This window comes from Helianthus annuus, chromosome 4 (genome assembly GCF_002127325.2).
Source record: "Helianthus annuus cultivar XRQ/B chromosome 4, HanXRQr2.0-SUNRISE, whole genome shotgun sequence".
NCBI classification, from domain to species: Eukaryota; Viridiplantae; Streptophyta; class Magnoliopsida; order Asterales; family Asteraceae; genus Helianthus; species Helianthus annuus.
In genome coordinates, this window is record NC_035436.2 from 171,906,866 (window position 1) to 172,051,044 (window position 144,179).

The following is a 144,179-nucleotide window of genomic DNA, read 5'->3' on the forward strand; positions in this document are numbered from 1 at the left end:
CATATATTAATGTCCTCGCGAAACATTAATGATCAACATGTTCATAGACGCTTTACATACCAACTTACAACACTATAACTTTCAAATGTTTTTAATATTCATTTGACGCAAACTCATAATACATGTATTTACAAACTTTGATAATGTTTTCAACTTATGTACAAGTAAGAGGACGAGTTGGTCCTGCTTACAAAGACTCTCGTGGGCTAGACTCACAACTTTCATATATCATGCCGAGAAAATGATTTTACTATGCTTTCTCCACAACTTTTAAACCGGTTATCAAAAAGATTTATGTTAAATCTTTTCAAAACAAACTATGAACTCGCTCAACTTTATGTTGACTTTTTCGCATGTTCTTTCTCAGGTTGCATTTTCAAAACTATGGAACGGTTGGAATAGGAGAACCCATGGGATTTCGAGCACTTAGCTGGCGTTCATTGTTTAGAAGTCTTAGCTTATTTGCTTCCGCTGTGCAATGAAGATACCGGTCCAGTCACGCCAGCTCTGATATTTCGGGGTGTGACAGATTGGTATCAGAGCTATAGGTTTCAGCGAATTAGGTTTCTGTAGAGATACCTAGGCGCTAACCTCACTTTCCTCTGGGGACTTAGATTATTAAGACTTGAACGCATACAGAACGCCTAAGACTCGAATATGGGTTCCAACCGTTGCCGAAACAATGAGTCAACATTTCGGTTTAAAAAAAAATACATAAGTGTTGAGTTGATACACGATACACGAGACGATTACACACAGTAAGCAAAACCTGGAGGGTTTTGATAACACGCATATAAGAGCTTTGGAAAACTCTTGATGAGTAACTTATGTCGAAATTCATTAAAGGTCCTCACTTAGAAACCATGACTAACAACTCGGGCAAACGCCATTATCTGTATTGTCTATGCTATTTTAGTTACCCGAGCAGGTAACCTACGCGAGATGAAACGCTATTGCGCAACTATACGTGAAACTTAAACTATACGTCAGCGGACGTCGAAGTACACCACAGACGACTTTCGAGGCAAGGCCTTGGAGAAAACACAAATCGAAATGACAACAATGATGTTAATCCCGTCAGCGGGAGAACACCAACCGAAATGCGGTACTTTGCCACGTGTTCCTGCAAATGACATGAGTCACGCTGAGGTACGTTAAAACAAGATTTCACAACATTCGATGCTTAGTTTGAAGAGACTCACACTTGTTGGCGCTGCAAAAGAAGTCACATGTCTCCGCATCCCCCCTACTTCATTAATGGCGATTACGCTATGTTCGACATTCCATGGTAATGTCATCTAACAACCGATCATCACACGAAGTTCCAGGTAAAGTCCTTAAACGTTTTCTATTGAAATCCTGACTTTTTGCATATTGTGAGTAGACTTTCGCTTTTCTACTCCCCCTAACGGTAATTGCATCATGAGGATCTCATGTCATAATAGCAAACACTCATTTACTTATTTCTTGACAAATTCGTACGCTACACATGCATTGTTTGTTACGCATGTGGTTTCACTCACTTCGAATTGTTGTTTTGTCAACATCTCATACATTATTCCGCTATTCTAAATCTTTGCATTGTATTCTAGATGAACCGCATTGTTGCGAAGTGTTGACTTTTTGATATCGAGTCAACGAACTAGTTGAAACTCTTTTCTTTTGAATACATTACATGGTTTGTTCATTGTAATCATGTCGAAATCTCTTGTTAACACATGCATTCATCGTTGGAATGTGACAAAACCAAGTTCAATTGTTGAACTTGCTCATAATATATATTCGATTCAAGATTCCATATGATGGATTGAGGCGATCATATTCGAAATAATCCTAACAAGCACTTCATTTGCTTTGAAGCATAACATGCTTGTTTGGTCTTCGGCTTCATTGAATCGTTTCTTTGATCACGATCACCTTGTGGTGGCGTTTATTTTTCACAAGTTTGAAGCTTGCGCTAATCTCGTTGCTCACATCATGTATTAATTATTTATTTATTTGTTTGTTGATATTAAATCCGCTTTGTTGGTTTATCATATTAATGCAATTTTAACACAATCGTGTGTTAAGATAATGGTACACAAAATTCATGTCATATTCCAGTGTACCTCTTATCGGTTCTTTCAGCATCGATCGAACATTTTGTGATATTCATTGCTTTTCATCTTTGCTCGAAAACATCATTTATTTGTTTCATTTCCAATCGAAAATCCTATGAGATTTTTTTTTGAAACCAACATTCAGACTTACTCCGTTGAACCTTCAGTTGATTTCAAAACACGGTGTTATTCAGTCACCACTATTATTGAATTATTTCGATCACTACGACACCTTGTGGTGTCGGTATAAACTTGTCCCTTGGGCTAATCATGATCGAGAGTTTCATGCAAAACACGGTGATACATGTTCAGTCACCACGATTATTGAATTATTTCGATCACTACGACACCTTGTGGTGTCGGTATAAACTTGTAGCTTGTGCTAATCACGATCATCCGCCTCATGTGAACTATATATGCTTTTCGCTTGACACATCATTTAAATAGTCTTAATGCAACTATGTATTAAGACAATGATACACCAGGTTCGGTTGTATTTCATTTCGGTGTATACTTGCAATTCAACAATGTTAACACGTTGATTTTGTCTTATTCATTTATTGATTCGATAGTTGACAAATCATTTCACGATTCTATCTATTTGAGCTTGTTGATTCAAGTTTCAATCATACAACAACCAACGCAAGTTTCTGTTGGTAGAAAATTCGATTGTTTCCAAAAATTGATTTGCATATTGTGAACGCTCATTTGGAATTCTATTGGTCAAAATTCCTCTTCTGTTGAACCTCGTAAACTTAGTCACATTGGTGACAATATCACAACACTTCGTTCACTTGACATCGACTTCCGAAACAAACTCAGTTGAACCGTTGGGTTCTTATTGATACAAAATGTCCTTACATTCACGTAATCTGAATAGCTCTTGGTTTCGCTTTCATGGTTATTCACTTTGGTATTTTTCGGACTGACCTGCGAAACGACACAACTTTGAGGATATAACATAGACTAAATTTCGAGGACGAAATTTCTGCAACAGGGGGAGAATGTGACAACCGGTAATTAAGGGCTTCTAATTACGGAATTAACAAGGGTTTAACTCGCTAATAAATAGTGTTTAAGACACGAAATAACTTAATTAGGCTTTTGGAATGCCTAGGAACGCTTATCTGACGTTACAGTGCGCGTATGGTGATCTTCGGGAAATCTACGGAGCGTTAAGCGATAACGAACTGACACCGTACAAAATTACTAACAACGCCGACAAATATTAAATTTTTACGATATATTTTAGCTTCGTGATTAAAATTTTATATCCATAGTCAAAACCGGATCGAAAAACGGTTTAAAACAGCAACGATGCGAATTTACACGGTTATTATAGTAAACGACAAGCGAACGCGCAAACAATGACTACCGACCGTATTTTTAGCATTTTAATACAGGAATTATATTTTACGATATCTCACGGGAGTTGGGTGTGTTAACGGGCTTCTGAAATTATACTGGGCCGAGCAACAACTAGATACACTTAATGGGCCTTGGGCCCAACCCACTAACTAAAACCCTAGGTATATAAGTTAGTAGTAAACCTACTCCTTCATTTTGAAAACACAGATAACCAAACACGCCCCCACCAGTTTTTCCCCTGCTCTTCTTCATCCCTTTCCTTTGAAAACCCTAATCCTCCTATGTCACACAACCACACCCTCAATCTCCTCAAAGATTCACCAGACCCAAACAATCACCCTCCCATCTCTCTCATCCGTCCTACCCCCACCTCCCCTCTCTGACGAAGATGAACGGCCGGTCCCCGACCAGTCACGGTGGGGCCGATAATGGCGGAGAGTCCCTGCTGTGGTTCACTCGGTGAAACGACCATCCACGCATCTAGATCGAGAGAGATAGAGCAGAGAGAGAAAGAGAGGAATCGGAGATGCAGGAGTAGCGCCGCCGCTCACGGCGGCGGCGAAGGAGGTGACGGTGGTGGATCCGGTAAAACCCTTGTTCCCGTTCGCTTCGTTTTCTTTTTTTTTTCTGAAGAGGATGTTGTGAGGTTGGTTACAATGTCGTTTGTTTCAGGTGGTGTATGTGATGATGACACTGATGATGGTGGTGGTTCGGGTGACGACGACTGAGGTGGAGCCTGTCGGAGCCACGTCGGAGAACGGATACGGCTGTGGTGGTTGTTATACAGTTTCAATGTCATCTCAGATCACGCTTTAGTTTAGATTTGTTTCAGGTTCACGTCGGTTCAGTTTAGGCACGGCTTGGTTCGAGATGCGGGTTCGAGTCAAACCAGTCAACGGTCAATCACGGTCAGAATTTCGGTTCGGGTGAGGTCAACAGCAGTCAAACCCGGTCAAACCGAGTCGACTCAGTTAACACCCGAGTCAACTCGGGTCAACTCAGTCGGTTCCGGGTCAAAGCAGTCAAAGTCAGTCAGGCTATGGGTCAACATCGGGTCAACTCAGTCAAGATGGTCAAACTTGGTCAACTTTAAGACCCGGTAAAGTTTTAACGACGCGTTAAAACTCTCGTAAATATATGTTAGAATAGATCTTAGATCTTTATACTACGCGAATCGAGCTCGACCGGTTAAAACGATTACACATTAGTTTGCCGTTGATACAATTGACGAAAATTATATACATAGCGTTTGTATTGTGAAAATTGATTGAATTTTTGCAAAATATATCGACATTTAGTTGTCGGGATCGTCCAAAAACAGAGGAAACTCTGTCCGATTTTCGTTAAAAACTCGGTTTACGAAACGTATGTTGTTATAAAGACGACACTTATCGAAATACAACTTTTCTTATAAAAATAAATATAGAAGTATATTTATTTTGACGACGTTATAAGCCTAATGAAACCCGATGCTCATTTAAAATAAATATATTGTATGTATTTATTTCGAATATCAATGCTCCCGAACACTTTTGTAAACAAATATAAGGTATATACTTATTGCGAACATCAATACTTTCGAACGCTTTTTACAAATGAATATAATGTTTGTATTTGTTTCGAATGTCAAGATTTCGAATACTTTTATAAAATAAATATAAGGTTTATTCTTCGAATGTCAAGATTTCCGAACACTTTTATACAATAAATATAATGTTTATATTTATTTCGAACGACTATTATTCGGCGATTATTTAATATAAATATAATTGTTTATATTTATTTCACACGTCAACTTTAAACACTTATGTGAACTAAATATAAGTGTTATATTTATTTTAAGTGTCGACGACTCGAATATTTTCGAGTGCTTTTATAACAACAGTATATCGGGTTATATTCGTTTCAAAAATCAAGATATCAAATATATGTATATGTATATATATTTATTTTACATTCTACGAAAACTACAACGGTAAACTACTGTGTCATATACCACATTTCGAAAGAGCCGTACTACTATTCACCTACGCTTTCTAATTCACGACAACCAACACGACATCGCAGGTATATATTTATATTTGAATATATATAAATATATATATTAATCACTCGAAAACTAAGTCGATCTCGAGACTTAGTTCTATCCCGATTATAAACGGGATCACATAACCACGGATTGGTTATTTTAATTTAAACTAACAACACCTTCGTAGAGTCGTTTTATTAACGACTTGGTAGAGCTCGGACACGTAGTTTAACTATGTTATTTTATTAGAAAACTCATAAGTATTCCTTCGTAGGAATGTCATAGTTGCACGCTACGCTAGCAAGTTCACATTCTTGGAGTAACATCACGGAATCACGTTAAGCTAGCTTTGCACAGGAATGTCAAGGTGAGTTCATAACCCCCACTTTTTACTGTTTTACATTTTTATAAATGTTTTCGGGGGTGGAAAGACATGCAAGTTTTTGCAAAAGCAAACAATATTTCGATGAACGAAAACACATATTTATAAACCATGTTGCAAATGATTTTCAACGAACTTGAATGGTTTACGAACGATTTATACTAAACATACCGGTTTTACAAAACGTGCATGATTTTCATGACTAGTGACGGGAATGTCCTAGTTACTACAACGGAACTGGGTTGGCCTGCATACGTAAAACGAGACAACTCAGTGAGATCGTGTTCCCCTTTTCTTTCAACGTTTCGGTTTACAACTTTCGGGGGGAAATACATGTCAAACTAGGGTATGATTAAGTTATGGAATGAACTCTTAGATCATGTGAGCATAGGCTGTAACTGAGGTGCCATTAATCCTTTTGAGGACCAAGGAACAAAGGTTAGATCTAATGGGTACGGGCGAGCCCCACTCACGGTCCATGGGTGACCACTTAGAGTGCTGTTGTGTCCAGCGTCGAGAGTTTGACACTTAAATTGCCTACGCGGGTTGAGTACCTCCTATGTCGTCGCATATATTAATGTCCTCGCGAAACATTAATGATCAACATGTTCATAGACGCTTTACATACCAACTTACAACACTATAACTTTCAAATGTTTTTAATATTCATTTGACGCAAACTCATAATACATGTATTTACAAACTTTGATAATGTTTTCAACTTATGTACAAGTAAGAGGACGAGTTGGTCCTGCTTACAAAGACTCTCGTGGGCTAGACTCACAACTTTCATATATCATGCCGAGAAAATGATTTTACTATGCTTTCTCCACAACTTTTAAACCGGTTATCAAAAAGATTTATGTTAAATCTTTTCAAAACAAACTATGAACTCGCTCAACTTTATGTTGACTTTTTCGCATGTTCTTTCTCAGGTTGCATTTTCAAAACTATGGAACGGTTGGAATAGGAGAACCCATGGGATTTCGAGCACTTAGCTGGCGTTCATTGTTTAGAAGTCTTAGCTTATTTGCTTCCGCTGTGCAATGAAGATACCGGTCCAGTCACGCCAGCTCTGATATTTCGGGGTGTGACAGATTGGTACCAGAGCTATAGGTTTCAGCGAATTAGGTTTCTGTAGAGATACCTAGGCGCTAACCTCACTTTCCTCTGGGGACTTAGATTATTAAGACTTGAACGCATACAGAACGCCTAAGATTCGAATATGGGTTCCAACCGTTGCCGAAACAATGAGTCAACATTTCGGTTTAAAAAAAATACATAAGTGTTGAGTTGATACACGATACACGAGACGATTACACACAGTAAGCAAAACCTGGAGGGTTTTGATAACACGCATATAAGACCTTTGGAAAACTCTTGATGAGTAACTTATGTCGAAATTCATTAAAGGTCCTCACTTAGAAACCATGACTAACAACTCGGGCAAACGCCATTATCTGTATTGTCTATGCTATTTTAGTTACCCGAGCAGGTAACCTACGCGGGACGAAACGCTATTGCGCAACTATACGTGAAACTTAAACTATACGTCAGCGGACGTCGAAGTACACCACAGACGACTTTCGAGGCAAGGCCTTGGAGAAAACACAAATCGGCATGACAACAATGATGTTAATCCCGTCAGCAGGAGAACACCAACCGAAATGCGGTACTTTGCCACGTGTTCCTGCAAATGACATGAGTCACGCTGAGGTACGTTAAAACAAGATTTCACAACAATCGATACTTAGTTTGAAGAGACTCACACTTGTTGGCGCTGCAAAAGAAGTCACATGTCTCCGCATCCCCCCTACTTCATTAATGGCGATTACGCTATGTTCGACATTCCATGGTAATGTCATCTAACAACCGATCATCACACGAAGTTCCAGGTAAAGTCCTTAAACGTTTTCTATTGAAATCCTGACTTTTTGCATATTGTGAGTAGACTTTCGCTTTTCTACTCCCCCTAACGGTAATTGCATCATGAGGATCTCATGTCATAATAGCAAACACTCATTTGCTTATTTCTTGACAAATTCGTACGCTACACATGCATTGTTTGTTACGCATGTGGTTTCACTTCGAATTGTTGTTTTGTCAACATCTCATACATTATTTGTCACACCCCGATTTTCGGTTTGCACGGAAGCGTATGGCGAGGTGTGACGAGAGCGGCAATCGTTACAATCAATCGAGTAAACAACACATTTGAAACATAAAAGATGTTCATCCATACATTTGATTCGAAATCATAATTTACATTACATATGTCTTGTTTGAAACTTGAAACAACAACAACTTTAACCACATTATTCAAAGTTCAAAACATAACAACCGAAATCAGATGACATCACAAAAGCTTGCGTTCTTGATAACCACTTGAACATATTTTTCCAAAGCCGTCCACTAATCTCCTGTAATACATGTTAATTTTGAAAAACGTCAACAAAAGTTGAGTGAATTCATGTTATTTTGTTTTTGCATCAAATGAGTCTCCAAAACATTTGAAGTAATAAAATTCGTTTTTGTATAGTATGATAAAAAAAAATTGTATGATCATTAGTGTGTTGCAAGGACACTAATATGTATGCCGAATAGGAGGCAACCAAACCTTGACAATTTATCGTGTGTGTCAACGACACTAGTTTGGACACAAAGGCACTCTTGACGATCGTGGTTATCGTTGTCGTTAAGAGTGGGGCTTGCCAAAACCCAAATAGATCTATCCGTTTGTTCCTCGGTACTTGTTTATTCATTAATGGCCCCTTTATTTTAACACCTATCCGCATGTGATCAAAATAGTTTCATCGTATTATCATACTATTTATAACATGTATACATCCCCGAAGTTTAAAACTATAAACATTCAAAGTAAAAGGGGAAGCATGAACTCACAGATTTGCGTTCCATGCAAATCTCTATTCGATTCCTTGTTCGCGGTTCGTTTCTCGACCTACAAGTGTTCTAATCTAGTTAGACACTTAGGTTTGTTTTTGTGTATCGTACAAATATTCTGTCTTGTATTTTGTTTTTGTGTTTTCGTATATATATAACTTCCTTGTATATATATATATATATTTATTTTATTTTATTTGTGTTTGAATGGGCTTAATTTATGTTTTAGAATTTAAGTCCATTTTGGGTATTTGGTGTTTATGGGCCTAGCCCAAATAACTTTGTTTAAAAATCCCAAATAACTTTGTTTAAAAATATGGGTCAATCCCAAATTAATTTGTAGGAGTAGGCCTTAGCCCAAAACAAGTAGGCCTAGCACAATTTAGTTTATAGTTGTGGACTTAGCCCAAATAACTTGTGTAAGAATGGGCCTAGCCCAAATTGTTTTCTAAAATATATCTAGTCCATAATATTTGTAAATATTGGGTTTTTAGCCCAAGTATTTTGTAAAGTGGGCTTTAGCCCAATTTTGACTAAAAATACATTTTAATCCATTGTTTTGTAAAAGTGGGCCTAGCCCAAATTTTGTTTACGAGAAATGGGCATTAGCCCAAATTTTAATTTATGGACCACTTTTTAAACTACATAATTTTTGGGCTAGTAAATAAAATAATAAAAAAAATAATAATAGTAATACCTGTATTTTTATAAAAATTTAATTTTTATAAAAATTGTTACTTATGCCATAGTTGAACATTTTAGTGCATAAACTTGTGTGACGGTTCGTATTTTATTCTAGTTGTTTACTACTTGTCGGTTTTATTTATTCGTATCATTTATCCCGTTTGTGTCGTCCGTCACATTTTACCATTTGCTTTGTTTGTGCCATTTTTGTTTGTCCAAAGGTCTATATAGTCCAATAGTGTCCGAATTTGTCCATTTGTGTTTTCGTGTCCAAGGATGGACATTTTATTTCGTTTTCAAGTTTATATATATATTTTGTAATTTTTATGGATGTGTAATAATTTTGCATTTGTTCCTACTAGAACTAGCATATGATGTACACATCAAAATATATAAACTTATAATACTTGATGAATATTTTTGTAAGTACACATTTTATCCAAAAATATACTTGTTATTTTTTATTTAGAAATCTTTTTATAAAACATGGATTTATGACTTTGTCCAAAAATTGTTTAACCATGTTTAAAGACCTCAAATAATAATTTCGGTCACAAACTTCTTTGTTTAACAACTTTTAACACATCACAAAATTTATAAAAATTTTGCCATAGTTTTTGTTTGAAATATGAATTTTCCCCAAGTTTATACAAAACTTGTTTTCAAATTATTTCAATACAAAACATCATCAAGTATCAATATCTATCAAAATTTGTCAACAAAAGTAGCATGAACATGATATTGTTCTTAACTTTCCCAAAAAGGAAACTTTATTCCTTATTTTTGCCAAAAAATTGTAGAAAGAGATTTTATGAAAAAAAACTCTTGTTTTAGATGTCTTACAAAGTCATTTGAAGCATAAACACGTATTCAAAATGTTTACTACTAACATAATTTCTTGCTTTTGATTATTTCCAGAAATGGAAACTTTATTCAATAAATTTTTCAAAAATTTATTTTCTTGTTTTTAAATGGTTTTTCACATTTTACTAGCATGCATGTTCATCAAAAATTCATGTTCATCACTTTGTTGATGAATCTTGGTTGATCCTACATGCATGTATGTAGATCATATTTTTGAGTAGAAATAACCAAGATTCAAGTTTATTAGCCTAGATTTCTCCAAGTTCATCTTATAATCATAGAAAAATCATGGTTAAAAATAATGATTTCTTTTTTTTTTTTAGTTGTTTCTTGTTATCTTTCAAGTGGGTTTATGATGAACTTGTAAAAGAATCAAAAATAAAAGTGAAACTAGTATGTTATTCTTACAATTTTTGCAAAGAAACAAAGATGATGATAAGATATCTTGTTGATCCAAAGCTTCAAGCTCCACCCAAAGGCTCCATCTAGCTTTTCTAAACACCCATGAAGATTGTTTCATCCATAGACTTCCATAAGTGCATGAATTCTTGTATTTGAAAATTGAAATGAAGTTGGTGTGAGGGGTGTTTGGGTTACACGATTTTGGAGAGAGAGAGAGAGTAGAAGAGTTGATGGTTTTTGGTGTTGGAAAATGGTAATGAATGGAGTGTAAGAGAAGGTTTGTTCATTTAGGTCTTACACTAATCATGCTCTTAGTTTTCCAACATATCAATTTAGTGATGAGTGAGCTTATGGTGGGGACCCACTAGGAAACGAAAATCAGCCATGTATAAGGTCTATTTGCTCAATTTTTATATTAAAATCTTATTTAAACAATAAACTCTAGTATTTTTAGAACTTTGACAATTTTTATAAAAATATCTACAAGGTTTTAAGCTCTAATATTTTAAAGTAGTGTGACACTAGGTAAAACTATTTCACCAAAATTTTTAGTTTGTAATTCGGGTGAAAAAGTCGGTTCGGGTCCTGTACCGGGTTAAATACTGACACCGTGTTTTGTTTAGATAAATACATGACAAAAATTATTTTTGCACATGTTTTACCATCCGAATAATTAATACAACTTTTTGGACTAAAAATTTTATTATTTTTGGCACGGTTCCGGTACCGGCTTTACTGACTGGCAGTTTACTGAACTAGCCGTACAGCTTAACGCAATAAGATTCGATTGCGGATTTTGTGTCGTTTTTAATACCCATTATATTATTTATGTAAAATAATATTTATTTTTGGGTTTTCAGACAGTTACTGTTTTGTTCTGCGGAATACTGTACACTTCCGCATGATTGCTGTATTTTTCTGCGGACTTGGACAATTTGGTTTTTAATTGGAATTTTGTAAATAATAAGGCACATATTATTTTTGGACAAAGCTTTTTAGAGAATATTTGTGTAGACATATCCGTATGTCTTGTTTTTATCGTGTCAGACTGTACCGCGACTAGTACTGACAAGTATTGTTTAATCGCGTTCCTATTGTTAGTCTAGGATATTGTTTCCAATCGCAACGTATCTGTTATCATAATTTACTATGATTTTTGTAATTCCTAGACTCTCAAGACTTTAATTAATTAAAATCAAGTCATATACGCGAAAATAAAATTTAAATAGTTGTTCACGTTGTACGGAATTACCGGAATTTTGCCGATTGTCACATTCTCCCCCTGTTAAAGAAAATTTCGTCCCGAAATTTTAGGATGCGTTATTCTTCGTTGGGACTTTCTTAAACAAATGAGGGTACTTCTTTTTGATTTTGTCTTCTCGTTCCCATGTGAACTCGAGTCCTCGTTTCGAGTTCCATCGGACTTTGAATAGTTTGATACGACTTCTCCTCGTTTTGTGAATCTTTGAAACCAAAACCTCAACAGGTTCTTCGATGAAATAGAGTTTGTCTTCTACATGGATTTCGTCCGGGGGAATAATAAGTGTTTCATCCGAAAGACACCTTTTCAAATTCGACACATGAAAAGTGTCGTGAATGGTATCGAGTGTTTCTGGCAGTTTTAACTTGTAGGCGACGTTTCCAATCTTTTCCAAGATTTCTTAAGGTCCTATGTATCTCGGGCTAAGCTTCCCTTGCTTACCGAATCTAGCTACGCCTTTCCACGGCGAGACTTTTAGCAACACCTTGTCTCTAACCTCAAAAGACAATTGTTTGCGGCGTCTGTCCGCGTATCTTTTCTGTCTGTCTCGAGCCGCCTTGATACGGTCTCGAATTTTGAATATTTTATCCGTAGTTTCTTGAACTAACTCAGGACCTAACATTTGTTTGTCGCCTAGTTCCGCCCAGCATAGCGGAGATCGACATTTACGGCCATATAACGCTTCGAATGGTGCGACTTTAATACTCGTGTGATAACTGTTATTGTATGAGAACTCCACTAAAGGCAAGTGAGTACCCCAATTTCCACCTAAATCCATCACACAAGCACGCAACATATCTTCTAGAGTTTGAAATGTGTGTTCACTTTGGCCGTCAGTTTGGGGATGAAAGGTCGTGCTCAAATTTAATTGGGATCCAAAGGCCTTTTGAAAAGACTGCCAAATCCTTGACCGTCTCGGTCATAGATTATTGACACAGGTACACCATGTCTTGCTACAATTTCTTTGAGATAGATTTCAGCTAACTTCTCAGTACTATCTTTCTCACGGATAGGCAAGAAGTGAGCTGACTTGGTTAATCGGTCGACGATTACCCAAATCATGTCATGACCACGAGAATTCCTGGGTAATTTAGTTACGAAATCCATAGAAATATGTTCCCATTTCCAAGTAGGGATTTCGGGTTGTTGTAGCAAACCAGAAGGTTTTTGGTACTCGGCCTTAACTTTAGCACATGTTAGACATTTTCCAACGTACGTCGCAATATCACCCTTGATATTAGGCCACCAATAAAATTCCTTGAGATCGTGATACATCTTATCTGTTCCAGGGTGTATCGAATACTTGGATTTATGAGCCTCATCAAGAATTAGGCCTCGAAGACCACCAAAATGAGAAATCAAAATTCTATTCATGAAATATAAGGTTCTGTTCTCTTTCGATTCTAATTGTTTTTCCATACCTCTAAGCATTTCTGCTTTGAAGTTTTCTTCTTTCGATGCTTCTTGCTGAGCATCACGAATTCGAGAGGTAAGATCATTATGAATTGTGAGCCTTAAAGATCGCACACGCATTTAACTCGTTCTTTTCGACTTAATGCATCCGCGACAATATTCGCTTTGCCCGGATGATTTTTGATCTCACAATTATAGTCATTCAACAATTCTACCCATCATCTTTGGCGCATATTTAACTCTTTCTGGTTAAATATATGTTGAAGACTCTTGTGATCCGTGAATATCATGCATTTGGTACCATAAAGGTAATGACGCCAAATTTTTAGTGCAAATACCACTGCACCTAACTCTAGGTCATGTATGGTATAGTTCCTTTCGTGAATCTTCTATTAGCGTGATGCGTATGCAATAACTTTTTCTCTTTGCATTAACACGCATCCTAACCCTTGTCGTGAGGCATCACAATAGACTACGAAATCATCCGTACCGTCTAGGAGTGACAGAATTGGTGCATTACAGAGTTTGTCTTTAAGCAGTTGAAAAGTTGCTTCTTGTTTCTCTCCCCATTCAAATTTCTTATCTTTTGAGTGAGAGAAGTAAGGGATTGTGCAATCTTCGAGAAGTTCTCAATGAATCTTCGATAATAACCGGCCAATCCTAGGAATTGACGTATTTCGGTCGGTGTCTTTGGTGCAATCCAATTCTTTATGGCCTTAATTTTCAATGGATCAACATGTATGCCTTTCTCGTTGACTACATGTCCGAGAAATTGAACTTCGCAAAGCCAATATTCGCATTTGGAAAATTTTGCATACAGTTTCTCCTTTTTCAACAACTCAATGATAGTTCTAAGATGGTGCTCGTGTTCGTCCTTGTTTCGTGAGTATATCAATATATCATCGATAAACACTATCTCAAATTTGTCAAGGTAAGGCGTGCACACGCGGTTCATTAAGTCCATGAACACCGCTGGTGCATTTGTTAAGCCAAAAGGCATAACAAGGAACTCGTAATGACCGTAGCGAGTTCGGAATGCCGTTTTTGGAATACTTTCTTCTTGAACTCTGAGTTGATGGTATCCTGATCTCAAATCGGTCTTCGAATAATAGCTCCATCCTTGAAGTTGATCGAATAGATCGTCAATCCTCGGTAATGGATACCGATTCTTGATTGTGAGTTTATTCAACTCCCGATAGTCTATGCACATCCTAAAACTTCCATCCTTCTTCTTCACGAACAGTACTGGAGCTCCCCAAGGTGAGTGGCTTGGTCTGATGAAACCCTTATCCAACAACACTTGAAGTTGTGTGGATAATTCTTGCATTTCCGAAGGAGCTAATCGGTATGGAGACTTTGCCACAGGTGCGGCACCTGGAATTAAGTCTATTCGGAATTCGACTTGTCGTTGTGGTGGTATTCCCGGCAAGTCTTCTGGAAAGACTTCAGGAAATTCCTTCACAACTGGGATTTCCTCAAGTTTTAGCTCCTTGGCCTTCTTGTCAACAATGTGCGCTAAGAATGCTATACATCCTTTTCGTAGGCACTTTCGGGTTTTCATGCAGGAAATAATTCGCAACGGTATTTTGTTTTTCTCACCGGGAACAAGAAGTGTTTCATTATTAGGAAGGGGAATTCAAATGATCTTGTCGTAACATACGACTTCGACTTGGTTGGTAGATAGCCAATCCATTCCAACTACAATATAAAAACTACCTAGTTGAACGTGTATTAGGTCAATTTTTGAATTTTCGTTTTCCTAGTTCTAAGGAACATCCTTTAACTATTTTATCGGATTCAATCACCTTTCCATTCGCTAATTCGATAGTGAATGGAATATCTAGTTTAGTGGACTTTAGTCCAAGTATATCTTTAAATTCTAAAGATATAAAACTAAAATTTGCACCGGTATCAAACAAAATAGAAGCGAAATAATCGTTGACAGGGAACGTACCGGTGAGTACGTTGGGATCCTGTCGCGCTTCTTTAGCTCCAACCACAAAGGCTCGTCCGCGGTCTTTGTTTTCTTTGGGACAGTCCTTCCGGAAATGTCCCATACCACCTCAATTGAAACAGCCTTGGTTTATTTTTCCATCGTTCGTTATCGTTTCCGCTGCCTCTTTCCTTCTTAACCACCTTGTTGTTACCCCAACATTTTTCTGTGCGGTGACCCATTTTCCCGCATTTATCACACTTGGTGGCTTGGCATCCGCCATAGTGGTGATAACCACACTGTTTACACTTAGGTGCATTTCCATTATATTTCTTACCACTCGTTTCCGTTGTGGCAACGAATGCCTTGGTTTTTCTTACTCGTAGGGGTTTTCTTATGTTTGTTGTTCTGCGTAGAACCTTTCTTGAAATATGAATACTTTCTCTTATTGTTACTCGAAGTAGACTGACTCCACATGCGTCTCCTTTTTCACCGCACCTTTATTCAGTTTTCTGATCCTTACTACATCCTCCTAAGACTTAAGGCAAGAGTTATAGCCTGAGCAATTCTCAATATGGTTCCTCCAGTTCTGCCGTTGTTTGCAGTATGGTTTGCTTCATGTTGTACGATTGCTTCTGCAACTCGCTGGTTCAGTAGAGCATCAAGCTGAGCTCGTGTTATAGGTAAGGGTTCCGTTTAGGCTTAAAAAGTGCTACTTGGTTCTGGTGCCATGATCTTCATATATATATAAAAATATATATCGAAGAGATTAGACATGAACGAAAATATAAACACATCGTCACGCACTATGATCATAAGGTCAAGATAGATCATATTGATACTTATGCAAATCTTTCGCACCATATTCATCACATCCTTGCAGGGATGTAAAAAAATTTACAACAATGTGTCAATAAGAAAATACCAACTTATATATGCCATGTCACCTTTTTACGATTATTTTTGTGAAGAAAACAAAAATAATCTCGGAGTTACATCACTTCCGTCGATACAAGACATATAGTAATATATAAAATAAGGTGAAGTATTTTCTTCACATTGTTCCTTGATTGATACTAAGTCTGCAAGTCTTCAACAGTCTTTAGTCTTTCACAAAATCGGGTATACTTCCCAAAAGTTAGTAATTGAACATAACTACCGTGGTGTGGGATGTGAAAGTGAAGACATAGAAATTAGACCATGAAGGCACGTAACCTCCTCCTCGAGACAAAAAATGTGCCTAATGGTGGCAGTCGAGTGGTTCTCAAGGGTATGAACGTGTTCCTCAAATGATAGAGGCGCTTTGTGGAATGTAGATTGTGGAGGTACTGGTAGGGGAAAAATGATAGTAATGGGCCATTCCAGGGGAGGTCGAGTAGCAGAAATCTGAGTCTTAAGATCATGGACTCATCGAAAGGGAAAACTAAGATGAATCTTGGAAGATAAAACTCATAGTTTATAGTAATACGCGAAAAATAGCATGGACGTTAAGGATTAGATGGGCTCATGTCTGGTGGTGGAGATTGAGAATGTGCATCAGAATAGTAAGGTGGAGAGTCGTGGTTGATAGGATGTATGTGTTGTCCATATGCCTTAGCAGGACAACCATCTGTTCAGGAGGGAAAAACCAAGCATTTACCTCTATCCTTGCAGTATGTATTCCATACTCTATGGACCTTGGTCGTCCAAAGTAAGGAAAGTCCTTCATCGCATTAACTCATGTGACGAATACATTGGTATTGTTTGAGCTCAACGAGTTCCAACAAAGTTGTTATGATTTCTATAGATGTCGAATGGAATATGGTAAGAGACTTGCGCCATGGCTCGTGCCATATTACCCTTTGAGACAAAACGAATGTCAAATAACGGATTTTATCGCAATAACTCCAATAAATATGATAAGGTGTTATAGGCACCGTGAGATTAACCCAAATGTTGGAGTTTTAGAATGTTTGAGGAAAATCCTTCCTGGATGGTTTTCCTAATTTGTTTGCTTAGATGACTTGTCTCAACTGACTTGTGATATAGATCGGATGCTAGGCAGGAAATCAATACGTGTAGTTTTTAATGTATTATGGGGAATCATAGTAATCACCTTAGTTAGCATTCTAAGAAATGGAAAAATTGAATTCTTAAGTAATAACTCATGAATTTTGAACAGGTAGTGATCATTAGTCTGACCCGCAGGGCCCACCAGGATTCCCATCCACTGCAACTTATTATTACGTGGGCCCCCGTAATAATAAATTGCCTTGTATGGTCACCCTAGCGTTCCCTCGTTCAAAACAGACGATCAGTCGGAGAGGGGGACATGATTGTCTAATTACCTTTAACATAGAATGGACCTTCATGATGGTCCACGCGTTAATACTTGTAGCCATCGCTCGCGGAACGGCACGAAGTTAAGAAATAGAAGTAAGAGGATTCATAACAATAATGGCTGAATGGGTACCTTCAAGATGAGTGTTTCATCTTCCTTGTCTTGACAAGAATGTCACCAATCATGATAAATATGAACCATAGGGACCTCATTCCTACTAATAGAGTATTCATCCAAGGCTACCACCTCCACCTAATTGTCATCATCGAGGTCAGGCATTTTCCGTATCTGAGGGAAAACAACCATATTTTATGGAATGTCGAGCTTAGGGTTTCACTTAGGGACTACGCCCTACCATGAGCTCATCAACAGATGCGAGATCAATACGCTTGTTATGAGAGTCCAGAATAATAATAGAATTTGAATACTAAGATATCATGGTCGTGGCAAAATAATCCGTACAACGTACACATGTGAACAACTTATAGATAATCGATTTTTGGACAATTGTACTTAATAGAAGTAAGAGGATTCATAACAATAATGGCTGAATGGGTACCTTCAAGATGAGTGTTTCATCTTCCTTGTCTTGACAAGAATGTCACCAATCATGATAAATATGAACCATAGGGACCTCGTTCCTACTAATAGAGTATTCATCCAAGGCTACCACCTCCACCTAATTGTCATCATCGAGGTCAGGCATTTTCCGTATCTGAGGGAAAACAACCATCTTTTATGGAATGTCGAGCTTAGGGTTTCACTTAGGGACTACGCCCTACCATGAGCTCATCAACAGATGCGAGATCAATACGCTTGTTATGAGAGTCCAGAATAATAATAGAATTTGAATACTAAGATATCATGGTCGTGGCAAAATAATCCGTACAACGTACACATGTGAACAACTTATAGATAATCGATTTTTGGACAATTGTACTTTTGTTTTCATCGTTGTTTATATCGTATATCGTTTCCAGTTCGACTTATTGTTATCGTGTCCAAACCCCATAGACTTGTACCAAATAAACTAGTCTTTGGTATCATCGTTTCGAACTATCGTTCAATACTATCACATAGTATCCTTGCATTATCGTTTTGTATTAGTGGACGCTTTATAAAAATATAATGTAGAATGCTTGTTGTAAAGAACATCGTTTTGAAATTGTAGACTAGACTCAAAAAGAATCTTAGTTCACTACAATTGATGCTCTGATACCAGGTCTGTCACACCCCGATTTTCGGTTTGCTCGGAAGCGTATGGCGAGGTGTGACGAGAGCGGCAATCGTTACAATCAATCGAGTAAACAACACATTTGAAACATAAAAGATGTTCATCCATACATTTGATTCGAAATCATAATTTACATTACATATGTCTTGTTTGAAACTTGAAACAACAACAACTTTAACCACATTATTCAAAGTTCAAAACATAACAACCGAAAACAGATGACATCACAAAAGCTTGCGTTCTTGATAACCACTTGAACATATTTTTCCAAAGCCGTCCACTAATCTCCTGTAATACATGTTAATTTTGAAAAACGTCAACAAAAGTTGAGTGAATTCATGTTATTTTGTTTTTGCATCAAATGAGTCTCCAAAACATTTGAAGTAATAAAATTCGTTTTTGTATAGTATGATAAAAAAAAATTGTATGATCATTAGTGTGTTGCAAGGACACTAATATGTATGCCGAATAGGAGGCAACCAAACCTTGACAATTTATCGTGTGTGTCAACGACACTAGTTTGGACACAAAGGCACTCTTGACGATCGTGGTTATCGTTGTCGTTAAGAGTGGGGCTTGCCAGAACCCAAATAGATCTATCCGTTTGTTCCTCGGTACTTGTTTATTCATTAATGGCCCCTTTATTTTAACACCTATCCGCATGTGATCAAAATAGTTTCATCGTATTATCATACTATTTGTAACATGTATACATCCCCGAAGTTTAAAACTATAAACATTCAAAGTAAAAGGGGAAGCATGAACTCACAGATTTGCGTTCCATGCAAATCTCTATTCGATTCCTTGTTCGCGGTTCGTTTCTCGACCTACAAGTGTTCTAATCTAGTTAGACACTTAGGTTTGTTTTTGTGTATCGTACAAATATTCTATCTTGTATTTTGTTTTTGTGTTTTCGTATATATATAACTTCCTTGTATATATATATATATATATTTATTTTATTTTATTTTATTTGTGTTTGAATGGGCTTAATTTATGTTTTAGAATTTAAGTCCATTTTGGGTATTTGGTGTTTATGGGCCTAGCCCAAATAACTTTGTTTAAAAATCCCAAATAACTTTGTTTAAAAATATGGGTCAATCCCAAATTAATTTGTAGGAGTGGGCCTTAGCCCAAAACAAGTAGGCCTAGCACAATTTAGTTTATAGTTGTGGACTTAGCCCAAATAACTTGTGTAAGAATGGGCCTAGCCCAAATTGTTTTCTAAAATATATCTAGTCCATAATATTTGTAAATATTGGGTTTTTAGCCCAAGTATTTTGTAAAGTGGGCTTTAGCCCAATTTTGACTAAAAATACATTTTAATCCATTGTTTTGTAAAAGTGGGCCTAGCCCAAATTTTGTTTACGAGAAATGGGCATTAGCCCAAATTTTAATTTATGGACCACTTTTTAAACTACATAATTTTTGGGCTAGTAAATAAAATAATAAAAAAATAATAATAGTAATACCTGTATTTTTATAAAAATTTAATTTTTATAAAAATTGTTACTTATGCCATAGTTGAACATTTTAGTGCATAAACTTGTGTGACGGTTCGTATTTTATTCTAGTTATTTACTACTTGTCGGTTTTATTTATTCGTATCATTTATCCCGTTTGTGTCGTCCGTCACATTTTACCATTTGCTTTGTTTGTGCCATTTTTGTTTGTCCAAAGGTCTATATAGTCCAATAGTGTCCGAATTTGTCCATTTGTGTTTTCGTGTCCAAGGATGGACATTTTATTTCGTTTTCAAGTTTATATATATATATTTTGTAATTTTTATGGATGTGTAATAATTTTGCATTTGTTCCTACTAGAACTAGCATATGATGTACACATCAAAATATATAAACTTATAATACTTGATGAATATTTTTGTAAGTACACATTTTATCCAAAAATATACTTGTTATTTTTTATTTAGAAATCTTTTTATAAAACATGGATTTATGACTTTGTCCAAAAATTGTTTAACTATATTTAAAGACCTCAAATAATAATTTCAGTCACAAACTTCTTTGTTTAACAACTTTTAACACATCACAAAATTTATAAAAATTTTGCCATAGTTTTTGTTTGAAATATGAATTTTCCCCAAGTTTATACAAAACTTGTTTTCAAATTATTTCAATACAAAACATCATCAAGTATCAATATCTATCAAAATTTGTCAACAAAAGTAGCATGAACATGATATTGTTCTTAACTTTCCCAAAAAGGAAACTTTATTCCTTATTTTTGCCAAAAAATTGTAGAAAGAGATTTTATGAAAAAAAAAAAACTCTTGTTTTATATGTCTTACAAAGTCATTTGAAGCATAAACACGTATTCAAAATGTTTACTACTAACATAATTTCTTGCTTTTGATTATTTCTAGAAATGGAAACTTTATTCAATAAATTTTTCAAAAATTTATTTTCTTGTTTTTAAATGGTTTTTCACATTTTACTAGCATGCATGTTCATCAAAAATTCATGTTCATCACTTTGTTGATGAATCTTGGTTGATCCTACATGCATGTATGTAGATCATATTTTTGAGTAGAAATAACCAAGATTCAAGTTTATTAGCCTAGATTTCTCCAAGTTCATCTTATAATCATAGAAAAATCATGGTTAAAAATAATGATTTCTTTTTTTTTTTTTTTAGTTGTTTCTTGTTATCTTTCAAGTGGGTTTATGATGAACTTGTAAAAGAATCAAAAATAAAAGTGAAACTAGTATGTTATTCTTACAATTTTTGCAAAGAAACAAAGATGATGATAAGAAATCTTGTTGATCCAAAGCTTCAAGCTCCACCCAAAGGCTCCATCCAGCTTTTCTAAACACCCATGAAGATTGTTTCATCCATAGACTTCCATAAGTGCATGAATTCTTGTATTTGAAAATTGAAATGAAGTTGGTGTGAGGGGTGTTTGGGTTACACGATTTTGGAGAGAGAGAGTAGAAGAGTTGATGGTTTTTGGTGTTGGAAAATGGTAATGAATGGAGTGTAAGAGAAGGTTTGTTCATTTAGGTCTTACACTAATCATGCTCTTAGTTTTCCAACACATCAATTTAGTGATGAGTGAGCTTATGGTGGGGACCCACTAGGAAACGAAAATCAGCCATGTATAAGGTCTATTTGCTCAATTTTTATATTAAAATCTTATTTAAACAATAAACTCTAGTATTTTTAGAACTTTGACAATTTTTATAAAAATATCTACAAGGTTTTAAGCTCTAATATTTTAAAGTAGTGTGACACTAGGTAAAACTATTTCACCAAAATTTTTAGTTTGTAATTCGGGTGAAAAAGTCGGTTCGGGTCCTGTACCGGGTTAAATACTGACACCGTGTTTTGTTTAGATAAATACATGACAAAAATTATTTTTGCACATGTTTTACCATCCGAATAATTAATACAACTTTTTGGACTAAAAATTTTATTATTTTTGGCACGGTTCCGGTACCGGCTTTACTGACTGGCAGTTTACTGAACTAGCCGTACAGCTTAACGCAATAAGATTCGATTGCGGATTTTGTGTCGTTTTTAATACCCATTATATTATTTATGTAAAATAATATTTATTTTTGGGTTTTCAGACAGTTACTGTTTTGTTCTGCGGAATACTGTACACTTCCGCATGATTGCTGTATTTTTCTGCGGACTTGGACAATTTGGTTTTTAATTGGAATTTTGTAAATAATAAGGCACATATTATTTTTGGACAAAGCTTTTTAGAGAATATTTGTGTAGACATATCCGTATGTCTTGTTTTTATCGTGTCAGACTGTACCGCGACTAGTACTGACAAGTATTGTTTAATCGCGTTCCTATTGTTAGTCTAGGATATTGTTTCCAATCGCAACGTATCTGTTATCATAATTTACTATGATTTTTGTAATTCTCAAGACTTTAATTAATTAAAATCAAGTCATATACGCGAAAATAAAATTTAAATAGTTGTTCACGTTGTACGGAATTACCGGAATTTTGCCGATTGTCACATTATTCCGCTATTCTAAATCTTTGCATTGTATTCTAGATGAACCGCATTGTTGCGAAGTGTTGACTTTTTGATATCGAGTCAACGAACTAGTTGAAACTCTTTTCTTTTGAATACATTACATGGTTTGTTCATTGTAACCATGTCGAAATCTCTTGTTAACACATGCATTCATCGTTGGAATGTGACAAAACCAAGTTCAATTGTTGAACTTGCTCATAATATATATTCGATTCAAGATTCCATATGATGGATTGAGGCCATCATATTCGAAATAATCCTAACAAGCACTTCATTTGCTTTGAACCATAACATGCTTGTTTGGTCTTCGGCTTCATTGAATCGTTTCTTTGATCACGATCACCTTGTGGTGGCGTTTATTTTTCACAAGTTTGAAGCTTGCGCTAATCTCGTTGCTCACATCATGTATTAATTATTTATTTATTTGTTTGTTGATATTAAATCCGCTTTGTTGGTTTATCATATTAATGCAATTTTAACACAATCGTGTGTTAAGATAATGGTACACAAAATTCATGTCATATTCCAGTGTACCTCTTATCGGTTCTTTCAGCATCGATCGAACATTTTGTGATATTCATTGCTTTTCATCTTTGCTCGAAAACATCATTTATTTGTTTCATTTCCAATCGAAAATCCTATGAGATTTTTTTTTTGAAACCAACATTCAGACTTACTCCGTTGAACCTTCAGTTGATTTCAAAACACGGTGTTATTCAGTCACCACTATTATTGAATTATTTCGATCACTACGACACCTTGTGGTGTCGGTATAAACTTGTCCCTTGGGCTAATCATGATCGAGCGTTTCATGCAAAACACGGTGATACATGTTCAGTCACCACGATTATTGAATTATTTCGATCACTACGACACCTTGTGGTGTCGGTATAAACTTGTAGCTTGTGCTAATCACGATCATCCGCCTCATGCGAACTATATATGCTTTTCGCTTGACACATCATTTAAATAGTCTTAATGCAACTATGTATTAAGACAATGATACACCAGGTTCGGTTGTATTTCATTTCGGTGTATACTTGCAATTCAACAATGTTAACACGTTGATTTTGTCTTATTCATTTATTGATTCGATAGTTGACAAATCATTTCACGATTCTATCTATTTAAGCTTGTTGATTCAAGTTTCAATCATACAACAACCAACGCAAGTTTCTGTTGGTAGAAAATTCGATTGTTTCCAAAAATTGATTTGCATATTGTGAACGCTCATTTGGAATTCTATTGGTCAAAATTCCTCTTCTGTTGAACCTCGTAAACTTAGTCACATTGGTGACAATATCACAACACTTCATTCACTTGACATCGACTTCCGAAACAAACTCAGTTGAACCGTTGGGTTCTTATTGATACAAAATGTCCTTACATTCACGTAATCTGAATAGCTCTTGGTTTCGCTTTCATGGTTATTCACTTTGGTATTTTTCGGACTGGCCTGCGAAACGACACAACTTTGAGGATATAACATAGACTAAATTTCGAGGACGAAATTTCTGCAACAGGGGGAGAATGTGACAACCGGTAATTAAGGGCTTCTAATTACGGAATTAACAAGGGTTTAACTCGCTAATAAATAGTGTTTAAGACACGAAATAACTTAATTAGGCTTTTGGAATGCCTAGGAACGCTTATCTGACGTTACAGTGCGCGTATGGTGATCTTCGGGAAATCTACGGAGCGTTAAGCGATAACGAACTGACACCGTACAAAATTACTAACAACGCCGACAAATATTAAATTTTTACGATATATTTTAGCTTCGTGATTAAAATTTTATATCCATAGTCAAAACCGGATCGAAAAACGGTTTAAAACAGCAACGATGCGAATTTACACGGTTATTATAGTAAACGACAAGCGAACGCGCAAACAATGACTACCGACCGTATTTTTAGCATTTTAATACAGGAATTATATTTTACGACATCTCACGGGAGTTGGGTGTGTTAACGGGCTTCTGAAATTATACTGGGCCGAGCAACAACTAGATACACTTAATGGGCCTTGGGCCCAACCCACTAACTAAAACCCTAGGTATATAAGTTAGTAGTAAACCTACTCCTTCATTTTGAAAACACAGATAACCAAACACGCCCCCACCAGTTTTTCCCCTGCTCTTCTTCATCCCTTTCCTTTGAAAACCCTAATCCTCCTATGTCACACAACCACACCCTCAATCTCCTCAAAGATGCACCAGACCCAAACAATCACCCTCCCATCTCTCTCATCCGTCCTACCCCCACCTCCCCTCTCTGACGAAGATGAACGGCCGGTCCCCGACCAGTCACGGTGGGGCCGATAATGGCGGAGAGTCCCTGCTGTGGTTCACTCGGTGAAACGACCATCCACGCATCTAGATCGAGAGAGATAGAGCAGAGAGAGAAAGAGAGGAATCGGAGATGCAGGAGTAGCGCCGCCGCTCACGGCGGCGGCGAAGGAGGTGACGGTGGTGGATCCGGTAAAACCCTTGTTCCCGTTCGCTTCGTTTTCTTTTTTTTTTTTCTGAAGAGGATGTTGTGAGGTTGGTTACAATGTCGTTTGTTTCAGGTGGTGTATGTGATGATGACACTGATGATGGTGGTGGTTCGGGTGACGACGACTGAGGTGGAGCCTGTCGGAGCCACGTCGGAGAACGGATACGGCTGTGGTGGTTGTTATACATTTTCAATGTCATCTCAGATCACGCTTTAGTTTAGATTTGTTTCAGGTTCACGTCGGTTCAGTTTAGGCACGGCTTGGTTCGAGATGCGGGTTCGAGTCAAACCAGTCAACGGTCAATCACGGTCAGAATTTCGGTTCGGGTGAGGTCAACAGCAGTCAAACCCGGTCAAACCGAGTCGACTCAGTTAACACCCGAGTCAACTCGGGTCAACTCAGTCGGTTCCGGGTCAAAGCAGTCAAAGTCAGTCAGGCTATGGGGAACTCTGATCATAGGAAGAGTTTCGGGTTTAAAAAGGGTAACCAGCAGACGGGCAAAAAGACCAGGTGCAAAACATGTAGGAAATACCACCTGGGGAAATGCAGATTTGAATCTTAGCCTCTACCTTGTGGAATCTGCAAGTCCAAGGAGCATAAGACCTTGGATTGCAAAAAGTTGAAAGATGCGACCTGTTATGGTTGCAACGAGAAGGGGCACATCAAGACTAACTGCCCTAGGAATCAGAAGAAGTCTGAAGAGGCCAAGAAAGCAAACGCGTGAGTCTTCCAGATGAACACCAGGAGGCAATACGGGAAGATGACATCATAAAAGGTACCTTTCCTTATCAATGATGCTTATATGGGGATTATTTGATTCTGGCGCAGAAAAGTTTATTGAGGATAATAAATATTGTAAGCTGTTATATCCGCCTATTAGGATCTTAGGCTTATAGCGCGAGGTAGAATTGGCCGATAACATTTAGAGACTGCTTCAACAACCTCAGATGGATGCTTTATATCCATTAGGAAACACTCTTATCCAATATCCTAATGTCAAACTTTCAAGATATCCAAAAATCATCAATATGATCAAGACAAATGTACAATTAATCCCCTATCAAAAAGGTGATGGACTAGGTCCAAACCTTAATTGCCATTAATGGTCTTTTATGGCCTAGGCTAAGTATAATTGATATATATATATATATATATATATATATATATATATATATATCTAAATGTCGTTCATTGAGAATAGTTGTACTATATTAGCCTGAATGGTTTAACGATACCATAGTTAGTATATATTAGGTCATCAGGATGATGAATAGAGGTTGTTGGATTGCAACTAATTGTTTTATTTGGTGTTAGGAACCAAATATCGAATATGGCAAACTCGAATAAGACAGCCGTTGATCGTATTATGGATGATACGACACATGTTAATGATGCTACAATTGTGAACCTTAGAATTTCCAAAGATGTTCTTCAGACTATGATAGATGCAGCTGTTGGAAAAGCTGTGAAGAAGGCTGTGAAAAAGTTCAAGGAGCCCAATGCTACTTGCTCCAAATCTCAACCAAGACCACCCTTCATTACTCACGAGAAGGATCTCGTTCAAGCCTCTAATGTAAGGGGGGACTAAAAAGGAAAAGGGAGGAAGATAACTCCCAGAGCTCTAAAAAGAAGAACAAACAAAAGTCCAACCAGAAACCTGTATGCAAGACCTGCAAGAAGCGCCATTATGGGAAATGCAGGTTCGAATCAAAATCCCAATCATAGCCTAGGGCTTGTGGGATCTGCAAATCTAGTGAGCATAAAACATTGGAATGCCAGAAGATGGGAGATGCGACTTGTTACAACTGTAACGAGAAAGGGCATATCAAATCAAATTGCCCAAAGTATACTAAGAAGCTTGAAGGAGATAAGAAGACCAACGCTAAGGTCTCTCAGATGGATGCAAAAGAGGCCACACAGGATGACAATGTTATAACCGGTACGTCCTTATCCATGATGTATGTGCAAAGGTATTGTTTGATTCAGTTGCAGATAAGTCGTTCGTGGAATAGATTTTGTAAGTTATTAAATATGCCTGTTAGAACCCTAAGCATAAAATATGAAGTAGAATAAATGCTAAGAGTTCTGCTTTGATTCAGATAACAATCAATCCTTTATAGATGGTAAGTACAGCATACTCTTAAAGTCTTCCAGGAGAACCCTAAATATTAAGTGTAAGGTAAAACTTACAGGCGAAAATCATTAGAGCCATTTCTTTTGTTCCTGTCCAAAAAAAAATCTTCAGTCATGAAATTCTAGTGTACCCTCTCTCCAGATGAAGTGCATCATCATAAGTAATTGATATCTCTTGATCTCTATCGATTGCGAATACCAGATGGTACGACAAAAGCGCCATATGAGGATTGGTGTATCTTAATATGTTCCATAGATTGCTTCCATGCCTGATCAGTATGGAGGTTTAATGCATGGAACCACAAAGATATTTCAATGGTCATATGGTATTAAAGTCAGCTAATGGTATTCAAAGAAGATATCTAAAATGGGATTATCCAAGTAAATGTCCCTGATTAAGGAATCCGTGGACTTGTAACGTGAATGTGTCACTATCTGACGCAGACCATGATAAATGAACTGGAGCCTGAGAATTGGAAAATCTCTGTAACCTCCTTGCGTCTTGACTATCTTCTTCAAGTTTACCCTGTTTACCTCCTGAGAGGCGAGTAGAGTTAGGATTAAACATCCCGCTTAGGGCTGCAGTATTATGAAATCTCCATGTTGATTAGTACCACCAATTATGGAATAATCGAAACCCTGATTAAGTAAGTTTTAAGATATAGGTGCATCGAGCCTAACTCAATATTATGAGAATTCGGTATTTATTAATAAAGAAAGACGGTTCATTTTGCTTATGCATTGATTACCGCAACCCTATTTAGGCAACAATTAAGAATCGCCATTAACTGCCCAGGATCGTCGATTTGTTCGACTAGCTGTGAGTATTAGCTATTCCTTAAGATTAATTTTAAGCAATGGTTGGAACAACCATCTCACCATAAGATAAGTTTTCTATAACAATTATCATGTAAGTATCAAGGCTACTCCTTTGGGGACCTTGTATAGATGGAATGTTAAACATCTATTGTTAGAACAATAGATTGGTAAGTCCAATTATCAGGATCTGAAAGTTGCATTGGAAACAACAAATAAGATCATTCGAATTCATAATCATCTTAAAGTTGCCAGTAATCAGCAGAAAATTGAGGATCGATAAAAGTCGCAACCTTCTTAAGTCCTTAATAAGGAATAAGGTTCAATTGAAGTTATCGCCCTAAGAAGGGTGTGCTAAATTTTAAATTTCCCAGGGTAAGTTAAGTACTGGATATATAGGAGCATTCGGAAATCGAATGCAACAAAGGTCAATAGCCTATAAGTTAAAACCTATGTAAGGAGCCTAGTGGAGCTCGCAATGCAACCCACACTGATGATTAAGGATAGGTTTCGCCAATAAGTCGAAGCACATTATCACGTAATGATAGGCAGATTAATGAAACATTATGATATGTTAAGAAACCCGTATCGATTAAGGATCGGCAGGTTAAGAAGCTCCAAAGGGATACATGTACCTATTATAGAGGTCAACTTGGGTGCTTGGAAAGGCCCCAAATATACTATGAAAATTTAAGTCCAATATTGTAACGCCCCAAAAATGAAAAACACGATAAAATAAACCAGGATAAATAATAAACTTAATATAATTAAGGATTTATGGTAATATGGTAGTTAAATGTGGGTTTTAAGATTAGAGTTATAATTAACAAACTTCAAGGGGGTAATATGAAAAATTTTAAATTAGTAAGGTTTAATTATGTCTAAACTACAAACACACACACTGTGCGTGTGTGGGATCGAACAGGAGCAGGGAAAAACAAGGGTTTACCCTTGTTCTTGCAAAACTCACCAATTGACAAGGAAAAATCAATGTTAATCAGTTGCATGTTATAGAATTTCGATCATCTAAGCATACCTAGTGAAGTGGTAAGTCGAATTTCTGGATTTGGTGAATTGTAGAAAAAGGGTTTCAACCCAATCATGAATTCGTGGTATGATATGTGTTATTTAGATGTTAAGGTTACTCCCTAGAGTAGAAATCATGCTTGATTTTAGTTAATTGAAAGAAAACCCTATAAACCCACCTTGTGAAATTGTGTTATGAATAGGAAGATCATATGGATTATGATTATATGTAATTTTGATATGTAATTCAGCTTGTAATACTTGAATGCTAGATAAATTGATGTAGACTAAAGGAATTGTAAGAACTAGATTGATTAGTGATGACATATAGGATGAAATAGCAAAGTCATGCTTTAAATGCTTGTACATTATGCTTTATTAATGTAACGCACACTAGGTGTTCGATGAAATGCTTGAAAGAATAATTATGTGTAAATTTGGAACATGATGGAATGAAAGTTGGGGTACTAAATGAATGAACGAATGTGTTGATATAGGTTTGAAGGAAGAAGGTTCGAACTCTAAGAAATCGGAAGGATCACAAGACCGAGGTATGTTCTTTTGCATACAAAACCTTATTTAAATCTTGTTTATATTATGCAAATCAATCCTTGTTACAATGATCATGATGATTATTAAGTAGATAACAAATCCCTTGCGGATTTGGTTATGCCAACGAAAGTTACATTAAGCTAAGCAAGTCGACCGGTTCTAGTTGAACCATGTCGAGTAAGAATATATACCATCCGTATAGAACGGGTGGTCATGAATGCAAATACAAATGCATGAAGTTCAATCCGTTGTACGGATAGAACGAAAGATTTATGTTGAAGGCAATTAACCCGATGTTACCGGGTCGTAATGGTATGCTTGAACCTCTTTATGAGGGTATATGCTTTACCCACTTAATTGGGTAATTGAATGCGTAAGAGTACGGAAAGTATATAAACGAATGCAACTATAAAGTGGTATTGTAAGCAAAATAGATATTATGACTAACTTTCTAAAGTTTGTTGTTATGTGTAGGTAAATCCTCAATCTAGACGATTCGGCGAATTGGAGCGAGCACGTGTCCTTCATATGTGATGCCAAACGCTTCCGCTAGTTGATACTTATGTTTTGGGTCAAAATACCTTTTTGTTTAATTTGTTGGTGGATACACTTTTTAGCGTTTGATGTTTTGGTTTTAGTAGTGTCTTGTAAAACGGTGTTTGTCTTGATTTTGGTTCTAACAGGGGAATACTCGTTTTACGGACGGGTCATGCCCAAATTGTGTAAAATTATGTATTAATGTTGTTATTTTAAAGTCTTTTAATTACCCTTGTGAGTTAAATTATAAAGACGAAAAAGCGGGTCTTATAAGTTGGTATCAGAGCCGAGGTTTGAGGGATTCAAGCATATGATGAGATGCTTGAACTCAAACTGACGGCTCGTTAAAAGTGTGCTCACTCCAAGATCGCCAATGAGGTAACGTTTAAGTTATAAACAAATTGCAAGGGTGTTTATTATGTGTATGACGAAAATAATAAGTTAGATATGTGGGGAGGTTAAATGAGAAGTTCAGGAGCTGTAGAGCCGAAACAGAATAGAAAGAAACGAACAAAAATGCCCAAAACCAATCTGCAGCGTTTCTGCATAACGAAGGGTGATGTGTGTAAAATGCAACATATAAATCACATCAATTAAGGCATAAAACTAACCCTTTTTAAGTACTAATGTTGGAAAAAGAGTGTTTTTGTCTTCCTTTTGTATTTTCAGGATGAAATGAGCTCAAAATCACAAAAGAAGCAAAAAGACAACTAATTCTACCATAAAATACAAGAAAAGGAACAAAAGTGGACTGCCCGGACCCTCAACGGCACCTCCCAAGGCAAAGGAGAAGAAACAGAGTCTGAACACGCCCCGTGTCCAGCGAACACGGGGGCGTGCCCAGGAAGCAGCAGAAAACACAAACCAGTAGAAGCTTCCATTGCCCACCACGGGGCCGTGTCCAGCGAGCACGGGGGCGTGGTGAAAGTACAGCAGGCGCATTAATTGTAATTCGCAATTACAATTAATGAAGTGAGAGAATGTCAGACGGGCACGGGGCCGTGTCCAGCCTTCTGTCCAGCCTATAAATAGAGGAGCTTGGCTTCATTCTCTCTCATCCTTTGGCACACCACCTCTCTCACACTTCATCCACCACCCACCACCACCATAACACCATCATCCACCACCATCATCCATTGTCCATCGTAGAGTGTGTGAGTCGTCTCGGGATCCAAGATTGATCGTAAGAGTTCTTGACAATCAAGGCCATGTTTGCCTAAGTCTCTTACATCACTTGGTGAAGACAAGTGTTTAGTATAATACTTTTTATTTTTAATCTTTTGCACTTTTTATTTGGTTTTGTATTAATGACTTTAATAATTAGTTACTTATGTTGAAGGTGATCTTTCCTTATCGTTTGTTCGTGGTGTCTTGGCGTTATTTTACTGTCTATATAAAATAAAAGATTTTCACCATTCATATCTCCACGGTCTATATGGAGGTATGTTGGCTACCTGGTCGGGGGTTAAGGGAACGGTTTGGTAAGGGTCTTGCCCTTGTTCAGCGTTTAGAGGTCCTGCTTGGGACCTGGGTCAAATTTAGTAGGATCTCCTTCAATGCCCATAGGTATTGGATGGCGGGGATCCAAACTCTTTGACCCCCTCATAAGTTAACTACTATTAATACTATAACCCGGCTATTTAGGACTGTATCCCTGCTGACTCAGACTACTTAGCCGAGGGTAACGTCACCGCCAAAAGCGGGGCCTACCACAATTTGCATTAATAACTTAATTCATTATCTTTCAATAATCCGACCCTTTAGGATTGTATCCTTGCTGACTCAAACTACTGGGTTGAGGGTAACGTCGCCTTCAAAAGAGGGGCCTACTACAATAACTAAGATAATCTCTTAAACAAGTGCAAAAGTGCGAAAATAATCAAAGGTTATACTAATACACGCGTCGGATCCAAGTGATTCATCTTGTCTATCTGTTTTTATTTTATTTTTATTTTCAGCATTTAGTTAGTTTTTATTTTCTTAGTTTAAAACATTTTTCTAACCTTTTTGATTTGATTAGACGTTGAGGATAAACCGGTATTAAAAGCTCTTGTGTCCTTGGACGACCTCGGTATCTTACCAACACTATACTACGTCCACGATGGGTGCACTTGCCCATATGTGTGTTTAGTGTTAGTGAATATCGTGTTTTATAAATTTAAAACTTGGTTAAAAGTGTAAAAAGGGCTTAAATACTCATCAAAATAATATTACACTACACACGCATCAAGTTTTTGGCGCCGTTGCCGGGGACACAAGGATTTTAAGAAAGTTAGGAATCAACGGCCTAATCATATTTTTACTTTTCTTTGATTTTTTTAGGATTTTTTTTAGATTTTCAGCTTCTGCAGAGCTCAGCACGGGGCCGTGCCTGGTCGGACACGGGCCGTGCTCAGCAACGTTACTGGCAGTTTTTGTTTTTCAAGTTACAGAAGGCTGACCATGGGGCCGTGCCGGTGCAACACGGGGCCGTGTCCAACTTCCAGTAACTGGGATCTGAAAAACAATCACTGTAATTCCGACCACGGGGCCGTGTTCACTCAACACGGGGCCGTGGTGAACCTTCTGACCAACATTCTTTTCTGTTTTTATTGCAGGACTTGGAACCCGACGCCATCCTCACGTAGTGTATGAGCTCCAGTTCCAATAAAGACATAAAGGAACCGCTAGAAGAACCCGAACGCTTTCTCAGAAAAAGGTTAAAAGCCAAAAACCAAGAGAAGGTTTCGGGTGATCCACCCCCAATGGCGGACCAACGTACCCTTATGGATTATCTACGGCCCACCGTAGGTAATCTAGGCGCCGCTATCAATGCCCCGAATGTCGAAGCCAATAACTTCGAACTTCGACCGCATTTGATACAAATGCTCCAAAACTCCGCAACCTTCCACGGGCTTGCGGACGAGGATCCTCATCTACATATAACTAATTTCTTAGAAATATGTGATACCTTTCGGATCAATGGAGCATCAAACGACGCCATCCGCCTCCGTATGTTTCCATTCTCACTAAAAGACCGAGCGAAAGCTTGGCTCAACACCCTCCCAGCTGGATCGGTAAACACCTGGGATGAACTAGCCCAAAAGTTTCTATATAAGTATTTTCCTCCTTCTAAAACTGCTAAATTAATGGCTGAAATTAATACATACTCACAAGAGGACGGGGAATCCTTATATGAAACTTGGGAAAGGTTCAAGGAGCTATTACGCAAGTGTCCCCATCACGGCCTCGCAATATGGCAACAAGTATCCACTTTCTACAATGGATTGTTGCCACACACTAGGCAGACACTTGATTCTAGCTCCGGGGGACTTTTAGGTAATCGACGCCCACACGAAATATATAATCAAATTGAGGAAATTGCTCAAACCAATTTTCAATGGCACACTCCCCGGGGAAATAAGTCTATTGCCCCGGGCGCCCATAAGGTCGACGAAAGCACCTCTTTACAAGCCCAAATCGAGGCCCTTTCTTCAAAAATAAAAAAATTAGAAATGACAAAAACAGTCTCGGTTATGGCTTGTGAAGGGTGTGGTGGGTCACATGAAAATTGGAGTTGCATGAAAGAAACGGACGATCAACAAGAAATGGTAAACTACATTGATAATAGACCTAGGCCGTCGGGTCCTCCAACGGGAACTTACAACCAAGGATGGCGAAATCACCCAAACCTTGGTTGGAGGGAAACCGGCAATAGTAGTAACCAACAAACCCAACGAACAAACTTTCAGCAATCAAGAAATGAGTCACAAAATTTCACTCAACAACAAGGTGGACGAGAAAGGCTCGAAGATACTATATCTCGCCTCGTCTCTGACGCTGATAAGAAAAACTCGGAAAGATTTCTACAATTAGAATCTAATTTTAGGAATCAACAAGCTAGCATTCAAAACATAGAAAAACAAATAAATCAACTAGCACAAAATTTTTCCGAGAGACCGCAAGGCGCATTACCTAGCAATACCGAAACAAACCCAAAGGCGCAAGTTCACCTCATCACACTACGAAACCGCACCGTAGGACCTGCAGAAGTACCTCCACCAACGGAAGAAACAATGCCAACACATCTGCAGGAAAAGAACTCTCCCCCATCACCAGAGCCTACCAAGGCTCCTCGAGTTCCGTACCCCGGTAGGTTATTTCGTCAAAAGACCAATGAGCAGTTCGCAAAATTCGAAAGTCTGTTAAAACAATTGCATGTCAATATTCCTTTTATCGAAGTCCTAACCCAAATGCCCAAATATTCTAAATTTATGAGGGACTTCCTTACACATAAAAAGAAAATTGAAAATTTGCAATTAGTTAATTTAGGCGAAGAATGCTCTGCCCTCGTACTCAATAAACTACCCCAAAAGAAAATCGATCCCGGAAGTTTCACGATTCCATGCTCTATAGGGGAATCACCCGTTCGCAATGCCTTGGCCGACTTAGGGGCTAGCATTAACCTCATGCCCTCATCGATGTTCAAAAGGCTTGGCCTGGGAACCACGAGCCCTACAAAAATAAGCATACAACTCGCTGATCGATCAGTCAAGTTCCCACAAGGTGTCATCGAGAATGTCTTGGTAAGGGTAAGCAGATTCGTTTATCCAGTTGACTTTGTCATACTCGACATGGAGGAAGACACCGAGGTCCCCCTTATCCTAGGGAGACCCTTCCTTGCCACAGCACAAGCAGTGGTAGACATGAATGACGGGACACTGACTTTGAGGTATGGGGACGATGAGGTGAAGTTCGGAGTTGGGAAGAAAATAGAGGACGACGACCCAGTCAATTACATGAAGGTTATTGATTCAAGCTTGGATGCCGCTCTCCGACGGTGTAACTTGGGAAGTAAGGTACTCTACTCAGAAGATATATAACCAGGAATCGGGTCTAGCCAAGGACCCTTATAAACGTGGCGCACCACGGAGGCATTCCGCGGATCTATCCTTAGTTTAGTTTAGTTTAATCTTTTAGTTTTTGCAGAATAAAACACACTCATGGTGGTAATGGATGAAAAAGGGAAGGAGAAAAATGGAACCATGCACGAAGAACAGAGCAACCCGACAAAATTCTCCATCACAGAAGGCTCAACACGGGTCGTGCCCAACCAACACGGCCCCGTGCTGAGCCCCCTGCAGAAAATCACCCAGTTCAGGTAACTGGACACGGGCCGTGTTCAGCGGACACGCCCCCGTGTCCAGGCTTCTGTTTCAATTCTGTAATTTTTGTTACTGGCACTTGACCACGGGGCCGTGCCCGGTCAACACGGGGCCGTGTCCAGGATGCCAGTAACATAAATCTTTGCTTTTTAACCCACTTTTATACATTCTAATCAACCAAAAACATTATTTTTGGACACATTGAGGACAATGTGTAATTTAAGTGTGGGGGGGGGGGATGCTAAAACCCTTGAAATTTTGCAAAATCCTAAACACAAGCCTTACACAAAACTCTATTGGAACCGCTAAACACCCCAAATTTTTTCAAAAACTTTTTCATTTTTTTTATTTACTTGTCTTAGTTTAAGTTGGGAATAACAAGTTCTAAAAAGGTTATATTTTTACAAGTTTACAACCGATAGCGTCGTGATAAAAAAAAAGAACCAACATAAGAAAATTATGAAACGGCATAACAAGTCTAGTTAAAAATTCGATTATATATGCTTGGTCACATTAAAAACCCATTCCCACAAAAGTGAGTTTTGAGCCTTTATTGAGCACAAAAATACACATATTTAGATTAAATGCTCATTTTTCGTTTCTTGTGTGAATAGCCGCTCGGTCCTTACAAATCTAGAACTTGCCACGACGATACATTCCCGGTCCTTACCAACTTAAACCCAAGTAAGTAAATGATGGAGGCATTAGGACTAACCATTTTTTCTTTCAAAACCATTATTTTTCATTTTTTTTACCTACCCAAAATCCCCCTAGATAGCCCCTTTGAGCCTAAACCTTTCATTTCATTACCCCAAAACCCTTTTTACCCACCAAAAACCTTTTTATTTTTTTTTTATTTATTTTAGTAACAAGTTCACTTTTTCGTAAACATCACCTTTTTATGTGACGATAAAAAAAAAAATGATGATGATGAAGTCAAAAACAAACAAAAGCTATAAAAGCTTGTTTGGAGAAATACTTCAAAATAAAAAGTCACTAAAAACAAGGTACTTCACGAAAACCGACGCTTGTTACGATTTTTGCCCTTTTTACTAACCACCAACCAACCACCCACCTTTAAACCCAAGCCTTCACCCAAAAAGTCCTCTTGATATTTACAAAGGTAAAAAGTTAAAAAGGAGGAGGATTGATTGCTTGGCAAGCCTATGGAAGACGTAAGTTCCGTGCCGCTCTCGAGTGATTCACTAAAATATACACCTTCGGCCGAGTGTTGAGTGATCTCCCGTGAGGTATGTGAACTTGTATATAAATGGAATTTTAATAAGGCATGCTATGCCCAAATAAGTAATTCATCTTATGAAAAGTTCAAAATAAATCATAACGGATAGGATTGTAAATAAATAAAAATAAAACCTATAAAAACCTTGGATTCCCGACACTCTAGGACAAGCTAAAAAACTTCTCTTCTACCTATTCCATTTGGGAGTGTAAGCCACATTTAAAGAGTTTTGATTGAGGACAAGCAAAAGTTCAAGTGTGGGGGTATTTGATGTGTGTAAAATGCAACATACAAATCACATCAATTAAGGCATAAAACTAACCCTTTTTAAGTACTAATGTTGGAAAAAGAGTGTTTTTGTCTTCCTTTTGTATTTTCAGGATGAAATGAGCTCAAAATCACAAAAGAAGCAAAAAGACAACTAATTCTACCATAAAATACAAGAAAAGGAACAAAAGTGGACTGCCCGGACCCTCAACGGCACCTCCCAAGGCAAAGGAGAAGAAACAGAGTCTGAACACGCCCCGTGTCCAGCGAACACGGGGGCGTGCCCAGGAAGCAGCAGAAAAGACAAACCAGTAGAAGCTTCCATTGCCCACCACGGGGCCGTGTCCAGCGAGCACGGGGGCGTGGTGAAAGTACAGCAGGCGCATTAATTGTAATTCGCAATTACAATTAATGAAGTGAGAGAATGTCAGACGGGCACGGGGCCGTGTCCAGCGGACACGGGGCCATGTCCAGCCTTCTGTCCAGCCTATAAATAGAGGAGCTTGGCTTCATTCTCTCTCATCCCTTGGCACACCACCTCTCTCACACTTCATCCACCACCCACCACCACCATAACACCATCATCCACCACCATCATCCATTGTCCATCGTAGAGTGTGTGAGTCGTCTCGGGATCCAAGATTGATCGTAAGAGTTCTTGACAATCAAGGCCATGTTTGCCTAAGTCTCTTACATCACTTGGTGAAGACAAGTGTTTAGTATAATACTTTTTATTTTTAATCTTTTGCACTTTTTATTTGGTTTTGTATTAATGACTTTAATAATTAGTTACTTATGTTGAAGGTGATCTTTCCTTATCGTTTGTCCGTGGTGTCTTGGCGTTATTTTACTGTCTATATAAAATAAAAGATTTTCACCATTCATATCTCCACGGTCTATATGGAGGTATGTTGGCTACCTGGTCGGGGGTTAAGGGAACGGTTTGGTAAGGGTCTTGCCCTTGTTCAGCGTTTAGAGGTCCTGCTTGGGACCTGGGTCAAATTTAGTAGGATCTCCTTCAATGCCCATAGGTATTGGATGGCGGGGATCCAAACTCTTTGACCCCCTCATAAGTTAACTACTATTAATACTATAACCCGGCTATTTAGGACTGTATCCCTGCTGACTCAGACTACTTAGCCGAGGGTAACGTCACCGCCAAAAGCGGGGCCTACCACAATTTGCATTAATAACTTAATTCATTATCTTTCAATAATCCGACCCTTTAGGATTGTATCCTTGCTGACTCAAACTACTGGGTTGAGGGTAACGTCGCCTTCAAAAGAGGGGCCTACTACAATAACTAAGATAATCTCTTAAACAAGTGCAAAAGTGCGAAAATAATCAAAGGTTATACTAATACACGCGTCGGATCCAAGTGATTCATCTTGTCTATCTGTTTTTATTTTATTTTTATTTTCAGCATTTAGTTAGTTTTTATTTTCTTAGTTTAAAACATTTTTCTAACCTTTTTGATTTGATTAGACGTTGAGGATAAACCGGTATTAAAAGCTCTTGTGTCCTTGGACGACCTCGGTATCTTACCAACACTATACTACGTCCACGATGGGTGCACTTGCCCATATGTGTGTTTAGTGTTAGTGAATATCGTGTTTTATAAATTTAAAACTTGGTTAAAAGTGTAAAAAGGGCTTAAATACTCATCAAAATAATATTACACTACACACGCATCAAAGGGTCGTCGCCGACGGGTTACCCTCCCGTCGCCTACGCCACCCCACTATCCGACGCCTTAACCTTCTGTCGACGGGGTAACATGGCCGACGCCAATTTACAAAGCCCGTCGTCGACGGCTTGTGTAATCCAGCTCACGAAAATTTTAAGATTTTCCAAATTTTAATTAACAGTACTTCCCGGGAGCCTGATTCACGGTTTTGTCGAGTCATTATGGGGCAAATTAAGTATGTAAGGAATAAATAAATAATGGCAATGGTATAAAACCATTAAACGTTGAATGGAATGTATACAAGGGTATGAAACAAACGACGAACGTATGAAGTGAAGCTCGAAATGTAAGAATGAGAATAAGTAATACGGACTAATGAATTATGATATGTTGAAAGCTTATGATCCGTATTAAATGTAAACATGACATTGTGTAGATGGCTGATGCAAGCAACGTTAATGATGATGATGATATGACTAGACAAGAAGCATTCAATAGCAAAGTCGTAGAGGTGGCAGAAGGAGTTATGCAAGCTAATCTTCCCCGATTAGCTCAAGAAGTAGAAAGCCGGGTTTTGGGAGTCGTGGATGCTATGATGACCAGTAAGATCGAGGAATTGAAAGAATTGATTGAGGGGTCAAAAAGTAAAGGCAAGGAACGACGATGCACGTATAAAGATTTCATGCCGTGCAATCCTGCAACGTACGATGGAGCAATCGACCCGATTGCATGCCAGAGATGGATTTCAAACATAGAAGCGGTATTCATACGAAGTTGGTGTGATAAGGAAGATCAGGTGATGTTCGCTACTGGCCAACTCACTTTTCAGGCGAAAGATTGGTGGGATGCACATAGCAAGGAAATAAGGGAGGAAAGACTCCAAATGATGACCTGGCAAGAATTTAAGGAGCCCTTTATGAGATACCATTGCCCTCAGTCGGCTATTGACAAGATTCAGGAGGATTTCTTGCGCCTCCGACAGAAAAATGAGTCAATAAATGAAATATCAAATATTTTCATGGATAAGATGAAGTTCTGTGGGGATTTTGTGAAGACTGAAAGGATGAAGATCAATCGCTTTTACGGGGTATTAAAGGCGGAATTTAGGGAGTTCATCACTCCTTCGAAATGTGAGACTCTTGATGAGCTTATCAATCTGGCACGGGATAGAGAAATCGAAATCAAGAGACAAGAAGAACGTGGTGAAAAGAGATCCAGTGAAAAGAGTGCAAGTTCGAGTCCATCTAAAAAGGGGAAGTATCATGAGCAAGGAAGGAAGGATAAATCAAAGGGGGTATTACTCCTTGCAAGACTTGTGGAAAACTTCATACTGGAGAGTGTCTATTAGGCAAGAAGGGATGCTACAAATGTGGTAAGGAAGGACAATCATCTTACCAATGCCCGAACAACCCGAAGACTTGTTTCAATTGTTTTGAAAGGGGGCACATTAAATCGGAATGCCCTAAACTTCAGCAAGAATCAAAAAAGGAAGATAAGAAGCAAGAGGGCTCTAAAGCTAAAGGGAGGATGTTCCAAATCACGTCCGAGGAGGCTAAAGTTCATCTGAATGTAGTTTCAGGTATCTTTTTATTAAACTCTATGCCGATTTACGTATTATTTGATACCGGAGCAACCATGTCGTTTATTTCGGATGAGATAGCTAATCATCCCTCGTTTAAGATTGAATCAATGCCAGTTCCTCTAGAAGTAGAAATAGCCGATAGCAAAAACTACTTGTTACGCAAGATTTGTAGAAATTGCAAATTCACTATAGAGGACGAAGAGCTCGATATCGACCTTATACCCATGGCTTTGGGAGAATTTAAAATGATAGTGGGTATGGATTGGATGGCCCGACACCATGCGGAGATTACTTATGAAACTAAAACAATACTTATCCAATCTCCAAGTGGAAGGCGATTAAATGTACAAGGCGAAAGAAAGGTGGAAGCGAAGCTATGTACCCTCGTTCAAGTCATTAAGTATGTGCTTAATGGGAGTAGGACATATTTAGCTTACGTGGTAGATACTCAACAAGGTTCCCCAAAACTTGAAGATGTCGAAATCGTGAACGAATTCCCAGACGTGTTCCCGAAAGAATTAACGGGGCTCCCTCCCGAATGAGAAGTAGAATTTCGTATCGAATTGAATCCGGGTGCGAAACCGGTTGCGAAGGCTCCCTATAGGTTGGCTCCCAGTGAGATGCGGGAATTAATGACACAACTACAAGATCTTTTAGATAAGGGCTTCATACGCCCGAGTGTGTCGCCTTGGGGAGCACCTGTCTTATTCGTTAAGAAGAAAGACGGGTCGATGCGCATGTGCATCGACTACAGAGAATTAAATAAGCTGACCGTAAAGAACCGTTACCCTTTACCTAGAATTGACGACCTCTTTGATCAATTACAAGGGGCGAGTTGGTTCTCCAAGATAGATCTGCGTTCAGGGTACCATCAAGTTAGAGTACGGGAAGAAGATATTCCAAAGACCGCGTTTAGAACCCGATATGGGCATTATGAATTTTTAGTCATGTCTTTCGGATTGACGAATGCGCCGGCTGCATTTATGGATCTTATGAACCGGGTATGCCTACCCATGTTAGATAAGTCTGTGATCGTGTTCATAGATGACATTCTAGTTTACTCACGAAGCAAGGCTGAGCATGCAAGGCACTTGCGTGAAGTACTTGAAGTTCTCCGTAAGGAGAAACTTTAAGCAAAATTCTCAAAATGCGTCTTTTGGCTCAGAGAAGTGCAGTTTCTGGGGCATGTGATCAATTCGGAAGGTGTCTTAGCAGATCCGTCAAAGATTGATGCTGTAATGAAGTGGGTTTCCTCAAAAAATCCAACTAAAATAAGAAGTTTTCTAGGCCTCGCGGGGTACTACAGAAGGTTCATACAGGATTTCTCGAAGATAGCCTTACCCTTAACCAAACTAACGAGAAAGAAAGAAAAATTTGTATGGGGTAAAGAACAGGACGAAGCCTTTCGAATCTTAAAGGAGAAACTGTCAAGTCCTCCGGTCTTAACATTACCGGACGGGACTGAAGACCTAGTTGTCTATTCAGACGCTTCACATCAGGGTTTAGGTTGGGTTTTGATGCAAAGGGGAAGGGTTATTGCATATGCTTCACGACAATTGAAACCACACGAGGTGAACTACCCAACGCACAATTTGGAATTGGCCGCGGTGGTGTTCGCCTTAAAGATTTGGAGGCATTACCTATATGGTACTAGATGTACAATCTACTCGGACCACAAAAGCCTCAAATATTTCTTTGAACAGAAAGACTTGAATATGAGGCAACGAAGATGGTTGGAACTGATCAAAGATTACGATTGTGATATTCTTTACCATCCGGGAAAGGCGAACGTGGTGGCGGACGCGTTAAGCCGAAAAGAGTTCCCACCTCCGATTCGAGTAAAATCCAGGAGGATGATAGTTACACCACGTTTGTTTGATATGATAAGAGATTCCCAAATAAAGTCTCTTGGAGCGGAAGATTTAAAGAAAGAGAGATTAAAAGGTGTGGTCGATAAGCTAGAAGAAAATTTGACCGGACTCAAGACTCAAGGCCTTGTTACTTGAGGAAGCCCACAAATCGCGATACTCGGTCCACCCCGGGGCTACCAAGATGTATCAAGACTTGAAAATCAATTATTGGTGGTCGGGTATGAAATGTGATATTGTTAAGTATGTCGAGAAATGCCTAACATGTTCCCAAGTGAAAGCCGAGCATCAAAAACCATACTGGGAATTGCAACCTTTGGAAATTCCTGTATGGAAATGGGAGGAACTAACGATGTGTCACACCCCAACCAATGGCGGAAACATCGGGATGAGACGAAGTGTGAAGATTGCTCGAGACATCATAACACTATTTGTGACGATAATTAAATAATTCCCATTTCATTTCATAACTTTCAATTGTCAACATTACATAAACTCAAGTAACAACAACTTCAAAAGAAATACATGATAACATAAGCAAAATTGATACGGCATGTTAAACCTAAACGTCTATATGTGTATCTAGGCATCAACGCTACTTCTTTTCATAGCATCGTCTTCATCAACCTGTAACATGTTTAAAATACAATTCAATGCAAAAGCAAAGGCGAGTATAAAAGTTTGGTACGTACATAACAAAAGATAAGTTTTAAACAATTCCTCATAGCAAGCATGTGATTCAAGATAAACATTTAAATATGGCATGTGTCTAACATATCAAACCAAAAGAGACGCAACATGCTCATGACATAACCTCAAGTCTACGGGCGGGTCGTCAATCCTATAGCGCTACATATGTCACGGTTAGGCTCGTACGAAGTTAATGATAAGTTCAACACATAAGATTCACCCAAGTTTAAAGTACCAAGCCATCACGTATACAAGCATGTTATAGGAATGTTCATGTGTTTAAGCAAAATGTTCATGTGTAAGTTTTTGATAAGTAAACATGTTACACCCCAAAAGTGGTAAAAGTAAAAAAGGGGGAAATACGAGTATACTCACAAAGTTTGCATATGCTTTCCAATTATCCAATTATTGACGAGTTGATGAGGTTAGAAGATTGAATGTGTAGGGTTAAAGTTCAAGTATGCTTAGAGTCGAGATTCGGTATTTAAAACAACATAAAAGTAAGATATGAGAATAGCATGTGAAAATAATCATCTTCAACACTTAACACTTGTATGACACTTGGTAACCACAAGGGTTATGATAATGTTTTCATGAGTTGAACACCCATAAGAATCACAACAAGGTTTAGGTCTTAGGTGATGTTCTACTACTTTAACATATAAACACGAGTTCAACATCAAAGGTTCGAATGAGTGTATATATATATCTAGTTTAAGTACTACATATTATTTAGTCCAATAATTCAAGTAGGAGGTAGAAGATTAGGATCTTCATTTAGGCACCTCGTGTTATCATAGATGTCATGTATGGGGTAGGAAGAACATGCTTCCATTTAGGAACCCCTTGAATGTTCACCACTTCACTTGATGTAAAAACAACCAAGGAGGGTCACGAACTAGGATTAGCACAATAATATGAACAACCTAACTATAGAGAAATCATCAAATCATGTGAGGATTGTATGTAGGACAACCCAAGTTGTTCCATAATCACTCATTCATCAAGATCTAAGCTTGACATGATTTGTGGGTTAAATACCCTAACAAAACAGAAAGTATTTGAGGTTTTAACCTCTGATTTATAGTGTCTCAACCTTGTTTTTAAGCCTAACTAACCATAGGAGTGGTTATAAGCATAAGGACATAGGTTTGAGTGAGTTAAACTCATGTCTAAACAAAGATTAATGAAAACAAACTTAAACAGTGGGCTTTGAAGCCTTTTTGCCGGAGTTCCAGGGACTTGTTTGCTGTGAAACACCCCTAGAATCAAGGCCAAGGTCAAGCCAAGCGTTCTGGAAAAAGAATGGACCAAAACGGATAAGAAATGAAGAAGTTACGCCCATTTTCGTAAAGCTTGATGAATCTGCTCGAACCTGAACTTTCAGCAACGATTTTGAGTGATTGAGAGAGATTTGAGAGTGTTTCTAAAGTGCAAAAGACTTGGGAGGCCTTGGATATTTATAGGGGAAGGAGTTAAGGTTGTTAGGTGGCCTAATTAATGCAAGAAACACACCTTAGTTGCAACAAAACCACAAAATGGACCAATGGATGTGTAATGAGGGCTGATTTGCGGATTGCCCATTTTGGCGCAAGGTGTTGGCTGAAGTTAGCCATTCCCTTTCTTTCTTTTTTTTGTCATATGATCACTATATTTGATATAATAGAAATATTGTAATATAATTAAGGCATACTATAATATTAAATGTAATACAAAAAAAAGAACAAATTGATTTAGCCATGTATGGCTGTTAATCATGATTGGCCGCATGGTCATTCTAAATCTTTCAAGTTTGGCATATTTTGTTCGATTATTATATATTATACTATATATTATGGAATATTAATATACATTTAAGTAATTTATTAAATATATATATAAAAAAATTAAAGTTTAAACTTACATAAAATTAAGTAATAAGTCTGCATAAAATAAAGTATAGGTTTTGTACTGTGAACGTATGATCAAGTGTTTGTATGTAGAGGATATCCAGAATCACGTATTGATTGTAAGTTACGCATCTGTTTAAAAGGGTACGGGTATGTATCAAATGTATACAAAGGTTAAACGTTTAAGCAAGTAAAAATAAACGAAGTATAATTCGTATGAAATAAATAAATTTTATTACGATTGAAGTCTCGGATTACAATGATACGAAACGAAATACGATAACACGAGATTACAAGTTTCCGAAACAAAATAGAAATATACAACAACCTTTCTAAATTCGGAAAGTTACAAAAGGCAGGGCGTTACAGTCTCCCCTCCTTTAGGAAATTTCGTCCCGAAATTTATTCAAGAGGAAGACTTGAAGAGTTTTGGCAAAAAGGTGATTATTAAGATTTGAGACTTGAAATTTTTGAAACGTAAAAGGTATGAAATTTTTGAAGTACGACAAGATGAGTTTGTAAAAGAAGTTGTTTCGCTCAAATGATTTGAGGTACCTACATAATTGAAAACGTGTAGGTGCGTATGTAGGTAAAGTGATAAGTTAGGATTCGATCGTTTAAACAGGCTTGAGGTTCGTATAGAAGAAAAGAATAATGGAGAATAATTAGAGTATGGAAGTGAACGAGTGATTCTTAATGAATGCAAGTATAAGAGTGGCATAAGTATTGGTTAGACGAAGTAGTGTGTTAAGAATGAAGTCTCGTCGTGGATAATCGGATATAATGCGTTTGTGAGTTGTTTAAATTTTGCATTAGGTCCAAAGGTCTGCAAAACACTGAATTTCTCATGGCACGTTTTACGATATTTTGGTAACATGGTGAAAACACTTATATATAGGAAGTACCAGCGGCGTATCCACCATGTTTTGACCACATTACGTCCGTTTCGTATTTGGTGTCATGTGACGTTCCGTGTCTTACCATACACAGTAGTACACTCTAGGGTTCTCATGCGCTTATCACTATAATCCCGTGTGCACCCGTGATTATATTGATCGTCGCCTGATCCGCATAGCTTGTACTAGTTGTGTATGAATTAGGGTATACATAATTTGAAAAGTGAGAACGTGTATGTATAAGAATGTAGTATGTAAGCAAGTCCATGCTTATGTATGTATGGGACCCACGCAAGCAAATCTCTCGGATTACGCTCGCGTATAGGTACGAATGTATAAATCATGTTTATGAATGAAAGTATGAGCATAAGTTTAAGTATGAATACGCATGTATGTATGAGCATAATCATAAACGTGTAAGTAGTATGTGTACAAGCATAAGCATAAAAACATATAAGTAGTATGTGTATAAGCATAAAACGTATGACTATAAGTGTAGGTAAGAATAATTAAATTTACGTGTATAGTGTATGTTAGGACATCACGGATTTAAGTGCATAAAAGCGTTAAAAGGTTTAGTATGTAAATACGAACGATATAAATGATGTTATCGCGAGATATCGACTAAAATGTGTATGATGATATGCATGCATAGTTGTTTAAACAAAACGTTGAGTTTATGGAATCAAAATTAATGGAGCTTGGTTTGAAAGGTAGAATACAGTTTGTATATGTAAAGGAACATAAAGTACTCATTGGTTAAGCATAATGTATTTTGTAATGAATGGAAATGCTACTTTTGTTTTAAAAAGTTTACGTAATCTGAAGATGCTCGGTCCCCATGTCTTCTTGCCCACGTGTTCTGTAAATTGGTGTAGGAGAAAAAAAGAGTTTTCGATAAAAATAAGTCCGTTTCATCAAACATGAAATTATGAATTTAGGAGGTTCTTGTGAAAAGAAATTTAACAAAAGGGCTTAGTGATTGTTAAAAGTTTTAACAAATGATTTCTTGATGTCGAAAAGAGTATTTGGTAAAACGATCATATAACATCTATGGGATCTTATAAGTAATTGAGAAAGGTTAGGTTGATTTCGATTAAGAATGGAAGTCTCTAGTATGATGATATAATGTGAACGTATTTTAGTTAATAAATCGGATATGAAGTTCATGGGCAAGAGATTCATTAGACCGATTAAATTGATAGGTATCATTTCGTAAGGTTTGGAAATTCGTGTAGTAAAACGTTTAAGACATGATTAAGAATTCCATGTATACGATTTTTGTGAAATATATAATGGAATAAAGAATATGTTTAATAAAATAATAAATTTTGAAAATCGCATAAGTAAGGATTTGATTAATGATAAACAATTTAGGTATAAAATATGATCGAGTTTGCATAATAAGACATTTTAAAAGAACGTTTTGGTAACGACCACCTAGGTAAGGGAATCACCCCTAACTCGTCGGTGAGGTCGTTTTAAGAAAAGAAGGAGTGGAGCTAATCGTCAAGGTAAGGAAATCACTCCTATCTTGATTGTATGCCTCCATTTTGGCGTTACAAAGAATGTAAACAAAATTGAGTGACGTTTTGAAATCATGCATATGTATAAATGTATGAAAAAGATTTAATATGTTGTGTGTGTGTGAGGAGTGAATATCGAAATTAAATTCGAATTGGAAAGATTGCATCGTATAAAATAACTAGTAGAACACATGTTTGATTAAAATTTGGGATGGTTCCAAAACGGAACTTTGACTAACCAAAGTGGTCGAAAAGTCTTTCGAGTTTGAGGAGCATGCTTTGGCCTAATAGGTGAAATACTCTCGCCGACAAGTCGGTTAACGATATTTACCCTTCCGGTTACTACATGTCCCCAAATCAATTGAAATTTCGAGACTTGGCGGGATTAATGAAAATCAAGGAGTGGAACTAGTCGACAAGGTGCGGGTTTCACCCCTAACTTGGCGATTTAGTATCCTAAGTGTGGTTGGTACTCGTCGGGTCAAAATTTAATTTCAACACTTTGATGAGGGTCCACTAGAATTTGAAATTTGAATTCCTCCATCGAGGTGAGGATTTCACTCCTAACTTGATGGTGAATTTCGTGTAAGAAAAGAAAAGTAGAAGGATTGAGAGTCATTCACCAAATTGTGGGTTTCACGCCTATTTTGGTGAAGTCGTCTCGTTTGTGTATTACGAGTGGTTTGCTTTTAGTATACACGAGTAAAAGACGCATCTTCAAAATAATAATAACAAGTATAAGCATAATAAGTATCTCAAGAAATAATACGTAAAAGATATTTCAAGGGTAGCACATGAAGGATGGAATGATACCACAAGTATTAACAAACAAAGCAAGTATTAACACAAAAGTGACATATATGTTAAAAAGGCCAAAAGCAAATAAATAAGGAGTAAATAATGTATCATGCAAGTGGTTCAAGCAAAACATAAGAATAAGGCTCTAGAACTATAGACTAGGTAAAAATCATGGCAATTCTACCTAATTCCCTATAGTTATGGCTCTGATACCAATCTGTCACACCCCAACCAATGGCGGAAACATCGGGATGAGACGAAGTGTGAAGATTGCTCGAGACATCATAACACTATTTGTGACGATAATTAAATAATTCCCATTTCATTTCATAACTTTCAATTGTTAACATTACATAAACTCAAGTAACAACAACTTCAAAAGAAATACATGATAACATAAGCAAAATTGATACGACATGTTAAACCTAAACGTCTATATGTGTATCTAGGCATCAACGCTACTTCTTTTCATAGCATCGTCATCATCAACCTGTAACATGTTTAAAATACAATTCAATGCAAAAGCAAAGGCGAGTATACAAGTTTGGTACGTACATAACAAAAGATAAGTTTTAAACAATTCCTCATAGCAAGCATGTGATTCAAGATAAACATTTAAATATGGCATGTGTCTAACATATCAAACCAAAAGAGACGCAACATGCTCATGACATAACCTCAAGTCTACGGGCAGGTCGTCAATCCTATAGCGCTACATATGTCACGGTTAGGCTCGTACGAAGTTAATGATAAGTTCAACACATAAGATTCACCCAAGTTTAAAGTATCAAGCCATCACGTATACAAGCATGTTATAGGAATGTTCATGTGTTTAAGCAAAATGTTCATGTGTAAGTTTTTGATAAGTAAACATGTTACACCCCAAAAGTGGTAAAAGTAAAAAAGGGGGAAATACGAGTATACTCACAAAGTTTGCATATGCTTTCCAATTATCCAATTATTGACGAGTTGATGAGGTTAGAAGATTGAATGTGTAGGGTTAAAGTTCAAGTATGCTTAGAGTCGAGATTCGGTATTTAAAACAACATAAAAGTAAGATATGAGAATAGCATGTGAAAATAATCATCTTCAACACTTAACACTTGTATGACACTTGGTAACCACAAGGGTTATGATAATGTTTTCATGAGTTGAACACCCATAAGAATCACAACAAGGTTTAGGTCTTAGGTGATGTTCTACTACTTTAACATATAAACACGAGTTCAACATCAAAGGTTCGAATGAGTGTATATATATATCTAGTTTAAGTACTACATATTATTTAGTCCAATAATTCAAGTAGGAGGTAGAAGATTAGGATCTTCATTTAGGCACCTCGTGTTATCATAGATGTCATGTATGGGGTAGGAAGAACATGCTTCCATTTAGGAACCCCTTGAATGTTCACCACTTCACTTGATGTAAAAACAACCAAGGAGGGTCACGAACTAGGATTAGCACAATAATATGAACAACCTAACTATAGAGAAATCATCAAATCATGTGAGGATTGTATGTAGGACAACCCAAGTTGTTCCATAATCACTCATTCATCAAGATCTAAGCTTGACATGATTTGTGGGTTAAATACCCAAACAAAACAGAAAGTATTTGAGGTTTTAACCTCTGATTTATAGTGTCTCAACCTTGTTTTTAAGCCTAACTAACCATAGGAGTGGTTATAAGCATAAGGACATAGGTTTGAGTGAGTTAAACTCATGTCTAAACAAAGATTAATGAAAACAAACTTAAACAGTGGGCTTTGAAGCCTTTTTGCCGGAGTTCCAGGGACTTGTTTGCTGTGAAACACCCCTAGAATCAAGGCCAAGGTCAAGCCAAGCGTTCTGGAAAAAGAATGGACCAAAACGGATAAGAAATGAAGAAGTTACGCCCATTTTCGTAAAGCTTGATGAATCTGCTCGAACCTGAACTTTCAGCAACGATTTTGAGTGATTGAGAGAGATTTGAGAGTGTTTCTAAAGTGCAAAAGACTTGGGAGGCCTTGGGTATTTATAGGGAAGGAGTTAGGGTTGTTAGGTGGCCTAATTAATGCAAGAAACACACCTTAGTTGCAACAAAACCACAAAATGGACCAATGGATGTGTAATGAGGGCTGATTTGCGGATTGCCCATTTTGGCGCAAGGTGTTGGCTGAAGTTAGCCATTCCCTTTCTTTTTTTTTTTTTTTTTTTGCCATATGATCACTATATTTGATATAATAGAAATATTGTAATATAATTAAGGCATACTATAATATTAAATGTAATACAAAAAAAGAACAAATTGATTTAGCCATGTATGGCTGTTAATCATGATTGGCCGCATGGTCATTCTAAATCTTTCAAGTTTGGCATATTTTGTTCGATTATTATATATTATACTATATATTATGGAATATTAATATACATTTAAGTAATTTATTAAATATATATATATATATATATATAAATTAAAGTTTAAACTTACATAAAATTAAGTAATAAGTCTGCATAAAATAAAGTATAGGTTGTGTACTGTGAACGTATGATCAAGTGTTTGTATGTAGAGGATATCCAGAATCACGTATTGATTGTAAGTTACGCATCTTTTTAAAAGGGTACGGGTATGTATCAAATGTATACAAAGGTTAAACGTTTAAGCAAGTAAAAATAAACGAAGTATAATTCGTATGAAATAAATAAATTTTATTACGATTGAAGTTTCGGATTACAATGATACGAAACGAAATACGATAACACGAGATTACAAGTTTCCGAAACAAAATAGAAATATACAACAACCTTTCTAAATTCGGAAAGTTACAAAAGGCAGGGCGTTACACGATGGACTTGGTAACCAAGCTTCCTAGAACAAAAAAGGGGCATGATACAATATGGGTAATCGTAGATCAACTTACGAAGAGCGCTCACTTTCTACCCATCAAAGAAGCTTACTCTTCCGAGAAGATGACAGCAATTTATATGAATGAGATCATATCCCGACACGGGGTGCCCGTGTCAATCGTCTCGGACCGGGATACTAGATTCACTTCTCGCTATTGGCAAAAGTTTCATGAGAGTGTGGGCACGAAGTTACACATAAGCACTGCTTACCACCCCCAGACCGACGGTCAGTCATAAAGAACCATTCAAACCCTTGTTGATATGTTGAGAGCGTGTACCTTAGACTTTGGGGGAAGTTGGGATAACCATCTACCACTAGTGGAGTTCTCTTATAATAACAGTTACCATAGTGGCATTCAAATGGCACCTTACGAACTGCTTTACGGGAGGAAATGTAGAACTCCAATATGTTGGGGTGAAGTGGGGCAAAGGGAGCTTGCACCAAGTGATTTAATATCAGTAACAAATGAAAAGATTGAATTGATTAGAGCTCGACTGAAAGCAGCCCAGGATCGACAAAAAGCTTATGCAGACAAAAGAAGGCGTCCTATTGAATTTCAGGTCGGAGATTATGTTCTATTGGAAGTGTCGCCATGGAAGGGCATAATCTGTTTCCGTAAACGGGGTAAGTTAGGCCCACGATATATTGGACCGTTTAAGATCTTAGCTCGAGTTGGAAGGGTTGCATATCGATTAGAGTTACCGTCCTCACTAGACGGAATTCACAATACCTTCCACGTGTCAAAGTTGAGAAAGTGTCTTGCAGATGATACAACATTAGTACCTCTCGATGACATCGAGTTGGACGAGGGGTTGAATTATGTCGAAAGACCAATAGCCATTAAAGACTACAAGGTAAAGAATCTCCGCAACAAAGCTGTTAGACAAGTGTTGGTTCAATGGCAGCACAGAAAGGGTTCAGATTTTACATGGGAAGCGGAAGATGAAATGAGGAAGCACTATCCGTTTCTTTTTGGTATGTACACGTTTAAATGGGTTATGTGTTCGGGTTTCTGGGACGAAACCTCTTTTAAGGGGGGTAGACTTGTAACGCCCCAAAAATGAAAAACACGATAAAATAAACGAGGATAAATAATAAACTTAATATAATTAAGGATTTATGGTAATATGGTAGTTAAATGTGGGTTTTAAGATTAGAGTTATAATTAACAAACTTCAAGGGGGTAATATGAAAAATTTCAAATTAGTAAGGTTTAATTATGTCTAAACTACAAACACACACTGTGCGTGTGTGGGATCGAACAGGAGCAGGGAAAAACAAGGGTTTACCCTTGTTCTTGCAAAACTCACCAATTGACAAGGAAAAATCAATGTTAATCAGTTGCATGTTATAGAATTTCGATCATCTAAGCATACCCAGTGAAGTGGTAAGTCGAATTTCTGGATTTGGTGAATTGTAGAAAAAGGGTTTCAACCCAATCATGAATTCGTGGTATGATATGTGTTATTTAGATGTTAAGGTTACTCCCTAGAGTAGAAATCATGCTTGATTTTAGTTAATTGAAAGAAAACCCTATAAACCCACCTTGTGAAATTGTGTTATGAATAGGAAGATCATATGGATTATGATTATATGTAATTTTGATATGTAATTCAGCTTGTAATACCTGAATGCTAGATAAATTGATGTAGACTAAAGGAATTGTAAGAACTAGATTGATTAGTGATGACATATAGGATGAAATAGCAAAGTCATGCTTTAAATGCTTGTACATTATGCTTTATTAATGTAACGCACACTAGGTGTTCGATGAAATGCTTGAAAGAATAATTATGTGTAAATTTGGAACATGATGGAATGAAAGTTGGGGTACTAAACGAATGTGTTGATATAGGCTTGAAGGAAGAAGGTTCGAACTCTAAGAAATCGGAAGGATCACAAGACCGAGGTATGTTCTGTTGCATACAAAACCTTATTTAAATCTTGTTTATATTATGCAAATCAATCCTTGTTACAATTATCATGATGATTATTAAGTAGATAACAAATCCCTTACGGATTTGGTTATGCCAACGAAAGTTACATTAAGCTAAGCAAGTCGACCGGTTCTAGTTGAACCATGTCGAGTAAGAATATATACCATCCGTATAGAACGGGTGGTCATGAATGCAAATACAAATGCATGAAGTTCAATCCGTTGTACGGATAGAACGAAAGATTTATGTTGAAGGCAATTAACCCGATGTTACCGGGTCGTAATGGTATGCTTGAACCTCTTTATGAGGGTATATGCTTTACCCACTTAATTGGGTAATTGAATGCGTAAGAGTAAGGAAAGTATATAAACGAATGCAACTATAAAGTGGTATTGTAAGCAAAATAGATATTATGACTAACTTTCTAAAGTTTGTTGTTATGTGTAGGTAAATCCTCAATATAGACGATTCGGCGAATTGGAGCGAGCACGTGTCCTTCATATGTGATGCCAAACGCTTCCGCTAGTTGATACTTATGTTTTGGGTCAAAATACCTTTTTGTTTAATTTGTTAGTGGATACCCTTTTTAGCGTTTGATGTTTTGGTTTTAGTAGTGTCTTGTAATAAAGGCTTTAGGGGTTAATGACCATGTCCCGGATATCCTTGGCATCATTATAAAATAAAAATGGCCACGTCTTATGCACGGGGTGTAGGCGTACACCTGAACAGTTGCATAAGGGAAACGGTATCTCACTCTCTTGTGGGCCTATACTTGTGGCGTGTCTGTTAATCTTGACTCAGTTTCTACATCGGGCCCTAAATGTATAACGAACAATGTAAATCTGTATACAAGATTATTTTTATATAATTGTCCCAAGTTATAAAAGTTTTGTGCCATGTGCATTCAAATAAATTTTCTAAAACATTTTCAAAATGAGTCAGTTAAGTTGTATTTACCAGTGTAAACTGACGTATTTTCCCAAAAAGATTAAGTGACAGGTATTATACGTAATTGGCCGGGAGCTCAGGGCGTCAATAAGGAATCTCGCAAGTTCTGGATGCCTAAAGTCTGTTGAACAATGTTATCTTTCTGTTTTAAGATCCGCCTGTGGATCCTTTACCTTCTGTTGTAATACTTTGATATTACTTTATATCGGATTGTAATATATTTATCTTTTGCTTCCGCTGTGCATTTTAAATTGTGTTGTTTGACTATGATGATATCAACTACGTCACGATACTCCCCACCGGTAATACGTGGAAATATCAGGGTGTGACAGTTACCTCCGCCCACGAATTGTGGAATCCGGTTACGGTTGGCATTGTTGTTGTTATTGTAATTTCCATCATCCCGGTTCCGTTGGTTGTTTTGTGGTTGATGGTTATTGCCATAACCATCATTGCGGGCATAATCGTACTTGTAATACTCATTGTTCCCCACATAATTGGCATTTTGGTAGCCAATATCTTTATACTCAAATCCCCGAGCATTGTATAAATTCCCCGCATTATCGTCACCCCATACTTCGTCTTCCAACCTCTCGTTATAATTCCCTCCATTGTTCGAGTATCCTGAATGAACACTCACATGTTCCGGTGATTGATAACCAGGAACGCTATACGATTCTTCATCAGGAATATTGTTTCTCAAATCGTCGAGATTGAGAAATTGAGCTTCGTTCTTGGGAATGCCACGATTTTGGTTAACCCCACGGTTGGGATTAACATTTTGGTTATTGAGACTGTGTGGTAATGGGCTTTGGCAATCTTGGTTTTGAGATGGAGGCGTGGGTGTACGTTGATTGTTGTTTTGGTTTTGGGTACGAGTTTGGAATTGTGGTGTTGGTGGTCTTGAATTGTTACCACTTGCCGGACGATCATTTTGAACATTTTGGTTCGGGCGAGGGTAATCTTGGTATTGAAATTGGTGTTCGGTTTTGTTGTTGGGCTGGTTAGAGTTTTGAGGATCCATTTGAATGAGCCCAAAAGATGGTGTAGGTGGTGAGTTGGTATTGAGTGGATTAGAGACAAGGGTTGCCTCTAACCGGTTGGCTAGGGTTCTTCGTACGACCCACTCGATTTCCGGTTCGAACACTAACGGTGAGGTCCTCCCAGAATTTCTCATATGCATGCACTACCTGTAACCTGCACAAATAACACCCGCGTAACAATAAATAGAGAAAGTAGCAAAAAGAAACAAACACCTTAAACAGATAATCACAAAATCAATTAGTGTCAAACACAAAGCGCATGAACTCCCCGGCAACGGCGCCAAAATTTGGTCGGACTGTCGCGCTCCGGTCAAAGGTAATATTTATAATACCCAAATTACCCTTAACAATGTGGTAGTGGTAGTAAGGGGTCAAACCACGAAGAGTTGGTGGTTTATGTATGGACATGATTGATTGTTAATATTGTCACAATTTGTGAAGCTTGCTACGAGAATAGTTAATTTGTTTGTTTGTTTGGAAGAGATGTCAGATTGAACTGATAAGTCTGTTACTAATTTTACTTAACTACTAAAAATTGAACACTTTCGAAAACACGAAAACTTGATTGTTTGATAGATATACTAATGAGAAAACAATGTTCACACCTGGTTCAACAATTGTAAAGCTTAGGGTTGCTACACATTTTTAGATTGATGTATTTGAATTTGTCATTAACGATTTTGATATCACGAGGCTTAGGTACCAATTTCTATTAACGCATACAACGGACCGTAACGCCCTTCGTTACCTCAGACAAATAAATCCTTTTGAAAAATAAGGCATAAATACACAAACTTATTTTGCAAAGTCAAATATTATAATCACTCGACAATTCACAAATCTAGTTTAAATGTAGGACAATTATCGTTCAATTCAAATACAACTCAACTTGTCACAAATCAACTAATAAACGTAAAACAAACCCTAAACTGTAACACCCCGAAAACGAGTTTGATAGCCAAGCCACGTTAATATTAATGAACGGGTGAAATACCGTTAGTGGTAAAATTTAACCCAGTGAATGTTAGGATTTAAATAAATAATCCTAAATAATAATTAAAAAGAAGAATAAACGCTTAGAGAAAACAAAGTTTGTAAGAAGCCATGGTTAACGGGACTTAAAATAAAACAGGTTATAATTTCCCCGAACCCACTAAGTTAACTAGGAATTTTTAACCTAGTTAGTAAAAGAGATAATGTTGGAATTAAGTAGGTTGTGACCTACTTCATAATTAACTAACAAAAAAATAGAGGGACTAAAAGTGGCAAATTCGAAAGTGAGTTATTTAAAATAACTTAGACACAAAAAAAAACACACACACAAAAGTGTGTTTCTGGTCGACATTTTCACCAGACAAGGAAAGGTTCTTCTCTTGAACCCTAAATTACAAAGAAATGCTCAAATCAAAGGGGAAATCAAGCTAAAAATTGGGGCTTTTTTTAAATTCGTGATCACCAAGTCATGGGGATCACAAGGTATGTCTAATTTTGATATTTGGTGATGATTATGATTTGTCATGAACACTCATAGATCGAAATTCTGTGATGAATGTCATATGTATGAGTGATACAGGGTTGAATCCATGCCTAGGAACAAACCCTAGTTGAAAGTTTGATGATTTAGTATAAAAAACTAGGAATTTGATGATTACCCATATATGAGCTAAGTGGGTTTTTAACTAAATAGTAAAAATGATGATATGCATGTGCTTAGAATCATCATATTTGATAGTTGGAACAAAATACTTGAACAATTTATAAGATTGAGTGAATACATGATTAGATTTGAAGTTTGATGTTAGTACTTGTTAATTATGCTAGAATTTAAGGATTTAGAACACTTAAATGGGCTGGAGAAATTTGATGTTTCGTGTTGCACATTAGGTGCTTGATGAAATGCTTGAACAAGAAAATATAACAAAGCTGATTGGGATTAAAAATTATTGGGCTGCAGTTTTTAAAAAATCATATAAAATCACTGGAACGACCTATGAAGTTGAGCCTTATATGCTTAGAAAGCTATTGAAACATACTACGTTTTATGTTTGAATATGTTTGTTAAATTCTGATGTTAAACGGGTCAAAACAATGTCCGAAGTCGGCTGAACTGTTTTGACAGCAAGCTGATTGGAAGCATTTTAACTTCTGAGCTGATTTTGCAAAAATCATAATTAATTCTAGAAAGCTCGGATTGAGCTGATTCTTTTTGGGATGGAAAGATAATTTAGTACTCTTCATTTCATCTTTGATCACGGCGGGCTAAATAAGACCGTAAGGTGGTCAAAAGAGTCGATTCAACAGCTACATTATAAAATTGTTGCACATTTTATTGATAAACTTAATCCAAGGAAAGTTGTATTTTGTTCATACTTTGCCTTGTTTATAAAACAATGGTTTATAAACATGTTATTTTGCTTATTGCAAGTACTTAAAATACCTACAATTAAGCTTGTCAACGAAGTTGTGAAAATGAGAAAAAAGAACGATTAAGCGACGAAGATCAAAACTAACTTTTAGGTTGGTTTTGATCACAGGTGAATATCGAAAGTACCCGGACGAAGATCAAGCGACGAGAAAGAACCGAACACATGAAGAAGAAGCTTCCGCACGTTGTTTCGTCGAATTTTTAAACGACAAACTAACTACATTATGTTGTTCTAAACTTTAAATTATAAAATTTTTAATAAACCCGTACTTTGTAATGTATATGTGCTCTTAATCACATGTTTATTATCTTAAATTATACGAAAATCGTTAAATAATATTAAGGGTGTTACAAGTTGGTAATCAGAGCTCATGGTTAAAGAGTAAAGTGTGTTCGGTTCGAAGCTTGATCGCAAATCCGGTAAGTACATGTATGTTAATGGTTTAGTATGATTAAAGTGTTGCGAATAACACATAGGGTTATCGTGTAATATACGTTACCCCCAATGAAAATGATGGTATAGTTAATGAAATCACGTGCATTGACACGTATAGTAAAAAGCCTTGTATAACAATACGGGCGTTTATTAATGTCGGAATTACTAACTCTTGTAAATATTTAGTTGAAGGATACTCGTATCTGAAGATGGCGAGAGTGTAACAAGTGACAGACATGACAGAGGAACGGTCCGAAGTACGACAAGTAGAGTATGCTCATGAAGGACCTAAATCGCGTGATGACCGCGAACAAGGTTAATGACATGGAAAGCCCATTACGGCAAGCATTACCAGGTGCACGCTTTTAAATTAAATCGCACAAATAGTAATATGCAACAAACATGTAGAGAATGACGGTTGCATACGTAGGATAAAACTTGGGAAACCTGAATAGGATATCTATTCAGGATGATGTTTCTAAGTGAAAACAAATAGAAACATGTGTTATTCACGATTTTGAATAACAAGACAATAATAGAAATAGTTTATGTGAAAACTTGGACGGGAATAAATATCAAAGTGAATAATTCTCAATATAATACTATTGAAGAAAAAAAGTAGCGATCACATTAACGAATTTGATGATATAATAGCTAGGTAAAAAGGAAAACATTTTATATGTTCAAAGAATAAAACGGGTAAAACTAATAATTGATAAATAACAATTAAATAAAGTTTTACCAACTGAAACCAAAGATATGGAAATAAACAGAGACGTTACTTACAAAGGGTGTAATGTGAAAATTATAAAAAAGTCATGTGTGTCATGTGTTTATCGCTTACTCTGGCCAAGTAAGTAGTGAACACATGATGTCATGAACTTCTTATGATGGACACATTTACGTCCGATGTAGTAAGGATGGGGTGAATAGGACGAAAAAAAAAGGTACCCAAATGAATCAAACAAATAAGATGTTTGATAATAAACGTAAACGCAAGTCGGAGGACGGAAGCGTATTACGTTAGGACAATGAGCCCGAGAGAAGTGACAAAGATCAAGGTAAATGAAAATACAAACCGATTGATAGGAATGCTAAGGTATAGGGATAAAAGTTTGACTGTCACAAGTGATGAAATTCACACGGACAAGTCAAACGAATTAAATAAAGAATAAAGGACGTGATTGAATAAAAGCGATGGATTTCGCTAAGACGACTAAATAAGTTAAAACGAAGTCTAAAATCATATTAGAATGATTACTTTGAAAATGACTTCGGTAAATATACCCGATAGATGAGTATGATTTTAAGAATATGCGTAAACTAAGAGACGAGAACGCGGATTAGAAAGTCAAAAGACTCGGATTATGGGTCATGACTAAAAGACGATAAGATTTTGCAAATAGAAATTTTTGATAATTATGTTCAACTATTTTAAAGTGAACGGGTCGAACAAAGAACGAAGTTTGACGTTCATAAGTGACGAAGTTTCACTCAAACAAGTCAAACGAGATTAATAAAGAATAACGCTTGAAAATGAAAGTAAGCGCAAGCTGAATAATGAAAGCGCGAAATATTAATGAACCTATGTGATAGGCCGTAAAAGAGTATAGAAAGGAAAACGCAAACCAGTGAAACTAGAGTGTTAAAAACATTAAGATAAAGAACACGGGTAACGGTTCGAAAGGAAATAGAGGCGTAAACTGAATAACGATAAGAGTAGGACAAACCGACGTGCAAATGACGGAAGAAGTCATAGAGTCGGAAGAATAATTCGAAAGAAAATAAATGTAGCCTTAGACTACGGTCAAGGTCAAATGAAATACAAAAGCGAAAATAAATTATTCTAAACGTAAAAAGGGTACCTTTACACCCTAAATGTATATATACAGTTGAATAAAGATACAAATAAAAGAGGATCTACGGGATCATCATAACCTACGGGATTATAAGTAGTGTTAAAGTTTAACGGGACCAAAAAGACCTTCGGGTCACAAATAGAAAGAAACGAATTGTAGGGGTCTCACCTTAAAACGGTAAAAAGGTGAAAATCTAAATAAATAGCCTACGAGGCTAAGTGAAAGAACCTACGGGTCATATGGGTTAAGCGTGGGAATTGGTTATAATTCCCCGCATTAAATAATAACGGAAAGGAATAGATCATCGGAAGTAGCATTCCTAGGAATAAGAGAAAGATGTAAGACAAAAAGGAAATATAAACTAAAAAAAATTAGTTTTTAGTTAAAAGCAACGTTTTAACAAATGTAAGTAGTATGAGGGGAATTAGAAAATCTTAAACACACATAAAGCCGGAAATGGCAAAATAGTATACCCGGATGACGGGGTATGAAGTGACGGCGACTAATTAGTCTAGCCGATAAAGCTATTCAAAGTTAGGAAAATGTCATGACAAATACAAAGCGTTTGTTAACATAAGACAAGCGCGAGATAAACATGTTAACAGACTAATGAGACTAAGTGGTCAAGTGACAACTCGGTCAAAAAGGATAATGGATATAAGCTAAAAAAATAACTGCCCGCGAGACCTTACACAAGAAAGACGTACGCGTCAATATAAATGAAAACGTTAGATTGAAAAGAACGAATGAATGTCTTAAAAACGAAACTAAGTTCGTTTAGTCTAAATTTAAAGAAATACGTAAATAAGGTTTCGGGGACGAAACCTCTTTAAGGGGGGTAGACTTGTAACACCCCGAAAACGAGTTTGATAGCCAAGCCACGTTAATATTAATGAACGGGTGAAATACCGTTAGTGGTAAAATTTAACCCAGTGAATGTTAGGATTTAAATAAATAATCCTAAATAATAATTAAAAAGAAGAATAAACGCTTAAAGAAAACAAAGTTTGTAAGAAGCCATGGTTAACGGGACTTAAAATAAAACGGGTTATAATTTCCCCGAACCCACTAAGTTAACTAGGAATTTTTAACCTAGTTAGTAAAAGAGATAATGTTGGAATTAAGTAGGTTGTGACCTACTTCATAATTAACTTACAAAAAAATAGAGGGACTAAAAGTGGCAAATTCGAAAGTGAGTTATTTAAAATAACTTAGACACAAAAAACACACACACACATAAGTGTGTTTCTGGTCGACATTTTCACCAGACAAGGAAAGGTTCTTCTCTTGAACCCTAAATTACAAAGAAATGCTCAAATCAAAGGGGAAATCAAGCTAAAAATTGGGGCTTTTATTAAATTCGTGATCACCAAGTCATGGGGATCACAAGGTATGTCTAATTTTGATATTTGGTGATGATTATGATTTGTCATGAACACTCATAAATCGAAATTCTGTGATGAATGTCATATGTATGAGTGATATAGGGTTGAATCCATGCCTAGGAACACACCCTAGTTGAAAGTTTGATGATTTGATATAGAAAACTAGGAATTTGATGATTACCCATATATGAGCTAAGTGGGTTTTTAACTAAATAGTAAAAATGATGATATGCATGTGCTTAGAATCATCATATTTGATAGTTGGAACAAAATACTTGAACAATTTATAAGATTGAGTGAATACATGATTAGATTTGAAGTTTGATGTTAGTACTTGTTAATTATGCTAGAATTTAAGGATTTAGAACAATTAATGGGCTGGAGAAATTTGATGTTTCGTGTTGCACATTAGGTGCTTGATGAAATGCTTGAACAAGAAAATATAACAAAGCTGATTGGGATTAAAAATTATTGGGCTGCAGTTTTTAAAAAATCATATAAAATCACTGGAACGACCTGTGAAGTTGAGCCTTATATGCTTATAAAGCTATTGAAACATACTACGTTTTATGTTTGAATATGTTTGTTAAATTCTGATGTTAAACGGGTCAAAACAGTGTCCGAAGTCGGCTGAACTGTTTTGACAGCAAGCTGATTGGAAGCATTTTAACTTCTGAGCTGATTTTGCAAAAATCATAATTAATTCTAGAAAGCTCGGATTGAGCTGATTCTTTTTGGGATGGAAAGATATTTTAGTACTCTTCATTTCATCTTTGATCACGGAGGGCTAAATAAGACCGTAAAGTGGTCAAAAGAGTCGATTCAACAGCTACATTGTAAAATTGTTGCACATTTTATTGATAAACTTAATCCAAGGAAAGTTGTATTTTGTTCATACTTTGCCTTGTTTATAAAACAATGGTTTCATGAATATTAAGCATGTTATTTTGCTTATTGCAAGTACTTAAAATACCTACAATTAAGCTTGTCAACGAAGTTGTGAAAATGAGAAAAAAGAACGATTAAAGCATATAATACATATGGGTAGTTTGACTATTAAGAAAGTAAAACTGACCTATGATTTAGTTAAGTAAATTATATGCAAGAAACCCCATAGGAAATGGTAGCCATAATATGAAATGACTAAACTAACCATTTTATGGGTAATATGATAGTTTGACTCTTGACGAGCTAGGTGAAGCTTGGAGGAGATGATCAAACGGGATAAAGACACGAGTAAGACTTGCTTGGATGAAAGGTAAGTAAAGCTTACACCTATTTTTTTTATTAGCATACGTATTTATTCTATAGGTGATAAATACAACAATAGATTATGTTCGAATTATGGGTTCCGACACGAAACAAAATGGGTCGGAACGAATAAAAACGTTTAAAATCATGATTAATGGTGAAAGAGGTAAAATGGTAATTTAGTCATAAATCGACTAAGAATTTATGAGTTTTCTTAAAGTTACCTCATAGCTTAACTAATAATGGAAAAAGGGGTAAAATGGTAATTTGGTCACGTGATGACTAATTTAATCGAGATTAAAAGGATACCCACGGCGTAAGCCGAACTGGGTCAAATATGTAAGAAAAAAAGGGAAATTTTTATGGTAAAATCCGTAATGGGTCGGATGCGTGATTGAGTAATTAGAAACCATGATTTGTAATAAATATAATTGTTTGGTCGTATAGACCAAATGGGTCAAATGATGGTGATAACATCATATGACCATATCGACTAATGTTGGTTGTTAAGTCATATGTTTACAGGAACGAATAGCAATTTGGATAATTGCGTCGTCATAGAATATTGAATTAATAATAGCAAGGTATAAACGGGTCTATACGTTGACTCGAGCCAGGTACGCTTATATATAGATTTATAGTTAAAAGTGTTTAACTTCCCTTAACGGGTCAAAATGAGTAGATAGGTAAAACGGGTTAAGAATTCATAAGAAACCCGTAATTTGAACCTTGCATATTAGTAAATTGATATAACGTGATATGCATGATATTTTGAAAAGGTAATAAACAAGTTTGTTTGATAAATCACGAACGGGTCAAAAAGTGTCATAATTGAATTTCAAGCCGAGAGCTTGAAAGTTAAAATTTTGTGAATTTAGATGTCGGGTTTTCACTCCGTAAGATGGAGAATTAAATTACGAACGCGTAGGAAAAAGAATCGCGAAAAACGGACTTGTAGAATGAAAGTTATGCCAATTTAAAGTTTGAAATTTGTTAAAATTGGAGCTGGGCAGAAAATGCAGGTTCAGATATAAACCTGCTGGAAACTGGTCTCCCCCGCGACACGCGAAGGGGAAACAAGGTCCGGGCGCGACACGCGACAGGCGTCGCGGCACGCGACACATCTAGTTGAGTCTCTCGCAACACGCGAGAGACATAAAGGCTGGAAAAAAAATTATTTTCGTTAATTGTTTGATGTGTAGAACTTGTTTAAACTTATATTTAAGTTATCAAAACTAACTTTTAGGTTGGTTTTGATCACAGGTGAATATCGAAAGTACCCGGACGAAGATCAAGCGACGAGAAAGAACCGAACACATGAAGAAGAAGCTTCCGCACGTTGTTTCGTCGAATTTTTAAACGACAAACTAACTACATTATGTTGTTCTAAACTTTAAATTATAAAATTTTTAATAAACCCGTACTTTGTAATGTATATGTGCTCTTAATCACATGTTTATTATCTTAAATTATACGAAAATCGTTAAATAATATTAAGGGTGTTACATAAACCTTACAAAAGTCTACACCGGGGTGAAACCCGAAAGGATGAGCCGCTCATGGATGATAGAACCCGATCACCAGATGAATTAAGCTTGATCACGAACATCTTGAAGCTTTGAAGGTGAAAATGGTGGATGATTAGGGTTTGTGGTTGGTGGTGGTGATGATGGATGGATTGGTGAAATGATAGAGATGATTGGGGATTAAGGTTAGGATGAATTGATGGATGATGATTGTGGAAGATGGTGATGATTGGGATTGATTATGATTGAGGTTGAGGATGGTTCTTGGCTCCAAGATGTGTTCCAAACTCAATAATTGTGTAACTCCTCTATAATGATCCAAAAATTGGGTTTTAATTCGTTCAAAAATTCAAAACCAAGGAAAAACCCGTCGACCACCAGGAGGGGGCATTGCTGACTGTCCAGAAAACTCTTAAAATGCCGACGCTCTATTTCACTGCCTACGTGAATTCCCATCGACGCAGGAGCGTCGCTGACGGCCCAGGGGGCGTCGGTGACGCGATGTGTAACTTAACTTTTCCCGTTTTGTTTATTTCGCGTCCCCGGTTGATCCCGTTCGCTCTGATGCCTCGAATAGCTCCTTAAACTTCGTTAGACATGCAAAACACAATTCTAATCAAAAGTAGGTCATTCGAAGCTAAAAGTTATGTAAAAACATAATCTTCAACACAATAAGACACCGGTTTCAACCACGTATCAAGTATCTAGTTGTTTTCTTTCCATTTGTGGATGTAATCATGGTAGGAGACAAATGTTCCATAAATGGAGAGAAAGCAACCATGCTTTGAAAAGCAAATGTCTAAGTTAATAGATGTCAAATGGTTGCTTTGAAAAGTAAAAAATCAGAGGCATGAATGCGTAAAAGGTGTTGATGGCAGGTTATAGTCTTATACAATGTTCAATATTTAAGATGAACTAAAAGACAAAAACTGAGAGATCTACGGTTGATGGATCAACTATGGGATCGACCTGATTGGGCATAGTTTGTTTTCTTGGTTTATGTGTCTTGCTTACAAATAAAAGTCTTTCCCAACGTTTTTCACTTACCCCTTTTGATCATAACACTTCCAAATACACATCTAATCAGTATCGCTTTATTTACCTTACACATCTAATCGAGGAGAGATTGAACACCAAAAAACAAAAAGAAGTGCTTTAACTCAAATATTCAAATATTGTAATTATGAGTTTATCACTAGCGAGTTAAGTGATATATTTTGCAAGGGATCTTACCATTGGTTTGTTATTGTTATACAAACACTATTGGGAGATAGTGTTAGGAGACTGGTCATTATTGTGATAAAGTGGTGATCAAGAAAAAGCAAAGCTATTTACCTGGTGTAGCCAGTGAAGAAGGTGATCACTACTCTGGACTAGTGAGGAATCATAGAGACATATTATAGAGATATTGGGTTGAAGAAGGTGATCACTAAAACATCGATTTCCTTTTTTTTTTCCCCAAAATCGCAAGATTGGTAAAAAAACCCATGTCAATTTGACACAAAAAAATATAATAAAAAAACTCAACCCCAATTGTTGAGTTACTTGTCACATTCAACATAAGTGAATTCCAACTAGTATTATATATCAAACATGTGTCTACATTTATATATGTCATATTAAATCCTAACAATTGGTTCAAGTTTTACTAAAACCCTAAAATTTTAGGCAATTTTAGTTTTTTCATATTCATGTAAAGGGTGTGTGTAAATATATTTTTCAAATAAAAAGTGTTTTTATCAACTTTTAAAATAGTTAACAGGAAAAATAGACAATGTTAGATCAACTTTTAAAATAGTTAACAGGAAAAATAGACAATGTTAGAATTGAATTGATAAAATAATAATATTGCATAGTCTTATAGTCTTATAAACAAGAAATTAAACTTGAAGGGAGAATTTTACCAAACGAGTAATACTTGGGTTGTAGCTCGGTAGCAAGACGCAAAACTTCTTTAGAGATTACCAAACAAGTAATACTTGGGTTGTAGCCGAGTAGCAAGACGCAAAACTTCTTTAGAGAAAATGCAAGTTCAAATCTATGTAAGACTAAAGGGTATGGGGGCCGTCCCCATCTCGCCGCCCCGTCTTCCCCACCCCGTTGCTCCGGCGCCGGGCCAGGCCCGTCATCTCCGTCCTCCACAAGCCGGGTTCGACGCCCCTCACTCCCACACACATCTATACATACATACATACATATATATATAAAGGGGTTCATCTCCACCCAATAGGTCCATCCCCTTTAGGCCACCGCTTACATGACAGTGACGTGATCTCCCATTCTTTAAGGATGAGGCTCACCATACCGGTTAGTCTTCAATTCAGGTGCCGTTAGAAAAAGAAAAACAAGTAATGTAACTTACTCAAGATTTTTTATTTATTTTTTATTTTTTATAACAAAATCAGAAAATAAAAATGCATATCGGAGATAATTTCCCAATTTTCAACGAATAAAATCTCCCTCTGCCTCTAGGTCCAACCCCCACCGCCGATTATCACCACCGTCGTCACCTTACACTCTCACACCAAACCAAACCTCAACCTATAAACCCTTCATAAAACCACCAAAGCTAGGGTTTATTCCCACCCTTCTCATCTCAATACAACAAACAAACAACCTAGGGTTTCGTTTCCTTTCCTTTCAATGTCAAAGAGAAAGTTCGGATTCGAAGGCTTCGGCATCAATAAGCAATCCACATACAGCTTCGAGCGACCTGACGCACCTCAACGACTCTACGTTCCTCCGTCATCCCGCGGCGGCGGCCATGACCACTACGAAGACACCGATCTCGACAACATAGAGTACGAAGAATCCGGCAACAACGCGGTTAATAACGACGGAGGAGCAGACGACGGTGAAATTGATCCGCTGGATGCATTTATGGAAGGGATTCATGAGGAGATGAGGGCGCCGGTGGTTCCGAAGGCGAAAGAGAAGGCGGATAAGTATAGAGATGACGAGGAGGATGATCCGATGGAGAGTTATTTGAGAGCGAAGAAGGATATCGGTTTGACGTTGGCGTCTGATGCGCTTCATGCTGGTTATAATTCGGATGAGGAGGTTTATGCTGCTGCTAAGGCTGTGGATGCTGGAATGCTGGAGTATGATTCTGATGATAATCCTATTGTTGTTGATAAGAAGAAGATTGAGCCTATTGCTGCTTTGGATCATAGTTTGATTGATTATGAACCGTTTAATAAAGATTTTTATGAAGAAAAACCATCCGTATCAGGTATATGTCTAAACAGTAACACCCATTTCACAATCTGTGAATATGTTGCTTTTGTGTTTAGTGTTTTGTATGTATTGGTTAAGCACATAGACAAACTAAGACTAGTGTTTCTTAGGCAATACCGCAATACTGCTTAGATGATTGTGCATAACAGATTTGTTGCTTAGAGAGAACTCTCAACAAACTCGATATACATATGCTGTCGTCAGTGAGTAGTCAGTAAGCAGTGATGATTACAATCTGTAGATATTAGAAGATGAAAATCCTAATGTATGTAGAAGTATAGAACAAGAAACTGTATATAAAACCAAAACACTTCATACTAAAGTATCTTGAATTGATTGGTGTATGATCAGATCATCAGAATGAATCCAGTAGCATTAATAAAAGATGAAACCCAAGAGAATTGGGTAAACTATCTCAAACGACCAATAATTGATTAGAAATCATTAACTGCAACTCAAGTAGCAAATAAATAAACGCTATTTTTTACCTTAAAGTTGTGATCCATTACAATTTACACATTTGTTATGAAACCCGTATAAAAGATCAGGACATGCCTACGTGACATTTGGAAGACATTACGACACTGCCATCTAGCTATAACGTTTAATCCCTATTATTATTTTGGTTTTAAAATGCGCGATGTGCTCCGATGCGTTTTGATCCCAAATGCCGATGCGCAATGGGTGATGCGAGCGCATCACGTATGCGAGGCATTTGTTATTTAAAAAATTATTTAGAGATAGTATTTTAACTTGTTAAAACACTAAAATTTAGAGATTAAAATAAATAAATACAAAAAAAAAATAGCTCCGGTACCATCAAAGAAGTTCAACATAACCAAAATAAGCCTTGAACTCTTATGTGTCCAGGTGGTCAAAGGTACAAGTAATCTATGTAGGAATTCACTTAACAACTTCATCAGCTCATTGTACAAGCTTATTAAGCACATTGTACAAGCTCATTGTACAATTTTACTCTATAGTGGTTGATTTCAGGAAAAATGTGTGAATCAGGGCGCATCATGTGAGCGCATCAGAAGCGCATTGTGCGATTTAGAGCGTCATCTTCATCTCATGTAATCGTAGTGCATTGCATCACCTGACGCGATCTCATCAGCGCATCGTGCACATCGCGCATTATGGGCTTCTGATGCGGGCATTTTCAAACCAAGATTAGTATAAGTCTAGATACATGCTATAATAGCCGACAACTCATGAAACTGTAAAAGTTTTCCTCGAAGTAATTCGTGTATTCAATTCCAAACCTTTTTTGGTTATTTCACTGAAAGTATATACGTATTGATACGAGTGTGTATATATATTATAAGAGTGTATATATATTAACATAACCCATCATCATTAATTAAAGCTTTACTTATTTTTAAACCAGGTATGAGTGAGCAAGATGTTGCAGAGTATCGAAAGAGTCTAGCAATCCGTGTTGCAGGCTTTGACGTTCCAAGGCCAATAAAAACATTTGCAGAAGCTGGATTCTCTGCAGAGTTGATGAAAGCAATTGCAAAACAAGCTTACGAAAAGCCTACTCCAATACAGTGCCAATCTTTGCCAGTTGTGCTATCTGGTAGAGATATTATTGGCATTGCAAAAACTGGTTCAGGGAAGACCGCAGCATTTGTTCTTCCTATGATTGTACACATTATGGATCAACCTGAATTGGCTAAAGAGGAGGGGCCCATTGGAGTAGTTTGTGCACCTACAAGAGAACTTGCACACCAAATATATTTAGAGTCAAAGAAATTTGCAAAAGCGTATGGTATTCGTGTGTCTGCGGTTTACGGTGGGATGTCGAAGCTCGAGCAGTTTAAAGAACTGAAGTCAGGATGTGAAATTGTTATTGCTACACCTGGGAGGTTAATAGACATGCTAAAGATGAAGGCGCTAACAATGTCGAGAGCTACTTATTTGGTTCTTGATGAGGCTGATAGAATGTTTGACCTTGGGTTTGAACCACAAATTCGGTCAATCGTCGGTCAAATCCGGCCGGATCGTCAAACGTTGCTTTTTTCAGCGACAATGCCTAGAAAAATTGAGAAGCTTGCTAGAGAAACACTTACTGATCCCGTGAGAGTTACTGTTGGTGAGATCGGGATGGCTAACGAAGATATCACCCAAGAAGTTCAAGTACTTCTTTCTGATTCAGAAAAGTTGAATTGGCTGCTTGAAAAGCTACCGGAACTGATTGATAATGGTGATGTTTTGGTTTTTGCTTCAAAAAAGGCAACGGTTGATGAGATAGAAAGCCAGTTATCGCAAAAAGGGTTTAAAGTTGCTGCCCTTCATGGTGATAAAGATCAGGCATCTCGTATGGAGACATTGCAAAAATTTAAAGCGGGAACATACCATGTTCTTGTTGCGACTGATGTTGCTGCTCGTGGTCTTGACATTAAATCGATTAAATCGGTGGTTAATTTTGATATTGCTAGAGATATGGACATGCATGTGCATAGAATTGGGAGAACGGGCCGCGCTGGTGACAAAGATGGAACTGCTTACACTCTTATCACACATAAAGAGGCCCGTTTTGCTGGAGAGTTGGTCAACAGCTTGATTGCAGCTGGTCAAAATGTGTCAGTGGAGCTAATGGACCTTGCTATGAAGGTAACTTGTTTTTGTCTTTATACTACATAAATATTGTTTTGTTTTTCATTGTAGGTCATGTCATATGTGCTTAGGAGTAGTACCGCTAAACAAGTAGTGTTTTTAACAAAAATGGCAACTTTCTAAACTTAGCTATCTGCTCCTGAAATTTAACAAAGTGTTTATGAGATAACTTGATAGAACCCGAAAATAAGATGCAAACAAAAGGAAATTTCACTAGTCGGCCCGATTTGAGAAGGGAAATTCTCCGGTACAAACAGTACTTAGGTAATTTAGATAAAGCAAGAACATAAATAAACAACCTAAAACAGGAAATAAATAGGAAAAACAGGGGCAGTTAAGCTGCTATTTCTCCCCAAACACCCACTAACCCACTCACCCACTTGGCTGATTAGCTGGGTTCATATCATTACATCCCACCTGGAAAAGCGACTTGCCCTCAAGTCGGCCACCGACTCTTGCTGTTGATTTTTTCTCGAATGGCTCGAAGTCAAGTGATGGAATGTTGCTGAATTATGAGTCTCGGGTATCATTCCCTGCAGTTTATAATCTCGGCCCCCTAAAGTAAATTTTAAAAACATTTTGCTCCAATTAGCTTGCACTGTGTTCAAGGTAGCCCACCATTGTATACCCAGGACCACATCTGCCCCTCCCAACGAGAATGGATAAAAGTTTTGAGTTATTTGGAGGTCGGCTATATGTAGCACAACATCCTTACAAACTTGGCTGCAGCGAATGATATCCCCATTGCCAATCTTCCCTCCAAAGGGAACAACTTCACAAGTTGATAAACCAATTTTAGGAACCAAGGAGGCTGTGATGGAATTGTGGGTTGAACCACAGTCAATCAGAATTGATACCTTAAAACTATTGATGGAACCATAGACTATCAATGCCGGGTGGTGTGGTGTGCCTATGAGGGCGTGTAGGCTAATCTGGGCTATGTCTTCAGCTTCTTCTTCAGTCTCCACGAGTTCTTTAACATTCTGATCACCCGCTTCTAACAATTGTAGCGAGCTAGTTTTGCATCTATGCCCCGGCCCATAATTTCCCCCATACCGAAAACACTCACCCTTGATGTACCTGGCCTGTTTTTCTGCCTCCGAAATGCGAACCGGAGAAGTGGTAATTGCTGGAGCGGTGGTCACAGGGGCTCTTTTGACAGCAGTCTGCTTCGAGTTTGATCTTGATCGATTGGAATCAGCCTTTGATTCAAACTCATGAGCAATGCTCATGGCCTTGTACACCGTTCTGGGCTTTTGGATCCGCACATCTGCTCTTAATTCCTCCTTGAGGCTGTTTAGAAACACTCCCAATAGACAGTGCTCGGGCCAGTTCGTGACCTGAAAAGAACGCTTTGCGAATTCTTGGCGAGTTTCGTCTGGATTCTGAAACTCAGCAGGACCGAAATTTTTTTTTAAACGCACTAACAAGGTCTTCCAATATTTGATTTCCTGATCAGCGGACAACCAGGAGTAAAGGTCTAATGCGTCTCCTTCCAAATGCATCGAGGCCACATCCACCTTCTCCTCTTCCGGTATGTGCTAGTACCGGAAATACTTCTCAGCCTTAAGGGTCCACCCCCGTGGATCCCTTTCACTGAATTTGGGAAATTCAATTTTGTTGTGGGACGGTAACGGCGGTTGTTGCCCCACGAGGACTCCTCATCATCAAATTGGTTGAAACCGCTGTGCGATCTCTTTCTTTTGGTTCTGCGTTTTGAGGGCAGCAACTTCATTCTGCAAGGACTCCATAGAAGATGCTATGGCTGCTAGTTGGGCAGCCACAAGGTCGGAACTTGATGGGTTGGGATCTGGGGTACTTCGGGTTTGAGGCGCCATGGTTTCCCGGCAATGGAACCAGTTGATAGAACCTGAAAATAAGATGCAAACAAAAGGAAATTTCACTAGTCGGCCCGATTCGAGAAGGGCAATTCTCTGGTACAAACAGTACTTAGGTAATTTAGATAAAACAAGAACAGAAATAAACAGCCTAAAACAGGAAATACATAGGAAAAACAGGGGCAGTTAAGCTGCAGTTTCTCCCTAAACACCCACTAACTCACTCACCCACTAAACCCACTTGGCTGATTAGCTGGGTTCGTATCATATCTTCTTGCAAACAAAATGTTAACAAGTTTCTTAGTGTTGTCAGATCGCTTAATCAAGGAGAAAATCTTGGTTTTTTTCACACTAATTGTAATCAGACACACTTATTGTTTGTTCACCTGCACATGTTTTAATGGGCATTATCTTATACAAAGAACTATTTATGTGTTTTTCTCTTATTCTTGAATACAACTGTGAAGTGCAATATATATCATAAACGGTAACAGTGCCTGTTCTTCATGAAAAATCATACAAAATCGTTTGTGAGTAATGTTTTTTATCTTAACTTTTCAGGATGGGAGGTATAGATCCAAACGGGACGCGAGAAAAGGAGGTATTTTTTTCTTTTTCTTTTTTGTTAATATTATTTTTTATATTGTGCATGCTTTATTACCATATGGCCGAACTGTATGCATACATTTTCACTTTTTACTGGGTGAAGTCATTATCATCATTTTAATTTGTTTCATATTTGTGCAGGTGGGAAAAGGGCAAAAGGAAGGGGAGGTGGCAATCGAGGTGTGCGTGGTGTGGATTTTGGTTTGGGGATAGGATACAATTCAGAACCCAAAGCTGCTTCATCAACTGGTCGTAGTTCAGCTGTTAATTCACTTAAAACAGGAGTTATGGCTCAGTTCAAAAGCAGCTTTGTTGCTGCTTCATCGAATTCTCAAAATCAGGGATTAATCAACAGTAACAAGAAAATGGTTTTGCCTGGTTTTGTTTCTGGTGGTTCCATAGGTGGAGAAGCACGACCTCCCACTACCACCATTTCTCCAAGTTTGACTCCCATGCCACCTGGCAATACCGCTAATCAGAACACCGGTCATGGAAGCCAAGGGAGTTCTGAGAGGTGATTTTCCTAATTTGAACTTCCTTCTCATTTAGTTAATATTGTTGGGTTATATTAGATGTTACCATAGTTATTGATAGCGAATAGCGGTAAATAGCGACAAGCTACCTATACGCTACGTAGCGATAGCGAGCGCTATTTGATGTTTAGTGATAACGTATTAGAGATTTTTTTTTTAATTAGGGTTTTGTTGATGCAATTAGTGAAGATACAGCTGTTTGGTCAATTAAAATGCCAAAAAATTTGGTTATTAATTACTTTATAAAAAAAGACCTTAATTGTTGCTATTTTACACTATTGAGCGCTAAACATTAGATAGCGATGATCTAGCGCTACGCTATACGCTATAGCGCTTGCTATCATCGCTATTAACAACTATGGATGTCACAAGTGGGTGGGTTGGGTAATGGGTTAAACGTGCCGGGTCATGCAGACTTCTTTAGTCATATTTCATTTTTTTTAATAATTAGTCGCATCAAAAATAGACATTTTGTGACTTTTAACCCATATGAGAAAATAGCAGAAGCATACTATTTGTAAGTGAACTGAGTTGAAAATGCTACATTGAGGCTTGGTTGTCTCATTAACCACTTATGCTTTGTGCAGGTCAAAAGACCGGCCTAGAGAAAGGAGGCGGCCTTCTGGTTGGGACCGCTGAACCGCAAGTGGACTGATAAGCTTGTATGTTATGTGACTTAACACATCTTATTGTTTTACATTTTGGTTTCACATATGTAGTTGCCACTTACAATTTATATTTATCCGACAGTTTGGTTACTGGTGATAGTTTGTTAGGTAGTTGTCAAAATACTTCAGTTTGGTATGGTTTTGTTTTATTCCAGCATCACCACATTTCAGTACTTTAATATGTATGGCTTCATCTTATTCTAGTATCACCGCATTACAGGTTACAGAAATGATTATCGAGAAAATAAACAAAATCTATACATTGTTTATACAGTTTCAGTTGTATTTTTCTCTGATTTTATCAGTTGTTTAGGTATCTAGAATTCTGCCCATTTTCTAATGGTCTGCGCATAAGGACAACCTATGCAAAGTCGAATCTACATGGCATCCTCGTATCGGAAGAAATGTAGCAAAGTTGTCCGTCACAGATATTACTTTTTTATGCCTTTGGACATTTCATTTCATGTGTGTTGGTCGCTGCTGTTCTGCGACGGGTGGCATTGGGACACACCTCCAGGCAAGGTTCCTTCAAAGTGCTATCATCTTCCGGTGGAGAAATTCCAAACTTGAACTGCACGTCGACTCATTGTTAGTTGAAGGCCAAAGACGAGACAATGAGCTAACAAGATGTAGAGTTCTTTACCTGACAGCTATAATCGCTGAAGTTTGGCTCCATTAGAAGAGGAACTCCCATGTGATCCATAAAGAACTCCTGCAAACCGAATCTAGTTACAGTCAGCCAGTCAGCCAACAAATATACAAAATATCAATTCTACAGTGCAATCTGATCCATTCTCAGAGATCAATCCCAAAACTGGTAGATTGTTCCAATGAAACAGTTGTATCATCCTCATGCTCGGTAAATCCTATCAATAGCAAAGCTAAGGTAGGGTCTGAGAAGGGTAAGATGTAGACAGCCTTACCCCTATCCCGTAGGAATAGAGAGGCTTCTTTCAATGAGACCCCCGGTTCGATAATAGTTTTGCATCAAAGCCTAGGACATAAGGCACATAACACTCGGCAACAATCGGGCGTAGGAAGTTTACATGCTGTATCTGAAAACCAAATGCTGCTGACCTGAGTAGGAAGTTTACATGTATTCACGCATATCCCCACACATTTACTCTCCTCTAGATACTTGCATCTTTCGACAAACACCTACATAAAAAACAACAACAACCCAAGTTGACATGTGCAAATAACGACGACTAAACTAATGAAACGTTAAAAAGAACAAACTATTACCCCACTTGGTAACGATGATCCATCAGGAAGATCAACATTGTTAACTATGCAGGTACCCATTAGCCATTGACAAGATAGTGCAGTCACCCTTGCTTCCAGAGAACACAGACTCACAAGCTTAGTACTTACTAAGAATCATTTCAAATTACCAACAAAACATACATTTCTCATAACATCAAGTTATCAATTAACATGTAGGTTTAACCATCTTCACACCACCTCATAACGGTCCCATTTTACGAGTCGAATATGTTTTGTAAATAACTACTCACCTACCATGACAGCAGCAAGTTTTCCTTGAGCAACAGGAGCAAATATGATTTTGTAGAGCTCTAACAACAACGGGGGAAACAGCGATCTTAATATGCGAACCTGACAGTTATGTAATTCATGTAAATAGTGTTTAAGAAATTAAGATAGAATTTTACTAGTTAGAAGTAACATACAGCTGCATCTTTGGTTTCAGAGTTGGTTCTGGCAACCATAAGACGATTGGCTACGTCTATTAATCCATCATAACCCGGTTTCTCCGAATCCCATCCTACTTCCTGTATGTAATCCAATTTCACAAACACGACGAAATCACAATTGGTTATTATTCATTTTGTTATGTTACCTGAGCCATCTTATTGCGGAATAAGTTGAGGAAAACATGATCAAGCACGCCAGGAGTGTATTGGACACTCGAAACTGGATCTATCTGTAGGAGGAAGGGTTTGTCAGGATTCATAAACGATTAACAAATTCAGAACCCTAACTGTAGAGAGTAGTATATCATACTGTTTCTCGTGATTGAGCAGATAATCGAAACAGACGGTGATTATTTGTGGTCTGGAGGTGTGGCTTTTGGTGGAGAAGAGAATGCAAGGGGAGAGGAACAAGAGTAGCCATGTCTTGTGTTTCAGAGGGAATATAGATATTTTGGATACCGACACCATTAGTTGTAAGTTTATTGAATGGAAAATTCTCCCGAGATATTTTGAGAACTTACAGAAGTCGGTTTTTTTTTTTTTTTTTTTTTTTTTTTTTTTTTTTTTGCGAGTTTTACTCTTATTTTTTTTCACACCTCTATATTAAAATTTAGAAAAGACTGTCATAAAAGAAATTAGAAAGAAAATTTCGAAAGTGTTTTTCGGCCCCTTACAGCAGCTATAAAAAGCTGATGATATAAGCATGACCTCACTTTTTACAGCATTTACGGCTGCCGTAATTTTTACTTTTGGAAAAGTTGATTTTTTTAGGATTTTTGGTAAAAAAAAATTGAAAAAACATTTTGTAAAGCCGAGTTCTCTAAGCTCTCGCAACTCGTATAAGTTTTCATTTTACTCTAACACTATTGAATGATATCCCTTACAAAATTATTCTTTATAATACGGCATATCCTTTTCTTTTATTAGTGGGATTCATAACTTGAGATTTCTAGTGTTTCGCGATGAGAATTCATAACTTAATATAAAACACGTCGTGACGGTATATTTAAAAATCACGAAAAGTTTACATTGTCATTTAAAAAAAACTGTTATTTAAAATTGTGTAATTAAAATCTTTTAAAATATATTAATTTTAGGTTTCTTTTTGTTATTTTTTTATTTTTAAATTATTTAACTAAATTGTTAAACTTAATATTTTAATTTATTAAACATGTTCAAAGTTATTTAGTTAAATAAGTGTTAAAAATTAGTTAAGTAAAAAAGTATAAAAAAAATAAATTAAAAGGATTAGCTAAAAGTTTGCAATTGTGAGTTTGCCTCTATGCTATAGATAATTCTTATTTAATCATAAAACTAGTTATTTTCCGCCCGCGCGTTGCGACGGGACCCAATGACTACAAAAGGCGTGTCAGCAACGGCAAACAGAAACCGAATATCAAAACATAAATAAAATGACGTGGTAAGGATAGTCACTCCGTCATAAAAAAACGATTTTAAATAACCTAATATATAATAATAGGACCCACACGTCCTACACGTTGGAAATTCGGTTGTTTTCAGTTCAGTTATTACGGTGCTAACACATTAAAATATGGATGAGCTCGGTATCGGTAACGGCAGCGAAGGTACCGATCCGGAAAATCATCGAAATTAGGTACCGGCACCGAAAATGCTCGGTATAATACAATATGGTATTTGAAGGTAAAAATCAATAAATACAGGTATGGTGCTAGACCGGTGTCGAACCGAATGTAACGATTCTGAAAACGCCAAAAGGTGGGTACCAAATTGGTACCGAAAATGATTTGGTATAGTAAATTTGGTACCGATACGATACCGGTTCGTTTACAGGATTTGATACGATTTGTTCATCAATATTCTAAGTATCAAAGTTAATTTTACATGCTACAATTCATTCATTACAGAAAAAACAAAAAAGAAAGCAAAATAAGTTGTGTATATAAAAACTCATTCAAACGAAATACAGTTTACTTACTGTGTGTATGAAAAGTAATCTAAACGGTGTAATTACTTGCATTGCTGCGTTGCTACAGGATTTGATGAGCTCGGTACCAACCGGTACCGAAAATACCGTTACCCAATATACCTAGTATGGTACGGTTCGGTACCGGTCGGTACTGGTACGACACCGGTATTTGAGGGTAAAAACTGGTGAATACCTGTGCAGAACCGGTACCGAAAATACACCGGTTTGGTAAATTTGAGACCGGTACTTATACCCGATACCATTTGCTCATCTTTTAATGATGTTACTGTTCATTCCATTCTAATTTTAAATAATTCTAATCTAATTTTAATTTTAATTTAATAATAAATGACTGTTCATTCACTTTCCTTTTTATCATATATAGATTGTCACCTTTTATCTTAGCCATTGATTTGGTTTGATTAATGGTCCAAATTTCCTTTACTATCCCTAGGCTTGGTGTTCGTTTACAAGGTGTTATGTTTTCTTAGACCTTTGTGCTTTAGTTTTTATATTGTTTTCCTTCATATTATATGAGTTAAAAAATGGTTTGCATGCTTTTGAATGTCTCCTAACCGCTACATTGATCATAAAGAAAGGAATGAGACAATGATGGTTGTGAAAAAAGTTGTCATGTTTGCAAATTGTCATCGTAAGGGCAAGTTAACAATACTAGCGCTGTATATTTTTAACGATTTATACCTTTTAAACAATTTGTATGTTAAACATTTTCTTAGGATTCATACCTACTTGCATCTTGTAAGCTGATAACTTTTAGAGGTTGTTTTCACCTTATCAAATCTAGCAACGAGTGCTAACAATATAATGCAATAATGATAGTCTATTGTGTCCGTTTGTAATTCATTTTGTTCCAATATAAAGATATTGTAACGCCCTGCGTTTTCAAACATCCTACATTTAGAAAGCTTACGTGAAATTCTATCTTTGGAAATCTTGTGTTCTTATAACCATTCTTTCATCGTAATCGTTGTAAAATACGGAACTTGCTTCGTAAATAAAACTTGTACATTACACTTTTTACCTAGTTAAATCATGTTTTATTTCATATTTCACCTTGTTACAAGTTAGGGGAAACATTGTTGGGTTATATTAGATGTTACCATAGTTATTGATAGCGAATAGCGGTAAATAGCGACAAGCTACCTATACGCTACGTAGCGATAGCGAGCGCTATTTGATGTTTAGTGATAACGTATTAGAGATTTTTTTTTTAATTAGGGTTTTGTTGATGCAATTAGTGAAGATACAGCTGTTTGGTCAATTAAAATGCCAAAAAATTTGGTTATTAATTACTTTATAAAAAAAGACCTTAATTGTTGCTATTTTACACTATTGAGCGCTAAACATTAGATAGCGATGATCTAGCGCTACGCTATACGCTATAGCGCTTGCTATCATCGCTATTAACAACTATGGATGTCACAAGTGGGTGGGTTGGGTAATGGGTTAAACGTGCCGGGTCATGCAGACTTCTTTAGTCATATTTCATTTTTTTAATAATTAGTCGCATCAAAAATAGACATTTTGTGACTTTTAACCCATATGAGAAAATAGCAGAAGCATACTATTTGTAAGTGAACTGAGTTGAAAATGCTACATTGAGGCTTGGTTGTCTCATTAACCACTTATGCTTTGTGCAGGTCAAAAGACCGGCCTAGAGAAAGGAGGCGGCCTTCTGGTTGGGACCGCTGAACCGCAAGTGGACTGATAAGCTTGTATGTTATGTGACTTAACACATCTTATTGTTTTACATTTTGGTTTCACATATGTAGTTGCCACTTACAATTTATATTTATCCGACAGTTTGGTTACTGGTGATAGTTTGTTAGGTAGTTGTCAAAATACTTCAGTTTGGTATGGTTTTGTTTTATTCCAGCATCACCACATTTCAGTACTTTAATATGTATGGCTTCATCTTATTCTAGTATCACCGCATTACAGGTTACAGAAATGATTATCGAGAAAATAAACAAAATCTATACATTGTTTATACAGTTTCAGTTGTATTTTTCTCTGATTTTATCAGTTGTTTAGGTATCTAGAATTCTGCCCATTTTCTAATGGTCTGCGCATAAGGACAACCTATGCAAAGTCGAATCTACATGGCATCCTCGTATCGGAAGAAATGTAGCAAAGTTGTCCGTCACAGATATTACTTTTTTATGCCTTTGGACATTTCATTTCATGTGTGTTGGTCGCTGCTGTTCTGCGACGGGTGGCATTGGGACACACCTCCAGGCAAGGTTCCTTCAAAGTGCTATCATCTTCCGGTGGAGAAATTCCAAACTTGAACTGCACGTCGACTCATTGTTAGTTGAAGGCCAAAGACGAGACAATGAGCTAACAAGATGTAGAGTTCTTTACCTGACAGCTATAATCGCTGAAGTTTGGCTCCATTAGAAGAGGAACTCCCATGTGATCCATAAAGAACTCCTGCAAACCGAATCTAGTTACAGTCAGCCAGTCAGCCAACAAATATACAAAATATCAATTCTACAGTGCAATCTGATCCATTCTCAGAGATCAATCCCAAAACTGGTAGATTGTTCCAATGAAACAGTTGTATCATCCTCATGCTCGGTAAATCCTATCAATAGCAAAGCTAAGGTAGGGTCTGAGAAGGGTAAGATGTAGACAGCCTTACCCCTATCCCGTAGGAATAGAGAGGCTTCTTTCAATGAGACCCCCGGTTCGATAATAGTTTTGCATCAAAGCCTAGGACATAAGGCACATAACACTCGGCAACAATCGGGCGTAGGAAGTTTACATGCTGTATCTGAAAACCAAATGCTGCTGACCTGAGTAGGAAGTTTACATGTATTCACGCATATCCCCACACATTTACTCTCCTCTAGATACTTGCATCTTTCGACAAACACCTACATAAAAAACAACAACAACCCAAGTTGACATGTGCAAATAACGACGACTAAACTAATGAAACGTTAAAAAGAACAAACTATTACCCCACTTGGTAACGATGATCCATCAGGAAGATCAACATTGTTAACTATGCAGGTACCCATTAGCCATTGACAAGATAGTGCAGTCACCCTTGCTTCCAGAGAACACAGACTCACAAGCTTAGTACTTACTAAGAATCATTTCAAATTACCAACAAAACATACATTTCTCATAACATCAAGTTATCAATTAACATGTAGGTTTAACCATCTTCACACCACCTCATAACGGTCCCATTTTACGAGTCGAATATGTTTTGTAAATAACTACTCACCTACCATGACAGCAGCAAGTTTTCCTTGAGCAACAGGAGCAAATATGATTTTGTAGAGCTCTAACAACAACGGGGGAAACAGCGATCTTAATATGCGAACCTGACAGTTATGTAATTCATGTAAATAGTGTTTAAGAAATTAAGATAGAATTTTACTAGTTAGAAGTAACATACAGCTGCATCTTTGGTTTCAGAGTTGGTTCTGGCAACCATAAGACGATTGGCTACGTCTATTAATCCATCATAACCCGGTTTCTCCGAATCCCATCCTACTTCCTGTATGTAATCCAATTTCACAAACACGACGAAATCACAATTGGTTATTATTCATTTTGTTATGTTACCTGAGCCATCTTATTGCGGAATAAGTTGAGGAAAACATGATCAAGCACGCCAGGAGTGTATTGGACACTCGAAACTGGATCTATCTGTAGGAGGAAGGGTTTGTCAGGATTCATAAACGATTAACAAATTCAGAACCCTAACTGTAGAGAGTAGTATATCATACTGTTTCTCGTGATTGAGCAGATAATCGAAACAGACGGTGATTATTTGTGGTCTGGAGGTGTGGCTTTTGGTGGAGAAGAGAATGCAAGGGGAGAGGAACAAGAGTAGCCATGTCTTGTGTTTCAGAGGGAATATAGATATTTTGGATACCGACACCATTAGTTGTAAGTTTATTGAATGGAAAATTCTCCCGAGATATTTTGAGAACTTACAGAAGTCGGTTTTTTTTTTTTTTTTTTTTTTTTTTTTTTTTTTTTGCGAGTTTTACTCTTATTTTTTTTCACACCTCTATATTAAAATTTAGAAAAGACTGTCATAAAAGAAATTAGAAAGAAAATTTCGAAAGTGTTTTTCGGCCCCTTACAGCAGCTATAAAAAGCTGATGATATAAGCATGACCTCACTTTTTACAGCATTTACGGCTGCCGTAATTTTTACTTTTGGAAAAGTTGATTTTTTTAGGATTTTTGGTAAAAAAAAATTGAAAAAACATTTTGTAAAGCCGAGTTCTCTAAGCTCTCGCAACTCGTATAAGTTTTCATTTTACTCTAACACTATTGAATGATATCCCTTACAAAATTATTCTTTATAATACGGCATATCCTTTTCTTTTATTAGTGGGATTCATAACTTGAGATTTCTAGTGTTTCGCGATGAGAATTCATAACTTAATATAAAACACGTCGTGACGGTATATTTAAAAATCACGAAAAGTTTACATTGTCATTTAAAAAAAACTGTTATTTAAAATTGTGTAATTAAAATCTTTTAAAATATATTAATTTTAGGTTTCTTTTTGTTATTTTTTTATTTTTAAATTATTTAACTAAATTGTTAAACTTAATATTTTAATTTATTAAACATGTTCAAAGTTATTTAGTTAAATAAGTGTTAAAAATTAGTTAAGTAAAAAAGTATAAAAAAATAAATTAAAAGGATTAGCTAAAAGTTTGCAATTGTGAGTTTGCCTCTATGCTATAGATAATTCTTATTTAATCATAAAACTAGTTATTTTCCGCCCGCGCGTTGCGACGGGACCCAATGACTACAAAAGGCGTGTCAGCAACGGCAAACAGAAACCGAATATCAAAACATAAATAAAATGACGTGGTAAGGATAGTCACTCCGTCATAAAAAAACGATTTTAAATAACCTAATATATAATAATAGGACCCACACGTCCTACACGTTGGAAATTCGGTTGTTTTCAGTTCAGTTATTACGGTGCTAACACATTAAAATATGGATGAGCTCGGTATCGGTAACGGCAGCGAAGGTACCGATCCGGAAAATCATCGAAATTAGGTACCGGCACCGAAAATGCTCGGTATAATACAATATGGTATTTGAAGGTAAAAATCAATAAATACAGGTATGGTGCTAGACCGGTGTCGAACCGAATGTAACGATTCTGAAAACGCCAAAAGGTGGGTACCAAATTGGTACCGAAAATGATTTGGTATAGTAAATTTGGTACCGATACGATACCGGTTCGTTTACAGGATTTGATACGATTTGTTCATCAATATTCTAAGTATCAAAGTTAATTTTACATGCTACAATTCATTCATTACAGAAAAAACAAAAAAGAAAGCAAAATAAGTTGTGTATATAAAAACTCATTCAAACGAAATACAGTTTACTTACTGTGTGTATGAAAAGTAATCTAAACGGTGTAATTACTTGCATTGCTGCGTTGCTACAGGATTTGATGAGCTCGGTACCAACCGGTACCGAAAATACCGTTACCCAATATACCTAGTATGGTACGGTTCGGTACCGGTCGGTACTGGTACGACACCGGTATTTGAGGGTAAAAACTGGTGAATACCTGTGCAGAACCGGTACCGAAAATACACCGGTTTGGTAAATTTGAGACCGGTACTTATACCCGATACCATTTGCTCATCTTTTAATGATGTTACTGTTCATTCCATTCTAATTTTAAATAATTCTAATCTAATTTTAATTTTAATTTAATAATAAATGACTGTTCATTCACTTTCCTTTTTATCATATATAGATTGTCACCTTTTATCTTAGCCATTGATTTGGTTTGATTAATGGTCCAAATTTCCTTTACTATCCCTAGGCTTGGTGTTCGTTTACAAGGTGTTATGTTTTCTTAGACCTTTGTGCTTTAGTTTTTATATTGTTTTCCTTCATATTATATGAGTTAAAAAATGGTTTGCATGCTTTTGAATGTCTCCTAACCGCTACATTGATCATAAAGAAAGGAATGAGACAATGATGGTTGTGAAAAAAGTTGTCATGTTTGCAAATTGTCATCGTAAGGGCAAGTTAACAATACTAGCGTTGTATATTTTTAACGATTTATACCTTTTAAACAATTTGTATGTTAAACATTTTCTTAGGATTCATACCTACTTGCATCTTGTAAGCTGATAACTTTTAGAGGTTGTTTTCACCTTATCAAATCTAGCAACGAGTGCTAACAATATAATGCAATAATGATAGTCTATTGTGTCCGTTTGTAATTCATTTTGTTCCAATATAAAGATATTGTAACGCCCTGCGTTTTCAAACATCCTACATTTAGAAAGCTTACGTGAAATTCTATCTTTGGAAATCTTGTGTTCTTATAACCATTCTTTCATCGTAATCGTTGTAAAATACGGAACTTGCTTCGTAAATAAAACTTGTACATTACACTTTTTACCTAGTTAAATCATGTTTTATTTCATATTTCACCTTGTTACAAGTTAGGGGAAACATTGTTGCATATTATTACACAACTTAATTAACAAAATTACTCATTATAATGTTTTAAAAAAATAAAAAAATAAAGAAATATGGCAGCCCAATTCAGCAAAATTCAGCCCCATATAGTTGGGTTTTGTGGGCTAGTTTCAAGGTGTAACCCCTTCTAAACACTTCCAAAGCCCAACCCATTGAAACCCTAATCCTTCCCCCTATAAATACCACTTATAACCAGCCTCCCTACCACTTTTGCAACCCTAAAAACTCACAAAACATCCACCAAACCGTAGCTGAAAGCAAGGGTTCGAGTAGATTGACACCCCTTCACGAAAATGGGCATAACTCACTCAATTCTTATCCGATTCACTCGATTCTTTTTCCTACTTGCTTGTATAATCATGGGGTTCGATTCCTAGACTTCTCCTTGGAGAAATCAGACCTGGAAATGCCCCGAAATAGTCCATAAACTTTCTGTTTGTTTTTATGTTCATCAAAAACTTGTTTAAACCTATGCAACTTGTGTCCAACACATCTCATACCTATGTCCTAATGCTTACAACTTATCCCATGGTTGGTTAAGCTTAAAAACAAGGTTGAGACATTTAAAATCAGAGGATTAAACCTCATAAACTTGGTGTTTTGTTTAGGGTTTTTAACCCACAAGTCATGTCAAACTTTGTCTTTGATACATGAGTGATTATGGAACAACTTGGGTTGTCCAAACATACAATCCTCACATGATTTGATGATTTCTCTTAGTTAGTGTGTATATTTCTTATTCTTTATTGTATGTTCATGACCCTCCTTGGTTGTTTTTTTTTTTTACATCAAGTGTAGTGGTGAACACATAGAGGTGCCTAAATGGAAGACTTGATCTTCCTACCTCCTACATGACTTCTATGACATTTAGAGGTACCAAAATGAAGATTTTAATCTTCTACCTCATGCTTGAACTATTGGACATATATTATATAACCTAAATATATTATTCGAATAATCGAATCTTTGATGATGAACTAGTGTTCATATGTCGGGGTACTAGATTACATCATCCTAGACTATGATAACTTGTCACGATTCTAATGGAACCTTGTTCCATGAAAACATCTAAACTCCTTCGAGTTTCCTAGTGTCAAGAACAAGCATCATATGTACTAAATGATTATTTTCCATGTTATTCTCATATCTTATTTTTATGTTGTTTTAAACACCGAATCTCGACTCTAAACATACTTGAACTTTAACCCTTATACATTCGGACTCTAAATCTCTACTCGTCAACAATTGGATAATCGGAAAACATATGCAAACTTTGTGAGTATACTCGTATTTCCCCCTTTTTACTTTTACCACTTTTGGGGTGTAACATGTTTACCTATTGAAAACTTACACATAAACACTTTGTTAAACACATGAACGTTCCTATAACATGCTTGTATACGTGATGGCTTGATACTTTAAACTTGGGTTATTCTTATGTGTTGAACTTATCATTAACTTCGTACGAGCCAAACCTTGACATATGTAGCGCTATAGGATTAACGACCCGCCCGTAAACTTGAGGTTACGTCTTGAGCATATTGCGTTTTCTTGGTTTGATATGTTAGACACATGCCATGTTTAAATGTTTATCTTGAATCACATGCTTGCTATGAGGAATTGTTCAAACTTATCTTTTGCTATGTACGTATCAAACTTGTATACTCGCCTTTGCTTTTGCATTGAATTATTTTAAACATGTTACAGGTTGATGAGGACGATGCTAAGAAAAGAAGTAGCGTTGATGCCTAGATACACAAGTAGACGTTAGGGTTTAATATGTTGTATCAAATTTTGTTATGTTATCATGTTGTTATGTTAAACTTGTTGTATTTGAATTTCTTGTAATGTTGACTATTTGAAGTTATGAAATGAAATGAAATTTGGATTTTCTAAATATTGTCACAAATAGCGTTATGATGTCTCTAGCAATCTTCACACTTCGTCTCATCCCGATGTTTCCGCCATTGGTTGGGGTGTGACAGATTGGTATCAGAGCCATAACTATAGGGAATTAGGAAAAGTAGGAATGCTTTAGCCTAGTCTATAGTTTTAGAACCTTATTCGTATGTTTTGCTTGGACTACTACATGATACTTTATTTGTTACTTATTTATGCTCTTTTAAACATGTATGTTACTCATGTGTAATATTCGACATGTTATTCTTACGCATTAATGCTTGTTTTATTATGTGTTAACACTTGTTTCGTTGTTCGATTCTTTATGTGTTATTCTTGACATATTTCTCTATGTGTTAATACTTGTTTTATTTCATTATTTAAGTATCATCCTTGATATGCTTTCTTATGTGTTTATACTTGTTTGTGTATCTCCTTCGACATACACTTCCCTCATGCATTTTACTCGATTATTCTAAATTCGACAACACTCATATTGTACAAATGAGACGAATTCACCAAAATAGGCGTGAAACCCACAATTTGGTGAACGACTCTCAATCTATCTATTCTTTTTTTTTACACGAGATATCGCGATTAAGCTAGGAGTGAAATCCACATCTAAATGGCAAATCTCAAATTTCAAATTCTAGTGGACCCTCGTCAACATGTCGAAATTTAAATTTTGACCCGACGAGTACCAACCACACTTAGGATACGAAATCGTCAAGATAGGGGTGAAACCCGCACCTTGTCGACTAGTTCCACTCCTTGATTTTTTTCATAAATCCCGCCAAGTCTCGAAATTTCGATTGATTTGGGACATGTAGTAACCGGAAGGGTAAATACCGTTAACCGACTTGTCGGCGAGAGTATTTTACCTATTAGGCCAAAGCATGCTCCTCAAATTCAAAAGACTTTTCGACCACCTTGGTTAGTCAAAGTTCCGTTTGGAACACTCCAAACTTTGGTCAAACATGTGTTTCTATTGCTCATTTTATACGATGCAATCTTTCAACCTCGAGTTTACCTTTGATTTCTCTTTTCACACGCACAACATATCGAACCTTTTCGATACATTTATATATGCATGATTTTCATATAATTTAAATTCATATTCCTTGTAACAACTAGTGGAGAGGTATCATCGAGATTGGAGTGACTTCCTTACCTTGACGATTGACCCCACCCCTCTTCCCTTAAAACGACCTCACCAACGAGTTAGGGGTGATTCCCTTACTTAGGTGACCGTTACCCAAAACTTCTCTTTCAAAATATTTTATTATGCAAACCCGATCATGTTTTATACCTAAATCATTTATCATTATTCAAAATAGCTACTTATACCGATTTCAAAATACATTGTTTATCAAACGTACTTCTTATTCTACCATCCATTTTCACTCAAATCATATACACGAGATTCTTAATCATGTCTTTACCGTTTTACTACACGAATTTCCAAACCTTACGAAATGCTACCTATTAATTTAATCGGTCTAATGAATCTCTTGCCCATGAACTTCACATCTGATTTATTAACTGAAACACGTTCACATTATATCATCATACTAGAGACTTCCACTCTTAATCGAAATCAAACTAACCTTTCTCAATTACTTATAAGACCTCATAGATGTTATATGACCGTTTACCAAATACTCTTTCCAACATCAATAAATCCTTTGTTAAAATTATTTTTAAACAATCACTAAGTTCTTTTACTAAATTTCTTTTCTAAGGGTCGGCGTTTTCACAAGAACTTTCAAAGTCCAAAATTTTCATGTTTTGATGCAAATGAAACAAACCCGTCATTTAAAAAAAAAAAAAAAAAAAAAAAAAAAAAAAACCTTCTCTACAACGCTTAACTCGTCATCCAAATTTCAAAACACGTGGGCTAGAAGACTTTATGGGGACCGACAATTTTCAACATACGTGAACTCTTTTTTTTTAAACAAAGGTAGCATTTCAATCATTACAAAATACGTTAAGCATGACCAATGAGTACTTTATGTTCCTTTACATATACAAACTATATTCTACCTTTCAAACCAAGCTCAATCTAATTTTGATTCGACAAACTCAACGTTTTGTTTAAACAACTATACATGCACATCATCATACACATTTTAGTCGATATCTCGCGATAACATCATTTATATCGTTCGTATCTACATACTTAACCTTTTTTTTTTCTCCGCAATGTCTCAACGTACACCATATACGCAATATTTATTTTTCATACCTACACCTATGTTCATACGTTTTATGCTTGTACTCATACACATACTACTTATACGTTTTACGCTTCTGCTTGTACACATACTACTTACACGTTTTATGTTTATGCTCATACATACATGCGTATTCATACTTAAACTTATGCTCATACTTTCATCCTTACTCATGATTCGTACATTCGTACCTATACGCGAGCGTAATCCGAGGGATTCGCTTACGTGGGTCCCATACATGCTTAAACATAAACATGCTTACATACGACATTCTTCTATGTACACATTCTTATTTTCAAATTCATGTATACCTTGATTCATACATAACTAGTACAAGCTATGTGGATCATGCGACAATCAGTATAATCGCGGGTGCACACGGGATTATAGTGATAGGCGTATGAGAACCATAGAATGTACTACTGTGTATGGTAAGACACGGAACGTAACATGACCCCGAGTAACGAAACGGACGTAATGTGGTTAAAACATGGTGGATACGCCGCTGGTACTTCCTATATATAAGTGTTTTCACCATGTTACCAAACTTTCGTAAAACGTGCCATGAGAAATTCAGTGTGTTGCAGACCTTTTGGACCTAATACAACTTCACGCAACTCACAAACGCATTATATCCGATTATTCATGACGAGACTTCATCCTTAACACACTACGTTCATCTATCCAACACTTATGCTATTCACATACTTGTACTCTTTAAGAGTCATTCGTTCATTCTATACTCGTATTATTTTATACAAAACTCGTTCGCAATCCAGCTTGTTTAAACATTTGAGTCCTAACTTACCTCGTTACCTATAAAATAGCCTCCCTATTCTTGATTCTTGTGTAACTATACTTAGTATCTCTCTATTGCTTTATTTAAAGTAACAAACCTTTTCGTCCCTCTCAATAAACAGGTTTTACGAAAGTATGATTTTTTTATACTATCCTTAAAAACTTCCCCTTGCAAATCTACCTTGATGTTCTCCAAAATTTGGTACTTTTCAAAACTTTCAAACTTCCCGAGTTTCAATTCTTAATGATCACCTTTATGCCAAAAACTCTTTCAAGCCTTCCTCTTGAATAAATTTCGGGACGAAATTTCCTAAAGGAGGGGAGACTGTAACGCCCTGCGTTTTCAAACATCCTACATTTAGAAAGCTTACGTGAAATTCTATCTTTGGAAATCTTGTGTTCTTATAACCATTCTTTCATCGTAATCGTTGTAAAATACGGAACTTGCTTCGTAAATAAAACTTGTACATTACACTTTTTACCTAGTTAAATCATGTTTTATTTCATATTTCACCTTGTTACAAGTTAGGGGAAACATTGTTGCATATTATTACACAACTTAATTAACAAAATTACTCATTATAATGTTTTAAAAAAATAAAAAAATAAAGAAATATGGCAGCCCAATTCAGCAAAATTCAGCCCCATATAGTTGGGTTTTGTGGGCTAGTTTCAAGGTGTAACCCCTTCTAAACACTTCCAAAGCCCAACCCATTGAAACCCTAATCCTTCCCCCTATAAATACCACTTATAACCAGCCTCCCTACCACTTTTGCAACCCTAAAAACTCACAAAACATCCACCAAACCGTAGCTGAAAGCAAGGGTTCGAGTAGATTGACACCCCTTCACGAAAATGGGCATAACTCACTCAATTCTTATCCGATTCACTCGATTCTTTTTCCTACTTGCTTGTATAATCATGGGGTTCGATTCCTAGACTTCTCCTTGGAGAAATCAGACCTGGAAATGCCCCGAAATAGTCCATAAACTTTCTGTTTGTTTTTATGTTCATCAAAAACTTGTTTAAACCTATGCAACTTGTGTCCAACACATCTCATACCTATGTCCTAATGCTTACAACTTATCCCATGGTTGGTTAAGCTTAAAAACAAGGTTGAGACATTTAAAATCAGAGGATTAAACCTCATAAACTTGGTGTTTTGTTTAGGGTTTTTAACCCACAAGTCATGTCAAACTTTGTCTTTGATACATGAGTGATTATGGAACAACTTGGGTTGTCCAAACATACAATCCTCACATGATTTGATGATTTCTCTTAGTTAGTGTGTATATTTCTTATTCTTTATTGTATGTTCATGACCCTCCTTGGTTGTTTTTTTTTTTACATCAAGTGTAGTGGTGAACACATAGAGGTGCCTAAATGGAAGACTTGATCTTCCTACCTCCTACATGACTTCTATGACATTTAGAGGTACCAAAATGAAGATTTTAATCTTCTACCTCATGCTTGAACTATTGGACATATATTATATAACCTAAATATATTATTCGAATAATCGAATCTTTGATGATGAACTAGTGTTCATATGTCGGGGTACTAGATTACATCATCCTAGACTATGATAACTTGTCACGATTCTAATGGAACCTTGTTCCATGAAAACATCTAAACTCCTTCGAGTTTCCTAGTGTCAAGAACAAGCATCATATGTACTAAATGATTATTTTCCATGTTATTCTCATATCTTATTTTTATGTTGTTTTAAACACCGAATCTCGACTCTAAACATACTTGAACTTTAACCCTTATACATTCGGACTCTAAATCTCTACTCGTCAACAATTGGATAATCGGAAAACATATGCAAACTTTGTGAGTATACTCGTATTTCCCCCTTTTTACTTTTACCACTTTTGGGGTGTAACATGTTTACCTATTGAAAACTTACACATAAACACTTTGTTAAACACATGAACGTTCCTATAACATGCTTGTATACGTGATGGCTTGATACTTTAAACTTGGGTTATTCTTATGTGTTGAACTTATCATTAACTTCGTACGAGCCAAACCTTGACATATGTAGCGCTATAGGATTAACGACCCGCCCGTAAACTTGAGGTTACGTCTTGAGCATATTGCGTTTTCTTGGTTTGATATGTTAGACACATGCCATGTTTAAATGTTTATCTTGAATCACATGCTTGCTATGAGGAATTGTTCAAACTTATCTTTTGCTATGTACGTATCAAACTTGTATACTCGCCTTTGCTTTTGCATTGAATTATTTTAAACATGTTACAGGTTGATGAGGACGATGCTAAGAAAAGAAGTAGCGTTGATGCCTAGATACACAAGTAGACGTTAGGGTTTAATATGTTGTATCAAATTTTGTTATGTTATCATGTTGTTATGTTAAACTTGTTGTATTTGAATTTCTTGTAATGTTGACTATTTGAAGTTATGAAATGAAATGAAATTTGGATTTTCTAAATATTGTCACAAATAGCGTTATGATGTCTCTAGCAATCTTCACACTTCGTCTCATCCCGATGTTTCCGCCATTGGTTGGGGTGTGACAGATATATTGAGTGAAAACCTGCTTAGGGGATTATACTTTGTCAAAATAGGTGATAATAACACGCGATAAAATACTACTTCTTTTAGTAAAGCATTTATGACGTCCATGTCCTTTTTGTGCTACCAAGGTTGTATTATTTTATTAGAAACTTTATAAATACTATCAACTTACCAATGTTCAGTGTAATTTGTTTTTATGCTTAATACAAAACTCAAACGTCTGAGTTTAGCCTCAACGGTTCCATGTCAATTCCAGGTCGAGCAACGAACACGTTTAGCTAATCTAGCCTTACTCACGTTGACTTAACGGGCTGACATGTTTAACATGTTTGTGCTTCATAAATTTTGCTAAAAAAATATTTATATCATCAAAAAACTATAAACTGGATTATGTATTATATGTCAAATGCAAAAGATTATATATGAGCATGATTTTCATAGTTTAAAAGTAACCATAAGGGTTCTTTTGTTTGGACGGATTGGTGTAAATTTGTTAATATGTAGTTTGTTTTGTTCTTGTGCCCGTCCCGGTTTTCGGGTTCGGTAGTTCTAATGAAGTTCACGTTTCAAAAAAAAAAAAAAATACATTTGTTTTTTTGGTTGTAAATTGCCATTTTAGAGTATTATCATGGGAAAACAAATTCACACTAAATGAGCCATGTTCTTGTAAAACTACAAATTTATGTCGTGTTCAAACTCATATACTTGACACAATTTTCATGTTCAATTTTGTTCAATCGACCCACTCACTAACATAACTTATTTAACACTTCTAAATTGCTCAGTTTTTTTTTTCGCATTCTCAAACAACAGAAGATCTCCTTGAATGCCGGTCCCGATAGCCATCCCAATGAATCCTAGAGTATTATCATGCCGGTCCCGCCTTTTACTAAGTGAGTGAGCTTTCCATCTCTCAGAGCCTTTTCGATTTCTTGCTTTAAACTGAAACAATCGTCAGTTAGGTGGCCCGTATCCTTGTGAAATTCGCAGAAAAGATTGGGATCTTGACCCCTCTTGTTGCGCATCTGTAGGGGTGGTTTGAACTGGTGATTTTCGGTGGACAAGACTTCAGAGGGTGTTTTTGTCAGTGGTGTCCACTGTTTTTCCCTATTTTCTCGTTTCACTTCCTTTCGGTGAGCTATTTGGTTGATTGTGTGGCGCGCATCTTCCCTTGTTGGGCTTCTTTCTCTGTGGCCGGAGGCCTTCCATGGCTGACTTCTGCCCCTTCTGTTGTGTCGGTCGTTGGGGTGGTGCGCACGTTGACGGTGATCGTCACCGGTCAACTGTTTGTCGGTTTGCGCAATGGTTTTTGCTGCCTCTATGAAGGTTTCCCAATCTTTGGGTCCTCCGTCTCGTCCTTTGATTCTTTTGACTAAATCGTCACACTTGACCGCCCTCATGAAATGTGCACGCATCATCTTCTCGCCCACGTCTCCGATTTCTAAACATTCTTTGTTATATCTTGTAATGAAGTCTTCCACACTTTCATGATCTTTTCGCCATATGTTTAAACAGTCGCTGGGGTCTCTGGCTTATCTTCGCTGTTGAGAGAAGTGTGCTAGGAACTTCTCTCGGAAGTCAACCCAGGATTTGATCTTTCCTGCTGGTAGGCTGTAAAACCATATGCGCGCTGCGCCTACGAACGTTTGTGCGAACAGATGACACCAAGTTGGTAGGTTCCATCCGCCTGTTGCTCCTGCGCCTTTGAAAACCTGGAGGTGATTATCTGGGTCTGTCAGGCCATTGTATTTGCCAACGTTGTGCGGCAGCTTGGTTTTGTCTATAGCAGCTGTGGCTATTTCCCTGATGAATTTTGAATCTTCGGCCATGTCGTCTGGACGGTAGCTTAGAGTGTAATCATGCTCTGCCTTTGGGTTATACCCTGCGCGCTTAGCAGGCTTGTACGATGTGTGTTCCGGGTGTAATCTGCTGAACACTGTGCTTTCCTTGTACGTTGGGTCTTCCTCTTCGTCTTCCCACTCATTGTTCATATTGCGCGCGCCCAGGCGGCTTTGAATCGGCCTCTTTTGCAAGTTGGAGTGTTGTACAAAATTGCTTTCTGTTTCGCCGTAAGTGTCGCGCGTGTCTTGCGCGCTTGGTCTTCTGACATTTTGCACTGGTCCTTTATCCGGACGTAAGTTCCATGCGTTAGTCTGCTGAGTTGTGTGTGTACTCAGAGACCTTGGTTGTGGGGTTATAAATGCTGACTGATTAGCTTGTGCTTGGAGCAAAGCTTGCTGTGCGCTGAGCTGCGTATAAACGAGGTTTATGGACGCCATTTGTTCGGCATACCAGGAAGCCAGGGTTTTTCCTTCGGGTAGCCCTAAAAGTGCAGAAAAATTGAGTTGTGCTTGTTCCGATGGAGCTGAGGGGCCAGCTCCATGGCTTAGTGTCTGCATTGGTGGAGGTGTTTAGTGCGACACCCCCGTGGGAGTTTGGAATGCGGCCCCGTTTGTGGTTTGAGTGATGATCCTGGCTGGGGTTTGGAAAGTGGGTCCAGTTGTGGTTTGGCTAACAACCCTAGATGCACTTCCAAAGATAGGCGGGAAATCGTTGTTCAGCTGTCCCTCTTGGATGGTTTCGTTCCTTTGACCCCTTTGGACGTGTGCTGTGTCCGAAACGAGTTCGAAGGAAGAAACTTCTCCATCGACTGGGTGTGAGGGATTTTGTTCACCCATTTCTGACGAGTGTTTTTCAAGAAAGAAAAGAGATGAGATTGGTTTTGCAAAAACCGGATGGCGCCAATGATTAGGGCTGTAAACGAACCGAACGTTCAGCGAACAGTTCGTGAACCGTTCGGCGGGGAGTTCGTTTATGTTCGTTCGTTTAATAAACGAACGAACATGAACAAGAAATTTCGTTCGATTAGTTACGTGAACGAACATGAACAGAGGTCTCGTTCGTTCGATCGTGTTCGTGAACGTTCGGAAAGGTGTTCGTGAACGTGTTCGTAAACGTGTTCGTAAACGTGTTCGTGAACATTTGTTGATTTGCGTTCGTTTATGTTCGTATATTTGTGTTTTAATTGAAGATCTTTGTACTTTCTTATATTTTATTTGTACTTTTTATATTATTAAACTTTTATTTATTATATTACCCTAACAATGAAACTAGGAAACTCATTTTCACCTTGTTTATGCATCATTTCCCTTTCAATTCTCATTATTTACATCGGCAAATACGATCGACCTCCGTTCCACAATAAGGGATTCAAGTTCGAGTGCTACTCTCTGGGCCATCTATCTTTATCCTTCGTCGTGTTCGCCAAATTTATTTGTGTTCGTGAACAGTTCACGAACACGCTCATTTCCTTAATGAACGAACACGAACATAAAATCTCGTTCGATAAGTGTTCATGAACCGTTCGTGAACACATTTATTTCCTTAACGAATGAACACGAACAAGGCCTTGTTCGTGTTCGTTCGGTTCGTTTACAGCCCTACCAATGATGAAACACCGATTAACACCAAGGCTAACCGATGGGGTTATTTCGTCTATGGGTTCAACCTCTTTCCTTACTCGTGACAATGGCTCGAAACCTGCAAAACAGTAACCACCGTCAGTCTCGTTAAGAGGGGGAGAAAGGGGATTTCCCTCTTAACCAGGCTCCGGCGTGAGAATAAGTACTGTTCTGAGAGGAATAAAACAGTGTGTATATAGAGTGAGTATAGAATGTAAAGATCCTGAACCTGAATGATGAAGGGTCCTATTTATAGCCGGAGGGTAAAGGAGGGAGGAGCAGCTGTGCCAGCTGTGGGTGCGCGCCAGCTGTCCGACCAAGGGGAATATCCTCTTGGTCTGCTCTGTTGTAGCTGGAGTAGTGGTACACGTGGCACGCTTACATTTGCCCATGCTGGAAACCTTGTACTGGTTCGTCAGTTCTGCCCCCTTGATTTGTCGCAGGTACGTTGCGTCCTGCGAGTGGTGACACGTGTTGTCCTTTATGTCTGGTAGAGCATCTTTGGTGCCACCTGCGGATCTTCCAGAAGCTTCTAGAAGCTTCTGGGTTGTTTTGTTGATGTGGTCGCCAAGTATGCTCAAAAAGTGGTGTCGTCTCTGCCATGTAGGCAGGGAATTAGGACCATACCTCTTCAGTTTAACATTTATTTTTAGTAGCATTATATATTATACAATTATATAAAAAATAACATCCAATCCATTGTTGTACAAATCAATAAGAAAAGGTGAATCCCCAAGCTCCTTCCTAATGGACCAAATTACACTAGTCCAGATTTTCCGCGGGTATCCCTCAGCCTAAACCCTCCTTGTACGTCGGTTCTTCTTCTTCTTCTCTCTCTTGATCACTCCCCACAACTTCACTCTTCACTTCCACTGCGATCGATGATGCTCTCCAACTCCAATTCAATCGATTCCTCTAAATCCGCTGTACGTTCTCATCCTTTATTTCCTGAAAATTACGGATCATTCGTAATTCAAACGCACAATTCAATCAATTCACTCAACTTTACATTCCGATCATTTATTCGGTTAATTTACGCCTATGAACTTTGTTTGTTGATGATAATTCAGCTGTGGATTATTACTACTACTGCATATGTTTGTGTACTTAAGTTGATCATTTTTCTCACGCGTTTTTACTACGTACCATCTGTTGTTGTAAAATTAGGTTTCTAATCTGGTATTGTTCGTTGTATTTGACGCCTCTAGTTGAATGCATAGGTGAATATTAGGATATTTACTTTGTTTGCAGCTTTATTTGCTTCTGTTTTCTCAAAGTGACGACGTGTGTTAGGATCAAGCACACACGAATACGAAAACAAAATGTGAAAGCACACAGGGATTTACGTGAATAGGTCTAAACTGACTTACGTTCATGGGTGGCAACTAGGTTAGTCTTTGTTGAGGTGGCTTGATATTGCATCCGTGCTCCCCTGATCGTTTTCTGTATTATGTTGTTCCTAAGAAGATAAAAATCAAATTTATTTAAATGCATAGACAAAATTTCAACTCACTGTATCTAATATCTTTTAATTTCCCATGGTTTTATGTTTTGAGTTATTGGAAACAGTAGATGATAGTAAGCTTTTGATCCGGCGGTGATACTTATTGTTGTTGTGGTTCTTTTCTTATGAAATGACAGAATTCACGGAGGGAGCAGGCCTCCGGTGATTTGGAATTCTTAACTGTTAAGATAAATCAGCTGAAGAAGCAGATTCAAGCAGAAAGGGTTCTCTTGATTAAAGTGAGTTCATTTCTGTTACGCTGTACTTTATATTGTGTGTTTATTGTTTGTTTACAATTAAGTGCCTCCACATTTTATTTAGTAAGAACTTCATAGATGCTAGTTATTTTTCTTTATTCAATGCATAACTTAATAACTATGACCATGGTAATCACAGAAATTAGATGAACTCTTTTGTCATAGTTTACCACATATAGAAGCTTTGAGTCGGCTGAAAGCTAAACCCTGCTGTATTAACTTAGTTTTGTTTTCGCCGATATCAACTAACTATATTTCAACAGCATGCGTTCTACTCTCATATGTGTTACATATAACTATTATTCACTTAACCTACTACAAAAATACACATCTAAACCATGATTTAATCACTTAAATATCCAACAAGCCACGACTTCTAGCTGGATTTAGTCTAGTTACTTGTAGTTTGATTATTTTGATTTACGACAATATGAATTAATCGTTAACGACATGAGAATTATGTTAGTACTTTTGGCACTCAAAACTAGTTACCTTTGTACAGGATAAAGTTGCAAAGAACTGTGAGAAGCTAGAAAAAGATGTCTCTCATCTTCTGTCATTATCAGCGCATAGAGCTAACGATTCATCTACTGAAAACAGTGGCACGGGTGAAATGCTGTCTTCCAGGATTAAAAACCCCCTCTGCATCCTTACTGGGCCAGGCCAAATATCAGGCGATGATAGCAGCAGTCAAGAAGCAGCTATTTCAATAAGTGCGAAACTTCCGGTTGCTGATAGAATACCACCTTATACTACCTGGATCTTTTTGGCCAGGTTTTTTTTTTTTCCATCTGTACTTCCGTTTTATATATATATTATGTAACTAGTTTTAAGTACCAAAAGTATAAATATGTGATTTCTTTGTATGGATGACAGAAACCAGAGAATGGCTGATGATCAATCAATTGTTGGGAGGCGACGTATATATTATGATCAAAATGGAAGTGAAGCTCTGATTTGTAGTGACAGTGAGGAAGAGCTTACTGAACCAGAGGAAGAGAAACATGAATTTTCCGAGACAGAAAAACGCATCATACGGTTAGTTAAGATTATACATTACTCTTGGATGTTGTTCATGTAGGGCTGCAAACGAATTGAATACATGTGTTCATGAACACTTACCGATTGAGATTTTCTGTTCGTGTTCGTTCATTAAGGAAATGAACATGTTCGTGTTTGTTAATTTTAGGCACCGAACACAAACGAACGAAAAAAACCGTTCATGAACATGCACGGCCACAAACACAAACGAACGTCCATGAACACAAACGGGCGTTCATGAACACTGGAATAGGGTTTATTTGTCTCAATTATCTCAAATAAAGTTAATTGTTTATTTGTTTGGGTAATAAAATAAATAAAATAAAAAGAATATCGAAAAATAAATATAAAAGTTAAAACCTTAAGGAACTATCGAACACAAACGAACACGTTATCGAACGTTCTCGAACATAAATGAACAAACGTGAACTCTGTTAATGTTCATTGATTTATTAAATGAACGGACACGAACGAACTTCCCGCCGAACGGTTCATGAGCTGATCGCTGAAAATTCGGTTTGTTTGCAGCCCTATGCAGTTCATCCGTTAAAAATGCAAATTAATTTGAATATCTGTTGTTATTCACGCTACATTGAGCAGAAATAAAAATTTGTGCTGAAAAGATTTCATCATCTATTGAATCTTGCAGGATGGTTTCTCGGGATTATGAGCCAAGTGACGAAGTAATTAAAATCTTGACACAATATGTTGGGGGGAATACTTCAGAAATCTATGTACCTCAGTTGCTCTTATTTTATCATTAAGAATTGTGTTTTTCATATCAAGTCTTGCTTTTTACTAGTTTTTTTCTATATACTTGAAGTTTTTGTTGTTGTTTATGTGACGCAGGAGGCATATATCATGTTGAAAACAGAAGATGAAGAAAACATAAACCAAAATGTGTCTGCTTCTGCAGACCATCATCATGATTGGAGCATACCTCTGGACAAAAGTCTTAGTGCTTCATTAGATTCCCTTGATAATCTTTTTTGTCGGCGGTGTTTGGTACATCTGTTTACTTGTTTCACATTTTGTTACTGTTCATTAGAATTGTCATGTTTAAGGTTATTTTTTATATTGTTTTAACAGGTATTTGATTGCCGTCTTCATGGTTACTCTCAAACCGTTATTACTCCTGTAAGGTTTTGTACTCTTAGAACCATTGCAATTTCATCCTGAAGTTTACTTCATCTACTTAAATGTGATTCCAATTGCCTTGTAAACAGACCGAAAGACAACACTACCCTCTTGATTCTCAAGAGACGGTGAAACCTTGCAGTGATCATTGTTACCTTCAGGTATCACTTAATAATCCTTGCGATAAAACTACAACCATTTATTAAAATAGTTGGATTAGTTAACTGTTGACATAGAGAATGCAGAGATTCAATTTTTGTTTAAAATGCTCAGTAGGAGTGTACATGGGTCGGTTTGGGTCGGTTTTGCATCAAAACCATAACTATAACTGCGATGTCAGTTAATGGATAACCATAACCAATTGGTTATGGCGGTTTTGAAGGTTATAGCGGGTCGGTTATGGTCGGTTAACTGTGAATTTAGGCCTAGCTAAAAATAGCTCAAAATTCTTTTGACCATGAAATAAATTGTTGTAACACATTTCTGTATATTAGTTTACTACATAGTATTTGAAATACATTTAATCTATAATACTAATATTGATTATTATCAAATATTCAAACAAAACGATTATATAATCCATAAATCTAAATAAATATCAACCAAAACGATACGATTTAACCCATAGATTAACAAGCGTTCAACCAAATACATCAAATATTGAAAAAATGGTGAAAATCCGACAAAGATTTACTACATGTCGGGTCGGTTCGGTTATGGCGGGTATGGAAACATTGATAACCATAACCTACCCACTACTTTCAATTTCAGAAAAACAATTAACCCACCCACTGGTTTTTTATGTGGTTCGGTTTTTTCGTTTAATTCGGTTATGGGTCAATTAATTCGGTTTTTTGCACACCCCTACTGCTCAGGTGGTATTTATTGGTTATACAAATAGTGGTGGACGTAGTGGATTCATCCTATTCATAAATTATAAATCGATGGTTATTTATGCAACTTTATTTTGTTTGTCTGCTTTTAGTAAAAGGTTATATATTTTTTTTTCAGCTTCAAACTGTGAAGAAGCATTCAGATCATCTAGATGTCTTAAGTGAGACACACACTACACCTTCAGATGAAAACCTGCACGATATCCGGATTGGTGATGATCCAGGTGATTATTACACAAAGCATTACTCTAGAAGATTGATGCACATAGTTTTTCCTTGTTTTATATATTTGTTGTTTGCCAATTCGGTCTATTAGTTCTGTATATACAAACTTGCATGTGTTGATGTGATGGTGAAATCTGTCACGGCAATACAGGAAAGCGGAAGCTATCCAAACAAACAACCACGGTATTAGAAGAACCAAAACATGTTATTGATGACCAACAAGGGTCTTCCTTGAAAAAACAGAAAACAGGGTCAGTACCCGATACAATATCTATGACGATTGAAGATACTCAAGTTGCAGATGACAACTTAAATGACAAAAAATTGGATCTCCAAATGACCACCAATGATGAAGCGACCAGTTCTTCTCAGTGTGTTTCAAAAGAAGTGATTAAGGATACGGGTACAGGAGTAAATATGTTAAAGCAGGAATCAACTCCAGTAGGGACAAAATGGGAACTACTCGAGAAAGAACTATATGTTAAGGGATTAGAGATTTTTGGGAAGAACAGGTAGAGGATCTTTCTACTCAACGTTATCCGTGTTTAATTTTAATTTATTGTTATATTAGTGAAACTATCGACATGAATGACTAAACCATTCTTTGTTATTTGCAGCTGTCTCATAGCAAGAAACTTACTTTCTGGCTTGAAAACTTGCACGGAAGTAGCCAATTATATGTGTGATAATGGAGCAGCAACATCACAGAGATCGTTTACTGCATGCTCTATGCCAGATGGAAACGACAGAGCTGATGCAGATCCTAAGGTTTGGCTATATGATTTTCTAAAGTGTGCTATAAGAGGAAACTGGTTCCAAAACCGAGATATTTACCAGTATAGGTTTTTTTTTTAATGTGTTTGTTATATGATTTTTAGTGGTTTTACAAATGATAGTGGACACATCAGCATTTGAGTTGGTCCTAGATATATACTACACATATGGGCCTGGCCCAAAGTTCTAGGCCCAGAAAGAGCCCAAAAATACTGATCCCTTTAGGTCCAGTTAGGCCTGAAATTTGAAGTCAGTCAGTCATATTAATAAAGGTGGCAATTTCGACCCATTTTCTTATAAATGGTTCATTTGGGTCGTTCTCTATCGCAAGTGGGTAAATGGGTCGAACATGTTGAAAGTCTTTTAAGTCTATTCTGCGACACATACAACCTTCTTAGCCTTTTTTTTTTCAAAGATTCAGATTAAGATTGATATACAATGCTTTTGTAATAAAAACTAGTGCATCAACTATTTATCAAAAATGATCCAATGGTCAACCTGACCCATCATGTTTTGACCCGTTACCCGAGCCACCTATCTTGCCTCCTATAAGTCAACATTTGGTCAAGTATCCAGTTATGTCCATGGCCTAAATATCGGGTTCCATAAGTGTGTGTGTGTATATATTATTTACACACACATAATTTTGAGATTTTCGTGTACCATCTAATAATTTTTATGAGATTATTTTCCCTCTTTTAGGAGCAAGACACTGCATCAAGGTCACGAATGCTTCGAAGAAAGGGTAGAGCAAAAAAACTTAAATATTCATGGAAGTCTGCGGGTCATCCCTCAATGTGGAGACGAATTGCTGATGAGAAAAACCAATCTTGCAAACAGTATATTCCATGTAGATGCGAATCTATGTGTGGAAAAGAATGCCCCTGTTTGGATAATGCTACTTGCTGTGAGAAATACTGTGGGTATGTTAATTTAAACTACAAAAGAAACATTTAGCTAATATATTGAAATAGATCAGTGTATACATAACCACATTTATAGATCAACTTCAATGTTAATTATTTGCATTTTGTAAATAAGTAAAAATGATGTTTTAGGTGCTCAAAAAGCTGCAAGAACAGGTTTAGGGGATGTCACTGCGCAAAGAGCCAATGCAGAAGCCGACAATGCCCGTGTTTTGCTGCTGGACGTGAATGTGATCCCGATGTTTGCAGGAATTGCTGGGTGAGGTAATATAACTACCATTTTTATTTGTTATCAGTTATGTAATAATATTTTCTGCCGTAAATGTAGGAAAATTTGTTTCTTGACTGTCGATACTGTAGATGCGTTATTTTTTCTTTAGGGGCAATGTTGTCTTTACGCTTCTAAAAGTTCAAAATTTCGTATTTGCAGTTGTGGTGATGGTTCATCAGGAGAGCCCCCAAGAAGAGGTGAAGGCCAATGCGGTAACATGAGGCTCCTTCTGAGGCAGCAGCAAAGGGTGAGCAGTATCAACTATCAACAACTGTGTGTGTTTTAATATTTTCAAATTAGTTTTATGTATTTCTATGAAAGACATCTGTTATATTTCTCAACTTATGGTCTTCAGATTCTTCTGGCTAAATCTAATGTTGCTGGTTGGGGAGCCTTTCTCAAGGTAGGTATCAATCAAATTGACCTTTTCTATGCTTGTTTTTTATTAGGGTTGCTAAACGGGTTATGTTCACGGGTTAGTGGGTCCAATCCGACCTGAACCCGAAAATTTTAGAGAACCCGAACCCGAAAATCGTGTCATGCATATGAATCCGAACACGATCCGAATATTCACTGGTTGACCCGGACACGAGCCGTTCAACCCAATTTTTTTATATTTTTTTTTTTTTGCAAATAAATATATTAACTTTAAAATTTTACTACAAAAAACACAAATCTATATAATACAATTACATTTTAATTATAGAATCTTATATCTCTTTTTGAGCTATAATTATGACATAAAATACCCACCCAGTTTAACTTACGACATAAAACATGTTCCAAAAAATAAAATAAAATATAATACAAATGGGTTAAATGGGTCAACCCGCCAACCCGCCCGGGTTGACACAAACCCGAACCGTTTAGCTAAACAGGTTCGCAGGTTCAACCTGAAACTGACCCAAACCCGTTAAGACTAAACCCAAACCCACAAATTTTTTGTTAGGTTTGTGTCAGAAATTCACACCCCTATTTTTGATTGGTCCCTTCCAGCATGACTGAAAATATTATTATCACTTTTTTATTTTCAATTTTTATATTATCATTATTACATTTTTATTTTCAATTTTTTGTTATTAGAACTCTGTCAACAAAAATGATTATCTTGGAGAGTACACCGGTGAACTGATCTCGCATCGAGAGGCAGATAAGCGAGGGAAAATATACGATCGTGCCAACTCATCTTTTCTTTTTGATTTGAATGATCAGGTAAGCAGTTACATAGCTGATGATATCTATGTACTATTTATTTTGTCTACGCTTCTTTTTTATTTCATTATCAAGTTTGGAACTTATTGCACTTGCAATAAGAGTTGTTACTAATCAAATTTCTGATGGTATTCTATACGGTAAGCAATAGAATCTAAGAGCAGCTTCCTTGTTTGCAGTATGTGCTTGATGCTTACCGCAAAGGAGATAAACTGAAATTCGCCAACCACTCATCACATCCCAACTGTTACGCTAAGGTAATTCCCTGTTTTATATGCCACATGGCGTCAGATGTGGCATATTATTGTATTACATATTTTCAATTATGAATTGCTCTAAAAATCTTTTTCAAATTTGTGAGTAAATTTGGTTTTTTGTTTCACATAAGCATTTTTCTGTATATGTGGCATCTGACTATTGGCATGGCCTCATACAGTGCCACATCATCAAGTTACATGTAAATGGTTACAAATGAGGTTGGTTAGGGCTGTAAACGAACCGAACGAACACGAACAAGGCCACGTTCGTGTTCGTTCGTTAAGAAAATTAACGTGTTTGCGAACTGTTCACGAACGCATACCGAACATAAGTTTATGTTCGTGTTCGTTCGTTAAGGAAATTCAATTGTTCACGAACAGTTCGTGAACACTGGTCTCGAACACAAACGAACGCAAGCAAATAAAAATGAACGCAAACGAACATTTAACTTGAAAATATAAAAATGACAACATTGTTATCCTTAAACATTGGATATAAGTAGTTAAATATAACCATCAAATGATAAATCAAAACACAAAACGTCTACCACACCATCAGGGGCGAAGGATCATGGGTGCCCGGGGGTGCACCCGCCCACCCCAATGTTTCGGTTAGAATTGTATATGGTCCGATTTTTCATCCGAAAATTTTAAAATTATATAGGATCGCCCCCCGATTATTTTTCCTAAATGATGGGTAGTTTGGTAAATATATTTTAACTCTTATTTTTATTTGTTTAACCCTAGATTACCCACCACATAATAAACTTAATACCCACTATCAAATATAATTCTCTTCCCAGCCGACAGCCGTAGCTTTTGTTTCTGCAATCAAGACTTTTGGGCCAATTTGGGGAGTGCTGCAATCCTTATCCATTTCTTGTTTTCCAATTCAGTGATTCACGATTTCCCAATTCACATTTCCACTTTCCACAAACGGTAACAATTATGTATTCTTGTATTGTTATTACTTAATAGGATTTAGGAATCATTAATGTTATCTTTCTTCATGAATAAGAATAATTACTGATAGATCTAAAATACTTAATAGCCGACCCGAAACATTATATTTAGTTTTTGTTTTTTATACAATATTTAGTTTTTCTATGTGTAAGAACGGATCCTTTGAATGAATGATTTTTTTTAGTTTTAATTGGAACTATTATTATTTGACCCGACTTGAATCGAATAGGCGACCTGACCCGACCCGAAACATAACGATAGGAAATTTTTTTTTGAGTCCCATCACTTTACGCCCCCTCGAAACTTTTGGTCAAGCTCCGCCACTGCACACCATCAAATGATGAGTAAAGTTTAACTAACTTGGACATAATTATCCTCAAAAATGTCTTAGAATGTCTAAATTTTAGCCAACTTAGAAAAAATAGGATTTCAAGTTTTCAATATGTTTAGATAAAAGGTTTATTATTTATTATTTTTTTTAATATAGTCAAACGAACATATTACCGAACTTTCACGAACGCAGTCGAACGAACGAGACATGTGTTCGTGTTCGTTCGCTAAGCTAACCGAACGAAATTTTTTGTTCGTGTTCGTTCGTTAAGCTAATCGAACGAACATAAACGAACTTCCCGCCAAACGGTTCACGAACTGTTCGCTGAACGTTCGGTTCGTTTACAGCCCTAAGGTTGGTTGCTAGAATCAATAATGAGTTCTAAGCTCATTCCTATTTCCGTCTAATTTAAAGTTAGTTGCAAAAACAGGGAAAAATGTTATGTTCGGTGCAGCCCTTTAGGTAACCAACTTCTATCAGGCCAGAAAAAAATCATCAAAGTTTCAAATTTTATGTGAAATGTTGATGGTTTTTTCTACACCTAAATTAAGTTGGTTAACCAAAATAAAAATAAGACCAATAAATTAAGTTGGTTACGATTTTAGGCAATTAGCCCGTTTCTTATGTGCGTATGGCCCAGTTTAAAAGCGATTTCCATGTCTAAAAAGTTGGTATGCACAGGTAATGATGGTGGCTGGCGATCACCGGGTTGGCATTTTTGCCAAAGAGCGAATCGAGGCCGGTGAAGAACTCTTCTATGATTACCGTTATGGTCCTGATCAGGCACCTGTATGGGCCCGGAAGCCTGATGGGTCTAACCGAGATGACCTTTTAGTTCCTCAAGGTCGAGCCAAGAAGCACTAAGCCACAAACCATGCTCATGAGGTAAGAACCGAATCGGCTATGTTATTTCAGGTTTGGCATAAGAGTGCATGTGCTATATATGCGTGTGCAGATAAGGAAGGACGATAAGTTATATACAGAATATATAATATAGTTATAATAACGTGGTGCATTCCTGGCCTCTCTTTAGTATATAGTTACCAGAAATAAGAGATTTGGCAATGGTATTATGGTGGAATGTATTTATGATGTTTAAACTTTATAAGGTGATTGTAAGTTGATGTACTTGTATAGAACTTACCTTTGTTACCACTGGTAAGAAATTTAAAACACGTTAAATAAACCGTAAGGTGTGTAATTTTATCAATGTTAAAGAGAGTTGTAATTCTAGGTAAAAAATGAAGACATTTTGAAACGGTTTTAGTAAAAAAGGTAAACAGCTCAACCTTCAATTTTCCTGTTGCATAATCATAGATTATTATACAACATAAATCAATATACAACTACAACCCGAAGTAAAATTAAGATCTAAGAAAAGGCAGCCTCAACAAAAACATGTTTCTTCTTTGGGTAGCCCATACCAAGTGCATGATTAATATACACCTTTCCGTCCTTCACTGTAGCTGCGGTTGCAATCCTATGTGTAAGCACACGCGACCTTCCAACAAGTGAAGCGGTTGACCAATCATCGTTACTCTCAACCAACTTCACACCATTGGCTCCAGCCACCACAAGTTTGGTAGGTGACAAAAGTTCCAAACCATCAGCAATAAACAGCGTACTGTCAAGATTGACCGGTGTGACTTTGTCGCCATTGTTGATTTCAACTTTGAAGAGGTTTCCAGTGATCGTGTGAGACACAAGCAAGTAACCGTTCGGATGGTAGACAATCCCGTTGAGGGTAACTATGTCATTGTACCATTCTTTGGCGTGAAATAATGGGCTCTTTATGACTGATATAAGTTTCCCGTCGACCCCAACTTTCCATATTTGAGTACCTTTGGCGTCTGTTACGTATGCATTCCCTTCTGAATCGACGGTTACATCGTCTGCAAAGCTTTTTACACCACCTGCAAAGATAACATTACTATGAGGATAAAAAGCAAAGAGGGAACAAACTTTGTATGATAACAACTGGCATGGGTTGTAAAATAAGAGATACTGTAACTGTGGATCATTATTATTATTAAAAAACTTTCTTAAAGCAATTAAAACAGTAAATTGGACCTATAGTTTCAAATTAAATATATGATAAGGTAACAAATTTGACCATATATAGTCATGAGCATTTCGGGTGGAAGTGATTGTAGGATCAAGGATGAGTGATTTCTTAGGAAGTACACACTCGAATAATCAATTGGGATTTTAAATTTAAATAACCCCAACTTTCACTGATTGGCCGATAACACTCCCAATTTTCAATTTGTACCACACCACTCTCAAGTTTCAACTAATTTTCCTCTGGTACTCCCAAATTAACAGAACACTAACCCAGTTAGTTTTTTTGCTGATGTGTCACTTGTGTGGTGACGTGGCAGCTGATGTGACACTGGTTTGATGACGTGGTAGCTGATGTCAGCAAACTGGGTTAGTTTTAGGTTAGTTTGGGAGTGTTGTAGGAAAATAAGTTGAAAGTTGAGAGTGGTTTGACACAAATTGAAAGTTGGAAGTGTTATTGACCAATTGATGAAAATTAAGGTTATCTAAATCCGATATCCCTGATCAATAACAATTGCATAATTATTTTTTAGGCAAAACAGATAATATTACCTTGTAAGAGAGATCAAGTGTTGCATATTCAAACAGAATTTGGGCAAAATTATTAATCAGCTGTGTTATTAATAACACTTGTTAATCTCCTATCAACGAATTTTTATCTTTGCAATTTTAATTTTCAAAGTAAGCAGTCGCCAATGAGCCCCCCCATTGGCCTTGAAAGAAATCAATCAAGAAGTTATTTTTTAGGTTGGTAGGTGAGTCTACCGAAGAAGACTTTAACAGAAACCCAAAAAAGAGATTGTTTTTTTCTTTTTGTAAGCAACAACTTGTAACCTACTTACAACATGTAAAGATGCCCCACCATCCTTTTTCCTCACTAACATAATTAATAGCATTGATTCGTTAAAATAGGCCAGTATGGCATGTGCCCATGTTATTTACAGTCATGTCATCAGTGGCGGATCTAGAAAACTTTCATAGGGGTAACGTCTTAAAAGAAAGGGGTAACGAAATCGAAAAAACGTTAAAAAAATGTCAAATTTTTCCAAAATTTACACCGCCAAGGGGTAGCGGAGGCTACCCCTTCTTATATGGTACATCCGCCCCTGCATGTCATATTGCATTGAATATGTCATTTTTTACTATATCAGAAAATAAGTTACCATTATTTAACAAGTCATTGCATTCTTAATATAAAGGCCTATCCTTATATTCTAATAATTACCATGATATGATTACACCTCAACATAAACCAATTTTAACATATAAAGGGTTTTTTTTTTTTTTTTTTTTTTTTTCATATATTGCTTGGTAGATATAACAAAAATTACATAAAAAAAACAAAAAAAAATGTACAAGTATTTTTACGATTATCACCACATAAAACATCCGGATACGATGATAAAACGATAAACCACAGAATATATATAAATATAAAGCATCTCTCCCTCCCACTTAAAGTTTGTCTTTATTACCTATTTTACCCTACCATTAAATCACCACTTAACAAAATTAAAGTTAATACCAAAACTAATAATATCTAATTAATTTCATTTTTGAACAATAAATTCATGTACCATATCAAATCTTCATCCTCATCACAAATTCATGTACCAATATATTCATGTACCATATCAAATCTTCATCTTCATCATCATCAAAAATCAAAACATCTTAAAAATTGAGTTTTTTTTTTTCAAGAAAAAAGTATTTGGTGGAAAACTTATTTACTAAAATGGCTAATTTATAAAATATTCATCAAAGTGAGTATTTTTTTTCTTAATTTTTTTTTTGAAAATTTGGGAAATTATTTGTAATAAATATATTCGATAGACTTGATAAAAAAATATCATCACGATCACTCAAATCCCACCGATAGCAAAATTAAGGTAAGTCAGAGGAGGAGGGTAAGATACCCGTAGGAACAGAGAGAGACTGCTCCCAGTGAGTGGATGAATGAGAGTGGGCTCGATGATAAAAAAAATATATACAAAATAAATCACTACAATTTTACCACAAAATTATGATTAACCAATCAAAAGTGAAACCAAACCTGAAGTACTAAGCTGAGTAAAAAACAAGCGTTCCCACGAATCCAAATCATAAGCAGCAACCGCACTAAACCTGTTACCAAACACATCTGCAATCGCCACAACCACACGGTTCCTAACCCGGTCAATAAAAACACCACAGGTTCCGTTACCAACGTGGTCCGTGTTTTTAACGACCGGGATCTCTTCAAGAACAGCGTTAGCCTTATGGTCATCTGGAACATAAACAACACCAAGACCACCAGTGTCCGTGAAGGAGACTATGAACCGGCGGTTCACTTCGTCCCATTTGCTTGATTCCCTGAACCAACCGGTGCTGTGGAACTGGTAGTGGTGGGTGGTTGGTGTGGCGGATTCCAGGGAGATTATTACGGCGATTGGGATTGCTGAGAGGAGAATAAGGAGTAGTAGGAATTTGGTTGAACAGAAGAAGGAAGAAGCCATTGGAGAAAGTAGATGTTGGAATAATAGTAATATTGATGCAAGTCTTATATATAAAGAGGGTAAAAGGATTTTTTATTGGTTTTGGATTAAACAAATGATTAATTAAAGTATTGTGAAGAATATAGATTTTAAATTAGGCAAGTAATTAATTAAAAATATTTAAGAAAAATAAGTTCTAGAAACTTTTAATCTCGTGACATGAGCGTTTAAAGGTTTGAAGTGTTTCACGTGAATAGTAAGTCAAATTAGTGGTGCGTTTTACAGTGAGAATTTGATTGGTATTGGTTTGATTTGTTACGCAAAGGCTGGAGGGTGAGGTTGGAGCCCCCTAGGGGCTTTATCAGGCCACGTAAGATCCACGTCAGTAATGGAGCCCCCTTTAATTTGAATGATGTGGATGGAGCCTCCTATTAAACAAAATTTAAAAATTTTTTTTTGATTGGTTGACATGTTGTTGGCCCCACCTGAACACATTAGAAAGCTCGTTACCATGCTAGCGCCTCACCCATGGCGCCCCCCTCTTAAAATGGAGGGTGTGGTGATGGAGCCCTTAGGGGCGCTATAGTGGCTGACTTGGCGGGGGTGGTGTAACAACCTGAACGTTCGTGCGTTGTTACTACTCGTTATACTCGTTACGCCTAGCACCAGAGATTCGGATCATAATGTAGTTATATCGCATACGTCGCTATTCCGCAGTATTTTCGCATATTACGCATACTTTATCGCTATAACACATCACATCACACGTACTAACACTCACGATGACGTTGAGTGAGCGCCTATTCTACCCTCCTCGATAGCCGTGATGTGTCGCAACGCAACGCATATTCGAAACACGCAACTTAATTGTCGCAACGCAGACTTTGAAATGTGGATATTTATACGACCCTTTGTGACTAATTATAATAGATATATGAATGTGGGTATGAAAATGTGTACCCAAGCTATCGCAAAGACTAACGAACAAAACGAAACATCGAAACGCAATTCGTCGGAGACCACCGATCGAGTGGCTGACCGATCGAGTGACCAACCAATCGGATTGCCATCCGATCGGATTGCCATCGGATCGGATTGCCACCCGATCGGACAGTCATCCGATCGGACAGCCATCCGATCGGATTGCCACCCGATCCGTTGCACTTCGTCACCTTTTCTCCTCTTCACCTATAAATAGCCCTTGTCACACCACTGTTCAAGTGATGTGATAGCTCTCACTCGACCAACGCGCTTTGGGGCTATTTCCTCTCGATTTCCGGCGATTCTTTATAAGTTTCTACCTCAAATCTTGTATTTTCTTGATCTACACGCACTCCTTCACCTTTCTATCTTTTGAATCTTAACTTTTAACCGTGAAATCACTAGATTTAAAGCATTCTAGGATGATGTCATCATGGCTTCTTATGAACTTCATGTTTTGGCCTCAATCCACCAAGAATAACTTGGATCTGAACGATTTTCACATGAATAAACAAAGATCTTGCATAGATCTGAACATATTCAAGATGAAAAGGATTGAAAGATGGTTTTCTAACTTTCTTTCAAACTCTTTTAAACTCAATGCACTCAAAACCGATAGAATCGGAGCTTGTTCTGATCTTCTACTCCTTCTTGTTGATGTGTTGGTTCAAGATCTGTGTTCTATCAACGAGACAACTGATCTCGGGTTAAACACGAACCATCGTCTCGAACAGCTGACCGATCGGATTAAGGTGATTCCTACCCGATCGGATCGCCTGGGTGTTGATAGGGTTCTGTTATTTAGCAGGATGTCATACCGTCTCGAGAAAACAACAAAGCTTACAAAACAATCAAGTGACAGGACGATCTAAGGCCGTCGAACGGATTGCCGTCCGATCGGATTACCACCCGATCGGATTGCCACCCGATCGGACAGCCGTCCGATCGGCTTGCACTTGGTTCCTCACTTAAGCTCTTAATTCAGCTTTTCAAAGTTTGAACGTCGAACGGATTGCCGTCCGATCAGATTGTCATCTGATCGAACGACCATCCGATCGAACGACCATCCGACCATGTGATGTTTGGACTTCAACACTTAACAAATTTTCAACATGTTCAATGCATTAACAGTTCTAACGGATTGCCACCCGATCGGTAGACTATCCGATCGAGTGACAACACTGCTGTGCACTTGTTCTCTGAGAAATGTCTCGCCGAACGGATCGCCGTCCTATCGAGCCGTCGTTCGATCGACCGACCTGAAGGGTAGAGATACTTCTCTGTTTTCAAAATGCTACAACGAAAACTTCAAAAGGCAAGCCCTCATACACAAACACATCCTTACCAAACAAGGTGACAATCCAATCGAATGGTCATCCGATCGGATGACCATCCGAACGGATTGCCACCCGATCGACTGGCCATCCGATCGGATTGCCATCCGATCGGATTACCATCCGACACTTGGTTCACCGCCACCGTTTAACGCACTATTCAATGCTTACGCTATCAATCTGTTATCAGGCTAATCCCAGACGCGCTCCCTTCAATCCAACCAAGTTGTGTTTGCTTGCCGAACACCGACTGTGAGTATACACGAACCCCTTTTTATCGCATTTTGGGTGTAACATACGTTCCTATTAAATCGAATTTATTAAAACGAATTATTCAATCAAACTGTTTATCACTTGCAAATAACTGTTATGCATATTTACACGTGATGCTAGTTACATATGTGTTAAGACTTATACTCGCGAGGTCCCGCCTTATCTAGTATAGTACTATAGAACCCGACGGGATCTAGTTAGGATGAATAGCAATCGCAATCGCAGCTCGAGTGACTTAGCTGGTAGTATTTGTCTTGTATGCATGTATGTTGAGGTATCTCGTTTATGTATTTGGTAATTCGCAACACCTTTTATTCATTTATGAAATTCTATCAAAACTTGTATACTTGCCAATACTTTTGTGTTGACGTTGTTTTAACGTATGTTGCAGGTTTAGTCGCAGTCTACATCAAATCAAGCTAGGAAGTCTAGAAACATACCTAAAAAAATCTACGTTGTCGGATTTGTATTGTTTGGGAGAATATGAAATTCGTGACAACTTAGTGATTGTAACTGTTTATTAGTATGAGATAATGAACGCATTAAATACTGTCGTAATGTAGTTGTTATGGATTCTCTTGAGCAATCTGATTCGCCTAGTGTCGCGCCCCGATGATTCCGCCATCGGTTGGGGTGTGACAGATTGGTATCAGAGCCATAACTATAGGGAATTAGGCCAGACTTGACCTAGTCCGGGTCAATGTCTTAGAAACGACCTAGTCTATAGTCTAGGTACCAACGGGCCGACTCGTGCGAACCCAGTAGGATTTGTACGGGCCTACTTGATACTCTCGTTCGAATCCGCCAAAACTACAACTTCGCGTGAACACCGCGTACTACAACTTCACGCGAAGAGCCTTTCCTAAGGCCGGAATATTACTTAGCCTTTCCTAAGGCCAACACAATACACACGTTTTCGAAAATACTCGCATAACACAACCGAGTGATCCAGTCGAGATCAGGCGTGAAAACCAAGAACTCTCGATAAGATCGCTCACTCCGCGCATTTTTCTAGCACGAGAGCTTTTCGTCGAGCTAGGAGTGACATACATATCTCAACAAAAGTCTCCATTTCAAAATCTAGTGGAACTCCCGAACTTATTCGAAGAGCACAACCACAACTAAGAGTGAAGTTATTAAGTCAGGGGTGAAACCCGTATCTTAATAAACCGTTCCACTCTCTATAAAATGGCTTTCAAAAGCTCCCACCAAGGGCTCGGCTATCACAATAACTCGAGCCACACGATGACTAGGAAGACGAATGCCATGAGCTGCATCCCAGTTGAAGCATAAGTCTTCTAGGGCAACGCGCGTGCACGAACTTGTTGGGTATAGTTGGGTTACCTTGGGTAGTCAACGCCTAAACACCCGAGGCACTCTATCTATTTCTCTAGCATATGACTTGCCAATTTTACGCTTTACTGAACCTATTTACGCTTATGTGGCTATGATTTAAAACTTTATGCTTTATCGATTTCTTGATTCATCGATTTTCGCTCCCTGCTTTTGTAAACGCACAAGTCGCACAACCATCGCAATCTAAAACGAAAACCGAATGTTCGCAACAAAGCTAATGTCTAATTACTCGCTCTCGCTTTCTCCCTTTAACGCGTCCTCGCGCGTTCTGCACCGACATGTAAAGTCTATAAGTGTAAGCTACAACTAATTATATATACAAGCAAATCAATTGTGTGGGAACTTAGGAATCTCGTGTCTCCTATGTGGCTCCTATATGAAATCTATTATATTACTCTCAACAAGTTTTGATCGCGCTCAATCGTATCGCAAAACTCAAAATCATTATGATCGAATCTCACTCCAAATCTCTCTCTGTCTAGATGTCTTCAAACGACTCTACATCGAGACAAACAGCTAGGAGAAGAGCCAAACGAAGCGCTGAAAAAAGGATTGCCTCGCTCGTGGCCAAGGAAGTGGCCAAGGTCATTCCTCAAATTGTCGCTCAAGTGCACTCTCTCAGCAACTCTCGAACCCCGGAAGACTCTAAGACGGAAGCACCGCAATCTGCTTTTCTCTACAAACACTTCAAAGCCTGTGACCCGATGGAGTTCACGGGTGAATGCGGTGTGTCTCAACTACTCCATTGGTTCGATTCTATCGAAGTTACCCTTCGTCAGAGTGGGTGTCCTGATGGTTTTCTTACTACTTGCGCTACCGGAGTATTTCAATCGCGAGTACTCGACTGGTGGACAGCCGAACGTAACAAACGTGGGATCTCCGCAACTTACGCTCTCTCTTGGGATGAGCTGAAAGAGCTCATGAAAAAAGAGTACTGTCCTCCCCACGAAGCCCAGAAGCTAGAAGACGAATTTTGGAAAATCAAGCAAGTCGAAGGTGACAATACTGGCTACACCGCAAGGTTCAAACAACTTAGCATAATCTGCCCAAGTCAAGTCAACACTTCAGAAAAAGCCATCACGAAGTATATTCGCGGTTTGCCTGAATGTGTGGGCGATTTTGTCGAAGCTGCAAGACCTGCTACCATCGAAGAAACCTACCGCTTAGCCGCAGAAATCAACGACAAACGAGTCTTGGACGAATTTTTCTCCAAGAATCTTGTCAAACAAGCTCATCAAGCAATCGTCATCGATTCTTTTGACGATTCTTCCGACGATTCTTCAGGTGAGTCCTCAGACGAATCCTCCGACGCCAATGCACCGCTTCAGGAAGCTCAGTCCAGCCGCAAACGAAAGACCATCAGCCCAAACTCTTCAACAACCGAACTGTCGCAACCAGAACCTCTCCAAGCAATTCCAGTTCACTCGAAGCGCGACTACAACGGAACTCATCCCCTGTGTCTCATATGTACGTATCACCACCCGCTTAAAGCTAACTGTCGCTTTTGCGCAAATTGCAACTGTTATGGTCATCTTACTCAGCACTGTCGCACGGGGCCGCAAACTTGAGGAATTCCAGCAACAATCGCAGTCTCCGTAGAAGTCCTCCACAGCAACATTAGTTATGCTTCCAATGTTGTTGTAATGATACGATTTTTCTTCGTTAATTTCTTTTGCATGTTGAACTTGTTCTATTTCTCGACGCAATGTGGACTCTATTTATCTTTCTCTCTCGCACTCGCGCACGGACTATATATTAGCACTATATACTATATAATGTGTTTTACCCCTGCTATGCGTTCTTGAAGCGAGTTGCGATAAACGTGCAAGGGACAACTTAATCACGGGTGCACACAGGATTATGTTGGTCAGTGCACGGGGATCGTAATAAGTTTCAGTAATGCCATAATGTTAAAAGCATGGTTAAGCGTGGTGGATACGCCGCTGGTACTTCCTATATATAAGTGTCTTGACCATGTCGACACAGTGTGACACCTATTCACGGGGCAGAGGCGTGTGGTGGAAGCATGGTGGATACGCCGCTGGTACTTCCTATATATAAGTGCTTCGCCATGCTAACCAATGACTTGTGAAGAAAGTGCCATACAAGTTGAACGTTATTAGACCAAGTATACTATTAACTCTATTTTCGACACACTACACTACATCGCAAGGCGTAACAATCTCAATCGCAACTCAAAGCGTGTAATCGCTAGACTTCTCATAAGTCAACACGCTCGCAATTGCATTATCGGCAAAATCTATCTCGCAATCTAAATCGCTTATAGTGTGTTCGCTCAATCACTTATTACGTGCATCGCGCTATCGCATATCGTGGGTATCGCTCTATCGCTTGGGTGTCACTCTATCGCTTGTGTATCGCTCTATCGCTTTGTATTGCTCCATCATTTCTCGTGTATCGCCTAACGTTTATCGCCATCGCTTACCGTTATTTATGTTATCTGTGTTATGTTAGCACACATGACCTCGCTTCACGAGACGAAATTGATAGGGTTAAAACATGGCGGATACGCCGCTGGTACTTCCTATATATAAGTGTTTTAGCCGTATTAGCAGACTTTCGTGGAAAAAGGTCATGTGGGGCTTAATGTTAGTAAAAATTTGAGGTGTCGTTTAATCTTATCAAATAGCATATTCCCATCGCTTGCAACGCATCGATCATCGCCTATCGCTCGACGATCGTCGCTATCGCTCGTCGCTTATTGCTTTTCGCTTATCGCTGCTGTCTTTGCTTATTATGTTTGTGTTGTGCTATCGAATTTTCGTGTACCGCTTATCGTTTATCGCACTCGCTTGTGTCACTAAATTGAGTTCGTAAACGACTTCACCGCTCAGTTTGCTCAATCTTTCTCTTACACTTGGTCCAACCATCTTTCGCGTGGACCGAGGGGATCGAAATCTATCAGTACTATGTCGACACACACGACACCGCCTCACGAGACGGAAGCCATATGGCTAAAACATGGTGGATACGCCGCTGGTACTTCCTATATATAAGTGTTTTATCCATATTGTCAAACTTTCGTGGGAAAGTGCCATGCGGGGCCGACGTTAAATTTAAAATTTTGATATTATTAAAACCTTTGTGTAAACAAAGCTTTTCTTACAAAACTTTTTCTACAATTTAATCAAAACCTTTGCACAAAACGAGATTATCTTGTAATGTTGGTGTGACAATCGACTCAAGTTACTGCCGCGTGACGAGGAAAATTTCGTAAAACGAGTTTTAAACACCTTAAAATATTTTAGTAACCTAATAAAACCCCACTCATAGCGCTGGTGTGAACATCGAAACAGTTTAACACCGCACCGTGGAAAGGTTTTTCATAAACAAGTTTCTTCAAACCTTTTCGAATTAATCAACTTTTCGAGACTTCAAAACACTATTGGATCGCTCTTTGTGTGTTGCCATCTTTTGTATACGAATCGCCTTACTCGCTGCCATCTCCAGCCATCGCAACACTTTCCCTCGTCGAATTTCAATCGATCGCTTGCTTATGTTGACGCTTTTAATCGCTACTCCCACACGCATCGATCCTCGCAACCCTTCTTGTGGATTAATTTCGGGACGAAATTTCCTAAAGCAGGGGAGATTGTAACAATCCGCACGTTCGTGCATTGTTACTACTCGTTATACTCGTTACGCCTAGCACCAGAGATTCGGATCATAATGTAGCTATATCGCATACGTCGCTATTCCGTAGTATTTTCGCATATTACGCATACTTTATCGCTATAACACATCACATCGCACGTACTAACACTCACGATGACGTTGAGTGAGGGCCTATTCTACCCTCCTCGATAGCCGTGATGTGTCGCAACACAACGCATATTCGAAACACGCAACTCGATTGTTGCAACGCAGACTTTGAAATGTGGATATTTATACGACCCTTTGTGACTAATTATAATAGATATATGAATGTGGGTATGAAAATGTGTAACCAAACTATCGCAAAAACTAATAAACAAAACGAAACATCGAAACGCAATTCGCCGGAGACCACCGATCGCGTGGCTGACTGATCGAGTGACCAACCGATCGGATTGCCATCTGATCGGATTGCCACCCGATCGGACTGCCATCCGATCGGATTTCCACCCGATCCATTGCACTTCGTCACCTTTTCTCCTCTTCACCTATAAGTAGCCCTTGTCACACCACTGTTCAAGTGATGTGACAGCTCTCACTCGACCAGCACGCTTTGGGGCTATTTCCTCTCGATTTCTCGCGATACTTGTAAGTTTCTACCTCAAATCTTGTACTTTCTTGATCTACACGCACTCCTTCACCTTTCTATCTTTTGAATCTTAACTTTTAACCGTGAAATCACTAGATTTAAGGAGTTCTAGGATGATGTCATCATGGGTTCTTATGAACTTCATGTTTTGGCCTCAATCCACCAAGAACAACTTGGATCTGAATGATTTTCACATGAGTAAACAAAGATCTTGCATATATCTGAATATATTCACGATGAAAAGGATTGAAAGATGGTTTTCTAACTTTCTTTCAAATCTTTTACACTCAATGCAATCAAAACCGATAGAATCGGAGCTTGTTCTGATCTTCTACCCCTTCTTGTTGATGTGTTGGTTTAAGATCTGTGTTCTATCAACGAGACAACCGATCTCGGGTTAAACACAAACCATCGTCTCGAACAGCTGACCGATCGGATTAGGGTGATTCCTGCCCGATCGGATCGCCTGGGTGTTGATAGGGTTCTGTTGTTTAGCACGATGTCATACCGTCTCGAGAAAACAGCAAAAGTTTCAAAACAATCAAGTGACAGGACGATCTAAGGTCGTCGAACGGATTGCCGTCCGATCAGATTACCACCCGATCGGATTGCCACCTGATCGGACAGCCGTCCGATCGGCTTGCACTTGGTTCCTCACTTAAGCTCTTAATTCAGCTTTTCAAAGTTTGAATGTCGAACGGATTGCCGTCCGATCGGATTGCCATCCGATCGAACGACCATCCGATCGAACGACCATCCGACCATGTGATGTTTGGACTTCAACATTTAACAAATTTTCTACATGTTCAATGCATTAACAGTTCTCACTAGAATGCACGATATAAATTTCATCAAGTTCCGTTATAAAATGAGAAAGTTATGATCGAATTCGTATGCGAGGGGTGAAAAGCGTCAAACATTGAAAGTTATGACTTTTCAGGTAATAATAAAATAACCGAGGATTAATAAGTTGGGTAAAAGTCCCGAGGCCCTTATACGTAAATAAGAAAGGCCCAAAATGCAAAGTTACCCCTTCGAAACGCCAAGAGCCGACTGTAATAATTGTAAAAGATTTGAAAAATCTTACAGCAGGTCTCAGGCGGGCCGCGTAAAGGTTAGCAAGGGCTTTACGCGGGCCGCGCTAGTAGTAAAAGTAATGGGCTCTAACAAGGAGATTCAGACGGGCCGCGTAAAGGTTAGAAGAACCTTACTCGGGCCGCGTCAGACTCCCAGATGCAGAAAACGTGGACAGAAGCACTGTTTGGTGTTTTAACCGACTCTAGACATTTTTGCAAGAGCATGGGTGCCCCCTAAACGACCCCTAGCACTCAGGGACACTTGTTGATGATCTGGTTACACTTGTAGAGTTGTGTGGCATGATCTAATGCATCTAAATTCACTATAAAAGGCCATGAGATGCACACATTGTAACCACACCTCATTTCATCACTTCTGATCATTTCTGGAGCTCAAGTGTCTTCACTACTCATCTCTGGTCGTGCATAGGACTTCAGTAAGTGTGCTCAACCCTTCTTAGTTAAGTTTTTTGCTTAGTTATAGCTTAAAAGTCAATCCGTCGTAATTAACAATTGACTTAACGATTAATCACAAATGGTCCAGTGATTAGTCGAATCAAAGGTAGTTATATGTTGGTAATTATGTGGGCATTAAACCCTTAAAAGGGCACCCCTCTGATTCCCACTCTAACTAGTCCAAATGTCGGGTCAAAGTTGCTTAGAAAAAGTCAACAGAATGCTAATTTTTGATTTAACGCATAATTAACAATGTAGATGGCATATAACCTGTTTTATCACTCATATAACTAGATAATAAGTATTGTAACTGGTCTAAGCTTGTTTGATCCGACCATTTACTGTTTTGACCCGGTTCGGAACCGAAAGTCACAAAACTTTGACTTTTGCTTTGACTTCAGTTCTGACCCGTTTTGGTATGATTTAGATATGCCTTAGGACTCTCTTAGGACCAGGTTACATGATGGTATAACCCTCTGTGGCTGGTTCGTTGTTTGTCAGAGTCTTTTGCACATTTCCGTAATATGTTTAAAAGTTGACCCTAATGCCCTTTTAACCTTAAAACGAGAATTTTGAAAACGTGAAAGGACAATGACCTTAGTTACTGATTTCTAAGCATGTCCCTAAAATTTCATGTCAATCCGAGGTCTAGAATAGGAGTTATGCTAAATAGCGCAATTAAGAAAACTTTGTTAATTAAACGGCGTAATTAGCATAAAGCCTATCTAAACCCAAATTTCGACACCAAACCTTTTACACCCTGATGTAAAATAATATTTTGGGATTTTTAAAGATTTTTATTTATTTTTAACCTGCTCATAACCTGCGGTTATGGCATTGATTCGGTAAATACCGAATGTACCCTTTTCGGACATAAAATGAGTTCTACATAGTATCTTGACACGAATCCAGTTGCTACTGATTTTAAATAATAAATAAAGTATTTTGAACTTTATAACCTGTTCAAAAAACTCAGATTTCCTGTAGAACCTGGAAATCTCTTTTATAATCTTTAAAATGACCAAAATACCCCTACGGGGCGTATATTGGGATTAAACTCGTTATGGGCATAATGGAAGGTATCCTACTGATAGCACAACCTCTTCGGAGCATATTAACTTAGGAAACCTGTGTAGGACTCTTACGGTTACCCGTTACGCCATTTACGCGTTCGGTCCGGCTTATGTAACTAGTTTACATAAATTAGCCGAAACGGGACAAACCTTGTAATTTTTATCTCAAAATCCAGAATGTGTTTAGTTTACCCATAATATATAAGTCTCCGAACTTGTTGGGTCCAAACCACATTCCATTCCCGGTTTTCGCCTTTCATGCGATTAAACTGTATTTATCCTTTGAAACTAACCGGTCTAAGCTTAGGCTAAATTAAAAGACCTGTTAGGATTCTAATAGGCTATTATAAACCTTCGTTCCAGAATAGGAGACCAGTAATAGATACTTGCATTTGCTTGTTGTGGTTATTACTTGCTCAGGTAAATACTTTTATCTTATTTTCCCTTATACGGGCTTGGGGTACGGTATATAAAATACCGCTTGGTCGGGCATTTGACCTTAATCAATTAATGGTTAAGTATTATCAGGATGACCCATTTAAAAATTTGGTTTTGTTTGTTTTACGCTTTTGGGAGTTTAATGACCATGTCCCGGATATCCTTGGCATCATTTTACGAAATGGCCACGACCTTGACACGCGGGTGTAGGCGTACACCCGACAATGTGTCCATATTTATAAAAGTATAACCGTTGGTTTTCCCGCCGCGGTTATATACTATGTGGTGTGTCAATTAACCTTAAACCCAGCATGAACCGGGCGACTGAACGCATAACGAACATGTAATTCTTTTACAAGATTAGATTTGATTAATTATCCCAAGTTATAAAAGTTTGTGCAACGTGCATTCAAATCAATTTTATTAAACCTTTTACGAAAGTGTCGGTTGAATGTATTTACCAGTGTAAACTGACGTATTTTCCCCAAAAAGATTAAATGCAGGTTCTACATGAAATAGGCTGGCCACTCCTTAGCATTGTTAGAGTCTCGCAAGCCTGGATGCCACTATCTGTTGAACATTATTTCCTATTTTATTTTTGATCCCCTGTGGATTATTTCGACTACTTGTGATTCTTGGATATTACATTTTTTGGTTGAAATATATCAATCTTTATGCTTCCACTGTGCATTTAAATAGTGTGTTGTTTGACTATATTGTTGCCAACTACGTCACGATAATCCCCCACCGGGCCCACCGGTGAAACGTGTGGAAATCGGGGTGTGACAGGTTGGTATCAGAGCCAACGTTGAGTGAATTAAACACTATCCTTATGTGTTTAATCTCAATGACACAATTGCACTTACTCGAGTCTAGACAAGAACATAGGACGATCCAGAATTGTTGTTCTAGTTGTCCTTTATTGTTTGTTGTTGATTTAAAATTGTTTAAGCAGGAAATATGCCACTAGCATTCAGAAGAGGAGGAAGAGGCAAAGGGCCAATCACTACCCACAATGATCACGAGGCCGGGCCTTCACACATGCGAGCTCCTTTCAGGACAAGGAGCGAAGAACCTCAGAGGCGTAGGAGGAACCTCTTTGAGCCCGCTAGACGGTCTACCACGCACAGTTCGACACCTTCGTACCGTCACTCTTTTGGACCGAATTCGGAGAACGAGCCCGATAACCCTCAACCTTCATTTATACCTCTCCAGCGTTCTGCTTCGCACCGTTCTTTTGGCGACCCTACCCCTGTCTTTCAGGGCCGATTCAACCCGACAAACTTTATCCAAGAACCAGTAGGTTTTAACCTTTTAGGACCCGAAGACCATTTCTCCGAAGATAATGCGATGGATATGGACGAGGACACGGATCCCATCGAACCTGCAAGAGGTACCCCCAACCATCCTATCGAGATCTCTGATGGGTCATCCTTCCATGGAACACCCTATCAGGGTCCAGACAGTTACCAGGCGAGGTTCAACCAGTGCGAGTGGTACTTTACACCCTCTCACCATTCATCGCCTCATGAGCAGCAACAACAACAGCAACAGGATCCTTCCGAGGATTCACGTTTCGTGGCAGTTACGCCACCGCCTCCACCGCCACCAGTTCAACAAGCACCTCCGGATCCACCAAGGCGTAGGAGATCAGGCGCGCGGATATCCGCACGAAGAGGGGATTTTCATTTCAGCACCCCTCGACACTCCAGTGGCAGTCATTTTCCACCACTGCCAGAAGACCCACAAATGGGTGGACCTTCGAGTCACCCTGCAGAGGTGAATTCTGCACCAGTTGCACCACCTCCGCCACCATTTGGTTATGATAACCCGATACCTGCGTACGCCGGTTCCACAGCGTACCACCCGTTTGAGCAGCCAGCTCACGCTCACTACAACTATATGGGTGGCGACCCATACATAGAAGCGGCGGCAAATTACCACGCCCTTCATCCTGAAGTACCTTATGAAACACCTTGAGGAATGGGATACTCAACTCATGGGTACCCAATACCCGCTAGACCTTCGGCTCAGCACTTATCGCAGCAGCCGCGTTTTTCCCCACCAGAGCAGGAAGAAATCTTCCACCGTTTGAACAGAGTGGAACGAGACTTTGAGCAAGAGTGTAAGAACAATCGTGGATTCCTCAAAGGCCTAGCAAACCTGTTAAAAGGGAAGAAGAAGCGAGATCATTAGTCTCTAGATGTACTATTGTATTTCTTATTTTAATCAAGTCCCTGTGTGGACATTTATTTGTTTTAGTCCCTGCGTGGACTTGCCTTTCAGTCCCTGCGTGGACTTGTCTTTCAGTCCTTGCGTGGACATCTATCCTAGTATTTGGTCCCTGCGAGGACTTGTTTTCTGTATAACCTCTGCGTAGGTATTTCGTCTTTTAAAAGTCCCGTTTAGGGCAGTGTGTAACCTTTTATGTTTAATGGAATGTTAAGTTTATGAGATTCATTTTTGTCCTTATATACATTAAATATGAAACAAATACATCAAAAATCATTCCTTTTAAATTAATCTGCCTACCAGTTATTAAATAAAGAATCTTAGTGGTAAAACCTAGCCTGGTGTCGTTATAAGACCCGGCCAAGATGGTAAGACCTGATTAAAGGATTCAGATTCCAGTTAACCTCCGTAAACATGTTAACACTCCTGGCAGACGTGATTCATTAAAATCACACGTGTTATTTTACACAAGGATCCTTCTAAGGATTCCAAACCTAAATTAATGATTTATAAATCATGGGTTTATATCATCAAGTAAGATGATCATTTATCAAACATCCATTAGTGATGTAGTGCCTACGGGCTATATTCATTGTCGTATAAGACAAAGGACAGCTGTAGTCTATGACTCCCTGTCAGAAAGGTAAGGAACTATGTTCAAACCTGCATGCCTTGATTCTCTGAAATCCTGGCTTATAATATAAAAATGTCCCTGTGACTAGGCTTCTGTGCCATTAACAATGTTATTTGTAATTAGGATAAGTTATATTAAAATCCTAAATGAATGTGAGTAACAAATTAACCAGATATGGTCTATGTTTACCATGGTTGATGAATTACCCAATAAGGGTAATTCCATAATAAACTCCCGAATAAGACTTCTGTTATTATCTTTTGTAGCAGATCAAGATTTCAATGGCTGACTCATACGAAAATAACAGTCATCCAAAGGAGAATGAGAATGATAACGCCCAAATTAATATAACGGGTGCTGAATTAAAAGCGTTAGTAGACGACGCTGTTAAAACGGCCTTAGAACGGCAGTATGAAGATTATAGCGAGTCTCGAAGTAGGACCCGATCTGCACCACACTCTAAACCAAGAACCCATTCTGAATCTCATAGCAAACCGCCCTCTACCCAGTCTAAACCTAAGAAAGATGATGATCGGCATTCATCAAATGAGAATAGTGTCCGTCCTAAGAAAATAGTGTTTGATGATGCACCTCGCGCCAAGGGTTGCACATATAAGTATTTTGTTTCCTACAAGCCCCGAGATTTTACTGGGGAAAAAGGCGCTGTGGATTGCATGACCTGGCTGGACGAAATGGACACTGTTGTGGACATTGGTGGTTGTGCTGAGGGGGATGTGGTAAAGATTGTATCCCAGTCATTTAAGGGTGAAGCCCTAGCGTGGTGGAGGTCATTGGTTCAAGCCTCAGGAATGGTCGCTTTGTACAACATGTCATGGGAGCAATTTGTGGCTCTCATCAAAGAAAACTACTGCCCTCAACACGAGGTCGAGAAGATAGAATCTGATTTCCTATCTCTGGTCATGAAGAACTTGGATTGCCAGGCATATCTTACAAGTTTCAACACCCTGTCCAGATTGGTTCCGTACCTTGTGACCCCGAAACCCAAAAGGATCGCGCGCTTCATTGGGGGTCTGGCCCCAGAAATCAAAGCTAGCGTGAAGGCCTCTCGGCCCGCTACATTTAGATCCGTAGCAAATATATCTCTGTCTCTCACACTGGATGCAGTGAGGCAGAGATCATTGAGAAATGCTGACACTGAGAAAAGGAAACGTGAAGATGATAATTCACGACGGTCAAGCAAGAAGCATCGGGGGAACCATGACCACCAGAAGGGGTCTGAGACCAAGAAGAATGACCAACAGTTGGGCTATAGGCCCAAGTGCAAGGTTTGCAAGAAGCATCATTTCGAGAGGTGCAGGTATGAACAGAAATCCCAGCCGAAGGCATGTGGGATTTGTAGGTCCTCTGAGCATAGGACTCTTGAGTGCAAGAAACTAAAGGATACAACTTATTATAGTTGCAATGAAAAAGGGCACATCAATACTAACTGCCCAAAGCTGGTGAAGAAGGCTGATGAAGGGAAAAAGACCAATGCCAGGGTCTTTCAGATGAATGTTCAAGAGGCTATCCAGAACGACAACGTCATAACCAGTACGTTTCTCATTAATGATGTATTCGCAAGAGTATTATTTGATTCTGGAGCAGATAAATCCTTTGTGGATAGTAAGTTTTGTGAGTTGTTAAAATTGCATGTTAAAGCCTTGAGTGTGAATTATGAGGTAGAGTTAGCTAATGGGACTATGGAAACAGTCTCAACTATGTTAGATGGATGCGTCATATCCATTAGGAACCACTCTTTTCCTTTATCCCTGTTACCCTTTAAACTAGCTGGTTTCGACATAGTGTTGGGTATGGATTGGTTATCGCATAACCAAGCTCAGATTATGTGCAATAAGAAACAAGTGGTGATCAAGACTCCGTCTGGAGAACCACTTACCATTCAGGGAGATACTCGGCATGGATTGCCTGCGCAAGTGTCTATGCTAAAGGCATCCAGATGTTTGAAGAAGGGATGTGTCATTTATATGGCATAGGTGACCATTGGTGAGGAGAAACCCAAGATTGAAGACATCCCAGTCATCTCTGACTACCCTGAAGTTTTCCCGAAAGAAATGTCTGGTTTGCCACCAGATAGGCAAGTGGAATTCAATATCGACATCATTCCAGGAGCAGCACCTATTGCAAGAGCGCCTTATAGATTCGCATCAACAGAAATGAAAGAATTGAGAACGCAACTAGATGATCTGCTAGCCAAAGGTTTTGTTAGACCTAGTTCGTCTCCTTGGGGAGCACCAATCTTGTTCGTCAAAAAGAAAGATGGTTCGATGCGTCTATGCATCGATTACCGTGAGCTTAATAAGGTTACTATCAAGAATAGGTATCCTTTGCCCAGGATCGACGATCTGTTCGATCAGTTGCAAGGAGCAAGCTACTTTTCCAAGATTGATCTAAGGTCAGGCTACCATCAATTTAAGGTCAAGTACGAAGATGTGCACAAGACTGCATTTAGGACTCGTTATGGTCATTTCGAGTTCCTAGTGATGCCTTTTGGGCTCACTAATGCACCTGCCGCATTCATGGATCTCATGAATCGCGTCTGCAAGCTGTATTTGGATAAATTTGTCATTGTCTTCATCGATGACATCCTCATCTACTCAAAAAGTCAAGCTGAACACGAGAAGCATCTTCGATGTATTCTTAAACCGCTTCATCAAGAAAAGCTTTATGCCAAATTCTCTAAATGTGAATTTTGGCTACGAGAAGTTCAATTCCTTGGACATGTCGTCAATGAGCGTGGTATCCAAGTGGATCCCGCTAAGGTTGAAGCCGTCATGAATTGGTAGGAGCCGAAGACGCCTACGGAGATTCGCAGTTTCCTAGGTCTAGCAGGATACTACAGGCGCTTCATCGAAAATTTCTCAAGGATTGCTGCACCCCTAACTTCTTTAACTAGAAAGAATATAAAGTTTAATTGGGGCCCTAGGAAGCAAGAAGCTTTTGATATCCTTAAGCAGAAGCTAAGCAATGCTCCTGTGTTGATATTGCCGGACGGAATGGAAGAATTTGTAGTATAATGCGATGCATCACACACCGGGATGGGATGTGTGCTTATGCAGAAAGGCAAGGTCATTGCCTATGCTTCACGTCAATTAAAAGTGCATGAAAAGAATTACACCACCCATGACTTGGAGCTGGGTGCCGTTGTGTTTGCACTAAAGCTATGGAGGCACTATTTGTATGGCATTAAATTCGTGATCTATTCTGATCACAAGAGCCTCCAGCACCTGTTCAATCAGAAAGATTTGAATATGAGGCAGCGACGTTGGATGGAAACTCTGAACGATTATGACTGTGAAATAAAATACCATCCAGGCAAAGCCAACGTAGTCGCAGATGCCTTGAGCAGAAAAGAAAGAGTGAAACCAATAAGGATCAATGCCAAGAGCATTGAAATCAAGAACAGTCTGAATGAACGATTGTTAGCTGCACAGAAGGAAGCTGTGTCAGAAGCTAACTATCCTAATGAAAAGCTAGGAGTGACTGAAAAACAGTTATCCTATGGCAAGAACGGAATTCTGAGATTAAATGGAAGGATATGGGTTCCTGTTTATGGAGGTCTTCGGGACGTTATCCTTCAGGAAGCCCACAGTTCCGTTCATCCTGGAGCTGACAAGATGTACCAGGATTTGAAGGCAAACTTTTGGTGGATAGGCTTGAAGAAGTCTATAGCCACCTATGTAGCAAAATGTTTGACTTGTGCGCAAGTAAAAGCTGAACATCAAAAGCCGTCAGGCTTGCTGCAACAGCCTGAACTTCCCGAATGGAAGTGGGAAATGGTGACGATGGATTTCATCACCAAGTTGCCAAAGACAAGGAAGGGAAACGATACGATATGGGTAATAGTTGATAGACTTACTATGTTGGGATTGAACCCTATCAGAGGAACAGACAATGTAAAGCCAAAACTGGATCAGCTCAGTGGATTCAGAATAAGCAGATGCTGATATACATATCTCTCCCCTTGAAAGTGATTACAACAACTGATGACCTCCTATCTGCTGATCTTACTAACTGCTGACCAATAACTGCTGCTCAATTAAAGATCTGATGAAGACTCAAGTCCTGCTGATTCAATCTACTGCCTTGAGTCAAGCACTGCTGATCCGGATAAGTGCTGCTGGGTTCACAGCAGTAGAAGGTTGCAGCAGTAGTTCTAAAGTCTGTTTGTAATAGAATGTAATAGCAGTAGTTAACACAAGCAGTGTCTGTATAGATCAGAGGTTAGAGTTTGTTAGGAGGTTAGATGTCACTTTCATGGTGACGTTAGCTAAAGATGATCAGTAGTTTGCAAGTGCTTATAAATAGTACAGTACTTTGTACTGTCCTATTGGCTCTTCACATCATTCGTCTTCTTTGCACGAACAAACTACTGAGCTCGGGCTGAGGGGGAGTTTGCATTCATACATCATCATTGTAATCGTGTTTGAAATAAATTCAATCATTCGGTTCTTTGTGTAAAGATGTTTGATTAAAGTATTACTCTCATTTGATTGTATGCAAAGTTTGTTATCATTTTAATTCCGCTGCACAACTCATCCATTTTCCATTTTAACTTCAAACAAAAATACAATCAAAAGGAAACTCAGATCCAACAATTGGTATCAGAGCTAGAACAGTCAAATTTGATTTAACAATCATTTTGACGTAAATAGTTCAGCTCAAAACAGTTGATACTGATCGTTTGTTCGTCGTTGAAAAATAGAGTAAGGATTAATCACCATTATAGTTGATTTCTCAGTACCTGTAAAACAACAAGAATGACGTCACAATCTCAGGACGATAAAAACAACATTGGCTCACTCTTTAAACCACCTATGCTAAAAAGAAATGAGTACAACATCTGGCAGAGGAGGATGGGTCACATCCTCGCTCAACAAAGCACAGGTTGTTGGAAGTCTGTTATCTTTGGTCCTCATGTTCCTACAGTGCCAAACGCTGAAGATTCTAAAAAACAAGTTCCTAAACCTGTTGAAAATTATACTGAAACGGATTATCAAAAATTTGAACTGGATGCTAAAGCATTTAGTATTGTTGCATCAGCGCTCCCCAACGAAATATATGCTGGACTGTTACATTGTAACAGTGCCAAAGAGTTGTGGGACGCACTTAAGGAACAGTTTGGAGGTACCGAAGAGGTCATAGAAAACAATAGGGAAATCCTGAACCAACAGTATGAAACATTTTGTCATGTTAAAGGTGAATCACTGACTCAACAATTTGAGCGTTTCAGTTGTCTCATCAGTGAACTGAGGTTTGTTAAGGTCACGTTTTCAAACTCGACTCAAAATAGCAGGTTCCTCAGATCACTGCCAGAAAAATGGGACACAATAGCTATTGTCACCAGAACTGCACCTGAGTTCAAGGATCTGACCTTGACCCAACTCCATGGTCGACTCCTGACCTTTGAGAGGGAGTTGAACCAGAAAAGGAAGTTACAAGAGTCAGGGAAAACCGTTGATGATTATTCATTCGGTAACACTGCTCTTCCGGGTCAAGAAGAATCTGGTGGTAGTGGTAAGGATCATGGTTATGATCACTTCATTGACATAACTGCTGGTGCAAACTTTAACAACCCTGATCCTCACTCTACAGGTTATGCATTCACTGCAAATGAAAACCAGATGTCAGACAATTTAAGCTTTGAACTCAATGATTTACAGCATTTCGACCCCACTGACCTAGAAGAAATGGACATCATGCACCAACTGGCCTTGCTAAGTGTTAGAACTAGCAAGTTTTATAAGAGAACTGGGAGAAAATTTCTAGGTCTTCATGGGAACCTAAGGGTTGGGTTGGATAAATCGAAAATCAAGTGTTACAAGTGTAACAGGTTGGGACACTTTGCTAGGGAATGTAGGAGTCAAACAACTGGTCCCATAGTCACTCACCCTAGTTCAAATCCTAGACCTCAAACTCAAAACACTGTGCACTATGCCCAATATGCCCCAGCAGCACATGTGAACACTGCTCACTATGCTGTTGCCCCTATGCCAGTGCATTATGTCCAAACAGCTGCTCCACAGATCCAATTTGTTTAAACCCCTGCTCCCCAGGCACATGACAGGATGTAAAGCCCTCCTCAAAGACTTTAAAATCCATGGTGGGGGTGATATATCCTTTGGAAATAATAGTAAAGGGAAAGTTCTGGGGTCTAGCACAGTGCAATCTGGCAATGTAAAATTTGAAAATGTCAATCTAATAGACAATCTAAAATTCAACCTTCTGAGTGTGTCTCAAATGAGTGACAAAGGGTTTGGGTCATTCTTCACAAAAGATTGTTGTAGGATTGTTGGACCAGAAATGGTCAAAAAGATTGAAGCAATAATTAAAAATGGTCAAACTAAACTTGTTGCTCAAAGAAGTGGCAATGTTTATGTTGTTGACATGTCTAAAGAGTGTCCCAGAGCTGATGCCTGTCTGTTCTCAGCTGCCTCTAACAAAGAGACAGAACTTTGGCACAAAAGATTGGGACACACAAATCTTAAGACAATAACAGAAATTTCAAAAAATGGTTTGGTGAGAGGCCTTCCACAAAAATTGTTTTCATGTCCTGAACATTGCATTTCCTGTTTAAAAGGAAAACAGCATAAAAGTTCCTACAAGTCCATTGAGGAGTCCAAAACAACCCAGTGCTTGCAAATGCTGCACATGGATTTGTTTGGCCCAGTTCAAGTCATGAGCCTCAAAAAGAAAAGATATTGTTTGGTTATAGTTGATGACTTTTCTAGGTTTACATGGACTTTCTTTTTGCACTCTAAAGATGAAACTGCAGGCATTTTGCAAGACTTTGTGACACAGGTTGAAAAGCAATTTGATCTTCCAGTGAAAAGCTTTAGGAGTGACAATGGCACAGAATTTAAAAATAGGGAGTTGGATGCCTTCTGTGTGAAGAAAGGGATTGTAAGGCAGTACAGCATCCCTAGAACACCAGAGCAAAATGGGGTTGTTGAGAGAAAGAACAGAACTTTGATTGAGGCTGCCAGAACCATGCTTGCAGATTCAGGTTTGCCATTAACTTTCTGGGCAGAGGCAGTAAACACTGCTTGCTATGTCCAGAACAGAGTTTTAATCAACCCCAGGCACAAAAAGACTGCCTATGAAATTCTGTACAAAATCAAACCACTGATCTCATACTTCAAAATTTGCAGCCAAAATTGATTGTGGTTATTTTCTGGGATACTCAACCACTGCCAAGGCCTACAAAGTTTTCAATGCACGGACCAAGGTAGTGGAGGAGACTTTGGATGTAAAGTTCAATGAACTTTCATCAATGAAAATCCCAGCAAATCCTGCTGAACTGTTTGATCTTGAAAAATTCACGTTTGAAAATACTGCTGTCAAGACTAACAGTGCAGGTCCATCAGAGGATACAACACCAGACTATGGGTATGAAGTCATCATCCCTCAAAGGTCTGCCACCAAAGGGAAAGCATCAGTTGTTCAAAACATCTGTGAAAGCTCAACCACTGCTGCATCAACAGTTGTTGATCAAAGTAGCCCATCCACCACTGCTTCCATATCCTCAACTACTGCTGACAAAAGTCCTCAAACAGTGGATAAAAGTCAGCAGTGGTCCACTCCATTACCACCCATTCCACCACCTTTTGAAGCCACTGCTGGGTCATCAAAGTCACCAGCAGTGGTTAGCTCAGATGATACACATTTGCAGCCTTCACCAACAAATGCCATCATACCATACCAAGGAGATTTAATCTTCTTGAGATCTCATCCACCTGATCAAATCATTGGCAACATCAATGAAGGGGTGCTCACAAGAAGCCAAACCCAAAACATTTGTCTTTTTGCTGGTTTTCTATCACTCCATCAGCCAGTCAAGTACCAAGAGGCACTAAAAGACAACAGCTGGGTAGAAGCCATGCAAGAGGAGCTCCAACAGTTCAAGAGACAACAAGTATGGGAGCTTGTACCACTGCCAAAAGAGGTCAGTCCCATTGGCACAAAGTGGGTCTTCAAGAACAAAACAGATGAAAGGGGCATTGTTGTCAAGAACAAAGCCAGGCTTGTGGTTCAAGGTTACAGACAGGAAGAGGGGATTGATTATGATGAAACATTCGCCCCTGTTGCAAGATTGGAAGCTATCAGACTGTTCCTGGCCTTTGCTGTCAACCACAACATGAAGGTGTTTCAGATGGATATCAAAAGTGCTTTCCTCTATGGTACATTGCAAGAAGAGGTATATATATGTCAACTTCCAGGCTTTGAGGATCCATTTTATCCTCATCATGTCTACAGGCTAAACAAAGCCTTGTATGGCATGAAACAAGCACCAAGGGCCTGGTATGAAACTCTTTCCAACTTTCTACTCTCAAATGGTTTCAAAAGAGGTACCATTGATAAGACACTGTTTCTTAAATGGAGAGGGAAAGATTTAATGATTGTCCAAATTTATGTGGATGACATTATTTTTGGAAGCACATGTACCAAAATGTGTGAAGAGTTTAGAGAACTCATGACAGCTGAGTTTGAAATGAGTGCAATCGGTGAGCTGCAATGCTTTCTTGGTCTCCAAGTACAGCAAATGCAAAATGGAACTTTCATTCATCAAAGCAAATATGCTAAACAACTTTTAACCAAATTTGACATGAATGATTGTAAACCATGCAGCACACCCATGGCCACAAATAAGCTGGTCATGTCTGATGAAAAGGATGAGCTGATTGACCAAACACTTTATAGGAGCATGATTGGGTCTTTAATGTACCTAACTGCATCCAGACCAGACATCATGTTTGCAACATGTGTCTGTGCAAGAAGTCAATCAGCTCCCAGAAAATCTAATCTCATTGCTGTAAAAAGGATTCTCAGATACATAAAAGGTGCTCCCACACTTGGTATCTGGTATCCAGCTAATGGGAATATCAAGCTTTCAGGTTTTTCAGACAGTGACTTTGCTGGTTGTCACACAACAAGGAAGTCCACTTCAAGAGGGTGCCAGTTTCTAGGTGATTGCTTAGTTTCTTGGCAAAGCAAAAAGCAAGCAGCAGTTTCAACATCCACTGCTGAGGCTGAATACATTGCTGCTGCAAGCTGTACAGCCCAACTCCTGTGGCTTCAAAATCAGTTACTGGATTTTGGTATCACTGCCTTAAAGACACCACTTATGCTGGATAGACAGGCAGCAGAAAATATCATCAAAAATCCAGTTTCCCATTCTACCACCAAACACATCGACATCAGACATCACTTTGTGAGGGATTGCTATGAAAAAAGTTTGATTTCTCTGCATCAAGTCCCAACTAAAGACCAGCTGGCAGATGTGCTCACAAAAGCACTTGATACAGCCACTTTTGAAAGTCTGGTCTCTAGGATTGGGATGCTGAACATGGAATAACAAGCAACATATTGTTTTTCTATGAATAAAAGCAACAAAATGTTTTCAGAAAATCAAAAATCCATCCTTAAAAATAGCTTAAAAATGAAAATTTCATTAAAATCCTTAAAAGTCTGCCATAACCACTGATTGTTCAAAAGTCTACTCTACATCAAAAAGTCTGCCCATTGCTGAAAGGCAACCTCTGTTCTCTCATTCCTTGATAACCACTGCTGTTCAAAAGCAGTGTCTTATCCACTGATATGCTATCTACTGATAGTAAAAATCATCCACTGCCCCCTTTCCACTGCTTTCATCAGTTGCTTTCACCAAAAGTACTGTCCTTCATTTTCACCAGTGGTTGTCACGTGGGCAGTACATAGCAGTCAGACTTTTTGTAACGGCTGCCACGTCAGCATTCCCTATCTCTCCTATAAAACTCCCCATTCACCATCCAAACAGGGTTTTACTGTCGAATTGAATTCATAAAAATTCTCTTCTCAAAGCAGTTTTCCTTTCCATCTCTCACAAAATTTCTTCGATCAATCGTTTCAAAAATGACAAAATCGAAGTCGTCTGCAAAACCCTCATCAAAATCATCGAAAACAGCCTCTAAATAGGCAACCACCACTGACATTCCATTCAAAAAATCTCACAATCTCCTGGGTCTTCTCACAAAACCAGGAACCACAGATGTTTTCGATTCCATTATCACCATCATGGCAAAATCAAAGTACAAAACTTTGCTCACAGCCGACGCACCCATCTACTTGGCAACCCAAAGGGAGTTTTGGAAGAATGCAACCCTTGAAAAACAAGGAGACATTGTCACTGCAATCAAATCTTCCATAAAGGGTAAAGCTGTCCACATTACACCACAATCCATCTCCGAAATCTTCCAACTCGATGATCAGGCAGGTAAAACTTCCTTCACCAAAAACGAGTTGCACACTGACTTCATTGAAAGAGGGTATGAAGCCACAATGATGACAAAATTAACTTTAGAAAAAGGTTATTTTCCTCCTGCACCAAGATTTTTATTTCATACCCTCCTTGTATGTGTTTCAAACAAAACCACTTCTTTCAATGAGATCCCTATAAAGATTCAAAATCTGGGATATGCGATTCTTCAAGAAGAAAATTATAACTATTCTCGGGAAATCTTTAAAGATTTGGTTAATAATGTTGAAAGCAAATCATTTTTACTGTTTCCAAGGTTTTTAAGCTATTATTTTCAAAAGAAATTCAGTAAGGATGATTTGTCTCTAATAAACCAAGGTGAAATAACTGCAATAAACTGTCTAACATCTGAAACATTTTCACGTATGTTAGCACCTTGCAAAACACAAGCAGGGGTACCTGAGCAGATTTTAGCAGCTACCACTGCTCCTCAGGTATCTGCTGCTGAGCCTACTACTCTAGGTGATCAAAGCAGCAGAACAACTGTTTTGAAACCCACACCTACCAAACCAAAAAGGCCATCCAAAAAGAAAAATCAAAAACCCTCCAAACCAATCAAAAAGGCAACTCTGGCAGATGAGATACCAGAGTTAATGCCTGTGACAACACAAATGTCACTAGAAACCACTGCTGCTTCTTCCTCACAGCAGTTGGTACAAATATCTCAACCCATAACCATAACTCCTCCTGCTTCTTCACAAAAAGGACAGGTTGTACACAAAGGGCCACCACATCATGATGCTCTGGATACACTTGTTTCCATCATCCACAGCTCAATGCCCGGAGCAACTCCGCTTTCTAAACCCACCATCACATCCTCAATTCCACCAAAAACACAACTACTGTTGGATGCAATTGACTTGAACCAGGCACTATCCTGTCCATCTCAATCACCTGTCAATGAGAATATACCTCAACAAATGACTGAGCCTGCTGTATCATCCATTGCTAACCCACCAACAAAACCTGAGGAGGTTACACCCATTGAGTTACAAGTAACTCTTTGTGGTAATCCAAGTGAAGCAGCCACTACAACTGTTGAACCTACAGGTTTACAGTTGGGCAGTGGTTTCATTAATAAGACTTCCTTTGAGGCAATTCCTTACATAGCACCTCTGCCAACCACCAATGGATTTATATATCCAACTGGCATCATCAAAAGGTTGTCAAGTGTTGAAGGAAGAAGACCCCAGTACCAAGAAAAAGGGACATCAGTGGTTAGTGTTTGGAATAAATTCCCTACATCTGCCACTGATAAAACCACTGTTAGTGGGAAATCAGATGATCCCATTAAATTGGGTGATGATTTAAAGTACCAGAAATTGACGGATCGTGTTGAGAAACTTGATAACTCTGTTGCAGAGCTCAAAACTATGCTCCAGCAGTTGTTACAGGTACAAAAGGTACAATCTACTGCTGTTCCACCTCAAGCACCTGCTCTACAACAAGCACCTGCTACAAATGAGCTCTGGAATTTCTTTCAACCTTATCTCCATCATCAGGCACAACTGGCAGATCAGCAACATGCAAAACATGTTCAACAACTGAGAAATGCTATGGAGTCTAGGTTCAAAGACACTCAGGCTGATCTAAAGGCTCTCAAAACTCAGATCCTGCACACCACTGGCATTGCTCCTCCACCAGTATTCTTCATTGATCAACTCCCTGAAGATAATGCCAAAAAGGGGGAGAAAATTCAAGAATGGAGGAGAAAGGGAATAACTGATGGTCTTTACCTTGCACCAGAAAATTCAAATATGACCAAGCAGATCCCTTTGCCAGATGATAGTAAGAAAATTGATGAGACTACAAATGCACTTGCAGAAGCACTTGCTTGTGTAAAAAGGGATAGAGAGGCCAAAAAGAAAGCCAATGTGGATTATCCGGATCAGGGTACTTCAGGGTCAAGAGATGATGAAAATCTTTTTGATGAAAAGAAGAAGCCTACTAGAAAAGTAAGGCTGTTCAAAAACCACCTCCCAAAACAGGTGTTGTAACTTCTGTTGTATCAACTGCTATTGGTACCTCAGTAGTTTCAACATCTGCCCTCACTTCAACACACACCACCTCAACACACACTTCATCTACTACTTTACCACCATCACCACCAAAATCACAATCACCTCCTGTCAAAAGGCAGAAGACAGCAGATGTTAAAACATCTGTTGTAAAGACAACAGTGGTTGGAACACCAGTTGTTTCAACAGCTGTTAGTCTATCACAGACCACTACCACTACAACCATCTTTCCATCCAAAACATCATCAGTCCCTCCTCAAATAAAGAGGAGAAGGCTAACTCCTAAAGATCACCCCAAACATCTTCAAAACCTTTAGCTCTTGTCAATATACCAAAACCAGTTCCACTTTCTTCTGTTCCAATGCACAAACCTTTACCTCCTGCAGGTGTTCAATTTCCTCTTGAACTAGAAGCTGTCAGAGAAGAGATAAAATCCTTCTATACTGAGGATGACCCTGCCAAAAGGAGTTTGCCCTCAATCAAAGGATATCCATGGCCCAAAAACATTGATGAATATTTGAAAATAAAGGCCAAACAAGCAGATGATATCTCACAGAGAAACTCACAAGGGAAATCTGACAAAGAAGTTTCAAGATACTACCAATATCTGCTTACACAAGTCAAATCCCTGGAACGTTTTGCAAAGAATGTTAGTCAACAAATTTCTGAAAGAGCAGCTGAAACTCTGAAGAAAGACTACATTGAAAACATCATGTTTTACAAGAAATACAAAGGAGAGAGACACATGTACAAAGAGTGGACTATCCCAGAGCTTGAAGCTGAATCAGCCAGAATTCAAGTTATGATAAAAAGGAAAGTCACTCACACTCCTCCTGATTGGGCAAAGTTCAAAAAGAATGTACCTGAAAAGCAGTTGGAACTAAAAAGAATGAAAGAAGAATTGGTTGTTGCTGAATTTGGCACCAAAAGACAAGTTGCTAGATGGAAAGAAGATGTGGTCAGGTCAACCTACAAAAGGTTGGAGGAATTGAGGAAGAAAGATCCAAAAATCCCTCAAAAACCTGACTATCCTGAAGCAGCGGTTTCAAAAGGACCATCAAAGCTGCAAACCAGGAGAGCCACTGCTCCAGCTGGTACTGCCATCTACAAAAGAAGGACACAAAGCCAGTTTGGAGCTGAAACTGTTCAAGAAATTCTTGCTGGAAATGCTGTCTTAAAAGAAGGCTTGTTAAGAACGTTAAAAGAAGAACTTGAACAGGAAACCTCTGCTACCACTGCTCAGCCAGTGATGAACCGGCCAGCCTCTCCAAATACTTCTGCAAATAAGCATCTCCCAAGAAACCCACCAGGCTCAAAAATACAAAAGTGGGCAACTGACAAACAGACCCGCGTATTGACTTTGCTCAGGTCTGGTGGAGAAGTGAAAATAATATCAAGGGAACAAGCTCTTGGCCTGAGTCTTGAAGATTTACAGGATCTCCTTGATCTTCCACTTAGCAGGGATGATGAAGATACAGATGCCCTTAACTTTGAATTGCAATTTAAAGGCCAGATAAGGGAGCTGTTGATGAGGCAATAAAATATCCACAATAATGAAGAGTTTTGGCATTATCTGTTCCAGGGGGAGATTGTTGGGATTGAACCCTATCAGAGGAACAGACAATGTAAAGCCAAAACTGGATCAGCTCAGTGGATTCAGAATAAGCAGATGCTGATATACATATCTCTCCCCTTGAAAGTGATTACAACAACTGATGACCTCCTATCTGCTGATCTTACTAACTGCTGACCAATAACTGCTGCTCAATTAAAGATCTGATGAAGACTCAAGTCCTGCTGATTCAATCTACTACCTTGAGTCAAGCACTGCTGATCCGGATAAGTGTTGCTGGGTTCACAGCAGTAGAAGGTTGCATCAGTAGTTCTAAAGTCTGTTTGTAATAGAATGTAATAGCAGTAGTTAACACAAGCAGTGTCTGTATAGATCAGAGGTTAGAGTTTGTTAGGAGGTTAGATGTCACTTTCATGGTGACGTCAGCTAAAGATGCTCAGTAGTTTGCAAGTGCTTATAAATAGTACAGTACTTTGTACTGTCCTATTAGCTCTTCACATCATTCGTCTTCTTTGCACGAACAAACTACTGAGCTCGGGCTGAGGGGGAGTTTGCATTCATACATCATCATTGTAATCGTGTTTGAAATAAATTCAATCATTCGGTTCTTTGTGTAAAGATGTTTGATTAAAGTATTACTCTCATTTGATTGTATGCAAAGTTTGTTATCATTTTAATTCCGCTGCACAACTCATCCATTTTCCATTTTAACTTCAAACAAAAATACAATCAAAAGGAAACTCAGATCCAACAGACTAAGTCAGCACATTTCCTACCCATTAAGGAGATTCATAGCTCCGATATGTTAGCCCAGTTGTTCGTAGATAAGATTGTATCCCTTCATGGCGTGCCTGTGTCTATTATCTCTGACAGAGATACCAGATACACGTCACATTTTTGGAAAAGTTTCCAACAATCTTTGGGCACGCGCTTAAACTTCAGTACGGCTTACCACCCTCAGACGGACGGACAGAGTGAGCGTACAATCCAAACGTTGGAAGACATGCTTCGTGCATGTGTGATTGACTTAGGTGGTAGTTGGGATAACCACCTACCATTAGTCGAGTTCTCATATAACAACAGCTACCATACGAGCATTAAGGCTGCTCCTTTCGAAGCCTTGTATGGTAGAAAGTGTAGAACGCCCGTTTGTTGGGCAGAAGTTGGAGATGTCCAGATGACAGGACCTGAAACAATATTTGAAACGACGGACAAGATTGTCCAGATTCGCGACCGATTGAAAGCTGCCCGAGATAGGCAGAAAAGCTACGCAGATTTGAAGCGTAAACCTTTTAACTTCGAAGTAGGTGACAAGGTATTTCTTAAAGTATCACCCTGGAAGGGAGTGATGCGATTCGGAAAGAAAGGAAAATTGAGCCCGAGATACATTGGACCCTTCGAAGTAATTGAACGTGTCGGATCGGTTGCCTATAAGTTAAACTTACCGGAAGAGCTCAGTGGCATCCACAATGTGTTCCACATCTTCAATCTAAAGAAGTGCTTCGCTGATGAATCGCTAGTTATACCGCATACAAATGTACACATCGATGAGAGATTAAAGTTTGTTGAAAACCGGTGTCGATCGAGGATCGACAGGTTAAGAAGTTTTGAAGGAAGTATATACCGATTGTAAAGGTAAAATGGGATGCCCGTAGAGGTCCCGAGTACACGTGGGAGGTAGAGTCCACGATGAAGGAAAATTACCCTCATTTGTTTCAGTAAATCTCGAGGTCGAGATTTCTTTTAAGGGGGTGAGGATGTAACACCTCGAAAATTTGCGTCCTATAATGTATTGACACGTGTCATAAGCTTGTACGTGTTAAAGAATACTAAAGAGGGACTAAAGTTGACAAACATAGAAAGTATGTGAATTCAAGGGTTCAAGATGTCAACAAGGGATAAATATACTTTACAGTAACCCTACATGATGCTCGTACCTTCGAACGAATGAATCATGGATCATACGCAACGAGATGTGGAAGAAAGTGAGAGATTACAAGCTACAGGGGTTAAATGTGTCAACATGTTTAAGTTGTACCTCTGAGTGACCCTTTAACAAACCCGAGGCTTTGTAACGATAAAATATGCTCACTAGAATGCACGATATAAATTTCATCAAGTTCCGTTATAAAATGAGAAAGTTATGATCGAATTCGTATGCGAGGGGTGAAAAGCGTCAAACATTGAAAGTTATGACTTTTCAGGTAATAATAAAATAACCGAGGATTAATAAGTTGGGTAAAAGTCCCGAGGCCCTTATACGTAAATAAGAAAGGCCCAAAATGCAAAGTTACCCCTTCGAAACGCCAAGAGCCGACTGTAATAATTGTAAAAGATTTGAAAAATCTTACAGCAGGTCTCAGGCGGGCCGCGTAAAGGTTAGCAAGGGCTTTACACGGGCCGCGCTAGCAGTAAAAGATATGGGCTCTGACAAGGAGATTCAGATGGGCCGCGTAAAGGTTAGAAGAACCTTACGCGGGCCGCGTCAGACTCCCAGATGCAGAAAACGTGGACAGAAGCACTGTTTGGTGTTTTAACCGACTCTAGACATTATTGCAAGAGCATGGGCGCCCCCTAAATGACCCCTAGCACTCAGGGACACTTGTTGATGATCTGGTTACACTTGTAGAGTTGTGTGGCATGATCTAATGCATCTAAATTCACTATAAAAGGCCATGAGATGCACACATTGTAACCACACCTCATTTCATCACTTCTGATCGTTTCTGGAGCTCAAGTGTCTTCACTACTCATCTCTGGTCGTGCATAGGACTTCAGTAAGTGTGCTCAACCCTTCTTAGTTAAGTTTTTGCTTAGTTATAGCTTAAAAGTCAATCCGTCGTAATTAACGATTGACTTAACGATTAATCACAAATGGTCCAGTGATTAGTCGAATCAAAGGTAGTTATATGTTGGTAATTATGTGGGCATTAAACCCTTAAAAGGGCACCCTCTGATTCCCACTCTAACTAGTCCAAATGTCGGGTCAAAGTTGCTTAGAAAAAGTCAACAGAATGCTAATTTTCGATTTAACGCATAATTAACAATGTAGATGGCATATAACCTGTTTTATCACTCATATAACTAGATAATAAGTATTGTAACTGGTCTAAGCTTGTTTGATCCGATCATTTACTGTTTTGACCCGGTTCAGAACCGAAAGTCGCAAAACTTTGACTTTTGTTTTGACTTCAGTTCTGACCCGTTTTGGTATGATTTAGATATGCCTTAGGACTCTCTTAGGACCAGGTTACATGATGGTATAACCCTCTGTGGCTGGTTCATTGTTTGTCAGAATTTTTTGCACATTTCCGTAATATGCTGAAAAGTTGACCCTAATGCCCTTTTAACCTTAAAACGAGAATTTTGAAAATGTGAAAGGACAATGACCTTAGTTACTGATTTCTAAGCATGTCCCTAAAATTTCATGTCAATCCAAGGTCTAGAATAGGAGTTATGCTAAATAGCGCAATTAAGAAAACTTTGTTAATTAAACGGCGCAATTAGCATAAAGCCTATCTAAACCCAAATTTCGACACCAAACCTTTTACACCCTGATGTAAAATAATATTTTTGGGATTTTTACAGATTATTAATTATTTTTAACCTGCTCATAACCTGCGGTTATGGCATTGATTCGGTAAATACCGAATGTACCCTTTTCGGACATAAAATGAGTTCTACATAGTATTTTGATACGAATCCAGTTGCTACTGATTTTAAATAATAAATAAAGTATTTTGAACTTTATAACCTGTTCAGAAAACTCAGATTTCCTGTAGAACCCGGAAATCTTATTTATAATCTTTAAAATGACCAAAATACCCCTACGGGGCGTATATTGGGATTAAACTCGTTATGGGCATAATGAAAGGTATCCTACTGATACCACAACCTTTTAGGAGCATATTAACTTAGGAACCCTGTGTAGGACTCTTACGGTTACCCGTTACGCCATTTACGCGTTCGGTCCGGCTTATGTAACTAGTTTACATAAATTAGCCGAAACGGGACAAACCTTGTAATTTTTATCTCAAAATCCAGAATGTGTTTAGTTTACCCATAATATACAAGTCTCCGAACTTGTTGGGTCCAAACCACATTCCATTCCCGGTTTTCGCCTTTCATGCGATTAAACCGTATTTATCCTTTGAAACTAACCGGTCTAAGCTTAGGCTAAATTAAAAGACCCGTTAGGATTCTAATAGGTTATTATAAACCTTCGTTCCAGAATAGGAGACCAGTAAAAGATACTTGCATTTGCTTGTTGTGGTTATTACTTGCTCAGGTAAATACTTTTAACTTATTTTCCCTTATACGGGCTTGGGGTACGGTATATAAAATACGGCTTGGTCGGGCATTTGACCTTAATCGATTAATGGTTAAGTATTATCAAGATGACCCTTTTAAAAATTTGGTTTTGTTTGTTTTACGCTTTTGGGAGTTTAATGACCATGTCCCGGATATCCTTGGCATCATTTTACGAAATGTCCACGACCTTGACACGCGGGTGTAGGCGTACACCCGACAATGTGTCCATATTTATAAAAGTATAACCGTTGGTTTTCCCGCCGCGGTTATATACTATGTGGTGTGTCAATTAACCTTAAACCCGGCATGAACCGGGCGACTGAACGCATAACGAACATGTAATTCTTTTACAAGATTAGATTTGATTAATTATCCCAAGTTATAAAAGTTTGTGCCACGTGCATTCAAATCAATTTTATTAAACCTTTTACGAAAGTGTCGGTTGAATGTATTTACCAGTGTAAACTGACGTATTTTTCCCAAAAAGATTAAATGCAGGTTCTACACGAAATAGGTTGGGCACTCCTTAGCATCGTTAGAGTCTCGTAAGCCTGGATGCCACTATCTGTTGAACATTATTTCCTATTTTATTTTTGATCCCCTGTGGATTATTTCGACTACTTGTGATACTTGAATATTACATTTGTTGGTTGAAATATATCTATCTTTATGCTTCCGTTGTGCATTTAAATATTGTGTTGTTTGACTATATTGTTGCCAACTACGTCACGGTAATCCCCCACCGGGCCCACCGGTGAAACATGTGCAAATCGGGGTGTGACAAACATACGTTCCAATTAAATCGAATTTATCAAAACGAATTATTCAATCAAACTGTTTATCACTTGCGAATAACTGTTATGCATATTTACACGTGATGCTAGTTACATATGTGTTACGATTTATACTCGCGAGGTCCCGCCTTAACTAGTATAGTACTATAGAACCCGACGGGGTCTAGTTAGGATGAATAGCAATCGCAATCGCAGCTCGAGTGACTTAGCTGGTAGTATCTGTCTTGTATGCATGTATGTTGAGGTTCTCGTTTATGTATTTGGTAATTCGCAACACCTTTTATTCATTTATGAAATTCTATCAAAACTTGTATACTCGCCAATACTTTTGTATTGACGTTGTTTTAACGTATGTTGCAGGTTTAGTCGCAGTCTACATCAAATCAAGCTAGGAAGTCTAGAAACACAACTAAAAAAAATCTAGGTTGTCGGATTTGTATTGTTTGGGAGAACATGAAATTTGTGACAACTTATGTGATTGTAACTGTTCATTAGTATGGGATAATGAACGAATTAAATACTGTTGCAATGTAGTTGTTATGGATTCTCTTGAGCAATCTGATTCGCCTAGTGCCGCGCCCCGATGATTCCGCCATCGGTTGGGGTGTGACAGGTGGCGCCCCCACACCCTCCAGCCTAATGGGTATGGGGACTGGCCTAGGGGCGCTATAGTGGCTGACTTGTTGTTAAGTTTTGTTAAATGACCAAATTACCCCTATAAAACACATAAAACACAAGGACTCAAAGAGAAAAAGAATATATAATAATAATAATAATAATAATAATTATTATTATTATTATTATTATTATTATCATTATTATTATTATTATCATTTAAAAATCATATCATCATCTTCACCAAATGGATTAATAAACCCAGACATCTTTTCAACGATATTCAACTTTTGAAATCACAGAACAATACACGCACACCACGACCCCCCCCCCCTTTTTCCTCTGCTCTTCTCCTCCTTCAAAGTTAGAACCCCTACTTCTCAAATCCTTCTCTCTGCAATCTTATCTCCTCCATACACACACCTGCTGCCATCACTCTCGTTCTCTCCCGTCGGCGCCGGTTAATTGGCAAGCCGACACCCAAACCCTCACCTTCATATACCACCCACCCCCTCTCAACCTCTCGTCTCTCTCAGTTCCGAAGGGAAGACAACCGGCCACCACCCTCAGGTGGTGGCACACGGCAACGACGAATCCGACGAACACCCCATCCTCTGTTTATTTACCGGCGAACAGAAGTAATCTTTTGTTGTTTAAGTACTTCAATTAGCCCTTATTCAAAAGGGTTTGGATTTAACCTAGTTTTTGGGGATTCACGAGGTGGGTTTGTTATTTAATCCCCAAATTGTTGTTGAGTTGAATCTAAAAATTTGGGGTTTGTGTTTAGAGATTAAATCTTGAATCTTGATATGAATTCGAGGAGATGGAGGAAAATACAACAGCTTTACATACTTCTTTGAATTCTGTACAAGCATTGGGGTTTTGATGTTAATTTTGATACGCGGTTTTTATATTGTAAGTGGTAAGCTGGTAAAATTTTGGTATTAGAATGTTGATGCTTTGTTCTGGATGAAATTTTTATTGGTGAAAAGACTTGTGTTAATTGGGGGATTATATATTCTTTTTCTTTTTATGAGTCCCTATGTTTTATGTGTTTTATAGGGGTAATTTGGTCATTTAACAAAACTTAACAACAAAATTCTAACTGGGTTAGAAATTTGGACTCAAATGGTTAAAGAAAATGTTTATGGGGACTCAGGTCGTTAAACTTTTTGCTTTTTGACTCAACTCGTTAAAACCCATAAAACACAGGGACTCAAAAAGTAATATACCTAAAATAAATAATAATTAAAGAGTATAAAAATTTAGATAAACTAAATAAATATACAAAATCTTTAATCAACCATATTAACAAACGGACATGAACACATGTAAATGAACAAATGTTCACGAAAACATTATCGAACGTTCACGAACACAATTGAACGAACGAGACATTTGTTCGTGTTCAATCATTTAACTAATCGTACGAAATTTATTTTTCACGTTCGTTCGTTTATTAAACGAACGAACGTAAACGAACTTCCCGTCGAACGGTTCACAAATTGTTCCACTGAACGTTGATAAGTGGTTGAAAGCCCTTAGCTTCTCGTGTTTAAATTCGCTAATTATGTGAATTTGAGTTATTAAATGCACTACTTTGATACGGTTTGTGTTTTGTAGGTTTTGATAGGTTTAAGGTGTATTTCAGAAGCTTAACGGAGTTTTGTAGTGGAGATAAGTGGACTAGGATCGAAAAAACAAAAAGCGTGGGAAAAGTAGATGAAGGTCGTTCTC

At 38.0% G+C, this 144,179-nt stretch overlaps 7 protein-coding genes, 3 long non-coding RNA genes and 1 other non-coding gene across 17 annotated transcripts; 4 read left to right on the plus strand and 7 right to left on the minus strand.

Annotated features, from left to right (window-relative positions):
* Nucleotides 1–8,095: 8,095 nt before the first annotated feature.
* LOC110934639 lies at nucleotides 8,096–11,008 on the minus strand. The gene is made up of 3 exons (XR_002588514.1): nucleotides 10,736–11,008; nucleotides 8,780–8,837; nucleotides 8,096–8,298 (listed from the first exon to the last, which is right to left on the minus strand). It is a non-coding gene; the product is annotated as an uncharacterized LOC110934639 (long non-coding RNA).
* Nucleotides 11,009–18,975: 7,967 nt separating this feature from the next.
* LOC110934640 lies at nucleotides 18,976–21,902 on the minus strand. Its single transcript, XR_002588515.2, has 3 exons — nucleotides 21,631–21,902; nucleotides 19,660–19,717; nucleotides 18,976–19,178 (listed from the first exon to the last, which is right to left on the minus strand). It is a non-coding gene; the product is annotated as an uncharacterized LOC110934640 (long non-coding RNA).
* An 11,685-nt stretch (nucleotides 21,903–33,587) lies between these two features.
* LOC118491957 lies at nucleotides 33,588–33,694 on the minus strand. Its single transcript, XR_004892402.1, has one exon. It is a non-coding gene; the product is annotated as a small nucleolar RNA R71 (small nucleolar RNA).
* Nucleotides 33,695–51,297: 17,603 nt separating this feature from the next.
* On the plus strand, nucleotides 51,298–52,569 carry LOC110933355. The gene is made up of 2 exons (XM_022176584.1): nucleotides 51,298–51,913; nucleotides 52,556–52,569. The coding sequence occupies exons 1-2, from the start codon at nucleotides 51,298–51,300 to the stop codon at nucleotides 52,567–52,569; spliced, it is 630 nt and encodes a 209-aa protein (XP_022032276.1).
* A 265-nt stretch (nucleotides 52,570–52,834) lies between these two features.
* On the minus strand, nucleotides 52,835–55,000 carry LOC110933354 (putative uncharacterized protein DDB_G0279653). The gene is made up of 2 exons (XM_022176583.1): nucleotides 54,160–55,000; nucleotides 52,835–52,854 (listed from the first exon to the last, which is right to left on the minus strand). Exons 1-2 carry the CDS (start codon nucleotides 54,998–55,000, stop codon nucleotides 52,835–52,837), a joined length of 861 nt encoding a protein of 286 aa, XP_022032275.1.
* A 1,178-nt stretch (nucleotides 55,001–56,178) lies between these two features.
* Nucleotides 56,179–63,713, plus strand: LOC110936366. Of its 2 annotated transcripts, XR_002589933.2 has the most exons (3): nucleotides 56,179–56,342; nucleotides 57,914–58,082; nucleotides 62,147–63,713. It is a non-coding gene; the product is annotated as an uncharacterized LOC110936366 (long non-coding RNA). The 2 variants fall into 2 exon arrangements; XR_002589931.2 differs by lacking the exons at nucleotides 56,179–56,342; nucleotides 57,914–58,082 and adding an exon at nucleotides 58,098–60,976.
* A 2,461-nt stretch (nucleotides 63,714–66,174) lies between these two features.
* Nucleotides 66,175–73,450, plus strand: LOC110936364 (DEAD-box ATP-dependent RNA helicase 24). Its single transcript, XM_022178733.2, has 5 exons — nucleotides 66,175–66,980; nucleotides 68,376–69,604; nucleotides 72,007–72,046; nucleotides 72,193–72,565; nucleotides 73,172–73,450. Exons 1-5 carry the CDS (start codon nucleotides 66,392–66,394, stop codon nucleotides 73,221–73,223), a joined length of 2,283 nt encoding a protein of 760 aa, XP_022034425.1. The 5' UTR covers nucleotides 66,175–66,391; the 3' UTR covers nucleotides 73,224–73,450.
* A 16-nt stretch (nucleotides 73,451–73,466) lies between these two features.
* LOC110936365 (beta-carotene isomerase D27, chloroplastic) lies at nucleotides 73,467–75,435 on the minus strand. 3 transcript variants are annotated; one of them, XM_035988614.1, is made up of 8 exons: nucleotides 75,278–75,435; nucleotides 75,114–75,197; nucleotides 74,944–75,045; nucleotides 74,774–74,855; nucleotides 74,498–74,589; nucleotides 74,330–74,410; nucleotides 73,896–73,964; nucleotides 73,467–73,823 (listed from the first exon to the last, which is right to left on the minus strand). In XM_035988614.1, exons 1-8 carry the CDS (start codon nucleotides 75,386–75,388, stop codon nucleotides 73,692–73,694), a joined length of 753 nt encoding a protein of 250 aa, XP_035844507.1. In that variant the 5' UTR covers nucleotides 75,389–75,435; the 3' UTR covers nucleotides 73,467–73,691. The 3 variants fall into 3 exon arrangements, with proteins under 3 accessions (XP_035844507.1, XP_035844506.1, XP_022034426.1); XM_035988613.1 differs by having other exon boundaries at nucleotides 74,498–74,585; nucleotides 74,770–74,855; XM_022178734.2 differs by having other exon boundaries at nucleotides 74,770–74,869.
* Nucleotides 75,436–78,801: 3,366 nt separating this feature from the next.
* LOC110936363 (beta-carotene isomerase D27, chloroplastic) lies at nucleotides 78,802–80,840 on the minus strand. 3 transcript variants are annotated; one of them, XM_035988616.1, is made up of 8 exons: nucleotides 80,683–80,840; nucleotides 80,519–80,602; nucleotides 80,349–80,450; nucleotides 80,179–80,260; nucleotides 79,903–79,994; nucleotides 79,735–79,815; nucleotides 79,301–79,369; nucleotides 78,802–79,228 (listed from the first exon to the last, which is right to left on the minus strand). In XM_035988616.1, exons 1-8 carry the CDS (start codon nucleotides 80,791–80,793, stop codon nucleotides 79,097–79,099), a joined length of 753 nt encoding a protein of 250 aa, XP_035844509.1. In that variant the 5' UTR covers nucleotides 80,794–80,840; the 3' UTR covers nucleotides 78,802–79,096. The 3 variants fall into 3 exon arrangements, with proteins under 3 accessions (XP_035844509.1, XP_035844508.1, XP_022034423.1); XM_035988615.1 differs by having other exon boundaries at nucleotides 79,903–79,990; nucleotides 80,175–80,260; XM_022178731.2 differs by having other exon boundaries at nucleotides 80,175–80,274.
* A 14,268-nt stretch (nucleotides 80,841–95,108) lies between these two features.
* On the plus strand, nucleotides 95,109–105,384 carry LOC110936360 (histone-lysine N-methyltransferase EZA1). Of its 2 annotated transcripts, none has more exons than XR_002589930.2 (18): nucleotides 95,109–95,302; nucleotides 96,018–96,119; nucleotides 96,640–96,911; nucleotides 97,014–97,175; nucleotides 97,828–97,912; nucleotides 98,028–98,183; nucleotides 98,268–98,315; nucleotides 98,405–98,476; nucleotides 99,327–99,432; nucleotides 99,585–99,945; nucleotides 100,051–100,201; nucleotides 100,910–101,130; nucleotides 101,266–101,397; nucleotides 101,564–101,677; nucleotides 101,760–101,807; nucleotides 102,488–102,616; nucleotides 102,796–102,873; nucleotides 104,849–105,384. XR_002589930.2 is itself a non-coding variant. In XM_022178728.2 (18 exons), the coding sequence occupies exons 1-18, from the start codon at nucleotides 95,258–95,260 to the stop codon at nucleotides 105,029–105,031; spliced, it is 2,439 nt and encodes an 812-aa protein (XP_022034420.1). In that variant the 5' UTR covers nucleotides 95,110–95,257; the 3' UTR covers nucleotides 105,032–105,384. The 2 variants fall into 2 exon arrangements, 1 of the variants encoding a protein (XP_022034420.1); XM_022178728.2 differs by having other exon boundaries at nucleotides 95,110–95,302; nucleotides 101,564–101,651.
* A 33-nt stretch (nucleotides 105,385–105,417) lies between these two features.
* LOC110936362 lies at nucleotides 105,418–108,779 on the minus strand. Its single transcript, XM_022178730.2, has 2 exons — nucleotides 108,282–108,779; nucleotides 105,418–106,080 (listed from the first exon to the last, which is right to left on the minus strand). Exons 1-2 carry the CDS (start codon nucleotides 108,721–108,723, stop codon nucleotides 105,539–105,541), a joined length of 984 nt encoding a protein of 327 aa, XP_022034422.1. The 5' UTR covers nucleotides 108,724–108,779; the 3' UTR covers nucleotides 105,418–105,538.
* Nucleotides 108,780–144,179: the final 35,400 nt, after the last annotated feature.

Coding starts and splice junctions, on each gene's coding strand:
- LOC110936362 (XM_022178730.2), bottom strand. CDS start 108,723: ATGGCTTCTTCCTTCTTCTGTTCAACCAAATTCCTACTACTCCTTATT. Junction 106,081..108,281: donor TACTCAGCTTAGTACTTCAG/GTTTGGTTTCAC, acceptor TTATCTTTGCAG/GTGGTGTAAAAAGCTTTGCA.
- LOC110936365 (XM_022178734.2), bottom strand. CDS start 75,388: ATGGCTACTCTTGTTCCTCTCCCCTTGCATTCTCTTCTCCACCAAAAG. Junction 74,870..74,943: donor CTGAAACCAAAGATGCAGCT/GTATGTTACTTC, acceptor CATAACTGTCAG/GTTCGCATATTAAGATCGCT. Junction 74,590..74,769: donor ACTTGCTGCTGTCATGGTAG/GTGAGTAGTTAT, acceptor GTTCTCTGGAAG/CAAGGGTGACTGCACTATCT.
- LOC110936364 (XM_022178733.2), top strand. CDS start 66,392: ATGTCAAAGAGAAAGTTCGGATTCGAAGGCTTCGGCATCAATAAGCAA. Junction 69,605..72,006: donor TAATGGACCTTGCTATGAAG/GTAACTTGTTTT, acceptor TTAACTTTTCAG/GATGGGAGGTATAGATCCAA. Junction 72,047..72,192: donor ACGGGACGCGAGAAAAGGAG/GTATTTTTTTCT, acceptor ATATTTGTGCAG/GTGGGAAAAGGGCAAAAGGA.
- LOC110933354 (XM_022176583.1), bottom strand. CDS start 55,000: ATGAGAAATTCTGGGAGGACCTCACCGTTAGTGTTCGAACCGGAAATC. Junction 52,855..54,159: donor TCCACAATTCGTGGGCGGAG/GTAACTGTCACA, acceptor TGTATGCAACAG/AACATACCTCGGTCTTGTGA.
- LOC110933355 (XM_022176584.1), top strand. CDS start 51,298: ATGGCACCTTACGAACTGCTTTACGGGAGGAAATGTAGAACTCCAATA.
- LOC110936363 (XM_022178731.2), bottom strand. CDS start 80,793: ATGGCTACTCTTGTTCCTCTCCCCTTGCATTCTCTTCTCCACCAAAAG. Junction 80,451..80,518: donor TCCGCAATAAGATGGCTCAG/GTAACATAACAA, acceptor GATTACATACAG/GAAGTAGGATGGGATTCGGA. Junction 79,816..79,902: donor GATCATCGTTACCAAGTGGG/GTAATAGTTTGT, acceptor TTTTTTATGTAG/GTGTTTGTCGAAAGATGCAA.
- LOC110936360 (XM_022178728.2), top strand. CDS start 95,258: ATGATGCTCTCCAACTCCAATTCAATCGATTCCTCTAAATCCGCT. Junction 97,176..97,827: donor ACAGAAAAACGCATCATACG/GTTAGTTAAGAT, acceptor TGAATCTTGCAG/GATGGTTTCTCGGGATTATG. Junction 98,184..98,267: donor TTTTTTGTCGGCGGTGTTTG/GTACATCTGTTT, acceptor TTGTTTTAACAG/GTATTTGATTGCCGTCTTCA.